The following is a 129067-nucleotide window of genomic DNA, read 5'->3' on the forward strand; positions in this document are numbered from 1 at the left end:
TTCAGTCACTTTCTAATTGTGGAGCTGCACAAAGTGTCATCGACTCATTTCCACAGAGCTGCTGGTCCCTTTGTCAGAGCTGGAGGACAGAAAACACAATAAGAAGAGACAAAGAGCTGCAGAGAGACAGAGAAAGACGAGGTCAGAGAAGATCTCCTCTTCATCTGACTGGTGGGTTTATCAGGAGATGAACTAAACGTTCCTCAGAGCTCTGAGTGATTCCAGATGATCAGCCTGAATGAATCATAAAGCATCAGATTATACCACCGGGAGCAGCTGCAGATTCAGAAGAGTTTTGAAAATAAATCAACTGTTGAACTACTGAGGAATAAACAGCTCAGCCTGGAAAATATGAACGTGTTTGTATTTTAAATGTTCAGACAATAACTAATAAAATCACAAATAAGTACTCATTTACATGTTGAGCATAAGTAAAATAAAAAATGCATTAAAACTGTAGTTAATGATTTACTGTAGTCCTGGAAGTTCAGTTAAAGTTTCACCACAGAAAGTTGACCAATGAGGATTCAGTTCAAGTGAGACAGAAAGATTAATGTGTTAGCCAGATGTGTTGGGCCAAGAGTCAGAGTTTTCACTGTCACCATGACAACCGATGCTGTGGACCTAGATCTCCATGGTAACTGATGCTGAGGAGCTACATCTCCGTGGTAACTGATGCTGAGGAGCTAGATCTCCATGGTAACTGATGCTGAGGAGCTAGATCTCCATGGTAACTGATGCTGAGGAGCTAGATCTCCATGGTAACTGATGCTGAGGAGCTAGATCTCCATGGTAACTGATGCTGAGGATGTTTTTCAGGAGTTCCATGCTTTCAGAATCAGACTCTTTCTGCTCCTCCTTTAATTTTAAACTAAATGTGCAGAACAGATGTCAAACTGCCATCAGACGATAGAAGGTTTTATGTTTTCCAGGATATCTTTAAGAGTTGAGCAGCTTCTTCATACACAACCGAACACATGATGAATCCATTCAGAGGTCCACTTTATTCTAGTTGTTGTTCTGCAGTTAACCTGTGAGCTGCTGTGTTCATTCTGCACCAGTTTAATTGAACTAGCAGCAGATCTCAGACCAGTCTGAGCTGCACAGCTTCAGTCCTGAAGGTGTTTTAGAGTCTGGATCACTCAGAAACCTGCAGGCGTCTTTATCTGCGCTTCTTATCGCAGTAACAGACGCTGAAGCTCCGGCTGAGCTCTGGAAGGTTTTGTCTGAAGCTTTTCTTCTGCCGCCTCCCACCTGCTCCTCCAGTCCTCTGGGCCAATCTGTGTCGGCAGGAGACCGGAGGAACGAGGCTCCTCACAGCGAGGAGATGATGAAGGAGAAGCTGGAGACAGAATGATTCACTAACTGCTGCTCAGAGCTTCACCCTCTAAACTGTTTTCTTCTGCTGCTGATCCCTGCAGCTCTGAGGTCACTTTGTCTTTTCACCTCAAACTTGTCTGGAAATTATTGTGAAGCTGTTTAGAGTCTCTGATCCTCAGACTTCTCTCATGTTCGTGATCAGGTTTGTGGGTAATTCATTAAAAGAAATATTTATTTATGTATTTTACAGGAGCTGGACGTGTTCAGGAGGAGATGAACACATTGAACAGATCAGCTGACTTTTAACCTTGGTGTCGCCCTGCGGGGCAAATTGACCTGTTTTAAAGTTTGAAAATGTGGGAAAAAATATATTTTCACAGTGAAACTTCTGACGTCCACATTTTAAACACTTTTGGGAAATTTTTGAACATTTTTTGGTGGAATAAAAGAAATGTTAAAAATGTTTCTTAAGCACATTCACATAAAAATCAACCAAAATCCAGCGAATTTCAATGGATTTTGGTTGGTTCTTAAAGAAAATATTCGAAGTTTTATTGATATATATGGAATCACTTCAGATATTTTTAGGATTTTTTGGAAGATATTTACTCATTTTTTGAAAATATTTACAAGAATTTTCCTGCCAAATTTGGGGGATTTTTTTAAAATTAAACTTTTAAGGGAATCTTTTAAGGAATTATTGGAATTTTCTTCCTGAAGGTTTTGCACATTTTCAGAAATTTGGGGAATTTCTTTGCTGAATTTTTGGATTTTTTTTCAGACAAGGAAACAATATTTTTTGGTGCCCGTAAATGAAGACAACAGGAGGGTTAATAAAGTTTCTCTCCTGGTTTATCATCATTCCATCCTTCAGACTCGTTTGTGTTCCTCAGATTCAGATGTTCAGATGTTTCCAGGGTGCAGATGAAACGTGTTTTATGAAATAGTTTCCAGGACAAACTGCTTTCTGTCTGCGGTTACAGTTCAGTTTGGTTCAAAGACAAAAAGCTGCTCTTCTATTCCAACCTGAGAGGAAACCACACTCGCTCTCAGCAGGTCGAGTCTCTGCTTGTTTTCAGCATCGATCGCTCACATCGACCTGCTGAGCTTCACAACATCCAGCCAGAAAGCAGCCTGCCGACCATCGACCCTCTGACTGGCTGATTAAAACTCTGCTTCCTGCCTGGTTATTAAGTGAGCCTCCTCCTCCTCCTCTGGTCGGGCGTTTGTGTGCCGATCGATGCCGGTTCCTCTAATGTTCTGTGATGCTGAGGCCCAGACGGCAGAGCGTCCTGAACGCAGCGGGCCGCGGGTTTGATCCCCGCCACCGGTCGACTCTCAGCAAAGAGCCGCCGAGTTAAAAGGCCTGGAGGTCGATATCTCGCTGTGTGGCTGCACTTCATCGACGGGCCGATAGCAGCAGCTGATTGGAGGAGAAATGTGTCCGTGATGACGACACAAAGCAGGAATGTGACAAACCGACAGCTGTTTGTCTAAACTCAGGCTTCACACCAGCTTTAAAACTCCTCAGTGTTCTTCTGGAAGACACTCGAGGCCTCGACGGCATCGGAAATTCACAGGTTTGGGACCAGAATCCAGGGACAAGGAACCAGGAGACACGAACCAAGAACCAGGGACCAGGGACCAGGGACCAGGATCCAGGAACCAGGAACCAGGAACCAAGAACCAGGAACCAGGAACCAGGGATCAGGAACCAGGATCCAGGGACCAGGAACCAAGAACCAGGAGCCAGGAACCAGGGATCAGGAACAAGGATCCAGGAACCAGGGACCAGGAACCAGGATCCAGGGACCAGGAAACAGGGACCAGGATCCAGGGACCAGGGGCCAGGAACCAGGAAACAGGGACCAGGAACCAGGAACCAGGGACCAGGGACCAGGATCCAGGGACCAGGGACCAGGAAACAGGGATCAGGAATCAGGATCCAGGAAACAGGAACCAGGACCAGGAACCAGGAAACAGGGACCAGGAACCAAGAACCAGGAACCAGAAAATGGAAACCAGGAGCATTCTAAGTGTGCCAGATACTAATGAACACACACATTTTATGTACAAAACCATGGTCAGACCAAACAAAATGCATCTGAAAATAAAAGAAAATCATTTTTACTGAGGTGCACCAGAATTTTGATGGTCGTCTGGTCATCAGAATGATGGGTGTGTTTTTATAAACCCGTCACTGAGACCTGGTGAAAGTGTGAAATGTTAGATTTTAGCTGCAGAGACAATGATCTGGTTTCACATCCACCACCAATCAGAAATCAATATGCAAGTCGTAGCGCCAGCACTCTGCTGGGCTCTAAAGGGTTAAAATGGCCCAAGGCCTCGACAGCGTCACAAATCCACATGTTTGTTTAGTGGAATCCTCCAGACTGGAACACGCCGGGTGTTTCTATGGACTCCTGATGATAAACTCTCCACCTGGTGGGAAGAAATGAGTGGGGAGTGCTGCTTCTTATTTATTCCTCTGTTTTTTTTATTAGAGCTGCATGTTTTCACACTTCGTGGTAATTTCTCCGGGCGGAAGTGGATTGTTTCCCACCTTTGCTCGCTCGTCCTCCTACTCGGAGCTCGTCTGCAGCTCAGCGCTGGCGTTCTTAAAGCTGTTTTCTTGTGGCTTTAGTTGGCGAGGGCGAATGCACAAAGACCCTGGAAAATCACATAAACCCCCTGTTTGAAATCCTTCAACCAGAGCAGCTTTTTAACACGGAGGAGTGATCAGGTCACCGTGTTTCATCTGTTATCAGAACCTGATGAATAAACTCACATCCAACCAGAGAGCTTTTAGCAGCTTCTACAAACCAGAACACATCCATCATTAAAAATGTTTTCTACATCTCATCTGTTCAAAATGGAATCCAAAGAAACGCGGTTCTGACTTCTGGTCACCAGGAAGCAGAAACTTCAGTTTTCTGAGCTGAGAGAGACATTCATGGTCCCAGAGGATCATTCATTTAAAGCTGGTTTGACCTAAAACAAGGTGAACATTTTTCACCGTGATGTTTGGAGAAGCTTGAAGGAATGGAAACGTTCAGAACCAGAACTTCTGCAGAGTAACAGAGAGTTATAGAATGTAGAGAAATTATTTAGACTGAACACACACTGAACAATTTATAGCATTAATTGTGTGTGTTGCTTCATTGTTAGCATTAATTCTGATATTCTGTCTGATATACACTATATTGCCAAAAGTATTCGCTCACCTGCCTTGACTCGCATATGAACATAAGTGACATCCCATTCCTAATCCTTAGGGTTCAATATGACGTGGGTCCACCCTTTGCAGCTAGAACAGCTTCAACTCTTCTGGGAAGGCTGTCCACAAGGTTTAGGAGTGTGTTTATGGGAATTTTTGACCATTCTTCCAGAAGCACATTTGTGAGGTCACACACTGATGTTGGACCAGAAGGTCTGGCTCTCAGTCTCTGCTCTAATTCATCCCAAAGGTGTTCTATGGGGTTGAGGTCAGGACTCTGTGCAGGCCAGTCAAGTTCATCCACACCAGACTCTGTCATCCATGTCTTTATGGACCTTGCTTTGTGCACTGGTGCACAGTCATGTTGGAAGAGGAAGGGACCAGCTCCAAACTGTTCCCACAAAGTTGGGAACATGGAATTGTCCAAAATGTCTTGGTATGCTTGAAGCATTCAGAGTTCCTTTCACTGGAACTAAGGGTCCAAGCCCAGCTCCTGAAAAACAAGCCCACACCATAATCCCCCCTCCACCAAACTTTACACTTGGCACAATGCAGTCCCACAAGTATGGTTCTCCTGACAACCACCAAACCCAGACTGGTCCATCAGATTGCCAGATGGAGAAGCGTGATTGGTCACTCCAGAGAAGGCGTCTCCACTGCTCTAGAGTCCAGTGGTGGCTGCTTTACACCACTGCATCCCACGTTTTGCATTGCACTTGGTGATGTATGGCTTGGATGCAGCTGCTGGGCCATGGAAACCCATTCCATGAAGCTCTCTGCTGAAGCACTGTTCTGGAGCTAATCTGAAGGCCACATGAAGTTTGAAGGTCTGTAGCGATTGACTCTGCAGAAAGTTGGCCACCTCTTGGCACTATGCTCCTCAGCATCCATCAGTTTACGTGTCCTACCACTTGGTGGCAGAGTTGCTGTCGTTCCTACACACTTCCACTTTCTTATAATACAGCTGACAGTTGACTGTGGAATATTTAGGAGCCAGGAAATGTCACGACTGGATTTGTTGCACAGGTGGCATCCTATCACAGTTCCACACTGGAATTCACTGAGCTCCTGAGAGCGACTCATTCTTTCACAAATGTTTGTAAAAGCAGTCTGCAGCCTAGGTGCTGGATTTTATACACCTGTGGACATGGAAGTGATTAGTATATATATATATATATATATATATATATGTGTGTGTGTGTGTGTGTGTGTGTGTGTGTGTGTGTGTGTGTGTGTGTGTGTGTGTGTGTGTGTGTGTGTGTGTGTATATAAGGGATGTCCAATAATATCGGCCCGATATTGACGTAAAAATGTAATATCAAAAAAGACAATATCACACATCCCTACTTTATCTCTTAGTGTGTGTTATGATATATATTTACAGATACATCTTAGTGTGTGTGTTGTGATTATTCTGGTCCGAGTTTGATGGAAACACCAGAACATGTGAAGAACATGAAAGTAAAGCTAAACATCCAGATTATCTTTAACAGTTTGTCCTGATGGAGGATCATGGGTCAGAAGATAAACCTGAAGGACAGACATTAAACATTATGAGGAGGTACTGAGACCTGCTGGACCTTAGAACCCATCAGGTGATCAGTGGACCAGAACCTCCAGGTGGACCTTAGAAGTCATCAGGTGATCAGTGGACCAGAACCTCCAGGTGGACCTTAGAACTCATCAGGTCATCATTGAACCAGAACCGCCAGGTGGAACTTAGAACTCATCAAGTGATCAGTGGACCAGAACATCCAGGTGGACCTTAAAACCCATCAGGTGATCATTGGACCAGAACCTCCAGGTGAACCTTAGAACCCATCAGGTGATCGTTGGACCAGAACCTCCAGGTGGAACTCATCAGTGGTTCGGAAACATTGATATTTTCTGATCAGGATCTTTTTAGTTTCTCACTGGACGAACAGCTGAACCTTGTGGGGTTAAACAGGTGTGGCTCCACCCACTGCCAGGTGAAGCAGGTCTGGGGTGGGGCCAACAGGGAGGGGCTAACAGGGAGGGGCTAACAGGCAGCTAACAGGAAGGGGCTAACAGGGCGGAGCTAACAGGCTGCTAACAGACCGGGGCTAACAGGCTGCTAACAGGGTGGAGCTAACAGAGCAGAGCTAACAGGCCGCTAACAGAACGGGGCTAACAGACTGCTAACAGGGTGGAGCTAACAGAGCAGAGCTAACAGGCCGCTAACAGAACGGGGCTAACAGGCAGCTAACAGAGAGGAGCTAACAGGCTGCTAACAGGCCGGGGCTAACAGGCTGCTAACAGGGTGGAGCTAACAGAGCAGAGCTAACAGGCCGCTAACAGAACGGGGCTAACAGACTGCTAACAGGGTGGAGCTAACAGAGCAGAGCTAACAGGCCGCTAACAGAACGGGGCTAACAGGCTGCTAACAGGCCGGGGCTAACAGGAAGGGGCTAACAGGCTGCTAACAGGGAGGAGCTAACAGGGCGGAGCTAACAGGCTGCTAACAGAATGGGCCTAACAGGCTGCTAACAGAACGGGGCTAACGGGCTGCTAACAGGGAGGAGCTAACAGGGCGGCTCTAACAGGCTGCTAACGGAACGGGGCTAACAGGCAGCTAACAGGGAGGAGCTAACAGGCTGCTAACAGGCCAGGGCTAACAGGAAGGGGCTAACAGGCTGCTAACAGGGAAGAGCTAACAGGCTGCTAACAGGCCGGGGCTAACAGGAAGGGGCTAACAGGAGGAGCTAACAGGCTGCTAACAGGAAGGGGCTAACAGGCCGGGGCTAACAGGCTGCTAACAGGGAGGAACTAACAGCAGCGCGTTCTACATCCTGTACTGTCCTGATGTGACTTTGATCAGCTGACTGGAGGAGCCTCTCTATTGGTCCTCTGGTTGCCATGGTAGCATCAGGAGGTCACAGTTTGGATTCTCCAGACAGAACCGAGTGTTTGACCCTCAACGGAATGTGAAGCTCAGAAACTCGTCTGATTTATTCTGGTCCAGCTGCAGCCGGTTCCTCCTCCAGAACCAGAGACGGTCTCAGCTGATCGGCCTCCAGCTGACCAATCAGATTCCTGCTTTTTTTCCCCTGCTGATTGAGCTGCTGAACGTGGAGAACCTGGTTCCACAAGGTTCTACTTTACTGAGGACCTGGAGCAGATTTCTGCAGAACCAGACCGATGATGTGGTGATGTGGACGGAGCCGTTAGCTCAGTGCTGCTCCTGAACATGTAGAGGGGCTGCTCTTCCTCCTCTTCCTCCTCGTTTTGTTTCCCTAAAAACTCCTCCACCAGCAGACATGTTTAATATTCCTTTCTGTACATCAGATATTTTCTTTTGCATGAAATCAGATATTTGCCCCGTTAATATTCTCCTACTTCCATTATGCACAAAAAAAGAACATTTTATACTTTGACCAAGAAAATGATGCCTGGGAGGCGTTTGAGTAGAAGAGCTGCAGAGAGACTGAGGAAGAGCCACAGTGCCCCCTTCAGGCCGGAGGAGGACCAGGAGGAGGAGGAGGTGAAGACAGTCAGAGATGAAACCGGAGTATATATTTATTAAAATCAGCTTTTATTTTAGTGCAGGAAATAAACCAACATCTCTGCTTCACCTGGAAGCTCATTTACTCCAGAAAAAAACTAAACCGAGTAGAGTGGATCGTTTCAAACAACAGACTTCATTCAGACATAGAAATGCAAAATGAACTTTCAGAGTGGAGTCGTGTTTCTAAGATCCAGTGTTTGAACCCACAGATTTTATGAACCTGGAGTTTAAATAGGAGGGAAAATCACACGTTCCATTAAACACATTAAACACATGCAGAATCAAATGTGTTTTATTAGATAATTAGTCCTTTCTTTTGTGAATTAATGATGTTTGTTCTGACAAACTGTCACACCTGAAGGTCTACAGTTAGAGAAATAATAAATTTATATCAAATTATATATAGAGGCCGGTATCTCACTTTGTCTAGTAGTAGTCTGCAGTAGTCTGTAGTAGTAGTGTAGTAATGCTTTAACAATAGTATTGCGGAGTTATTGTGTTGTTGATGTTGTTTTTGTTGCTGTTGAGTTGTTGCTGTGTTTATGTTTTTTGTTTTTGTTGTGTTGTTTGCATTGTTCAACCCCACCCACTCCCTCAATTGGTGGCCACGCCCACTCCCCTCACCTGTCCAGAGTTCCAGCATAGTTCAGTTCTTCTCTCTCTGCTCTTTCACTAGTTAACCCTCATCATATATAAGTTGTCATATTTTTTATTTATTAGTTGAATTTTTCAGTCCCTTTAGGTAGTCGTCTCCCACAGAGTTTCCATCACATAAACCAAAGCTGATCTGATTTCAACCAGGTTTATGGTGTTTATACAATAAAATCATTTGGGGCCCATGGGGCCCCCAGCAGGACTGTGCATCTTTTATTTATGTGTGTTTGTGTTGCTCTTGTGATCACTGCTGCAGTTGCGTTGTGTTTCATTCAGGAGTTCTTACACTAATATTGTCAGTAATAAATGTCAGTAATCATCAGTAGTAATTTCATTGTTTCTTTCATATTTGTATCTATAGACGACACACGTTTTAGGAAAATCTACACTGAGAGGATATGGACAGGTACAGAAATATGAAACAGATGAATTACTGCTGGAAGTGTACGGATTAATAGGTTTATCCACGTGTACTGATGAGGGTTAAAGTTAAACCATTGGACTCTCTGATCGCCATAAACCAATGATTAAAGGAAACTTTAATTCAATTCAATTTAATTTTATTTATATAGCGCCAATTACAGTCAAATTGTCTCGAGACGCTTTACAGAACCCATATGCCTGAACCCCAGAGCAGCCCTAAGGTGACAGTGGCAGGAAAACACCCTTTTAACAGGGAAAAAAACCTCGAGCAGAACCCGGCTCTTTATGTGGGGGGACCCATCTGCTGCTGGCTGGACGGGTTGAGAGGGACAGAAGAGGTAGAGAGGTAGAGATAGAGGGATGGAGATAGAGGGGTGGAGATAGAGGGATAGAGATAGAGATGGGGGGGGACACAAGGACCATAAAACACACAGTTTGACACATGCATGATAAGACAGATGATACATGCAAAGTACAACTAACATGGAAACTGATTATAGTTTACTGCTACGGTGTATGGCTCTGGCATTAAATATACTACATATATAGCTGGTGGTAAATTCAAAAATATGTAGACGAGCAAATCAAGTATAGTGAGGGTGATGCAGAGTAGATTGATGGAAATGGGCAGCTGGAAGCAGTGGGCTGGAGGAAGGTCAGCAGCAGCATCCCACAGATGGAGATTAGGCCAGTTGGTGGGAGAACCACCACAGATCTGAAGCATCCAGCTCTGGGATCAGGGACACTCGGAGAAAGGACACAGGGAGAAACAGAGTGAGTGTAATGCAATAATGGTATATATAGTAAATACATAGGTAGTTAACCTGTTAAGATGAAACTCTAAATTGTGAAACTAAATCACTGCTGAACTAAACGAGTGTTTAGTTTGTTTTCCAGTCGAGGTTTTCTGTCTGAGTTAGCATCTTTAGCATTCTGCTACAAACCCCTGTTCTTTTAAATGCTCAGCAGCAGAAGAACAGAGCCGATGTTGGAGCTGATTAGTCAGAGATGATGAAGGTCAGACGGTCTTCAGTTTATCCTCTGAGGATCAGGAACTTCATGACGCTGAGGCCTGAAATCATTGCGACATCTCTCCCCGGATCGTCGTTCCTGCAGGCGCCGTGAATAAACACAGAATCTAGATTTGAGGCTTTGGATCGTCACACATAAGAGGTATTTATTGATCTGTGGGCCGCTGCAGATCCAAATGGACCAGAAGAAAGGCCTGTTGTGTTTTTAATGAGTGACCAGCAGGGTGGGTTTGGGACTCGGAGCACGTCTGAGTGGAGAGTTGTGGTTGGAATGTGGAGGTTCAGTAATGAAGGAGGGATTCCTGCAGCCGACCATCATCAGGATTAGAAAACATCCAGCGGCAGTTTTAACGAGCAGATCCACCATCAGAGGAGCTCGGTGAAGCGTGAAAAGCGTGGAGTGGTTTGGAGAGCGTGACTAATGATGACGAGGTTGTCAGACTTTGTTGGATGTTTCGGTGGCAGACGGGACTCGTTCAGGTTCTAAAACACTATATTTGTGTGGAGGGTCCTTCGCTTTAGAAAATCTGTTATCAATAGACCACATCTGAGACAGAAAACGCTCGAGTGCTGCTCCGTCGGCTTTAAAAAAAATCAATGTCACCTCGCCACTCTGCATTGTAAATACTTCCTTTGACAAACCGCAGAACTCAGGAGGAACGTTGAGCTGCAGAGTCTGAATAGAGAGAAAGTCAACAGAAGACCGACAGCAGCAGTAATTACAGAAAAATCACTTTTATATCAACGTCTTTACAAGGATGCTTCACACATATCTGACTGCATCTCTTTCATTCTGATGTTTGTGTTTCAAATCAACAAAATAACTTTTATTGTGTTTGTTTTGTGTGTTTCACCTGGAAAATCAACACAACATCCTCACAACATTCAAATATTAAAAAGAACAGAAACTACAAAGAAACTTCTAAATGATGGATTTCAGTGAAGCGCTGCACAGTGGATCAGTGGTTTGTGCCATCGCCTCACAGCTAGAAGATCCCCGGTTCGTCTCCAGTCTTCCTGGGATCTTTCAGCATAGAGTTTGCAGGTTTTCTCCAGGTTCTCCAGCTTCCTCCTACAGTCCAAAACCTGTATAATTCTAAATAGTAAGTACGTGTAAATGTTTGTCTCTATGAGTAGCCCTGTGATGGCTGGATGGATGGCTGGATGGATGGCTGGATGGATGGCTGGATGGATGGATGGCTGGATGGATGGCTGGATGGATGGATGGATGGATGGATGGATGGATGGATGGATGGATGGATGGATGGATGGATGATGGTTTAAGTGATCAGAAGCTCAAATTGTGTTTTTCAGTTTCTGTTTTTAGTTTGGGTAAACATGACGTTGGCGTGTTTGATCCTCTGACCCTCTAGATTTCATCTTTCTATCGTCTACCGTCATGGAGGATCTTCTGGCTTCTCACACATTATATTATATTATGTTATGTTATATTAGATTAGATTAGATTAGATTAGATTAGATTAGATTAGATTAGATTAGATTAGATTAAAGTCCCAGATCATTGCATTATTTATTGCTGTAAACTTTAAACATTAAATGTGTTTTAAATGATCTGTTAAAGCAGCTTTTGTTTTAGGGTCCGCTCTGCTAACGGTTTAATTCCTGCTCGGTTCCTCCTGATGCTCTCTGAGCTCCTCGTCACGCCGTCTCCATCCGTGTGCTTCATCTTCACAGCTCCTCTTTTAATTGGCATCTGGCCTCAGACGAAGTGACGAAGCATCGGGTCCATGTCTGTTTACATCATTAAAGATAAAACGGAGTAAACAGAGCAGAGGCCAGAGATCAGTAATATCACTCCTCTTTCAAACATCTCATCTTCAAATCCTGGAACAAATACTGAGCTCAGAAAACACGCAGATACAAACAAACAAACAAACAAACAAACAAACAAACAAAAAGTCCCAAACAGCAAATAATGAGTCACAGCCAGAGCAGAAAGCATGAGCAGGAGTGAAGACATTTAAAGAACCTCCAAGATTTGACAAGATGGAGCCTCTTGTCTCCACAGCCGGTTCCAGGAGGTTCTAACTGTTCCACACTGGATCTGGAGAAGTTCTGGTCTAAATGTTGAGAGTCCTACGGAGGTGTTAGAACCTCCTAGGAAGGTTAGAAAAGGTGGTAGTTTATTTAAAGCTCTGGACCAGCTGTCAGTCTGGATGATACCAACCAGGTCTGGGTTCTGGTCTGGAACCGGCTGGACTTCTATAGACTGTTTCAGGGCAGCTGAACCTTCATGAACCTCTGAACCTCCTATAAATCCTCTTTCAGTTTTCATGGAAGAACAAAGAACCTGATCTGGAGCATCCATGAAACCTGTTGGAGGGTCTTCAGGCAGGTTGGTTGAACTCAGAAGACATTTTTCTGTCCTCCTACTGTCCTTGTAGCATCTTCTGTGCTCATAGAGCCGGAGTTACATCCAGGAAACACTGTTGGTTGTTTCAGTAGAAGCTGTTGGATCATACATGGAAACAGGACGACCTGTTGAAGCTGCCTGATTCTAGCAGAAACACTCATCGCCTGGAGAAGACCTGAAAGACCTGAAAGACCTCAAACACCTCAAAGACCTTAAAGACCTCAAACACTTTAAAGACCTTAAAAACCTTAAAGACGATTCCTAACCAGACTGTCCAATAGGATCGCAGCATGTCGTCATGTGACTGCAAACATTCCTCATGTAGAATGCATTTCATCAGAGAGAAAACTGTTTTGGATAGGCTGAAGGTTTTTCTGATCCTCACCTGCCTGAAACACCAGGGGTCCGTTTCACGAAGCAGGTTCAACAAACTCTGAGTTGATCTACTCTGAGATACGAAACTCTGAGTTTTCGGTTTCACAACGGCTGATTTGAGTTGGTTTAATCAACTCGGAGTACTTTCACCCGGAGTTAAGCGCGTGCACCACAACTCTGAAAAGCCAGTATCAATGGAGCGCCGATTCGACGAGTCACCATGGCAACGGGGAAGCGGAGGACTACACCGTTTGAATTGGAAATCTTAATGCGCTTATATAGCGAGTTTGAACATGTTTTAGAAAGAAGTGCAACACCTGTAGCTGCAAAAGAGAGGGAGACGGTGTGGGAGAACATTGTTGCCCGGGTCAATGCGTAAGTTTAAATCACAATAATATTACAGGAAAACTGTTTGAATAGTAGACTATTAAGTTATTTCATTTAGGTGCAATCCTGAAGGGGAGAAGCACATGTGGCAGCAGCTGAAGATGAAATATAAAAACATTTTTAAAACAGGTAAGAAGTCGGCATAATCTCATGGAGCTACCTCATTTTGATCATGTTTTACATTGTAAAGTAGCCTAAATATTAAGTGGCTGTTTGACTGTGCAGTGGTTTTATCCCACACAGAGCCTAAATGTCTGCATCCATATCATGTTCTGTTAAATAATTAAGCCTATTTAAACTGACAGACTTCTACTCAGCCAATATATATATATATATATATATATATATATATATATATATATATATATATATATATATATATATGTATATATATATATATATATATATATATATATATATATATATATATATATATAGACTTCGCCAAAACTCGCCAGCTGACTGAATGAATGAATGAGGAAATCTAATAGCGTGTGACTGAAAGAGGGCGGAGACAGAAACTCGAGGTTTACTGAGATAAACCTGGTCCTGACCAGGTTAGAGTCAGAGAGTCTGTTACTATGGTAACTGACCGAGAGTTTAAGTTACCTCTCTTTGTGAAACAGGCTAGAGTTACCCCTCTGTCTCGGGTTTGAGTTACCTCCCTTTGTGAAATGGAAAACTCTGAGTTTCCCTCATTTTAGGGTTAACAAACTCAGAGTTTTCACTAAACCTGCTTCGTGAAACGGGCCCCTGGAGTCTTTGATGACATCATCACAATAGCACTCACCCGTGGTGTGTCCAGCAGCTGGCTAATCAGAGCAGACTGTGTGTTTCAGGGGGCGGGGCCTGAAGGAGATGGACGGTTTGAGGAGATGATGTGAACATATTTCAGCAGACCTCTAAACCAGTGGTTCTCAAATTTTTTCTGTCGGGCCCCCCTTCGGAGGACAAAAAACTTTCGTGCCCCCCCAATAACTTTGTGCGTATATATATATATATATATATATATATATATATATATATATATATATATATATATATATATATATATATATATATATAGCCGCTGCTTTGCTTTCAGGGTTCAGCTGTTAGCAGACTGTTAGCCGCTGCTTTGCTTTCAGGGTAGAGCTGTTAACAGACTGTTAGCCGCTGCTTTGCTTTCAGGGTTCAGCTGTTAGCAGACTGTTAGCCACTGCTTTACTTTCAGGGTTTAGCTGTTAGCAGACTGTTAGCCGCTGCTTTGCTTTCAGGGTTCAGCTGTTAGCAGACTGTTAGCCACTGCTTTACTTTCAGGGTTTAGCTGTTAGCAGACTGTTAGCCGCTGCTTTGCTTTCAGGGTTTAGCTGTTAGCAGACTGTTAGCCACTGCTTTGCTTTCAGGGTTTAGCTGTTAGCAGACTGTTAGCCACTGCTTTACTTTCAGAGTTCAGCTGTTAGCAGACTGTTAGCCGCTGCTTTGCTTTCAGGGTAGAACTGTTAACAGACTGTTAGCCGCTGCTTTGCTTTCAAGGTTCAGCTGTTAGCAGACTGTTAGCCACTGCTTTACTTTCAGGGTTTAGCTGTTAGCAGACTGTTAGCCGCTGCTTTGCTTTCAGGGTTGAGCTGTTAGCACACTGTTAGCCGCTGCTTTGCTTTCAGGGTTGAGCTGTTAGCAGACTGTTAGCCGCTGCTTTACTTTCAGGGTTTAGCTGTTAGCAGACTGTTAGCCGCTGCTTTGCTTTCAGGGTTCAGCTGTTAGCAGACTGTTAGCCGCTGCTTTGCTTTCAGGGTTCAGCTGTTAGCAGACTGTTAGCCGCTGCTTTGCTTTCAGAGTTCAGCTGTTAGCAGACTGTTAGCCGCTGCTTTGCTTTCAGGGTAGAACTGTTAACAGACTGTTAGCCGCTGCTTTGCTTTCAGGGTTCAGCTGTTAGCAGACTGTTAGCCGCTGCTTTGCTTTCAGGGTAGAACTGTTAACAGACTGTTAGCCGCTGCTTTGCTTTCAGGGTTCAGCTGTTAGCAGACTGTTAGCCACTGCTTTACTTTCAGGGTTTAGCTGTTAGCAGACTGTTAGGTGCTGCTTTGCTTTCAGGGTTTAGCTGTTAGCAGACTGTTAGCCGCTGCTTTGCTTTCAGGGTTTAGCTGTTAGCAGACTGTTAGCCGCTGCTTTGCTTTCAGGGTTTAGCTGTTAGCAGACTGTTAGCCACTGCTTTACTTTCAGAGTTCAGCTGTTAGCAGACTGTTAGCCGCTGCTTTGCTTTCAGGGTTGAGCTGTTAGCAGACTGTTAGCAGCCGCTTCTTTACTTTCAGGGTTTAGCTGTTAGCAGACTGTTAGCTGCTGCTTTGCTTTCAGGGTTCAGCTGTTAGCACACTGTTAGCCGCTGCTTTGCTTTCAGGGTTCAGCTGTTAGCAGACTGTTAGCCGCTGCTTTGCTTTCAGGGTTCAGCTGTTAGCAGACTGTTAGCTGCTGCTTTGCTTTCAGGGTTCAGCTGTTAGCAGACTGTTAGCCGCTGCTTTGCTTTCAGGGTTCAGCTGTTAGCAGACTGTTAGCCGCTGCTTTGCTGTCAGGGTTCAGCTGTTAGCAGACTGTTAGCCGCTGCTTTGCTTTCAGGGTTTAGCTGTTAGCAGACTGTTAGCCGCTGCTTTACTTTCAGGGTTTAGCTGTTAGCAGACTGTTAGCAGCTGCTTTGCTTTCAGGGTTCAGCTGTTAGCAGACTGTTAGCTGCTGCTTTGCTTTCAGGGTTCAGCTGTTAGCAGACTGTTAGCCGCTGCTTTGCTTTCAGCGTTCAGCTGTTAGCAGACTGTTAGTCGCTGCTTTGCTTTCAGGGTTCAGCTGTTAGCAGACTGTTAGCCGCTGCTTTGCTTTCAGGGTTCAGCTGTTAGCAGACTGTTAGCCGCTGCTTTGCTTTCAGGGTTCAGCTGTTAGCAGACTGTTAGCCGCTGCTTTGCTGTCAGGGTTCAGCTGTTAGCAGACTGTAAGCCGTTACTTTATTTTAAGGGTTTAGCTGTTAGCAGACTGTTAGCCGCTGCTTTGCTTTCTGGGTAGAACTGTTAGCAGACTGTTAGCTGCTGCTTTGCTGTCAGGGTTCAGCTGTTAGCAGACTGTAAGCCGTTACTTTATTTTAAGGGTTTAGCTGTTAGCAGACTGTTAGCCGCTGCTTTGCTTTCAGGGTAGAACTGTTAGCAGACTGTTAGCCGCTGCTTTGCTTTCAGGGTAGAACTGTTAGCAGACTGTTAGCCGCTGCTTTGCTTTCATGCTATGATTCTCATGAAATAATCTGAACAAACCTGAACCTTCAGTCCTCCGTTGAACGCTTCACATGTTTCCATCATCTGAGATTCATCAGAGAAAATCAATCAGGTGAGAATCTGGCAGCGGTTTATTAGACCGCCAAGGAGTTCAGTAAAAACCTTTACAGGCTTCAGGTGAACGGTGTCTGAAACTTTTAAACGTGAGCAAGAATTAGAATAAAAGCAGGAACTTTTGTCTTTGTGCTTTTGTGCCATGTTTTTTAAAGGATAAATCCGGGATGCTGCTGTTTCTGTTTGGAACAAAGCAGCTGGAGACCAGTTTTTATCTCCTCACACAGTCGTGTTTCCTCCACCGCACACCAAAACTGCTTTTAACTTTCAGGAGTGAGTGGCGACGAGGGATGGCAGCTTTTAAATGCGAAGAAGAGCAGCGGAAAAGGAGAAATAGCAGCGTGGAGATGAGCGATAGAGCAGCTAATTGTGTCCTGGGAGATAAAGACGCCGGCGAAGGAGAAACTCTCTTCTGGTTATCAGCCTCCTTCTGAGACTCCGGCTGGTTTGGAGTTTCTTCTCGGAGAAAAAAAGGTTTGTTAAAAGGAAATAAAAAAAGGTGTGAGGAGGCACAAAGGACGCTTATCCAGCTTTCAGGGAGCCGACAAAAGGAGAAAATCTCAGCTCCGGCTAATTACAACCGAGGTGATGAAAGAGACGCAGCAGAAAGAAAACCAGCTGAGGAGGGATCGGAGGTCAACAGTCCTGCCGAGGCGGTCCCGGGGCTGATTTGATGGACGTGGAGGTGATTAGTGGAAACTCGTCTCACTGCCGCTGAATGAAAAACCAAAAGTGTCTCCAATCAAATGGAAGCAGAGCCCTCTGAGGAATCCCACCGTCGCTCGTTCAGCCTGCCGCTCAGAGATTTAACCTTGTGAGCGTTTTTTCCTCTCTGACTTTGAGATGCTGGAAACAAATAAATGCTGAGGAGACGACTAGAGCCGATCCAGGCAGGTTTTCTCTCCACATCGTGGGATTCGGTCCAACCATCTGATGTCTTTATGTCTCTGTGATTAATACGACTCGTGTTGCTGGACTTGTTTCTCTCAGGTTTATTTGTGTGTCTTCGGCCTTTTATGTTCGCTCTGATGCTCCTGAACCACAAAGTCACTTTTTAAAATGGGCTCTGAGCAGCTGCCAGGAAATGAAAACTACATTTTCATCCGACCAGTGGAGAGACGTGAGGAATCCTCCAGAGCCGGAAAATGATTCATTTCTTCATTAACTGATCGATCCCTGGGTGTGGCTGCTTTTATGTTAGAATCAATCAAATATCTTCAGAAATGTGAAGATAACAGCATTAAAATGAACAAACAGGAGTAGAATAATGACTCAGATGTAGCTTTAAATCCTAAAACAAGAAGAAAAATGACACCATCAGCTGACATTAAATCAATCTAAAGCAGAATTAAACTCACAGTTCCTCTAAAACACAATAATGCAATAATAACCTGGAGCTCCTCTTTTTATTGCTTCTGCTGACTTTATTTTTTAAATATCAATAAAACAGAATGAAACCCCTGAGAAAAATATGAAAACAGCCTGAAAAAAGCAGGTCCATGTGATGCAGTTTTAGTGCTGTTGGCGGCTTTCTAAAGCAAAGGTACAAAAAAAAATGATGTCAGATTAAACAAGTACTGAAAACAAATTCACATAAATCAATCAGAGCCCAGAGATGCTGTTTAAACTCAGTAAATAGTGGAGTTTCTGCTATTATAATGTAAAAGTTCTCAAAGACTACGGACTGATACACAGAGTTATTAATTATGGAGAATAATCCACTAATGTGGTCAGAAAACTAAAACTCTGCAGCATCAGAAGCTACAGAACTTTATAGTTTTATTTACTATGGACCTGATTAAAACTATAAAAATACCTTAATACTCTTCTGGAAAACCCAACAAAGATTCTCATTCTGTTCCTGGTTCTGGTCCTGGTCCTCGTTCTGGTTGTGGTCCCAGTCCTGGTCCTCATCCTGGTTCTGGTCCTGGTTCTGGTCCTGGTTCTTTGGATAAAAGCCTCTAAATGAAACCATAGAATCATATAAATTATCAAACTGCTTCCATTGATTAATTTATTGATCAACCTGAAGGATTAAAGTTTCATTCATTGGTTCTAGTTGTGGTTGTAGTTGTGGTTCTGGTTGTGGTTGTAGTTATGGTTCTGGTTCTAGTTGTGGTTGTAGTTGTGGTTCTGGTCCTGGTTGTGGTTGTAGTTATGGTTCTGGTTGTGGTTGTATTTGTTGTTCCGGTCCTGGTTCTGGTTGTGGTTGTAGTTGTGGTTCTGGTCCTGGTTCTGGTTGTGGTTGTAGTTGTGGTTCTGGTTGTGGTTGTATTTGTTGTTCCGGTCCTGGTTCTGGTTGTGGTTGTAGTTGTGGTTCTGGTTGTGGTTGTATTTGTTGTTCCGGTCCTGGTTCTGGTTGTGGTCCTGGTTTTCAGCTGGTTTTTCGTCTCCATGAGGTCCAGTTCAGTCGTAGTTTTCATGAAGTGAACGTTCAAACCTTCCTTTTCTTCAGTCCCAAGCTCTGACTGATTTAGACGCTTTTTTCTTAAAGCTCCAGTCATCAGAACAGTTTATTAGTGGGGTTTAAATAAATACCTTCATTATAATTTAGCTCCTATGATCGTCTGTTTCAGCACAAAGATTAAATAATTAAAATAAAGGCATAAATAAAACCTTTTTTAGACGAGGAACATCCTCCAGCAGACATCATCAGAGGGGAGGAGATTCAACGTTTATTTAATGGAACTTCTGAGAGACTTCAAGGCTTTAGTTGTGTCTTAAGCAGCTACAAAATATATTTAAAACTCTCCTGCTAACAGCTCAGCATTTTTCTGCTGCTGCATCTTCAGAAGATGTTTGTTTCCACGTGTTCCTTCTTTGTGTTGCTGTAGATTCCATCGCAAACAAAACAGACCTTCAGAGTTTTTAAAAACTTTTACTTTGGAACAAGTTCGACGCTGCTGCAGCCGACCAATCACAGGAGCCAAAACAGATGATGTCATGATGACACAACGAAGAAAACCATCAGCTGAGGAAACATCTGGATGAGAATGATCTTTAGTCCTTTCAGTCCAGAGTCTCTGAGAATCAAAGCTGCACTGAAGATGTTCTGGCAGCGTGTGGTGACTAAACACCTCATGATGTTTTATTTTAAGTTCTCGGGAGCCAGTTCTCCACCTGCTGCAGGTTCTGGTTCAGGCTGGTCCTCTAACTTACAGCAGATCTTCTCATCAGTGAACCAGACATGTTCAGGAACCACTGAACCAAACATCTGCTTGTTCCATCTCTTCAGCATGTTCTGCAAAGAATGTAGTTTTCTGAGCAGAACTTTCACCGTGAAGCTCATCAGATGTTCATCCTGACACTAAAAATGAAACACAGTTCTTCTTCTTCTTTGTGTTCAGGGTTTGATCTCGTCCACTGATGATCTTCAGAACCAACCAGCGTTTCGTTCTCACTCACAATCAACACTTTAGGTTCTAAACAAACTTTTAGTTGAAATACTCCTAACTTTGTTTAGCTGACCAGCTGATGAAGCTCCTTCTGAGATCAGAACATGGACCACCAGCAAATACCAAAGTAGAAGTTTATGTGATGGACAAGAGTCTGGAGATGCAGATGGATTCATGGAGAAGCACCAGATGAGTGAACTGGACGGTGTGACTGAACTTTAGGAAACAGAAATACTTCTATATATGTTTGGCTGCAGCTCGATGTGAGAACAGAAGGTCAGAACCAAATATCACCTGAACTTTGTTTTCTCTTCAGAATGAGTTCATCTCCCCTGTTTCTGTCCATCTGACCTGCTTTGATTTATTACCATGATGATGAATAACAGAACTGTCAGAAACCTCGATGACGTGAACGTACGGAATTTTATTTAACAAACCAGGAAAAGAGCTGCAGCTTCAGAGTTCTTTCTCCACGTTCTAACAGATGTCATAACACAGTTTTGGGAAAACGTTAGAAAGCTTCGACTTCGTTGAGCCTCCAAACGGTCTGAAAGCTGTCGATGAACCTTCAGCCGGTTCTTCTTCTGGACCAACACTCAGTATCAGCATGAAGTTAGCTGTGAACATGTTGACCATGTTTCTGCTCAGAGATCAGAGGTCTTCAAACTGCCTTTAACATGTTTCTACTCAGAGATCAGAAGTCTTCAAACCGCCTTTAACATGTTTCTACTAGGAGATCAGAGGTCTTCAAACCGCCTTCAACATGTTTCTACTCAGAGATCAGAGGTCTTCAAACTGCCTTCAACATGTTTCTACTCAGAGATCAGAGGTCTTCAAACCATCTTCAACATGTTTCTGTTCAGAGATCAGAGGTCTTCAAACCGCCTTCAACATGTTTCTACTCAGATCAGAGGTCTTTAAACCATCTGTTGGTCTCCTGTAGAGTTTCTGTTTTTCCTTTTTTTCCATTTAGAGACCAATATTCAGCAGATATTAATCAAACGTCCTCCATCAAACCAGGAAACGACCTCGATGTGCCTTTTGTTCATCATCACTGATGTTTTTGTTTGCGAGTCTCTAAATTAATTTCCTTTGCTGATATTTTGCCCTGAAGACAGAATTTAAAAGCTTTTTGTTTCCTGTTTATGCTGCTTGAATCTTTTTTGTAAATATGACGGTCAGAACTGCTCTTTTGAAACCAATGTGACCTTTTGGAATCTACACTTTTCAATACAGTAAATATTGAACAGTTTATCGTCAGAATGTAGTTGAGACGGTGATTAAATGCAGCCAGATGTCCTGAACTCAGTTTTTCTACTAAATCTATTCAACAGAAGAGACTAAATGAAAGTTTTCAAGACAGAACAATCCAATAACATTCTGCTCCTTGAAACCCGCTGCATGAATCTAATTGCATCTTAATGATAATCCTCAATAAATCTCCATGAAATCCTCGTTCTGCTGAAACCGCAGAATTTATTCCCCACAAGAAAAACAAACTATTTTTTAAAGTTGTAAATAAAGGTATTTAATCTGATTAACCACTGAAGTAACTTCCAGCAGAACCTTCCAACCTTTGACTAAAATACCATCAGGAGCTCTGTCCTGACAACGATGGCTTTTATATTTTAACTACATTTAATGAACAGTTTTAAAGAAGACAGTTTGATGGACAGAAAGAGAAACCACGGAACAATCAGGGCTGAGTTGTTGGAAAACACTGGATAAGTTAAAAACAATCATTTCTGTTGTGGGAAGTTCAGCTGAAACTCACATTTCCGTTCATCTTGTGCAGTTTGGTCGACAGTCATGACATTAAAAGTGTTTTTTTTTCTTTATTTGTTGAGATATCAGCTGTTTGAAGCTTGGTAATAAATATGAACGGATGTGTTCACTACAGGATACAGATGTTACACTGAAATATTTCAAGTTTTATTTCACTTCCTGCTGGGATCACCTTCATCCTGATGCTCTGTTTTTAAATCACAGGTTTCCAGTTAAATCCTATTATGATTTACTGAAAGTACTGAATATCCTGAAAGTTCGGTCCAGATCAGAATAAAAACTGGATCATGCGATCTAAAATCTGATCAAATCCAAACAAACAACAAAACATTTGGGCCCAGAGCATCAAACAATAAATATCTGAACTGATAGTTGATGACATGTTTGAATATAAACATGTATGGGGGTATATAAAGGTGTATAAACGTGTCTAAAAATGTTTTCTGCAGCCTCCATCTCCTCCTGCAGCCACATTTAATGGTCAAACCCAGAAACTGTTTTCCTTCACAGGAAGTAGAGGAAGTCACATGACTCAGCAACAGCAACTGAACTCCAAACTCCCAATTAAACATCACACAAACACACAATTACTGTGGAAGTTCCATTTTGTGGAGTTCATTGATGTGCCAGATGAAGTGTGACGTCCGCTGAGAGTTGAATCCTGCGACGGCCTATCAGCACGTCGGCTCCTAATTTAATTAATAAGTGCTGAGTCTAATTAGCAGACGGCGGCTGGGAGGAAACAGTTGCAGTCACCTGGGCCTCTCCACTCCATTACAGCCCCGAAAAGATGAAAACGACAAGATGAGTCTCTGGAGGGCGAAGAGGTGCTGATCAGCTGTGAATCCTCAGAGTGGAACGTGAGTTTGCTAACAGCAGGAATCCACCGTGTTTTCTGCTGCTGGGATTTATTGGCAAGTTGCAGCGGTGGCAACAGGCGTGTTGACGCTCGCCGTCTGCTGGAGGTGGTAATTAAAAGTGACGGAGTCGACCTCTCACATCCAGAGGCGATAATATCAGCGTTCCTGCAGCTGGATTCAGGGTCACATCTGAGGAGGTTCTGGACATGTTGAACATCTGCAGAAGGTGCAGATGTTCAGAATTCAAACTCTCCTCAACTTTCTGCTAGTTTCCATCCAGACTGTTGAGATCACACAGCTGGAAAACCAGAGCTGAAATTAGCTGAAATGTTGTTAGATCGGCTTTATCGTTAGATTTAGAAACAACCCTCTCAGCTGATGTAAGCTCCAAAAGATTAAAAAAAAATTTACGTTTCTTTGCTGATGATGGAAGAAAATTCATGTTAGTTTTTATTCCATTCATTGACAAAAGAAAAAAAACACTTTAATACGACACAAAAACAAAAGTTTCCAAACTTCTAAATGTAAGGAGCAGAAAGAAGAATAAACTGATTTAACCTGTTCTTTATAACAAACAATCAGTTTATTTTGAGCATTAAAACACACTACAGAGTGCCCAGGTAGACCACCTGGTTGAGTTGGCGACCCATGAACAGGAGCTATAATCCCTGATGCAGCGGACTGAGTTTGAGTCCAGTTTACTGATGTGTTGTTTGAACCAAAAATTGAATTCTGTTAAATATTTGGCTGACTTTTGATAATTTCATGTTTTCAGACCTGAAAATTAGAAGTATTTTTTCTTCAAATAAAACGTCTTCTGAGTGTTTGAGGTCTTTGAGGTCTTCAGGGTCTTTTAGGTCTTTAAGGTCTTTGAGGTCTTTAAGGTCTTTGAGGTCAGACAGCAGATCCAGTAGAGTCCAGTTAAAACATTCATTAGATCCAGTAGAGTCCAGTTAAAACATTGAGGAGATAGAGTAGAGTGCAGTTAGAGCTGCTGAGCATGAGGACTTCCTCTGCTGATGGAAACCTGTGGAGTCGAGGCCGAACATACAGATAAATCAGACTGAAGTGGCTCCACTCTCCTGCACGTCGTCGCCTGATGTCGCCTGAAGTGTAAAACAGACCCCAGTGACTCGCTGTTATGGAGATGGCAATGAAACCGGCGACGGCTCTCCTGACAAGCTCAGCTTCAAAAGAAATCTCTCCTCCGCCTTTGTCTGCCTCCACTTCCTCCATAGGAGCCGAGGCTGCAGGTGAAGAGGGAATCGTTTGAAAGGAAACCGAACTTTAACAGAGCAGCCTAGCAGAGGACGAATGTTCAGCATGAAGAGGCTGCTGGTGGAGATGATGATCATTACTGCTCCTCTGAAGGTAGCAGGAGGAATGCTAACAGGCTGATCTAAACACATCAGCAGCAGCTAGCAGGAGGAATGCTAACATACTGAGCTAAACACATCAGCAGCAGCTAGCAGGAGGAATGCTAACAGACTGAGCTGAACACATTAGCAGGAGGAATGCTAACGGACTGAGCTAAACACATTAGCAGGTAGCAAGAGGAATGCTAACGGACTGAACTGAACACATCAGCAGGTAGCAGGAGGAATGTTAACAGACTGAGCTGAAAACATTAGCAGGTAGCAAGAGGAATGCAAACGGACTGAGCTGAACACATCAGCAGGTAGCAGGAGGAATGCTAACAGACTGAGCTGAGCACTTCAGCAGGTAGCAGGAGGAATGCTAACTAACTGAACTGAACACATCAGCAGCAGCTAGCAGGAGGAATGCTAACAGACTGAACTAAACACATCAGCAGCAGCTAACAGGAGGAATGCTAATCTGTTATGCTGACACCACCATGCTTCACATCATGATGCTGCCACCACCATGCTTCACATAATGATGCTGCCACCACCGTGCTTCACATAATGATGCTGCCACCACCGTGCTTCACATCATGATGCTGCCACCACCGTGCTTCACATCATGATGCTGCCACCACCGTGCTTCACGTCATGATGCTGCCACCACCGTGCTTCACGTCATGACGCCTCCACCACCGTGCTTCACGTCATGACGCCTCCACCACCGTGCTTCACGTCATGACGCCGCCACCACCGTGCTTCACATAATGATGCTGCCACCACCGTGCTTCACATCATGATGCTGCCACCACCGTGCTTCACATCATGATGCTGCCACCACCGTTCTTCACGTCATGACGCCGCCACCACCGTGCTTCACATAATGATGCTGCCACCACCGTGCTTCACATCATGATGCTGCCACCACCGTGCTTCACATCATGATGCTGCCACCACCGTGCTTCACATCATGATGCTGCCACCACCGTTCTTCACGTCATGACGCCTCCACCACCGTGCTTCACGTCATGACACTTTCACCACCATGCTTCACATCATGATGCTGCCACCACCGTGCTTCACGTCATGACGCCTCCACCACCGTGCTTCACATCATGATGCTGCCACCACCATGCTTCACATCATGATGCTGCCACCACCGTGCTTCACGTCATGACGCCTCCACCACCGTGCTTCACATCATGATGCTGCCACCACCATGCTTCACATCATGATGCTGCCACCACCATGCTTCACATCATGATGCTGCCACCACCGTGCTTCACATCATGATGCTGCCACCACCGTGCTTCACGTCATGACGCTTCCACCACCGTGCTTCACATCATGACGCCGCCACCACCATACTTCACATCATGGAGTGGAGATGAACTTCGTAATGTTGTAGATGTGAACCAATTCCTCCACAGTGGTGTGGTCTCTTAAAGAGGCAGCAGCTTTCAACGTGTTTTTCTCACATTCAGAGTTCATTTCCTGAATGTTGTGAGCCTCTGCTGGAGGTTTGTGATCTCAGTGAAGGTCTGTCATATATTACTAATAAATAATTCAATTCAATTTTATTTAATTTATTAACAACATAATAATAACAACATAAACATCTCCTACTGAAAAATAAAAGGTCAGATCAAGTCCTGAGGTCACTTTCTTTACTCAGGTAGAAAAAATCTGATTGAAAATGTCAAACTGCTGTAAAACACTAGTGCTGATTTTAGATCACATCAGGTCTAATATGAGTTTCTATAACTAACTTTTCATAAAAATCTCATATTTCATAGATCAGATTTTGTATATTTTAGTAAATTTTTTGTTGATTTTTCAAGTATTTTAAAAATGTGGAAACAAGACATCTGTAAATCTGTAATATTTCTGTACTGACATCATTTTATTATTAATAGAACCTGAAAATAAGAGAATGAAGGTTTACAGCTTCATGTTTATCTGTGAATAAACTGATTGTTCCCTCTGATAGAGCAGATCTAACGTCTGTTTATGGAATCATCTCGACCATAGACAGCTCGGATCTACAGACTGACATCTGCGGTCCATCTGAGACCCTCATGAGGAGTCCTCCAGCCTGAAGATGAAGATGATGATGAAGATGAAGATGACCTCATCTCCTAAATGGGTCATTCCAGCGTTCCATTGGTTCCATGTTGTCCTGCTTCCCACAGGGAGGGAGATGTTTCCTCTGTGATCTGCTGCCTCCTGGAGCTGCTGCCGTCAATAACCTGAAAACAAATCGCCTCCCGGAGAGCCACGGATGTTCTTCTGCAGTCATCAGTTCTGCTCCGACAGCGACTGGAACCGAATAAAGAAAACATTTTGCGGTCGGCTGCGTCTCTTTCCGGCTGCCAGTCAGGAGGACGAGGTGGAAAATCTGCTGCCGGCCTCCCAACGTCCCGGAGCTTCATAGCGGCAGAGAGTTCCTCCAGACTGCTGAGGCGGCAGGAAAAAGGAGGCCAGGAACTGACACGATCCGCTGAGTGAGCACTCGTTGATAAAGTAGGCTGAGCTCCTCTCTGCTGCAGCGCTAAATCATTAGACTGAATGGGTGCAGCGGCCTACATGTTAAAAATACAGACAGAGGCAGCCCTGAAGCTCCTGAAACACCTGAAACACCTGCAGGCTGAGACCTCCATGTTAACAAACCCTCTGAGCTTTTACGTCTAGATCAGGAGAGTCAAACTCATTTTAGTTCAGGTGCCACATTCAACCAAATTTCATCTCAAGCGGACCGGACCAGTAAATTATCTTTTTCCTCTTTGTTTTAGTGCGAAAAAGTACATTCTGAAAATGTTCACATTTAAGGAATTATCTTTTCACTAAACATCATGAACAACCTAAAATTTATGAAGAAAAATAAATTCAGTTTCATCAATATTCAGCCTCAGTTTATCATTTCCACATTACAACTTCCAGATCACAGAGTGTCTACAAAGGAACACAACATTTAGTCATCTGGAACTGAACCAGAGAGGATTTACTGGAGGATCAAAACCACAAAAAAGGCAAAAAAGACAAAAAAACAACAAAAACAAAACAAAAAATGAGACAAATGACACAAAAAAATGACAAAAGCGACAAACAAAACAAGAAAGTAACACAAGCGAGACAAAAAAATGATACAAAAAACAATGAATAAAGCAAAACACAAAATGACAAGAATAAGACAAAAATCACAAGTGACACAAAAATAAGACAAACAACAAGACACAAAATGACAAAGCGAGACAATACGAAAAAACAAGAAACAAAACAGCAAAAATAGACAACACAAGTGAGACAAAAAGGAAATACAAAACAAGAAGAAACAAATGACAAAAAAGACAAAATATAAAAATGAGAAGCAAAGTGACAAAAAATTAGACAGATGACACGAAACAAAACAAAAAAGAGACAAAAAACTAGACAAAAAAACTTACAAAGCAACAAAAAAATGGACAAATGTAGCCCAGGCTATAATGAGGGATAGATGAATGGCTGGCTAGAGCTGTTGAACTGTATTAGAGGTGTTTTATACCAGTGTTATCACAACTTGACACAAGGGGGAGCTAGTTGGCTGGACGACACTAATCGGCCAGGAAATACCCTCAGCATTCCTTGGTTGTTGTGTCGTTCCAAGATCGTTGGCTGCTCATTGCTTCGGACATGTTCCTGCTGTGGCAAACTCGGTTCAGACTGAATGTTTAACAACAGTTGGCTTCGACCCTACTGTCCGGAACTGAGGGCACCGTCGTCAGATTCATTGGTGAGTGAGGGGAAAGTCCGCTAATTGTTGTTAGTATTAGGAATTTCCGAGTAAAAAAGATCGCTTCGCGCTAGCCGCGATGCTAACAGATGTAATGGGAAATCCCATAAACATATGCTAACAACATTAGCATTAAGGCCGCAGGAACGTGTGCTTAGCAACTCATGTATTTAGCACGTGGGAGTGTAAATATTGTGTCACAAAGAAAAAAAGAGTGGCTCTGTTACGGTTGTAATGTGTGCCTGAACTACTGTAGATAAGTTGGTGAATGTTAACTGTATTTAATCAGTTACACTGTTGACATGGAGTTTAGCTTTTTTGCACTGAGCTTCAACGGTTTTCAGTGTGATAGAATGTCATAATGTGCTTATATAAGGAAATGGTGAATTAATGAGGATTATCTGTAACCTTAAATCAGGGTAATCCATGTTGTGAACATTGTTGGAACTTGTGAATTCAGTCAGAGGTTACACCGATGCTTGGTGTTCTCACATGCCAGGTGCCAAAGTAAAGTGTAGCCTGGGTTGATGGCAATGTGTGGATAACATTTTGTATGGATCTATGACCTGCCTACAGGTCAGGTTTCTGGTAAGGAGTGGATTTTTTGGACAGTTCAGCATCCAGCAGAACACCCATCGGAGGATTCGTCCATCAGGAGACCAAGATTCCAGTTAACTGCATGGCGAGCCAACCCGTGGAAAGATTGAGAGACCAAGAGAAGGAGGATAGCTTCTGCAGAAGAATTACTGCGCTCATGGTGCGGTAGGACAGAAAAGACACACTCATACACTTGGACTGGGCCCCAGCGACCGATCCTCTGACTAACACCAAAAAGACTGGACTCAGACATTTCTATTTTTTTTGTCATTTGTGCGCACTTTATTATTTTTTATTGTATTGTAATGTTGTTGTTGTGCAGCTAATCTGCACTAATTATACTTATTACACATATTTTGGCAAATCCATTCTGTTTGTGTCTCCTTACTGACGCTCAGACCTCAGGCTCCAAGCGCCCTAGTCTCTGATGCTGGTCCAAATCTAATATATTTACGGTTTTGATGTAACAAAGTTGTCACACAAACAACAAAAACAAGACAAAATATTAGACAATTGACAAAAAATGACAAAAGTGAGAATCAAAACGACAAAGTAGACAACACAGGCGAAACAAAAACAATGATACACAAAACAACGAATAAAGCAAAACACAAAATGACAAAAATGAGACAAAAATCACAAGTGAGACAAAAATGAGACACAAAACGACAACAACGAGGCACAAAACAAAAACGAGACACGAAATGACAAAAAAATTTGACAAACGACACAAAACAAAACAAAAAAGGGACAAAGAACTAAACAAAAAAGCTACAGAGCAACAAAATAAATGGACAAACGACACAGAAAACACAACTGAGACAAAAGGGAAACACAAAACGCCAAAAAACGAGAAACAAAATGACAAAAACTTTAGGCAAATGATGAAAGTCAAACAAAAAAGACAAAAGACACCAAAAATGAGACCGCATGTTTGACACCCCTGGTCTAGCAGACACATTTAATCCTAAATTCAGTCTCAAAAAATTACACACAAAACAACGAATAAAGCAAAACACAAAATAATAAAAAACAAGTCAAGGAACACAGGCGAGACAAAAAGGAAACACAAAGTGACAAAAACGAGAAACAAAATGACAAAAGTCAGACAAAAAAGACAAAAAACAACAAAAATGAGGCAAAATATCACAAAAAAAGAAATACAAAATGACTAAAGAACAATGAACAATCTAGTATTTTACTTTATAGTCCAAACAACTTGTCATGGTCTAGAAATTATTTTAAGTTTATAGTTTTACTAATTTACAATCTGCAGTTAATGTCTTCTCTGGAATTTTTACACTTTGAGGACCGGATCGGACCCTCTGGGGGACCACTTTTGGCCCGCAGGTCATATGTTGGACACCCCTGTTGTAGCGTGTAGCATGATGCCGCTAGCTAACTGGTAGCTCAGCTTTAGTTACTTTAATAAACGTCCATCGTCTTCAGATTCAGAAGAAGATTCAGAAAGTGGATGTTCAGGAATCAAACAGTAAAAAACAGAACATTTGATCCATCAGGAGATTAAACCCTGTAAAACCTTGAAAACCTTTAAAACCCGTCAGTCTGCTGCTACAGGATCTTTATTTCCTCTGTTCGTTCAGTTTGTGGATTCATCTGACTGACAGATAATACATGACTCTAAATAATACTTCAGCTGTTATGCTGGGTTTGGACAAAACAATGCTGCTTCCTTCAACCAGTACAAGCTTTAAGGCTGCTGGATGTTTATCAGTTATTAGTTCATCTTCAGCCTTTTATATGAGCAAAAAATACCTGAATAAATGAAATGTTGTTTCTGTTGGTCTTTTTATTCCTTTATCTTCTTTTATAATATATTTGTCCCTTAAATGAAACTAAGCAGTATTTAAAGCTATTTATCAAACATGTTTTAACCAGGTTTCCTCCTATTTAACCCTGGTGTCGTCCTGCAGGTCAAATTGATCCGTTTTAAAGTTTGAAAATGTGGAAAAAAATATATTTTCACAGTGAAACTTCTGATGTCCACATTTTCAACATTTTTGGGGAATCTTTGAAAATTTTTTGGTGGAAAAAAAGAAATGTTAAAAATGTTTCTTAAGAACATTCACAAAAAAATCTACCAAGATCCAACGAATTTCGCTGGATTTTGTTTGATTTTTATGTGAATGTTCTTAAAGAAAATATTAGAAGTTTTACTGATAAATATGGAATCACTTTAGATATTTTTAGGATTTTTTGGCAGATTTTTATTCATTTTTTGAAAATACAAGAATTTTTTTGCTAAATTTTGGGGATTTTTTAAAACAAAACTTTTAATGGAAACTTTTAAGGAATTATTGGAATTTTCTTCCAGAAGGTTTTGCAAATTTTCAGAAATTTGGGGATTTTTTGGCTGAATTTTTGGATTTTTTTCAGATGAGGAAACAATATTTTTTGGTGCCTGTAAATGAGGACAACAGGAGGGTTAAACACCTTTTTGAACCTGCTGAGGTCTTCTATGACATCTGGTTGGACCTCAGGTCTGGATCTGACCTACTTCCAGTCACCTGATCCATCATTTCTGCTGAACATCCAGAACATGATGTAAGCAGCAGAAACAGCAGCCGACGTCACGCCTTCCTGGATTACCGTTTAGCTCTGCAACGATCGATCCCTGTGCTGGATGCTTGTTGTTCAGGTCAAATGCTGATCTCCAGACATGAGGAGCTGCATCCCCTGGGGGTTCTAATCAGGCTGACGGCAACATGCTTTCAGGTCCACGTCAGGAGACTCCGTGACCTTTCCAGCCTGTTGATGAATGTCACCAGCTGAGCGTTTGACCTTTTCCCACCTGTATCTGAAGCCTGCTGCTGGAAACAATCATTTCCTCAGCACTCGCTCAGCGTCGGCATCGACTGCAGCCAAGCCATTAGTGGAATGAAGGAGAGGAATCCAGGCGGTTCTGCTGACTGGACATTAGCAGACATTTACACCACATTCATCAACAATCTGCTACAAGTCATGTTCTGTCAGCAGCGACTCCCAGAGAACACCAGCTTCATCTGCAGGGAAAACTATAACAGCACTCAGAGAGCAGCACTCCTCCAAGGCTGCTCATTCCCCCATATAGTCAGAAATGTGGAGCTTCCTGTAGTGACCTGATCTTCTTCATTCTGCTGCTGTGTCATCAGAAGGTTTCCTGTCTGCATTAATGTTCTGTTTAACCCTCATGAGGCTGGAGGTGGAAGCAGGACTTCACTCTGGAGGTTTGGGTTTCTGTCACAACATTATCTTCAGTTTATTTTGGGACTTTAAGGTCCCACATGGTGGAAATCCAGTTTTATTGTGTTCTTTCTGATAAACTCAGAGGTTGAGAAGCTAAAGCTGCTAAAATATGAAGACATTATTTCTGCCTTTTCTCAACTAGAAAACTAGATTTGTTTTATTTTTAACTTATTCTTTATCCTTTATTATGGAGTACAGTGGAGAGAGAGACAGAAAATGCTCCATTACCTGACATCAATCCTATTATTTTTCCCATGATGCTCTCTGAGAGCAGCTAGATTGAGGTTTAAAGGTTTATTCAGACAACAGAGACTCAGAAGTTTGTTGATCAGTAAAACTAAAGGAAAAAGATTTAAACAGCCTTTGGTTCTTTGGCTTTTTTATTGCATAAACAGTTTAAAAGTTCTTATTAACATCTTGTTATTGTCATTAAGCATCTATTTCTTGTCATTTAGCATCTTTTATTGTCAGTTAGCATCTTCTTGTAGTCATTTAGCATCTTTTATTGTCATTTAGCATCTTTTATTGTCATTTGGCATCATTTTGTTGTCATTTAGCATCTTTTTGTTGTCATTTAGCATCTTATTGTAGTCATTTAGCATCTTTTTTCTTGTCATTTAGCATCTTTTTTCTTGTCATTTAGCATCTTTTGGTTGTCATTTAGCATCTTTTTGTTGTCATTTAGCATCTTTTTGTTGTCATTTAGCATCTTTTATTGTCATTTAGCATCTTTTATTGTCATTTAGCATCTTTTGGTTGTCATTTAGCATCTTTTTATTGTCATTTAGCATCTTTTTGTTGTCATTTAGCATCTTTTTGTTGTCATTTTACATCTTTTTGTTGTCATTTAGCATCTTTTTGTTGTCATTTAGCATCTTTTTTCTTGTCATTTAGCATCTTTTTTCTTGTCATTTAGCATCTTTTATTGTCAGTTAGCATCTTCTTGTAGTCATTTAGCATCTTTTATTGTCATTTAGCATCTTTTATTGTCATTTGGCATCATTTTGTTGTCATTTAGCATCTTTTTGTTGTCATTTAGCATCTTATTGTAGTCATTTAGCATCTTTTTTCTTGTCATTTAGCATCTTTTGGTTGTCATTTAGCATCTTTTTGTTATCATTTAGCATCTTTTTGTTGTCATTTAGCATCTTTTATTGTCATTTAGCATCTTTTATTGTCATTTAGCATCTTTTGGTTGTCATTTAGCATCTTTTTATTGTCATTTAGCATCTTTTTGTTGTCATTTAGCATCTTATTGTTGTCATTTTACATCTTTTTCTTGTCATTTAGCATCTTTTTGATGCCATTTTGTGGGTTTTTTTCTTGTCATATTGCATCTTTTTGTGCTCAGTTTGCATTTATTTGTTGTCATTTTTTCTTTAATAAAAAGTGTTTTAAACCGTTTCCTTCACTAAACTCAGGCCGTAGACAGTGAATGATTCTATAATGTTCTGCTTTCAGCACAAACACAACAAAACAGCAGATAAAGTGTTAAAATGAGAAACTGAAATGCTGCCAGCTAGAGAGGAAAACATTCAGGCTTTTGTTTCTATGGATAATTTCTGATGTTTTCCTGCATGTAATTCTCATCTGCAGAGAATGATCCATTATTACACAGAATAAAACCCAATAAACTGGAGATCTGCAGCGTTTGTGAAGATTGCACGGCTTTATGTAAAAATGGGGCCATTATCTCCACGACCTGCTTCAACAACAAAAGAATGAATGCGTCCTTTTCCCCAACTTCAGCCCATCTCGTGCAGCTGTTCTGCTTTTCATTTCACACTCTGCTTCAGCCTGTTTATAGAAGAGATGGAGGTTATTAAGGAGCGACCTGAGAGCTAAATATCACACCTGGACCTGAACACACAATGGGAGGAAACATGAAGAGATGAGAACATCCAGGAGAGGTCAGGTGATCTGTAAGTCTGAGATGGATCTTCATTTATAGACACCAGGTATAACACTGGATGGGTCTTTCTGTTCATGTACTATAAACTGTTACCAGTGTGAGTTAATAATCACCTCACGCTGTAAAAACTGCATTTAGGAATAATATTACACTAATAAATTAGCAAAAAAGTGAGTCCAGTGAAGCCGTTTTATTAGCAGCTAAAGCTAAATTTAACTAAAACAACCAGTTGATGATAAATTAGTTAAAAACTGTTTAAAACAACAAAGTTCTGGTTTGACTAAGTGTGATTCAAACTGTCAAGTCTGCCTTAAATCACATCCATGTACAAATAAACTGCATTTTTAAATGATGTTTTAAGTCAAACTGTACTTTTTATTGAGAGAAACATCAGTGATGTGGTCCAGAGGTCTGATGGACGGAGTTCTGGTTCTGGTTTTGGTTCTGGTTCTGGTTCTGGATGGACCCCAGACAAGAAGTTTCAGACTAAAGCTACAAGGTTTGGTTCAGATTCAGGTGAAAAGTATTGAACACGGTGAGGCTAACAGTTTCCCTTTGCTTCCAGTCTTTGTGCTAAGCTAGGCTAATGGCTATATTTCTCACAATAATGAACATTTTTGTCTTTAAAATGCATCTTATAATTCATAACATTCAGAAGTCGTGATACTTTGACGTGTGAAGTTTGAGTATGATGCCAGAATATAATCTACTTTTATGTATTTTGCAGACTTTAAACAGGTGGGACATGCTGTCAGTGTGTTGGAATGAACCGATATAAGACAAAGCAAAAACTCTTCAAATATTCTAACAGCAAATATTACTGGGCTTCACTGCTACGTCCCAGAATCTGCTGTTGTGTGAACTTGTAGGTGTTTTATTTTTAGACAGTCTGCATTTACAGCATAAACGTGCTGGATTCAACTCCACTGAAAACCTGTGGAATGCTGGATGAAGTTTGTGGTACATGTTTGTGATATGTTTTTAATTACTAGCAGTATTTCCTCAAGTATATTCTGTGAACTAGTCCTGCTGTGTTGTATTAATGCTACTTATAATTTGATTTGTGATATTTTTGATCCGTTAAAGCTGTTTTATCTGATTTGGAATTAAAAATGTGTATCTGGACAGGTGTGTATATATATATATATATATATATATTATATATAATATATATAATATTATATATATATATATATTTATATATATATTATATATATATTTCCTTTATAAGTTTATGATTAGGCTGCACCATGGCCTGGTGGTTAGCTCGGTCGCGTTGCAGCTAGAAGATCCCTGGTTTGTGTCCCAGCCTTCCTGGGATCTTCCTGCATGGAGTCTCCATGTTCTCCTGTACATGTGTGAGTTTCCTCCAGGTTCTCCAGCTTCCTCCCACAGTCCACAAACATGCTGAGGTTAATTGGTGATTCTAAATTGTCCGTAGGTGTGAATGTGAGTGTGATTGTTTGTCTCTATGTGTTGCCCTGTGATAGTCTGTTACCTGTCCTGGTGAACCTGTGATAGTCTGTTACCTGTCCAGGTGAACCTGTGATAGTCTGTTACCTGTCCAGGTGAACCTTCACCCTCAGTCAGCTGATAGACTCCAGCCCCCCCATGACCCTACAGAGGATTAAGGAGTGTATAGATGGATGGATGGATGGATGTTTGATGGATGATGGGTGGATGGATGATGGATGGCTGGATGATGGATGGATGGATGATGGATACATGATGGATGATTGATGGATGGATGGATGGATGGATAATGAATGGATGGATGGATGATGGGTGGATGGGTGATGGATGGATGGATGATGGATGAAGGACTATGGATGATGGATGGATGGATGGATGGATGATGGATGGTGGATGGATGATAGATGGATGGATGATGGATGGATGGATGGATGGATGGATGGATGGATGGATGGATGGATGATGGATAATGGATGGTGGATGACGGATGGATGATAGATGGATGGATGGTAGATGATGGATGGATAGATGATGGATGGATGGACGATGGATGGATGATGGACGATGGATGATGGATGAAGGACTATGGATGGATGGATGGATGGATGATGGATGGTGGATGGATGATAGATGGATGGATGATGGATGGTGGATGATGGATGGATGGATGGATGGATAATGGATGGTGGATGACGGATGGATGATAGATGGATGGATGGTAGATGATGGATGGATGATGGATGGACGATGGATGGATGATGGACGATGGATGGATGGATGATGGATGGATGGATGGTGGATGGATGATAGCTGGATGGATGATGGATGGTGGATGATGGCAGTTGATTTTAACATTTCTTTTATTTGAGCTCTTTCATTAGTAACTCTTTTTTGGATTTGATGGCTTGTGTGATTAATGGTAAAGACAGAGTCCAGAATCTTGGTGTGTTCTTTGATAAAACTCTTTTGTTATCGTTCCATATTAAAGAGGAACCAGAGTGGCCTTTTTTCACCTCGGAAACATCTCCAAGATCAGATTGATTCTGTCATTTCAGGATGCTGAGGTCCTAATTCGTGCTTTTGTTTCTTCACGTTTAGATTTCTGTAATGTTCTCATATCAGGTCTGTCAAAGAAGAGCCTTTGTGGTCTACAGATGGTCCAGAACCAGCAGCTCATGTTCTGACCAGAGCCAGTAGATATGAACATATCACTCCACTGGCTACCTGTTCATGTTACAGCAGACTTTAACTGTTAATGGAATTTCCCCGTTGTACCTGTCCAGCCTGGTGAACCCATGTGTTCCCACTCAGGTTCTTCATTCCCAGGGAACTGGACTTCTGAGTGTCCCAAAGGTCCGTAAAAAGACAGTTGGGGAACGGGCTTTATCATTCTGGGCACCAACATTATGGAACAGTCTAGCTGCTGAAATCAGGCAGGCATCTTCTGTTGATGGATTTAAAACTCCTGTTATATATGAGTCTTAAACTGTTTGTTTATCTTTTTTATTGTTTCGTGTTTATTGTTTGTATCTGTTTTTATCTGTTTTTACTGTTTTTATCTCTGTGTACAGCACTTTGACTGAAAGCGCTTTATATATAAATTTATTTTTATTATTATTATTATTATTATCATTCAGTTCTAGATCTGTGACTGTTTCACGACCCCACGAGACTAGCATTGTTTTTACACTACTGGATCATGGATTAGTAATAATAAAGCATGATAGTTTTTAAATAACAAATGATTTCTAACAGTTTAAGATATAGTGATGGCAGATTTTCCTTGAAGTTCTTAGTGTAAATTTGGCATTAAAATGGAAAACTGTGTTGAAAACTCTTAATTTAGCGAGTCTTTAAAATGTCTGAACTGTTTTCAGGATTTATTTGCTGCATTTAGTCAAATGAGCTGAATGAGCTGTTTGTAATGTTTCTGTATTATTAGTGAGGAAAATGTCGATTGCGGGATTGTTGTCGGGCAGGTTTATGCTGATTTCCAGTAGATATTGAGTGTGAGCTGATCAGAGCTGCTGTAAATATCATCATCATCTCAGATTTAAGCGGCTAATAGTGGTGGGTGGAGGTTTACAAAGCAGCACACTTACTTCCTATTACACTTACAAATATTGAGCTCATGCATAATTTAACCTCCCGCCCACATCCAAAATGCTGCAATCATTATTTATTTTGAGGCACTTCAATAATTTATGTGAGAGAGCCATCACAGCTGACTGCTGCTGCTTAATTAGCTGCCAGCTGCAGCTGCTAGCCGACTTCTAGCCTCAATGGGAGCGTTAGCTGCCTAGCATGCTGCCTCCCCGGTGATCAGATGATGCAGGGATGGGATTGGATGGGACGACACATGCTCAGATCGATACTGGATTAAGCTGTTCTGTCCATTTAGAGCCGAAATAATCGGAATAATGGATTCCAGCGACTCTGATTTGCTCCGATTCCGGGTTGATTTATGGCCGCCGCTACGCTAAACGAGCGGCTTAAAAAATGAGACTTTCCATAATAAATACTTTCCAGAGTGCCGCAGATCAATTGTGCCCAGAGAATGATGAAGACAGATGGTTGTTCTGTGTGCGGTCGACTCTTATGTACTTTAGCATCGCCGCTGCCTGGAAGAGAGGCTCAGGAAGATGGATTAAGTGGCTTTTTATTCTGAGCGTTACTTAGAGACCCAAAAGAAAGAGACAAAAAGAAAAAAAAGGCTCTGCAGAGGTTTGACTTTGCTGCTCTGACACAGAATCAGATTTATGGAACGTCAGAGGAAGATTAAATGGAACTTCTGTCCACTTCTTCCATTAGAATAAAAAGGTGCCTGAAGCAGCTTCAACAGGAATCAGCTGGAAACAGTGAGACCTGATTTAAAAAACTGGATTTAGACTGTTTATTATAGAGAAGATTAGTGTTTGTAACCAGGAAACAGTGAGACCTGGTTTAAAATAGCTTAAAAACACTTTATTATAGGGATTCTACAGCATTAAAACTGTTTATTTTAGTGGTTCTAAAGCATTAAAACAATTTCTTATAGAGATTCTGAGTGTTTCTAACTGAAACTAAACTCCTGGTTTATTGTCTTGAATAGATTCAGACTCAACAACATGAAAACAGTTTGAATCGTGTGTTTAATCTATAATCTGACAGAGAACCAACAGCTGATTGACTTGAATGTTATTTATTTACCATGAAATCTCTTTTTTCTGCCCTGTCTGGTTTCATTCCTCTTTTAGTGGTTTATAATAACATGGAGGCTGATTAACTAAAACTTTTAGGATTCTGTCCTGATCTTAACTCTGCAGAGTAAACAGACTAAATCATGAGACCTGAATCTTTATGTGTCATTTATCATCATTTATTTTCATTTATTTTTACAGCACATTTGTAAAGATGCTGTCACTGATTTTATTTTGATTATGTCTAAAGCCTGTCTGACCAAAAACCTAATTTAATGAGCAGATCGGTGATATTGGAGGTAGTGTAGTTCAGACTGTTGTGTTTGAGGAGAACTCTGATTAAAAGCTATTAGAAGGAAAAGTTCTTCTTCCTGCTGGACGTCTCTGAGCAGAAGCTGAACTAAAGGATGAATTAATAAAGTCGGTTTAGATCTAAACATGCAGATGATTGATAACGACTTCCAGGATTTATGTAAAAATCAGGTTTGTTGTAAAGCTGCAGGAAACTGGAGCTCTGATAATAAATCTCTACAACGGAGGAGACTGAAGAGTTAGTCCAGAACTGGAGGACATTTTACATCCCATAATCCACATATTAAACCCTACAACATGCAGTAGTGTGTAAATATTCTGGTCCTGAGACCAGATCTATAAAAACTAAGAGAAAAATTTTTTAAAATATTTTAAATACCAAATAAGTCTGGAGTTCCCCTAAAATACCATTTTTCTGTTGTCCCCTGATGACCAAATTGAATCTCTAATAAAACAGTTAGAATCTCATTTAAATCTGCTTTTTTTTTTTTGTTTTATTTTTTCATTCATGTCTCTGTAATTGTGGGAACATTTTTTAATCAACAGAATATTTTAAATAATAATTATTATTCATGGAACGTTTCCCACAACATGTTAGCAGAACCTGTTGATGATGTTTTTGTCATTTTGTGTCTTATTTTTGTCTCATTTCTGTCGTTTTGTGTCTTGTTTCTGTCGTTTTGTGTCTTGTTTCTGTCATTTTGTGTCTTATTTTTGTCTCATTTCTGTCTTTTTGTGTCTTGTTTTTGTCGTTTCCATCATCCAACAGTGTTCCTACAGAATGTGTAGAGCAAAGCTGTGTCCTCTCTTCTATTTTCCATCTTTCTTGACTGAACGTCTCCCTCCAGCTCATATTATCAGGATCAGACTAATTCTTTGGACTGTTTTCCATCAGTCAGTTTGTCCTCTTGGTCAGCAGTAACAGCAGCTAAATATCTAGCTTCTACTAGAAGCTGAGAAAAAGATCACATTAGCATGGATTAGAGTAGAGTTAGCAAACAGCACACAAAACATGGAAGAAAAATGAGCCAATCACTACCTATTATTGATCAATATGGAGCAGAAACCTGGAAAAGAGAAGGCTGATTTTAACTTTTTGAAGCCCAGATGTCCTCCAGTTCTGGAATGATCCTTAAAGGGTTGCTTCTACAGACACATGAATGAGAAACACTGAACTAGAACTCTATTATTTTACTTCTCCTCAGTGACAGGGACATCAGACTGACGTGTTTCATTGTTCAGCTGGTTTTAATGTTCTTTAGTTTTACTGCTGATGAACGAAGCAGCTTCTGACTGACTGATGGAACGTTTCTGGATAAACCGCAGCTCATACTGTGCCTCTGCTTCTTCTTTTTGCAGCTTGTCTGAGCAGCAAATTGATTCATTTTCCAACACTTCCAGTCTGAACTTCAGTCCTCCATGCAGGAGAAAGCAGCTCTGCTCTGAGGACTGAGTTAAGACGAACACGTGTTGAAGAAAAGCAGGACTTGCAGCTGTCAGGACGTGTTTTTACTGCAGCCTTCACACATAATTGATGCAACAACATGAAGCAGATCATTCTCCAGCTGCAGGACTTTACATCACATGTTTTATTCCTCACGCCGTCCTCATCGCCTCATGAATAATCCCATTAGATGAAGAAATGAAAGATTACTACAGCTCCATAATGGTTTTGCCAAAATCTTGTTTTGAGAGGAGCTCAGTATTTATCTGCTGTGAGCTCAGTGATGTGGCAGATTGGATTTATTAGACGTCATCAGGCTGCTGAAGGGGAATAACAGCTGTCCTTCCTGCAGACAGAACCACACCAGATCAGCTCTGACTTTATTTCTCTTAAGGACTTTGTGTTTTCCTAATTTCTCTCTCTGCGGCTGCTGGAGGAGACGTTCAGGTCTGCAGGAAGTTAGAATGTCGAGGCGTCTCATCATTTATCTCTGTGTTGAATGAACCTTCACAGGAGCAGCAGAAAATTTACGGTAACAAAAGATTTCTGCTGGCGAGCAGCAGAGACAGAATTATATTGATAACTGGGAGAATAAAGCAATTTCTTTTTTATCCTAGTTTCATATTGCAGCCGGTGCAATGGCCCGTGAGCTAAATTTACTCTGGAGCTCGTCTCTGCTCTCTAAAACCGGTCCTAATGTATCAATTGTTCTGATCTGGCTCTGCTCGACTGTGAACAAACAAATTGGATTGTGCCTCCGTCTCCCAAATAGCTTTCCCCTCGTCCCCCCCACCGCAGACGCCGTTCGACACATATTTCCATGGAACATCTCAATCCAGGCAATTTCTCGACACACACAGCAAGACCTTTAAAACCATTTCCCAAGGTCAGAACAGACGCTGTAGAGCCTATAATGATGAAAGCACTCAGAGCCGCTGCTGCTGCTAAAGTGCCTTTCCAGAAAGACAAAATGTCCTCTCCATCCCGCTGCCTATCCTGCTTTTATCAGCTCAGAGAACGTCCAGAACAGGAGCTGCTCAGGAGTCATGGATGGTCTGTGTATTTATCTGGCAGCTGGATTTTCCGTTCTGAAACGGGTATTGAAAAACAAAAAACGAGTGGTTATTTGGTTTTCGTTTTAAAATACAAAAATTAAAATTGAAATACAAGGCGTTTTTCCTTTTCATGATCAAAAAGGGATATACGAAATTTTAGAAATGCTTTGATTTTCATTTTATATTTAGAATAACAAGAAAATAAAATCAGTAAGAGACAGAAACGAAAAAAGGTCTGTTTTTTCATTTTCTGAGACCGGAAGTGGTCATCAGCAAGTGTGGAGCCAAACGACAACAAGATTCTCAGAGGGCGGAGCCAGAGAGCAGTGATTGGTCAGACTGACTGAGAGCCAGAGAGCAGTGATTGGTCAGACCATAGATGTATATAGAAGACAGTGTGCTAGCATATCTAGTCTTCTTTAATATACATCTATGGTCAGAACGTCTGCTAGCGTCTCTGGCTGCTGCTGATCTTGTTTTTGGAGTAAAACATGGTAAGAAGATAAATACTTCTAACCTGTAGCGTTGTTTTGTTGTACGTTAAGTCAGCGACTTGTGAAGAGTTGTGTTTTGTCGTGTTTGAGCAGTTGGTCCGGACGCGTTAGCTAGCTAAGCGGCTAAGTTAGCTAGCTAAGCGGCTAAGTTAGCTAGCTAAGCGGCTAAGTTAGCTAGCTAAGCGGCTAAGTTAGCTAGCGGGCTAATTAACACAGGTGGCTAACTTACCGCTGAACACCTGTGTTAGTTGCTGCCGCAGCTGTCCTCATTATTAGAAGGAACTTCTCAACCTGTATTTCTCTGCTGTGTATTTTAGCTTTTAAAAAAGTTATTTTACTTTAAGGTTAACTGAAACCCGTTCAGCTGCACTGAAGTTTAACATTCAGCTGCTTAGAATTAAACCACTTAACATTGTGCAACATTACCTCTGAATCTCCATAATTTCATTAAATTCCTTCTCTTCCACTGCTCAAGTTCAATCCAGTATATAAAGTGACATTAATAGTGAATAAACTAACAACCAGCCATTGTATTTATTTATTACTGCATGTATTTGTAGTAAAACATGAGTTGAAACATCCTACTTTTGGATCTAGAACTGCACAAGCCGTTCATTTTCAGTCACCTGATGAGTTAAACTCCCCTTTTTATGTGAGGTTGAAGCAGAAAGTCTGAGTTAACAAAGAAAGTTGTTTATAATTTGTGATACCTGTTATCTCTGACTGAGGCTTTAGTTTTTGTTGAGCTGATTTACACGTAGAAACTTTGTTCAGGAAGATTTCTCAGTAGCTCAGAGGACAGGCTGCTTTTTACACAACCTTGGAAGAGAATGTCTGTCAGTGCTTTCAGCAGAATTTAGAAACACAACACTTCCTAAACAGATATTTAGAGGCTGTGAGGTTGAACGTTTGAGAGTCTATCAGTGTGTTTGTTTGTGGTCTTTCTGTTTCTAGGTGGAAGCTGAATTAGTGAGGATGACTCCTGCTCCTGTCATCTCTAAGCTCCTCACACATCTTTACCTGCACATGAGGAAAATCACTCCTGTAGAATGCAGGTATGTTTGTCATTATTATAAAAAGATGTTGCCTGGTGACCTGTCAGAAACCCATTATACAGAGTCAGCCAAAATAATGTTTACACACATCAGGAAAAGGAAAACTAGCATAAATATTTCAATACCAAATTTATTCAGACATCACCAGATTAATAAAAGTTATCTTTGGCCTCTACAATTACAAGAGGTGCTCAAAGTGGAGGCCACTGGCTTCCAGACATTTCTGTTGTGTTGTAGACGTCACTTGTTGATGCTCCATTCATGAGGGTAGCGCCATCTGTTGGGAAAACATCGTACAACAGGACACAGAGTTATCGTGATTTGATCAAACTTAGAAAGAGGAATCTATATGTATAGAAGTACTGATACAAATGAAATATTTATTAAAGTTTTTCTTTTCCTGATGTGTGTCTACATCATTTTGGCAGATTCTGACTCTGTGAACTTAATGAGAACAAAACTGTCATTTAATTGTTGCTCTGAAAGCTTCTTTAGTGAAAACCGGCTGGTGTTGTGCTTGAAACAAACTGCTGTTGAGGTCTGCGTCAAAATTCTTGGGTTTTTTTTTTTTTTTTTTTTTTTTTAAAGAAAACCTTACCATAGTGGTTTTCACAGCCTACTTACATTATTTCATCATATGGCATGTTTTCACAACATGTTGACAAATCACATTTTTTTTCGACATAGTATACTAAGGCGTTTGGTTGCGCCAAAATTCATGATGATTTATTTTTCAAAGAAAACCTTTCTGGAGTGTTTTTCACAGCCTCCTATACATTATTTCATCATATGGCACATTTTTACAACATGCTGAAAAATTGCATTTTTTTTCGACATGGTATACTATGGTGTTTTTTGCGCCAAAATTCATGATGATTTTTTTTTTCAAAGAAAACCTTTCTGGAGTGTTTTTCACAGCCAGCTTTACATTATTTCATCATATGGCATGTTTTTACAACATGTTTGAAAAATTTCATTTTTCGACATAGTATACCATGGCGTTATTTTGCGCCAAAATTCCTGATTTTTTTTTCAAAGAAAACCTTACCATAGTGTTTTTGACAGCCTACTTTACATTATTTCATCATATGGCATGTTTTTACAACATGTTGAAAAACGAAATTTTTTTTCGACATAGTATACTATGCCGTTTTTTTGCGCCAAAATTCATGATAATTTTTTTTTTTTTCAAAGAAAACCTTTCTGGAGTGTTTTTCACAGCCTGCTTTACATTATTTCATCATATGGCATGTTTTCACAACATTTTGAAAAATGACATTTTTCGACATAGTATATACTATGGCGTTATTTTGCGCCAAAATTCATGATTTTTTTTTTTCAAAGAAAACCTTTCTGGACTGTTTTTCACAGCCTCCTTTACATTATTTCATCATATGACATGTTTTTACAACATGTTGAAAAATGGCTTTTTTTTTTGACAGTATACTATGGCGCTTTTTTGCGCCAAAATTCATGATGATTTTTTTTTCACAGAAAACCTTACCATAGTGGTTTTCACAGCCTACTTTACATTATTTCATGATATGGCATGTTTTCACAACATGTTGAAAAATGACATTTTTCAACATAGTATGCTAAGCGTTTTTTTGCGTCAAAATTCTTGGGGTTTTATTTTTATTCATTTTTTTTTTTTAAAGAAAACCTTACCATAGTGGTTTTCACAGCCTACTTACATTATTTCATCATATGGCATGTTTTCACAACATGTTGACAAATCACATTTTTTTTCGACATAGTATAGTAAGGCGTTTGGTTGCGCCAAAATTCATGATGATTTATTTTTCAAAGAAAACCTTTCTGGAGTGTTTTTCACAGCCTCCTATACATTATTTCATCATATGGCACGTTTTTACAACATGTTGAAAAATGGCTTTTTTTTTTTTGACATAGTATACTATGGTGCTTTTTTGCGCCAAAATTCATGATGATTTTTTTTTTCACAGAAAACCTTACCATAGTGGTTTTCACAGCCTACTTTACATTATTTCATGATATGGCATGTTTTCACAACTTGTTGAAAAATGACATTTTTCAACATAGTATGCTAAGTGTTTTTTTGCGCCAAAATTCTTGTTTTTTTTTTTTTTTTTTAAAGAAAACCTTACCATAGTGGTTTTCACAGCCTACTTTACATTATTTCATCATATGGCATGTTTTCACGTTGACAAATCGCATTTATTTTTCAACATAGTATGCTAAGCATTTTTTTGCACCAAAATTCTTTTTTTTTTTTTTTTTTAAAGAAAACCTTACCATAGTGGTTTTCACAGCCTACTTTACATTATTTCATCATATGGCATGTTTTCACAACATGTTGAAAATTGGCTTTTTTTTTTCGACATAGTATACTAAGGCGTTTTTTTGCGCCAAAATTCATGATTTTTTTTTTTTTCAATGAAAACCTTTCTGGAATGTTTTCCACAGCCTGCTTGACATTATTTCATCATATGGCATTTTGGATGACATACAAAACTATTACATTTTTTCCACATTTTCGCCAACATACTAAACTATGACGTTTTTATCACATTTTGGACGAAATGCTATACTTTGACGTTTTTTGGACGACATGCTATATTATGATGTTTTTAGAGCAACATACTATACTATGACATATTTTGAGCGACATGCTATACTATGACGTTTTTTGGACGACATGCTATGCTATGATGTTTTTAGAGCGACATGCTATACGACGATATTTTTGGGATGACATGCTATACTATGACGTTTTTAAAGCGACATGCTATACGATGATATTTTTTGGATGACATGCTATACTATGACGTTTTTAGAGCGACATGCTATACGATGATATTTTTTGGATGACATGCTATACTATGACGTTTTTAAAGCGACATGCTATACGATGATATTTTTTGGATGACATGCTATACTATGACATTTTTAGAGCGACATGCTATTCTATAGTTTTTTGACGACATGCTAAACTATGACATTTTTTGGACGACATATTGTCCCTGTTAAAAGAGTGTTTTCCTTTCCACTGTCTCCTTAGGGCTGCTCTGGGGTTCAGGCATGTGGGTTCTGTAAAGCGTCTCGAGACAATTTCACTGTAATTGACTCTATATAAATAAAATTAAATTGAAAAATTGAATTGAAGACCTCGAATGTGATTGGACGACCTCCGATTCATCCACGTGTGAACAAATGTCTCTCAGTTCATTTGTTTTCTAAAATAAATCTAGTTTGAGTCCTAATCTATGCCTGTGTGTTTGCTTCTTGACACTGCTGTTAACAGTTTAGGCTGTTAGATTGTTCCAGATAAGCTACTGAATGATCCTGTGGTTCCCTCAAGGCTACAGGAGGAGTCCTACGAGGACGAGCCGGTCCACCTGATGGTGGCCAGTCGCTGCGGTTCAAAGCCAACACCGACTACATGGACTTCTACTGGACCACATGGAGGCCTTCAAACCGGACCAACAAGTTCAGCGACTCCCCGACTCGTGGGTCTGAGGACGCCGCCGAGCCTCGGTCCAGCCGGCCTCCTGTCTGTGGGTGTTTGAGTGCTGAGAGGTTTGTGGATGCATGTGAACGTTCTGTGTTGAAACAGCAGCTTTGCACTCAGTAACGCCCGGAAAAACCAAGAGCTCCTTTATTTGTGACTTCCACTAAAACAACTGATGAAAATAAGTTTGCCAGGGTTCTGACTGATAACAGATTATTAAATAATGAAAATAATCCTTTAAATATTCCTTTAAACAATCCTTTTAGGTCTACATTTCCTTTACACTGACTTCTTGGTAAATGTACAAGTATTTTGGGTGGAATATACCATTAAGCCCAATGTTCAAGGGTTTTTCTGGGAATATACCATTAAACCAACCTTTTAGGTAAATGTTCCAGGATGTTGGGTAGAATATACCATCAGATCAACCTTTTAGGTCTACATTGGAAGATTTTAGAGTAGAATATTACTCCAAACCATCCTTTAGGTCTACATTTAAGGTGGAATACTCCTTTACACCAAGATTTTTTTGGTCTGCATTGAAGGATTTTAGGTGGAATATTCCTTTGATTGAACTTTTTAAGTTTATGTTCAAGGATGTTGGGTGGAATATACCATCAGACCAACCTCCAAGGTCTACAGTAGTGAATTTTAGGTGGAATATACCATTAAACTCACCTTTTAGGTCTACATTGGAGGATTTTAGGTGGAATTTTCTTCCAAACCGTCTTTTAGTCTACATTTAAGGCTGTTTAGGATGGTATATTCTTTCAAACCAACTTCTCAGGTCTACATTTCAGGTGGAATATTCCTCCATACTAACTTTTTTGGTCTACATTGAAGGATTTTTTCTAAACCACCCTTTGGGGTCTATATTTGAGGTTTTAGGTGGAATATTCCTTTTAACCAGCCCCTCAGGTCTCTCTGAGGATTTTAGATGGAATACTCGGTTAAAGCAACATTTTAGGTGCATGTCCAAGGATTTTTGGTGGAATGTTCCTTTAAGGTGGATGTGTGAGGACCTTGTAGGTGGAATACTTCCTGAAACCAACCTTTTAGGTCAACATTCAAAGATTTAAGGTGGAATATTCCTTTAAATCAACCTAAATTTCATGTTTTGATCATTATCAAGTGAGAAACCTCAATCCAGACTCCTCATAATGACGTTTGACATTTATGCTGCTGTTATTTGTTTAGTCCAGACTAAATGACAGAAATCCACAACTGTAATTTTATTTCAGGACTCGGTTATTAAATGTCAGAACAATCCATGTGACTCTAAAAACTCAACAGCTTTACAAACTCTAAGATTAAACTCTCCACAAGGATCCAAAATAAGTTGGACTTCTACATGAGAGCTTTAATTATTCTTCATCTACTTCCTGAAAAGTTTGGTCAATAAAAAAGACAAAAACTAATATTTTCAGCTGAACTAAAGACAGACTTTGTGATTTTTCTGCTCACATGTTGTGTTGTTGTAAACTTCCTCTTTCAAATAAATAGCAGCCTAACCTCCTGGAAACCAGTGTTTGTCCTGTTTTTGTGTTGCTCATCAGCGACCCTAGACAGCCGGGTCCTAATGTTTTTAGAGCAACACACCATACTATGATGTTTTTACAATGATGGTTCTACTATGGAACCAGTTTGACATGTTCAGGTGTTCTTTGTGTAAAAACTCAGAGATTTCAGGGATCAGAAGGTGGTTGTTAACTTTCTGCTTCAACTCTAAACTAAATTTCCTTCACTAAGCCAGCCCTCTGGACTTCCAGGAAGCTGTGTTCCTATTGGCTGTCCAGGTGGCTGTGTTCCTATTGGCTGTCCAGGTGGCTGTGTTCCTATTGGCTGTCCATGTGGCTGCTTGGTGTTATCAGGAACACCTGAGCAGCTTGGTGTTATCAGGAACACCTGAGCAGCTCAGTGTCTTCCTGCTTTGTTTAACTGCAGACAAACATTTCCTCTGTTTCTCTTCACCAGTGAACCGGGTTTGGTTCCATTGCTTTAGTTTGTTCTTTAGGTGTTTGCTTGCAGCTTCCAGCAGTAAAATCGTCTTTAATGTGTTTCTTGGTGTGTTTTAGGTCTTTGTACTGGATAGTTGTCTTGGTAAAGGTGGTTCTTTAGCCACAGTTAGCACATTGTGCTAATGTGTGCAGTGATTAGTGGATTTGATGCAGCTGAGTTGTGTCTTTATCTTGGCTGTAGTGAGTCTTTAGAGATTTTTGGTCAGACACATTCTGTATTCTTGTTTGTGAACCAGCGTTGGTTGTCCAGAAGGTAAGAGTTCCTGTCCTGATTCTCTGTTCTCAGAGGTTCTCTGGTAGGCTGCAGGAGACTTTAGTGTTTGGGTTGTACTAGTTTGGTTTTGTATGGATTCATTTGGACGACTATCTTGAGGCTCCTCCATGTGGTTTAGTGAGGTTTTCTGGAACAGTTCTACAAAGCAACCTGCAGCAGAAGAGACTTTGAGAGTTTTTAGGAAGTTCTGGAGACCAGACTTTAGAGCAGCAGAAACATTTGTCAGCAGTTTGAGCAGGAGAAGGTGAGCTTCAGAGTAGAAATGAGATGGAAACCTTCTTGACCCGTGTGGTGAGGTCCTGTACCAAGAGTTTGAGCAGGTTGTGAAGAGTCTGTAGTTCTTTGGTCTGAAAGCACAAGAAGAGTCGACTCATTAAAGGAGAAAACAGGAGATATTGTTGCTTCTTCTGTCACTCTGCAGTTTCCAGTTTCCTTAGACTGAATATCAAGTTTCTATGTTAAATGATTTCCCATGTGAGCCCAAGAAGACTTCAATAAACTCCCTCCATCCCCTGGACACAACAGCTTTTATTATGATGTTAAAAAGTTTTCATCATAGTTTTAGTAGTTTTTTCTCTTTGCTTGTTTAGTTTTGTCATCTGTGTAAAAGGTGCTAAACAAATAAAGTTGAATTGATCAAGTGAATAATTGACTAACTCATGATTGTGACAACAGAAGTATTTTTATTGTGGTTTAAGGGTTTGTTTCATTTTTAAGGTTGGGGTTAAAATCTTGACAAAAAAAGATTAAAGAAATAAACGACGTTTAGAAAAAGCAATTAAATCAAAAAAACATTTAATACAATAAAACCTTTAAAAAGAAAATTAAACATTAAATAAATTAAATTATATTAAACACAAAATATTTAATTAGATAATTAAACAGATGATAGAAAACATGTAATTATGAAATTAACCAAATTTTTTAAACAAAAATATTAAATATTAAAGATTAAATATTTTAGATAATTAAACATTTGAAAGTACAATAAACAAGAATATTAAACATTTTTAAAAAATACAAAACATTTAATTAGATTATTAAACCTTTAAAAAGAGAAAACAGTTAATTAAAAAATTAAATATTTAATTAGAAAATTAAATCTTAAAGATAATAAAACTTTAAATAGGAATTAAACAGAAAAAACAATGAAGCATTTAAAAAGAAAATTAAACATTAAAAGGTGGTAAAACATTTAAAAAGAAAAACTTTAAAGATTTAATTGAAAAAGTAAACATTGGGAAAGAAAAGGAAATTTTTCAAACAAGCCGATAAAACATTTGAAAAAAACAACAATCATTAAAAAGACAAAGCATTTCAAAATCAAATCAGACATTAGAAAAGAATAAAAGGTGAGAAAAGAACAAAACTAAACATTTAAGAAGAATCAAACTAAAGACAAAACATTTGAAAAGACACCAGTTAAACTTTACAAGATCAAATTAAACAGAAGAGACAATAAAACGATGAAAAAGAGCAAAAACAGATAAAGGTATTAAAGCGTTTTCTAGTCTGAAATGAAAATATCAAGTTGTTTCTTCAAACATTTCCTCTTTCTATGTTCTTGGTTTGATTGTGGACAGATTTACTTAGAACTCGTTTCAGAAAACTGCTTTCCAGATAAAGTCTACTCGTAGTTGAAGGCATTGATCAAACTAATGTTACCTTCTGATCTCCACAAACTTTACTGTTCAGTGACGAGAATCAAAGTTTGTGGAGGATTTCTAAAAAACCCACAGGTGAAGGTCTGAGAAGAACTCAGATGGATGATCTAAATGTGAAATCAAGACTCATGGTCACAAGTTTTAAGGCTTCTGTTAACCAGAAAGTTGAAACTAACAGAGAAGTACTGAGAAACTTTTAAAATTTCAGTCCTCAGACTGTCTAAAGGTTCAAACTAACAGAGAAGTACTGAGAAACTTTTAAAACTTCAGTCCTCAGACTGTCTGAAGGTTCAAACTAACAGAGAACTACTCAAGAACTTTTAGAATTTCAGTCCTCAGACTGTCTGAAGGTTCAAACTAACAGAGAACTACTGTGGGACTTAGAAAATTTCAGCCCTCAGACTGTGTGAAAGCTCAGGTCCTGAGGACTTGGGAGGTGTGGAGACTTTGGAAAGTCTTGGAACTGAGGGTTCCACCCTCCAGAACAAAGGCTGAAGCCCAACCTCCTGAGAAAAACGGTCGAGTCGAGACTCGAGTTAAAAAAAAAACCCGAAAACGACAAAAAATAGATGATAAATGCGCAAAAAAAAGAAGAATTAGTATCTGAGCGAATAGCTCAGGGGGATAAGAAGATGGACTACCAAGTGGAAGGTCGCAGGTTCAAGACCCGCCACTGGCAGTTTTCTTTCTTTGTCTTTGTCAGGATATTGAGAAAATTTAAGAAGTGTCTGGTCTTGAACCAGCGACCTGCAGCTCCATAGGCAAATCCTTAACTCACTGAGCTACAGATCAGATACAAAGAAATAAATTCGTCGTCCCTTTGACATCGTAGTTGCTGAAGTGACCACATGGGTGGAGCCAAGGCGGAGTCTGGGTGGAGTCAGGGCGGAGAGTAGGCGGGGAGGTGGGTGGCGGCCTCCCCCCTCTACTCCCCCACCTCTCCCCACCACCCACCACACCTTCCCCCGCCCGATGAGTTCTTCGAGTCTCCACAAGTTCTTCCAGTCTCCACGAGTTCATCGAGTCTCCACAGGTCTTCCCCAGTTTCTGGAGTTTCCAGGTCGGAAGCAGAACAAGTTGTCATGAAGAGGTGTTGAAGTCGGCCAGGATGGACTGACTTTTTACAGCGACTAGAAGGAAGACCACTAGAAGAGCAGGTCTTTAACCACCATCCATAAAATCCATGGAGTCGCTCCAGAGAAATGAAGGGAGGTCAACTTTTATCAACCTCCATCCAGATCTTCAACTTGATATCTTTATTTGGACATTTTTAGCACCACAAAGCTTTAGTATCACACTTTATGATAATTTATTAGGACTTTCATGGAATTCACCTGCAGATTTACTTTTTGTTGACAAACTTTATTCTTGTCATCGTGGGACTGCAGTATTTAAAACTCTTCATTCTATTTGACCTCATGTTTATTAGTTTTAGTGGAGAAAGTTCTTTTAATTGTCCATTAGTCTCTTAAAAACCAAATAATAAATTGGATTAGTCAAGAGCTTTAAATTTCTTACTTTGTCATATTTTAAATATGACAAAAAAAATAAAAATAAAGTGTCTTGAGACAATTTGACCTGTAATTGTCTTTATATAAATAAAATAGAATTAAAATTGTATGTATCCTGTAATGTTGGAGTAATTCAGCCATATATGTTGGAAAACACATTTTCTTTGTCCATTAATTTGTTGATTGTTTTCTCCACTAATTCATTTCTTGTTTTGGTTTATAAAATGTCAAACCCAAATATATTCAGTTTACTGTCATAAAAACCAAAAAGATTTACATTCATGATGCAGGAATCAGACAGTTTTTCACTTTTTATCTTAGTTTAGTCAGAAAGATAGTTGATAATTTGTGAATTGTTGCAGCTTGTGAGCCGTAAAAGGTTTTAATCTTTGGGGCCGAGTGTCAGAAAACATTTAGAAACCAACATCAACAAAACACTCAACAAAGATTTGAACATCATTAAAGGGAAATCCAACTTTTGCATGACAATGTCTAATTAAAGGACATCTATTTCCAACATAAATGTGTGATATTCATCCTCTGGAGCTTTCTCTTCACATCGTCTTCCACCTGGACTGGTTTGGTCGGGAGCATGTGCAACAAACATTTGAAAAACTGCACTTTAACATCAATGAATGACACTGAAGTTTAATCTACACATAAATGAGACTGAGTCTGGATGTGCTGCTCTGTCATTAACTCCTAAGTTTAGGGAAAGTTCAAACAAAAGAGGACAGTTCAGATCAGACTTGAGAATGAGCTGATTTTGAACAAACATCTCAGACTTTCTGAGCTTCAGCACCTCTAGCAAGATATTTTAACAACAAGCAACTCAAGAGATCCAGAAGTTGCAGAGCGTTAGCTTTAGCTGAGCCAAAGAACATGTGGGACGCTAACCTAGCAAACATTTCAGACTTTTCTCTGTGAATTCTGAGAAATAATTTCCTATTTAATGACAGAGCTACACATCTTAACTCAGTCTCATTAAAACAGACTCTAATTCAGTGTCATCCATCCATATTAAAGTGCAGTTACCCAAAATGTTTGTTGCATGAGCTCCAACAAAACCTGTCCAGGTAGAAGGCCACTTTGACAAACAGGAAGTGGAAGATTCCAAGCAGATTTATAGAAGGGGGAACCGGACTGTACTAAGTGTGGTGCAGTATAGAGGGGTGTTTTGTGGGTTTTTAAGGCTGGTAATGATTATTAGTGAGACATTTGGAGTAGATATTCATTTGCAGAAAATGAAAGTATTTAAAATCTTGGAGTTAAACTTAGAAGAACACAAACTCTAACAGAAAACTTTGTTGATACGTTTTTGTTTTGTTTACAGATGTTAAGTTAAAGGAGTTTTATTCATGACGTATAACCAATCAAATCACTCCAGAAGACAGAGCGACCACAGGTAGATAAAGGTTCAGAGCCAAAGTAGTGCCATTTTTAAATGTATTTATTACCGTAAATCAGTAAAAAATAAAATACTGCTAATCAGTAAATCAGTCAGCCCACAATTACTACAATTCTACAGTGGATGTGTCTTTTCTACAGTATATGATGTATACACTATGTTTGTTTCTTCCTCTGTTGTTTTCTGGATTGTACTCAGCTGCATGCCTTCCTCCACCAGGCCTCCGTTGACTCGTCCCGCCTGCCGTCTCTGGAGCTGAAGCTGGATTGGAACAGACCAAAGTACAGTCCAATCACGATGCCAGCTGCCTCTCAAAAGGCTCCTTCATCTGGCAGGTGGCAGCACTTCTTCTGAGGGGAAGCTGAGCTGGTCCAGCAGAACTTTGGAGATGTGTTCCAGTGGTTGGTGGATGTGTGGGGAGATAGAGAGGGACCTTTGAATTGTTCACAAAGGAAAACAGGGAACCCATTGGTAGTTTTAGTTTAGGATGCTACTGCGGTGTGTTTTTGGGTTTTAAGAGGTGAACAGGAAGAGTTTTTTTATGTATTGATGATCTTTTACTTTGTTCCTGGTTGGAATGCCCATCAATGTCAACATGAAGTTCACTTTTAGTTCTGTTGATTTATTTTTATTTTACTAACACCCATTTGCTTTTAACCCCCTCACATGTTGTGTTGTTGTAAACTTACTCTTTCAAATAAATACTTGTCTAACCCTCTGGAAACCAGCGTTTGGACTGTTTTTGTGTTGCTCCTCACCTACTTCAGACAGCCGGGACATAACGTTTTGTGGACTAAAGGCTAAACTATGACGTTTTTAAAGCGACGTGCTAAACTATAGGCTTTTTAATTGACATATTACTATAACTTTTTTGTTTTAGTTTGTTTTTTAGCAACATATCAGAATTTGAACAGTTTTAAAAATTACTATACTTTAACTTGTGCAATGAAATATTATTCTATGGCATTTTTAGATGACATATTATACTCTGATGTTTTCTTGAATAACATTATTTTGACAATATGCTGCACTATGACATTTTTTGAACCACATATCATACATGATAATTTTAGGCAACATCCCATCATTTTGCGCTTTTTGAACCACATAATCTATGGATTTATCTGCTGACATGCTGTACTATGAATTACAGGCCATACTATGTTATTCTTGAAAAGTATACTATACGTTGACATTTTCTGAACTACATCCTATACTATGACGTTATACACAGAGCGCTTTGGTTACATGTTGATTTATAATCTAGATTTTTTCCTGTATTGTTTTTTGATGGGATTATCACAGACCTGACTGTGAACACTGTTGACACCCACCTGAGGGAGAAGCTGTCTAAGATCTCAAGGCTGCTTGGTCGTGGTCTTTCTGGTCCTGCTCCAGAACGCCTTCATCAACTACGTCTTCTTTTGAAGAGGCCCTCAGATGCTGCAATCTCTGACCTTCAGGAGGAACTGCTACTTTCACTCTGTAACGAGACGGTGGTTATTTTAAAGACTCAGCTCCTGGAGGCTTTGAGTGAAAGTTTAACATCCATCAAAACAGAACTACAGACAGTTAAATCTGAGCTGTGGGTCAGTATTTCAAACATCAAGTCCAACCCGGCTGCCCTAAAGCACGCTGTGGGTGAAACGGAAACTTCACTCTCCACATCACCGACGACATCGTCACACTCCAAAGCAGAGCATCTGTCTGCTGAACTTTTAAAAGTGGACTATAAATGTGAAGAATGTGAGCAGCAGCAGCCTGTGAGCAGCGGAACAGATGTGATCAGAAAGAAGTCATTTTCTTTTTTCTTTTCTTTCTGGTTGACTTGATGCTGTCAGATGCAGATGTTGGAGCTGATTCTGATCTTTCAGGATAAAAAGCTGCTTTTCCTTCACAGACTTTTCAGGAAATTATTCTCTCAGGTTTTCTCTGCTATTTATATTTTTATTATCTGTGATTACTTCATTATTTCATTATTGTAAAATAAAGTTTGAGGCATAAAGACTCATTTAGTTATTTTATTCCTGAAATCTTTGACGTAGCAGAACTAAACTTCCATTTTCCTTCTTGTACTTCTGATACTAGAACTAAACGTATCTTCAACACGGATCATCTGGTTTTAATGAATCAGCAGCAACATCACAACAACAAATGAGACAATTTTCAACAAATTCATGAAACTGATGTCATTTAAAACTATCAGTCTGTTTTAGTGTCAGATTAAAGCTGATTACTGACAACTAGAACATTAACGTTACTGTTTTAATCACATTTAAGTTTCCTGAACGTTACATTAACGTCAACCAGCCACAGTTTTATGAACTTAATGAACCACATTACAGGAACACAACACACTTCAGCCGCTGACAGGAAACAACACAAACATCGTTAGCTTGATGCTACATTTAGCTGCTAATCAGGACTGCTCAGCTAGCTCGGTTAGCATCGCTAACATTAAAGCTAATATTTACTGGATGCTAACTCTCTTCTCTGGTCAACACAGACAGAAATAAACTCCACCAACATCTGGACTGCATGGCACACATTATATCTGACACTAAAGCTGCATATAAAGTGCAGTAAAAGCGGCACCGATACGAAAATAAACATTAACTTACCGAACTATCAGAGTCCTTTCAGTGTCTGCTGGTAGAATCAGCTGAAGGTAGAAAACTGGTTAAAACAAGCCAACGGGCAGGAAAACTGTCTGTAGAGAAGGTTCTGCTGCTCCATCGATAAATAAACCAACAGTTATTATATCAGAATTAATCCAAACGAGGAGAGCAGAGTCTCTGCTGCCTCCTCCATAGGACCTGTCAATCATTCCAGACCGGACTCTCAGTCAAGTAGCCCCGCCCCCTGGCTTCGTAAAACTTTAACGCTCTATAAAATAATCAATATTGATTTATTTTAAGATTGGCCACCTGATCTCTCATTCTGACCATGAAAACCAACGAAAAAAATCATATCCAGTCTATGTACCGTACTCTGTTTGGCTCCACCCTTGCTGATGACCACTTCCGGTCTCACAAAATGAAAAAACGGATCTTTTTTCGTTTCTCTCTCTTACTGATTTTACTTTTTGTTATTCTAAATATAAAATGAAAATCAAAGCATTTTTAAAATATCGTATCTCCCTTTTTGATCATGAAAAGAAAAAAGGCCTTGTATTTCAATTTTAATTTTTGTATTTTAAAACGAAAATCAAATAACCACTTGTTTTTTGCTTTTCAATACCCGTTTCAGAACGGAAAATCCAACTGCCAAAATATACACGGACCATGTATGAAGATCATCCTTCTGAACTACAGCTGCTCTTCTTCTACTCCACAGATATTGGAGCTGGACTTTATCTTTACCTTTCATTTGCCTGACTTCGTCCACTTATGATTTAGATAATTATAAGTGATGTGATCAGACTTTAAAATGGAGTAAAATCTGATTGTTCTTTTTCATAAAAGAGAAATTCCTTCATTTTGCTTGTGAGCAGTGCTGATAATCATAAAAGAGGATTTTATACCATTTAAAGGTTTGGGTTTTTGGGGTTTTTTTGCCTGTAAACAGTAAATATCTTCACATCAGGAGGCTTCAGTGTTAAAGAACCACGTTATCAATGTTAAAATAAAACAGAAAAACTAAAGCTAATGTTCTGTGACTCCAGTTTGACAGAAATCAGACCAGCAGACTCACTGAGCTCAGAGATTCATTCACTGGAGAAATAATTCAGACCTTGTTAGAGAACCACATCGGGAATGATACCAGCAGATATCTGTAAAATAATATCTGTAAAATAATTCCATTACAGCTGATTAAATGCAGTAAAACTGTGACTTTACAGACAGAATAAGTGACTGTAGTTTTACAGGTTTGGTCACGTTTTACAGTCGACACACTTTGTTTAAATCAAAGATAATATCTAGAAATACAGAAGTTTGACTGAAACAAAATCAGTTTGGAGCAGCAGATTTATCAGTTTAGAAGTTTAACATAAACAACAACAGGAAGGATGTTATCACAACTTTAATATTTCATTAATCAGACAGAGTTAAATACAGATTTAAACGAAGATTTAAATACAGATTTGCTGCTTTCTGATTCTCCTCCGATCTACAGAGTTCTACATTAAGGTTCTGTCTGTAAATGAGATGATTTTATTTCTGGCCTTCAGATGGATATCTGGGCTGGAAGTTCACATCAAGATCAGCAGCTTCTGGACGTTTCATCAGAATTCTCCTCAGACACTGTTTATTGGGACAGAGACGTTGAAGAGGAGGCCGATCCTGGAAGTTTCTCCGAGTTAAACCCTTCTGGACTTTCTGCTCCCAGAACAGAACCTCTTTGTGTGACCGAAGGTTTCGCTTGTTGACGGATCAGAATTGGGTTTCTCCTCTGAAGGTTTCATCAGATCGCTGCTGCAGCTTGTTTACTGAGTCCATCAAAATATTTTTATATAAATTGACAGATTAATTTGAGAGAACAGCTCCAATGTGCCAGAAGAGGCAGCGAGTGCCGATTTCACTCTGCTCCAAATCAGCGCACACATCTTACATCAGCGTTGCGTTTATTCCAAAGCAAAACGCTCGATTTCATCTTCGCCGCACATCGCAACAAATAAGAGCAATTACTGGAAAGCAGGACCGCCGAGGAGCCCAGTGAGGAGGAGCCGAGGAGCCCAGTGAGGAGCCCAGTGAGGAGCCCAGTGAGGAGCCCAGTGAGGAGCCCAGTGAGGAGCCCAGTGAGGAGCCGAGGAGCCCAGTGAGGAGCCGAGGAGCCCAGTGAGGAGCCCAGTGAGGAGCCGAGGAGCCCAGTGAGGAGCCCAGTGAGGAGACGAGGAGCCGAGGAGCCCAGTGAGGAGCCGAGGAGCCCAGTGAGGAGCCGAGGAGCCCAGTGAGGAGCCGAGGAGCCTAGGAGCCCAGTGAGGAGCCCAGTGAGGAGACGAGGAGCCTAGGAGCCCAGTGAGGAGCTCAGTGAGGAGCCGAGGAGCCCAGTGAGGAGCCCAGTGAGGAACCCAGTGAGGAGCTAAGGAGCCCAGTGTCGCCTCGTCCAGTCCAGTCTTGGCAGGTCCTCGTCCGCCAAGCGACCGGCTGCAGCTCCGAGTCGGAGATTCGAGCAGAAATGAAGAGCCGTTTGCCAGCCTACAGACAGACGGACACAGTTGGGATCTGGACGAACTGTCAAGTCGCTGGTGCTTCTTCATAGACGAGAAGCTTAATTTGACCCAGGAGAGACGAGGAATTGATTTTAACTCAGCTAAATGAAGTCTACTGAGGGACTCGGGGCTCCGGTCTCCTGGGTTCATTTCAGTTCGATGTGGAGATGATGAGGAGCTCCATGCCGACGGCGGCTCTCACACACTTTACTTTCACTCTTTAATGGCACAAAACCTCCAGAAGTGGAACCATCATCCAACAGTTTACCTCTGGAAAGTCCACAAACATCAGCCAGAGCAGAAGAAGTGGAACAAAAGCACTCTTAGATCTTTCATGGATCAGAGCAGAAGGAAAAGGAAGGAGAGGAGCAGCGGGAGTGAAAGTAAAGGATACTGATAAAAGAAGAACATGGGCAGAAACTAGAGATGGAAAAGAAAGAAGCTTAATTTGAAGGACGAAGAGGAAGGAGATTTCAGATCAGGTGCAGGAAGAGACATGAAGGAACGATGGAAAATAGGATGGAAGGACGACGAGAGAATAAATAAATTGAAAGAGACAAAACAAAGAATCACACGAAGAACAAATTAAAACAGTCACTGATCTTTATTCATATTTAAATGATAAATTTTAAGACTTTTAAGTTGGCGGAGTCACACAGGAAGAGCTCAATAATATTTATGTTTTTACGGCTGAGATAAACGATAGTTTAGTTTCAGCTGATTATAATAACGCAAAGAACAAACCTGGATTGAAGTGATTTAAACATGCTGAGTTCTGCAGACAGCTGGGTCAGAACTCTTTAAACAAGTTCTAATGTGTTGATGGTTCTGACCTGTTATTATTATCATTATTTTATTATCCCTTGTTAGGGGAAATTCTGATTTTCGCATAGGGTCAACCATGGGACAGCACCCCTGGAGGAGGAAGGGTTAAGACCCAACAGTAGCTACATCGGCGTTTGAACCTCTGACCTTCGGATCATTAGTCCAGAGGCTTAACTGTTGCGCCACCACTGCCCCTACCTGCAATCCTACTGTGAGGAGAAGAGTTAGGATTAGATCAGCTTCCACTTTTTCCCACTCCTTTTTGACCAGCTTCTTCATTGTTTTTTGCTGATATATGTTTTTTTATTTCTATGTCAAAATATTCAAATATACTTTCAAAAATCAGAATCAAATGCTTCCTAAACTTCCATCAGTTGTGATTTATGAGGTTTTTTGTTCTTATTTAAATGATTATTAACCTTAAACAGTAAAAATCAGAGCAGAACGAGTTCATCAGAAGAAAACTTCTCCAGAGTTCTGCAGCTTCATCCTCGTTTCTACGGCAACGGATTTGTCCTCACATCAGTTCACCTGCTGCTCTGTGGAAACGCTCCGACCATCACAACTGGTGTCCATGACGACCGAGGCTCACCTGTGGCTGACTTCCTGTGAGGCTGAACCTCCACCCTGCTGTGGAATGTCTGGTCGAGCAGAACGAGGCTTTCCGTTGTTCTGGATGGATGGAGAGGAACGACCAGAAGCACCTGAAGCGCCGACGTGAACTCACATCTACAGGGTTCAGCTCAGAGTCTGAAGGTTCTCCTGCTTTACAGAAGAACCTCTGATATTCCTCTAAATGTTCCTCCGGGTTCTCATCCTGTCTTTACGTTATTCTGACTGAAGATTAAGGTTTGTTAAAAAACAGCAAATTCATTTTATACTTTTGGAAACGTTGAATCTTCTTTGGGTTTTTATTTTAATTTAAATTAAAATCCATTTAATTTGAAGACCTTTAAATTATTGTAGGTTCCATTGTAAAGAACAAATTAGAATTAGTTGAAATGATTAACTTTTATTTTATATTTTCAGTTAATCTAAATTCAATAATTTCATGAGATTTCATTCAATTCTATCTAAACTTTAAAAGAAAAGAAAATCTGTAAAAACTAAACAATAATAAAAAAAAGTTTTTAAAAGAAATACTTTCATTTTTAATGAACTCCTCAACTGAAACCTGAAAGGAGGGAGGAGGAACCCAGATCACATCTACCCCTGGTTCCTCTGAAGAACCTGTGATGTTTAGACCTTCACACACACACACACACACACACACACGCACACACATATATAAGTATATATATATATATATATATATATATAATATATATATATATATATATATATATATATATATGTATATATATATATGTACACACGTATATACGTGCATATATGTATATATACACATGTATATATGTACATATATATACATATATATGTACATATTAGAGAAGCATAAAGAAGCAGCTCTAAAAACATGAAAAACATGATTGATTATTGATCAGTTATCACTAAAGTTGTTCTTTGTGAGGATCCAATTCTTCATCTCTGGATTTGAAGCTGCAGCTTTTTATCTGCAGGCTGCTGCTGCCCCCCAGTGGTTCAGGAATGGAACTACACAAGTACTGCAACAACACAAAGTACTGCATCACTAAATACTTCTAGAACATGAAGTACTGTATCTCTCCACTCACTAAACCAGTTTAAACGTGATGCTCAGTTTAAAAAGATACATTTCATTCAGAAAACTGCTAAAAGTTCTATAAAACCTAGAAGTCCTGTTCCTACAAATAAAACAGGTTCAGCAGTTTCAGGTTTTTCTGTCTCCAGCTGGTTGTTTCAGGTTTTACTTAAAATAAAAAACGAGGCTTAAAAATCCTGGTTATTAGGTGGAGATCATCTGTTTAGAAACTGAGGTTTGATCTGGGAGACAACTGAAGTCTTTTTGTTTGAAATATTCCGTCTAAATCCACATCCAGGGGTGGGATGTTTTACTGTCGGTCATAAAGAACGAGTTTTCAGCTCCTCTCGAAGATTTTTATTCACATTTAAACAAGTTGGAACCACAACAGGAAGCAGCAGGAGAACATTCAGACACAGAGAAACAGAAATATTACAGAATAAAAATTTTTAAAGAGTTCACGAGTTACAGCTTCAATACATGGGATACACAGGTACTGCAGTACTACTGGACTAGTACACAGTAGTAGTATTATAGTATTTGTACATACATGTCTTATAGTATCAGTACATACTAGTACTGCAGTAGTTCTACTGCTGGGTACACTGGTTCTCCATGCTGCTGCTGGAACCAACGTGGATCACCTCCACTGTTCTCTGTTTCTTTCTTGGTTCTGTTTTCTTCTGCTGGTTCTCCTCCATGTTCTTCTCTTTCTTCTGCTGGTTCTCCTCCATGTTCTGCTGGTTCTCCTCCATGTTCTTCTCTTTGCAGTCAGTGGGAGAACTGAAAAACCAAAAGCAAACAGATCTAACTTTACGTCTCATCGTGTTGAGATTAGTTCCTGAAAAATACTGAAAACCACAAAAACTATGAAGAAACTTTGAAACTGGAGCAGCTTTAATTAAAACTAATAATTACTGATAAATCAGATGTGTGGTAGAACATCTAGAAACAGCTTAACTAATTCAATTCAATTTAATTCAATTCAATTTTATTTATATAGCACCAATTACAGTCAAATTGTCTCGAGACGCTTTACAGAACCCATATGCCTGAACCCCAGAGCAAGCCAAAAGGAGACAGTGGCAGGAAAACACCCTTTTAACAGGGAAAAAACCTGGAGCAGAACCAGGCTCTAATGTGGGGGGACCCATCTGCTGCTGTTGAGAGGGACAGAAGAGGTAGAGAGGTAGAGATAGAGGTAGAGAGGTAGAGATAGAGGTAGAGAGGTAGAGATAGAGGTAGAGAGGTAGAGATAGAGGTAGAGAGGTAGAGATAGAGGGATGGAGGTAGAGATAGAGGGATAGAGATAGAGGTGGGGGGGACACAAGGACCATAAAACACACAGTTTGACACATGCATGATAAGACAGATGATACATGCAAAGTACAACTAACATGGAAACTACTTATAGTTTACTGCTATGGTGTACAGCTCTGGCATTAAATCCAGCTGCATGTTTAGTTCATATTTGTATGAAACATGTCAGAGAATAAATAACAGAAGCAGATCTAACCTTCCAGCTGTGAGGCCACAGTACTAACCGCTGAACCACCGTACCACCACAGGTTTAACTTCCTACAGACTAGTAGAACTTCTGCTGGTTCCATGAAAGCCTCTCTGACCTTCTGAGGCTCTGTGATAAATTAGCTGAAGGAACCACTGATCTGGATCTAATCTTACTGAAGATCATGAAACCTGCAGAGGATCAGACGAGGAAACCAAATGGAACCCGTCTGGACCGGAACCCGTCTGGACCAGAACAGACGGAAGACAAACTGACCTGAGCTCTGGAATCACCATCGGCTCCTCCTCACTGATCTTCACACACTTAGCAGGTCGAGGTTCAGCCTCTGGAACAACAAACACATGAAGAATGACTCATCAGCAGCTTCTAGCTCAGGTTCTGGTCCTGACCCAGTCACAGACTTCCACAACACCTGGTGGGGAGCTCACAGTCTCACCTGGAGGACAGGTGTGGGTCTCAGCATTTGTCACCTCTGTCGTCGTATCAATGCCCTGATTGTCCTTCTGTGCAGTTTCCTCAGAGGAAGTGATGTCAACAGGAAGTTTCTCTTTCTTCCTCTTCTGGATGAGATTCTTTCTTACGTCTACGATGGAAAACATGAAGAAACACAAATGATTAGTCTGGATTAGTCTAGCCTGGTTTAATCTAGTCTGGATTAGTTTAGTCTGGATTAGTTTAGTCTGGTTTAGTCTGGTTACCTTTGGGTTCGTATTTGTGCTGCAGTTCTTCTACTCTCAGCTGCAGTTTGATTTTATCACTCTGAGCCTGCAGCAGGAAGCAGATATTAACATTAATAAAACAGTAAAACCAAAGCTGTGGTTTTTACGTCTTTAATGCTGTAGAAACTGACTGGAGATCAGAGTTCCTGAAGCTACTGATAAACCTGATGTGTGGACCTCCAGGTGAGGTTCACCTGTTTGAGCAGACGTTCAGACGTGAACAGTTTCCTCTCCAGCTCCAGAGCTCTCTGACTCTCTGACAGAGCCTTCATCCTCTGCAGGGAAAGTTCATCTCCTAAACGCTCCACTTCCTTCCTGAGGACAAACACAAAGAGTTTACATTCATTCACCCTGACACTAGTCTAAACCTGAACCCGAACCCTGGTCTGGACTCTAACTGTGAGGACTTCCATGCCGGGTTTCTGTCCTCAGTGGGTAACAGAAGTACGTCTATATAAACAGAGACACATTAACTGAAGGTGATTAAAGCCTTCAGGTTTTTGATCACTAACTGACCTGATGAACTAATGAGCTGTTCTTCAACTACAAGAGAACTCCATCACTTCATCTGACTGATGGACCATGGGACTGAACTGATCAATAGATCTGGTAAAAATCAATAATGCTTGGCTTGTCTTCTGTGATTTAAATGTGATTTGTTCCACAGTAGCATCAGATGAATCAACACTCGTCCATCTGGACTCACACAGAGTTGTTGAGCTTCATCTTCAGCAGGTCGGTGTAGTAGGTTTCATCCTGAACATCTCCACCTTCAGCTGGAGGAAGTGGCTGGGACTTCAACAGCATCTACAGCAAGAATCATCTCAGTTATGGGACTTATAAGCCCATTATTACCCATTACTTATCAATTTGATTGTATCGCTGCACAGAATGATCAATTATCAGACCTGAGAATTCATTGATTAAAATCAGTTCATTTAAAACGTCTCTCCTCTGTCCTTATTAACACCACAGCTGCTACTAATCAATAATCTCACTGTGGACTGATCAGCTGGTGATGTTCTCAGGCAATCAATCAGCTGTTTGATCAATAAAACGGTAAAAATGTGGATCCTCAGAAAGATCTTCAGTTCAATGTCAGAGGAAAGAAACCAGAAAATACTGGAGAACTTTAATTATTCTAAAGATAAAGACATTTCTAAATAGTTTATTACTAGGTGGTTGGTTGACTGATTGATTGACTGATTAATTGATTGACTGATTGATCAGGCTGATTGATTGACTGACTGATTGACTGACTGGCTGAATGATTGACTGGCTGATTGATTGACTGATTGACTAATCGATCAGACTGATTGATTGACTGATTGATCAATCGATCAGACTGACTGACTGATCGAGAAGACTGACTGATTGATTGACTGATTGATCGAGCAGACTGACTGACTGGCTGATTGATTGACTGCTTGACTGACTGATCGATCAGACTGATTGATTGATTGACTGATCGATCAGACTGATTGACTGACTGATCGATCAGACTGATTGATTGACTGATCGATCAGACTGATTGATTGACTGACTGATTGATCAATTGATCAGACTGACTGATTGATTGACTGATTGATCGATCAGACTGACTGATTGACTGACTGATCGATCAGACTGATTGATTGACTGGCTGACTGATTGACTGGCTGATCGATCAGACTGATTGATTGACTGATCGATCAGACTGATTGACTTATAGATCAGAATGATTGACTGATCGATCAGACTGATTGATTGACTGATCGATCAGACTGATTGATTGATTGACTGACCGATCAGACTGATTGATTGACTGGATGATTGACTGATCGATTGACTGATTGATTGACTGATCGATCAGACTGATTGACTGGCTGATTGATCGATCAGACTGATTGATTGACTGATCGATCAGACTGATTGATTGATTGACTGATCGATCAGACTGATTGATTGACTGACTGATTGATCGATCGAGCAGACTGACTGATTGATCGATCAGACTGATTGATTGACTGATCGATCAGACTGATTGACTGACTGATTGATCGATCGAGCAGACTGACTGATTGATTGATCAGACTGATTGATTGATTGACTGATCGATCGGACTGACTGATTGATTGACTGGCTGATTGACTGATCGATTGACTGATTGATTGATTGACTGATTGACTGATTGATCAGACTAACAGATCTCCATGATTTCGGTAGTTCTGTCAGTAAAATGTATCTCCATGTTGATGTTCTTTGGTTCTCACCTCCACCTTCTCCAGCCTCTGCAGTTTGCTCATCAGACTCTGGATCTCGCCGTTCTTCTCCGCCAGCATGGCCTGCAGCCTCTCCAGTTGGGCCGGGTCGGCCCGGGAGCCCTGCAGCTGTATCAGGGTGGCGATCTGGACCTGAACACGGAACACGGTCACGGACCAGCTGGAAACAGAACATGTTCTAACCAGAACCCATCTGGTACCTTCATACGTTGCATCTGCTGTTTGCTGAAGCCGTGGATCTTCTGCAGCGACTGGTACTGGACTTTCATGCTGATCAGCTTTCGCTCCATCTCTGCCCGCTTGTCCTCCAACTGAAACAAAGTTCATAGATGAAGTTCCCTATCGCAGAACCTTCAGATCCTGGATTAAACTATCAGCTCTAAGAGCAGAGCTTCCTGCTGGTTCTGACCTCAGCGAACAGAGAGTTCCCTCTGCTGTCTGGATCCTGAGCCTGCTGAAGAACCTGGTCCAGCTGGACCTGCAGGTCTCGGTTCGCCTCACGAGATTTCTGACATCATGAGACACAAAGAGAAGCTTCATGAACATGTTGGTTTGAGATTCAGACATTTGGTTCATTTAAACTCAAACTGATAGAATAGAATAGAATAGAATAGAATAGAATAGAATAGAATAGAATAGAATAGAATAGAAATAGAATAGAATAGAATAGAATTTATTGCCATTTGCACAGGTATGTCACAGTACAGGTACATTGGAATTCTTGCACGTGACTCTGAGTCAAATTTTTATTTTTTAGCAATGATTAAAAAGAAACAAGAACCCTGAACTAAATCACACTAAAGCACATTATCAGTGCAAATATCAGCATAAATAGATTTTAAAAAACACCACAATCAATAAAATACTGGTTTGCAAAGGTACTTATTGCACATTAGTCCAAGATGGAACAATCATTAATATTATTAATTAATGTGATTGGCTGTTTGGACAAACAAATGTTTATTATTATTAATAATAATAATAATAATAATAATAATAATATAGTTAATGAGCAGCACAAATAAACCAGATATGATCCAACATCTCTACAGTTTTGTGGTTTTAAAGGGCAGCTGATTCAGCGCTTCCTCAGAACAAGTGATAAAAACTGACCTGAGATCAGATAAATATAAAGTTTAAAACTGACCTGAGATCAGATAAAGTTTAAACTGACCTGAGATCAAATAAAGTTTTTGACTCCATAATTAACGGTTTTATTCCAGATAATAAGTCAGTCTGACCTCCAGAGCGTTGAAGCAGGACACAGCTTCTCTCTCCCTGTCCTCCTTCTCCTCAGTGACCCTCTGGAGGTGACGCTGGAGGCTGCTGGAGGCCACTTCCAGCTGCTGCTCTCTGAACTGAGACTCCTGAAGGTTCTGCTCCAGCTGCTCCTGCAACAAGCATCCCATAATACAACCAGTCAGGGAACATCCAGACTGACTCAGACGTACCAGTGTCTGCTCACCTTGATGTTCTCCAGCTCCATGACCTTCATCTGGACCTCCATCATCTCAGACGTCAGAGAACTTTGGGTTTGTTCGTTCAGACCTTGCAGCTCCTCCATCTTCTGTTTCAGCATCTCCCTCTGGACCTTCAGTTTGTGTTTCAGCTGCTTCTCATTCAGCTGAGATTCATCCAGAGCCGCCTGCAGCCTCAACATCTGGCACCAGAAGGAGCATTTTATTAGGAACAGTTGGTGATAATAAAGTGGAGTCAGTGAAGCTTCAGAAGAGCAGAATTTATGGTTCTGTTGGATCCATCCAGTTTCACAGGAGAACTACAAAAATGGCCACTGAGTGAGTTCTAAGCTGTTAACTTCCTGTTGGTCCCAGCAGGTAATAAACCAGGTGTCTACCTTGTTCTGCAGCTCATTCAGCGCCACACTGTGGTTCCTCTCCAGATGTTCCTGCTGTTCTTGAAGCTGCTGCTCCTGCTGCTTCTTCACACAGTCGTAATCTGACTGCAGAGACACCAACAGCCGAGTCTTCAGCTCCACCTCCTTCTGCAGAGAGTATTTGTCCTGTTCCAGGGCCTGAAAACACAGCAGGGGTCCACTTAGTCTGATCATCAGCAGAAGTTAAACAGTTAAACACTGTTTTACATTCAGGAGAGAACATCTGGCATCCTGTAAACATCACAAGTGTTCTACTGATGGATCATCTGGCATCCTGTAAACATCACAAATGAAGCTGTGTTTCTGCTGATGGATCATCTTGGTACCTCCTGAGCGTTGGTCATCTCCACCCTCTGGTTGTCCAGCTGGTTCTGCAGCTCCACCTGCTGGTTCAGGAGGTCCAGTCCAGCCTGAGCAGCCTGGTGGACCTGGTCCTCCTTCTCCCTCAGCTGCCTCCTCAGCAGCTCCACCTCCTCTGCTGACATCTGAACACAGATGTGGACAGATGTCTAAACTCTGCTTTATGCTGTAGAAACCAGCAGTTTCTTCCTAAACTTAAACACCTGCTGCTCTTTGGAAGGATTCAGTGTCACGATGGACAACAGTTTGACAAAGCAACACTACAAATCCTATAAAAGGGCAGCCCATGTCAGCAGACTTACATTCTCTTAATATCTTTTCAAAATATGTGTATTATTATTTTTAATTAATTTTAAATGTTTAATTCTGTAAAATGCAAAATACAACAGTTATTAAAAAATAAAATCAGTTTTTCAATACTATGAGGAACTGAATAACTATGTGATCTGGTAAAAATAAATAAATAACCAACGATTCACATATGGAAAATTTTTGTTTGTTTTTAAAAAAAAAAAAAATGGATGTAATACTTGAGGATAAATGAACCAGACTTTCTATCAGGAAACACCTGAGAGAATAATTCCTTTGGTGCAGTTTGAGACGTTCACAGTCATATTTCTACTATAATGTCTCTGTTTCAGTAATAAATTATGTTTTATATTATAAAAACATTCTGAAGGTGAACAATCAGATCACAAACTAAAGCTTCTGATCAATCTACTGGTTTTAGGAGTGATTTAAAGATCTTTCTGATGACTTTAATGCTCTCTCCTGGTTGGATTTCTGATCTTTTAGTTTGTTTTTTGTTTCTTTTTTTCATTCTTTATTGTACCAGGTAATATTAGTGGAGAACAATTTCTCATTTCAAACGATGACCTGGCAAGAGGCTCAGGCAGGAAGAAAGAAATCAAATAAACAACACATTTATTTAAAAAAATTACACACAAGTCTTTAAACAGAGATTAAAACACCCTAAATTAATGCTAGAAATTCAGTGAAAACATTTTCTGTCTTTTCCAGTGGCTCAGCTGTAAACTAAAGGAAACTGTTGGGTAAACAGACTTTAATCAGAGAGAATTCATGACTTCACTTTATTTTAATTTCCCTTGAACTGTCTTTTATTTCTCCCAGTGTTATTTTTACTTTTAACATCGCTGTTTCAGATAGTTCTGCCTCTTAAATGCTGATGATTTTATGCCTTTATGTCCTATTCTGCTGCTTCAGGAAACACTTTGGAACACTGTCTCTAAATAAAGATTAGTTTAATTTTATTTCTGGCTCCATTTCCACAGATTTTAGGAAAAACTTCGGACTGTTGACGTTTAACAGAACGTGGGCTAACGTGCTAAAGCTAACTACTAACTAACCACAGATAACTGGTCTCGGTCTACCAGAACTAACACTAGAACCAACGCCGTTAAGCGGAGAGGTTTCCTCCAGCAGAGCCGCTACGGGACAGACTAACTGTGGAAGTGAATTAAAACAGGAGAACTAATAAATCGTTTATTTACCTTCAGTCAAAGATCCGACAAACCGCCACAGTTTGAATCCGCAACACAACTATCGCGAGATCTGCTTCTTCTTCTGGGTTTGGTGGCGGGAGATGGACCAGACGGAAGTGACGTTTACCGCCACCTACTGGGCGGATGGAGACCAGCGCAGAAGGATGACAAATAAAGAGACAAATGAATAAATAGATCTAATTATTGACCCCGTATGTTTATAAAAGTCATGTTTATTCACTCTAATGTGATTCTGATAAGATGGTGATAGATAGATAGATAGATAGATAGATAGATAGATAGATAGATAGATAGATAGATAGATAGATAGATAGATAGATAGATAGATAGATAGATAGATAGATAGATAGATAGATAGATAGATATAGATAGATAGATAGATAGATATAGATAGACAGATAGAGATAGACAGACAGACAGACAGACAGATAGACAGACAGATAGATAGATAGATAGATTCCACTGATAATGTGGTGAATGTGAGCTGATGCAGTTCAGCATCAGCTCACATTTAAGTGATTAATTTTAACTTTTATACTATACTACTTATACTATAATTGTCATGTTTTTAGTTTCATTCTGTAAAATGCAGTATTTTGCTAATAGCACCATAAAAACAGGAAAATCTTCTAATTAGTTGTGAAAACATTACAGAAATAGAACAAAACTAACTTTTTAAAAGCTGCTTCCTCAGCATAGTGTTGGCAGAGAAAACAGACGATCCACAGCGCTGAATAAAGTCCTGTTAAATCTGAATAGACCTGATAAACAGCTTTAACCTGAATAAAGACCTGATAAACAGCTTTAACCTGAATAAAGACCTGATAAACAGCTTTAACCTGTTCGTCTCACAGTTAAAGTCCAGAGTCAAACCTAAACTGTTTTCTACCAACAGATCATTAGATATTATATCTTTCCATCTCACATTTCCATTAAAGAATCCATAGAAACATTCAGACACGAGTTTGCATCACTTCAGTTTAATCAAACCTCCGTCATGTTTCGATCGGATTCATTCATGGTTTCACTGTTAGATCAACATCAGTTCATCACATTCACTTTGCACACAAACAGACATTTTCCTGAACAACCACAAACTAATAGTGTTCATAATATTTCTGTGGAAACATTTGTTCTCGTATTTACAGTAAAGATGGGTCTGATTTTAGGGCCACTACTGATCAATGCTAATAAAGGAGGCCGAGGACAGATAAACATGACTTAAAAATGAAAATCTTTGTGTGAAAGTTTAGAAGAACAAACTGCAGCACAGACGTTTGCTAATATTTTACATGAAAAGAACTTTTCTCCACATTGGTCCAGTGGGGATGTTAAAGTGTGGGCAGGACGTCGCTCAGATCACAGTGGAGAATTCAGATACAAACAGCTGCTTCAGCCATGTTTAGATCATTTTATTGGGAACTGGTTAAAAAATGACGATACAAACAACGAGAAGATGTGGATCTAAACGGCTTATTCTGTGATCAGGCTGCAGCGATGGAGGCATCGTCCAGCTCTCGACCCTGAGGCTGCAGAGGAGAAGGAGTTTAAAACAGCAGCGAGTTTCTGTACGCTCAGTCAAGATGAGATAATCCTCTACTGATATCAGCGTTTGTGTTTGGTTACCTTGACGAAGATGCGCTGCGGCAGGAAGCGTCTCAGAGCGTTGGTGTTGGAGGTGGAGCAGCGCGGCAGGCTGATGTTCAGCTGGGGCAGCGTCTGGTAACCGGCCATCAGAGGGTAGTAATTATACAGCATCTGCTGCTCTGAGCCAGGAAGGATACGGAGACGAACCTAAACACAGGAAACACTGGGTCTGTTTGGAGCTTCAGAGATGGAAACGGGACATTTCAGCTTCAAATCTCCTTAACGGATCAACACACTTCAGCAGCAGAACTCCTTTAGACATATTTCATCAGTGGTGCTACAGAAATGAACTGAATTTAACTGAATTTCTAAAACAGCCTTTAACCCTCATCAGTACACGTGGATAAACCTATTAATCCGTACACTTCCAGCAGTAATTCATCTGTTTCATATTTCTGTACCTGTCCATATCCTCTCAGTGTAGATTTTCCTAAAACGTGTGTCGTTTATAGATACAAATATGAAAGAAACAATGAAATTACTACTGATGATTACTGACATTACTGACAATATTAGTGTAAGAACACTGAATGAAACACAACGCAACTGCAGCAGTGATCACAAGAGCAACACAAACACACATAAATAAAAGATGCACAGTCCTGCTGGGGGCCCCATGGGCCCCAAATGATTTTATTGTATAAACACCATAAACCTGGTTGAAATCAGATCAGCTTTGGTTTATGTGATGGAAACTCTGTGGGAGACGACTACCTAAAGGGACTGAAAAATCCAACTAATAAATAAAAAATATGACAACTTATATACCTGCATGTTCCCCAGGTGTACTGATGAGGGTTAAACAGACAAATGTTTGGACACTGTTCTCTTCATCAGGACTCTAAAGAACTTTGATGCTTCCATGAACAGCTCATTAGAGAAACACTAAACTGTGTTTTGTGAAGGGAAAAAAAACTGTTTCTCAGGCCTAAAGTAATTCAGCCCAAATTATCCTACAGTTTGTCATCCTTGCCGCCTGTTCCTCCTGCTGCTCCCAAACTGAGGCTGTAAACATGTTTATGAACTCTGTGCTCCTAATACGGCCCTGAGACAGACAGATACCTGCCAATGAAAACATACGAGTGAGAGACAACCGTGGTAAAGAAAACATGATTAAATTATTGTCCAGGTGGCGCTCCTGAACAGACAAAGATGTCACCATATTTGGATTGTAACCTAAATATGGCCTTCCTGTCTACTGCATATATACCTGAGGATAGAGACACTCCTCAGAAGTGATGCTGACAATCCTTGCATGAATGCTGCTTTGTTGTATCACTTCTCCTGATTCTTCTCCAACATGTTTTAAAGCAGCTGACAGAAACGCCGCTTTCAGATCTCTGAACCAAGCTGTACCTGCTTTAGTCCGGAGAACATGAAGGCATCAGACGGCTCCACAGCCATCTCCACCTCCTGGACCAGACCGGTTCTGTTCTCTATGTGGTAACGAACCGGAAGAGACTCTCTGACTCGCCCAAAGGAAGGTAAATCTGCATCACAAAAACACAACTGAACTCAGAAACATTTACTGAGAGGAAAATGTTCAACAACCAGCAGCTGGAAGGACAACAGAAGGTGTGTTCACTGACCAGCGTGGATGTAAAGGGGGACGGACTCCAGGATGACGTGAGGTAGAGTCACCGTGGTCTGGACCAGAGGACCGTCAGCACCGGACGACTTTCTGTCAGACACAAGAGGATGTTCAGACGAATGTTTAAGACTGATCAGCCGATTATACACACAGTAGATAGAGTAGATAGAGTACATGCAGGACTGACCTCCTCCAGGATATCAGGTACTGTCCTGTAGCTACAGTGCTGCTGTTGCTGGTCTGAACTGGACATCGCAGACAGAAACACTCGCTGGCACATTCACTGGTCTGAAGAACCACTGAACCACAAACACACAGCGTGGTACAGTCAGTAAAACACAGTGTGGTACAGTCAGTAAAACACACAGTGTGGTACAGTCAGTAAAACACAGTGTGGTACAGTCAGTAAAACACACAGTGTGGTACAGTCAGTAAAACACAGTGTGGTACAGTCAGTAAAACACAGTGTGGTACAGTCAGTAAAACACACAGCGTGGTACAGTCAGTAAAACACACAGCGTGGTACAGTCAGTAAAACACACCGTGTGGTACAGTCAGTAAAACACAGTGTGGTACAGTCAGTAAAACACACAGTGTGGTACAGTCAGTAAAACACAGTGTGGTACAGTCAGTAAAACACAGTGTGGTACAGTCAGTAAAACACAGTGTGGTACAGTCAGTAAAACACACAGCGTGGTACAGTCAGTAAAACACACAGCGTGGTACAGTCAGTAAAACACACCGTATGGTACAGTCAGTAAAACACAGTGTGGTACAGTCAGTAAAACACACAGCGTGGTACAGTCAGTAAAACACAGTGTGGTACAGTCAGTAAAACACACAGCGTGGTACAGTCAGTAAAACACAGTGTGGTACAGTCAGTAAAACACACAGTGTGGTACAGTCAGTAAAAAACACCGTGTGGTACAGTCAGTAAAAGACACAGCATGGTACAGTCAGTAAAACACAGTGTGGTACAGTCAGTAAAACACACAGCGTGGTACAGTCAGTAAAAAACACAGTGTGGTATAGTCAGTAAAAAACACCGTGTGGTACAGTCAGTAAAACACAGTGTAGTACAGTCAGTAAAACACAGTGTGGTACAGTCAGTAAAACACACCGTGTGGTACAGTCAGTAAAACACAGTGTGGTACAGTCAGTAAAACACACAGCGTGGTACAGTCAGTAAAACACACCATGTGGTACAGTCAGTAAAACACAGCGTGGTACAGTCAGTAAAACACACAGCGTGGTACAGTCAGTAAAACACACAGCGTGGTACAGTCAGTAAAACACACCGTGTGATACAGTCAGTAAAACACACAGCGTGGTACAGTCAGTAAAACACACCATGTGGTACAGTCAGTAAAACACAGCGTGGTACAGTCAGTAAAACACACAGTGTGGTACAGTCAGTAAAACACACCATGTGGTACAGTCAGTAAAACACAGCGTGGTACAGTCAGTAAAACACAGTGTGGTACAGTCAGTAAAACACACAGCGTGGTACAGTCAGTAAAACACAGTGTGGTACAGTCAGTAAAACACACAGTGTGATACAGTCAGTAAAACACACCGTGTGATACAGTCAGTAAAACACACTGCGTGGTACAGTCAGTTAAACACACCGTGTGATACAGTCAGTAAAACACACAGCGTGGTACAGTCAGTAAAACACACCATGTGGTACAGTCAGTAAAACACAGTGTGGTACAGTCAGTTAAACACACCACATGGTACAGTCAGTAAAAAACACACCGTGTGGTACAGTCAGTAAAACACACAGCGTGGTACAGTCAGTAAAACACACCGTGTGGTACAGTCAGTAAAACACAGTGTGGTACAGTCAGTAAAAGACACAGCGTGGTACAGTCAGTAAAAAACACACCGTGTGGTACAGTCAGTAAAACACACAGCGTGGTACAGTCAGTAAAACACACCGTGTGGTACAGTCAGTAAAACACAGTGTGGTACAGTCAGTAAAACACACCGTGTGTTACAGTCAGTAAAAAACACACCGTGTGGTACAGTCAGTAAAACACACACCGTGTGGTACAGTCAGTAAAACACACAGCGTGGTACAGTCAGTAAAACACACAGCGTGGTACAGTCAGTAAAACACACCGTGTGTTACAGTCAGTAAAAAACACACCGTGTGGTACAGTCAGTAAAACACACAGCGTGTGGTACAGTCAGTAAAACACACAGCGTGGTACAGTCAGTAAAAAACACACCGTGTGGTACAGTCAGTAAAACACACAGCGTGGTACAGTCAGTAAAACACACAGCGTGGTACAGTCAGTAAAACACACAGCGTAGTACAGTCAGTAAAACACACAGCGTGGTACAGTCAGTAAAACACACCGTGTGGTACAGTCAGTAAAAAACACAGTGTGGTACAGTCAGTAAAACACACAGCGTGGTACAGTCAGTAAAACACACCGTGTGGTACAGTCAGTAAAACACACAGCGTGGTACAGTCAGTAAAACACACCATGTGGTACAGTCAGTAAAACACACAGCGTGGTACAGTCAGTAAAACACACAGTGTGGTACAGTCAGTAAAAAACACCGTGTGGTACAGTCAGTAAAAGACACAGCGTGGTACAGTCAGTAAAACACACAGCGTGGTACAGTCAGTAAAAAACACCGTGTGGTACAGTCAGTAAAACACACCGTGTGATACAGTCAGTAAAACACACAGCGTGGTACAGTCAGTAAAACACACCATGTGGTACAGTCAGTAAAACACAGTGTGGTACAGTCAGTAAAACACACCATGTGGTACAGTCAGTAAAACACAGTGTGGTACAGTCAGTAAAACACACCACATGGTACAGTCAGTAAAAAACACCCCGTGTGGTACAGTCAGTAAAACACAGTGTGGTACAGTCAGTAAAACACAGTGTGGTACAGTCAGTTAAACACACCACATGGTACAGTCAGTAAAAAACACACCGTGTGGTACAGTCAGTAAAACACACAGCGTGGTACAGTCAGTAAAAAACAGTGTGTGGTACAGTCAGTAAAACACAGTGTGGTACAGTCAGTAAAAAACACACCGTGTGGTACAGTCAGTAAAACACGCAGCATGGTACAGTCAGTAAAACACAGTGTGTGGTACAGTCAGTAAAACACAGTGTGGTACAGTCAGTAAAAAACACACCGTGTGGTACAGTCAGTAAAACACGCAGCATGGTACAGTCAGTAAAACACACCGTGTGATACAGTCGCTTTATAAACACAGTAATAGTAATAGTAATAGTGGGTTTTATTAGCAAGACTCTGAGTTAGGGTTAGTAGGGTTAGTAAGGTTAAGGTTAGGGTTAAGGTTGGGTAGGAGTCTTTCCTACCTTCATGCAGCTGGGACTGTCGCTGTGCCGTGTTGGGTTATGGTTATAGCTAGGGTAGGGTAAGGGTTGGGGTAAGTAGGAGTCTTTGCTACCTTCATGCAGCTGGGACTGCAGCTGTGCCGTGTTGCTGGTCATAGTCTGCAGCTGCAGAGAGGAGGAGCTGAGCATCAGAGGCCATGGAGACAACGACAGGACGTCTGTCATCAGCAGGAAGGGAATCTCCATGGCGACGCGGTCCAGCGGCTCAAACTGAAAACACAGAGGAACAGATAAAACCACGGTTCTGAACACACTGATGAACCGATGAACACAGTAGTCATGAAGAACTAACCTTTGTGGAGACAAACTTCACCGACACCTCGAACGGGACCACGGTTTCTATGGTTACTGTCTCATCCTGGAGAGTAAACAGATGATCAGTTAAACTCAAACCAGCTGTTCTACCTGGGTTCAACCTGTGATCCTTCCAGCTTCTCACCTTGTGACATTTACAGACGATGCCGCGTCCCTCCACCATGGTGGAGATGCTGTAGGCCACATGGAACAGGAAGACCCTCGGTCCGGTGGACACACAGCGGACATAAACACTTCTCTCCAGCTACAACAACACAATCAGTCAGTCTGTGTGGAGCTGCAGGTGAGGGGTAGACATCAGACATCTCTGTACCTTCTCTCCTGGTTTCAGATCTCCCAGAGGAACATCAGGCAGCAGAGCAGGAGAACCTTCATCACAAACCTTCGACCCATCCAGGGTCACGTGGGTCGACTGACTGAGGTTAGCGTCCTGCCCTGAACACAACCAGACACTTTTCTCATTATTGGTATTAATACTTTTATTGACAACAAATCAGATGTCCTCTTTTATCTCCGAAGCAGCCTCCTCTCTGTCAATCATCACCTCAGCCCCGCCCACAGCTCTCTCTGATTGGACACACGTCGTGATGAACAGTCAATCACTGAAGGCTGTTGATGAGCTCATTAGCAGACGGTAGCAGCTAACAGCTAGCAGCTAAGCTAGAGTCTGGAAAACAACAACTAGTGAAGCTCCAACATCTGCACCTTAGTGGAAAATTAAAGAGACGGGACAGACAACTAAAAGACAGTCTGCTATTGATCTAAATCAGGGGTGTCCAACTCATCTTAGTCCAGTCTGATCTCCAGTGGACCGGACCAATAAAACCACAGCAGAATAACCTAGAAATAACCACAACTCCTAATTTTAATCACAGTTACATGGAACTGAACAATCTAGTATTTCACTTTATGATCAAAACGACAGACAAAAAAGGACAAAAAAACCCACCAAAAACAAGACAAAATATTACATTAAGATAAAAACAAGGGGAAAAAATGACAAAAATTTAGACAAACAACACGAAACAAAGCAAAAAAGAGACAAAAAATACGACAAAAAATTTAAAGCGACAAAAAAATGGACAAATGACATAAGCAAGACAAAAAAAACCGAAAAAAGACAAAAATTAATGCACAAAACAATGAATAAAGCAAAACACAAAATGACAAAACTGAGAAAAATGAAAAAAATGAGACAAACAACACGAAACTAAACAAGAGACAAAAAAAATGACAAAAAAGTTACACAGCGACAAAAAAATGAATTGACGACAATAATGAGACAAAAAAATTCTACAAATTACACAAATAAGACAAAAAAGTAGAGAAACACAAGTGAGACAAAAAAACACAAAACGACAAATAAAGCAAAACATAAAATGACACAAACAAGACAAATAAACCAAGTGAACAAAAAGGAAACACAAAACAACAAAAACATGAAACAAACAACAAAGATCAGACAAAAACAACAAAAACAAGACAAAATATTAGAAAAATGAAACACACAACGACAAAAGAACAATGAACAATCTAGTATTTTACTTTATGATCCAAACAACTTGTCATGGTCTAGAAATGATTTTAAATGTATAGTTTTGCTAATTTACAATCTGCAGTTAATGTCTTCTCTGGAATTTTTACACTTTGAGGACCTGATCGGACCCTCTGGAGGACCGGTTTTGGTCCGCTGGCCGCATGTTGGACACCCCTGATCTAAACCAATCGATTGATCAGTAAATAGTCCTGATGTCATGTGACTCTGATGTCATCTCTACATGTTCATTCATAGTATTCCTTTTTAATGAACTACGGTAATCTGGTTCTGAATGTCGGGTTCCTGCTGTTAATGTAGAACATTTCATCTTTATCAGTTACCTGTCATTTTTAATCACCAACAATCAATACTGATCCAGATAAAACCTTTATAGATCCCGGTAAAAACACAGAGTTTAATCTGGAAATGAAACCCTGAGGGATCAGGAGGAGCTCCGTCTGCTACCTGGTTTGAGGCCGGCGGTCAGTTTGACGTCCTTCGCCACGGTCCCCTCCTGTGATTGGACTGTGAGGCTGATGCAGAACATCTCATTAGTCAGAGCCGGAGGCTGGTGGCTCAGCTGGACAGAGATCTTCGGGACTCTGGAGATGATCCTGAACATGAAGACAACCGTCAGACGTACTGGTTTTACCTCAGAGGATCCTGCAGACGGATGTTCTTACATGGTGCTGGGCTGCAGGTTCAGGCTGTCCCAGTCCACGTCCTGACGACTCTCCAAGCCCCGCCCCCATCGCCGTGATGACCTGCTGGCCTGCAAAGCCTCATGGGTAGAAGCAGCATCTCCTCCAGCTCCCCTCCAGCTCAGAAACACACAGCGGCCGGAGTCGCTGCCCAGCATCACCTCCACACCCGTCATCTAAAGATTAAACATTAGTTCATATCTGTTCTATTAACCCTCCTGTTGTCTTCATTTATGGGCACCAAAAAATATTGTTTCCTTGTCTGAAAAGAATCCAAAAATTCAGCAAAAAAATTCTTCAAATTTCTGACAATTTGCAAAACCTTCAGGAAGAAAATTCCAATGATTCCTTAAAAGTTTCCCTTAAAAGTTTTAAAATCCCCCAAATTTGGCAAGAAAATTCTTGTAAATATTTTCAAAAACTGAATAAAAGTCTTCCAAAAAAATCCTAAAAATATCTGCAGGGATTCCAGATATATCAGTAAAACTTCCAAGATTTTTTGTGAATGTTCTTCAGAAACATTTTGAACATTTCTTTTTCCCACCAAAAAATGTTCAAAGATTTCCCAAAAATGTTGAAAATGTGGACATCAGAAGTTTCACTGTGAAAATATATTTTTTTCCACATTTTCAAACTTTAAAACAGGTTAATTTGACCTGCAGGACGACACGAGGGTTAAACATCTACCAAAACATCGCCTCACCTCGATCTTCTTGCCGACGTCTTCGGTTTTTGCCACGAAGCTGAAGTTGTAGCATTTGGTTTTTCCAGGAAAGAGAGTCATGTTCTCCTGACCCGCCTCCACCACACACCACTGGTTATACTCCTGAACACACACACACACAGTTAGTTTAATCAGCTGGTTACCTGGTTAGTTTAATCAGTGGAGGTTACCTGGTTACTGAGGCTGACAGCCAGCTTGTGGAAGTTAACAGGATGAGGACAGTCGACTCGGAGGAAAACCTGCAGCTGGATGGGCTGGTCCACATGGAAACTGGGAGACTGGAACCTGGATTTACACTGGACTGGACCACAGATAGAAAACATTAGAATGGGTATTAACATGAACACCAACAGGACTAACTGGTTTATCAGGTTATAAACATCATAACTACAGGACTAACTGGTTTATCAGTGGTTATAAACATCATAACTACAGGACTAACTGGTTTGTCAGTGGTTATAAACATCATAACTACAGGACTAACTGGTTTATCAGGTTATAAACATCATAACTACAGGACTAACTGGTTTATCAGTGGTTATAGACATCATAACTATAGGACTAACTGGTTTATCAGGTTATAGACATCATAACTACAGGACTAACTGGTTTATCGGGTTATAGACATCATAACTACAGGACTAACTGGTTTATCAGTGGTTATAGACATCATAACTATAGGACTAACTGGTTTATCAGGTTATAGACATCATAACTACAGGACTAACTGGTTTGTCAGGTTATAAACATCATAACTACAGGACTAACTGGTTTGTCAGGTTATAAACATCATAACTACAGGACTAACTGGTTTATCAGTGGTTATAATCATCATAACTACAGGCCTAACTGGTTTATCAGTGGTTATAAACATCATAACTACAGGACTAACTGGTTTGTCAGGTTATAAACATCATAACTACAGGACTAACTGGTTTATCAGTGGTTATAAACATCATAACTACAGGACTAACTGGTTTATCAGTGGTTATAGACATCATAACTACAGGACTAACTGATTTATCAGTGGTTATAAACATCATAACTACAGGACTAACTGGTTTATCAGTGGTTATAGACATCATAACTACAGGACTAACTGGTTTATCAGGTTATAAACATCATAACTACAGGACTAACTGGTTTATCAGGTTATAGACATCATAACTACAGGACTAACTGGTTTATCAGGTTATAAACATCATAACTACAGGACTAACTGGTTTATCAGTGGTTATAGACATCATAACTACAGGACTAACTGGTTTATCAGTGGTTATAGACATCATAACTACAGGACTAACTGGTTTATCAGTGGTTATAGACATCATAACTACAGGACTAACTGGTTTATCAGTGGTTATAGACATCATAACTACAGGACTAACTGGTTTATCAGGTTATAAACATCATAACTACAGGACTAACTGGTTTATCAGGTTATAGACATCATAACTACAGGACTAACTGGTTTATCAGGTTATAAACATCATAACTACAGGACTAACTGGTTTATCAGTGGTTATAGACATCATAACTACAGGACTAACTGGTTTATCAGTGGTTATAGACATCATAACTACAGGACTAACTGGTTTATCAGGTTATAAACATCATAACTACAGGACTAACTGGTTTATCAGGTTATAAACATCATTCAACACTGAACCACTGAACACTACAAACTGGTCTCAGGTTTTCATTCCAGTTAACAAACAGCAGTAAAGTAATAAACCAGTCTTATATTGCTGTTCCAGTGATTGTTTACTCACTGAATGGGATGTAGTCTTGAACCTCTACAGTCAGCTCATTGGACCCGGCCAGAGCCATGCGGTCGGTCCACAGGGACCGGGCAGCGCTGACAGAGGACGGATCAGAGTCCGGCTCTGCATCAGGAACCTCATTCTGAAAATAATTCCATGAACAACTTTAACAGATTTTCCTGGTGAGTGACCTGGCAGACCGCTGGATAGCGGATCATTACTGATCAATGTGTGGGAGGCTAACGATGACCTAATGGACCGAAACCTACAGGACCAACATGGTTCTGAAGGTTCTTCTACTGTAACAGCTTCATTCAGTGGTTTTGGTAACATACAGATCAGCTGATTTACAGATAAAAATTCTTCCCTTAGAGATTTACCGTGGAGATCTAACTCCTCAGCATCAGTTACCATGGAGATCCAGCTCCTCAGCATCAGTTACCATGGAGATCTAACTCCTCAGCATCAGTTACCATGGAGATCCAGCTCCACAGCATCAGTTACCATGGAGATCTAACTCCTCAGCATCAGTTACCATGGAGATCCAGCTCCTCAGCATCAGTTACCATGGAGATCCAGCTCCTCAGCATCAGTTCCCATGGAGATCTAGCTCCACAGCATCAGTTACCATGGAGATCCAGCTCCTCAGCATCAGTTACCATGGAGATCCAGCTCCACAGCATCAGTTACCATGGAGATCTAACGCCTCAGCATCAGTTACCATGGAGATCCAGCTCCACAGCATCAGTTACCATGGAGATCCAGCTCCACAGCATCAGTTACCATGGAGATGGAGCAGGTTAAACCTGAACAACCTTTGTGACAGTGAAAACTCTGACTTTAAGCTCAACATACCTGCTGACTCACGAATCTCCATCTCTCTGGAGAACTCTGACTCACCATCAGGACTTTGATGAGATTCTTCTCAATCTTGGACTTCTGCTCCTCCTTCAAGGTTGAAGCTATAAGACAAGAGATACTTCTAAGTTTTATACTAAAATGTCATGCATTTTTTTTTTCTGTCACTAATGGGTTGTGGACAGTCTGCTGAACCTCAGAGTGTTTAATCTGAAGGCCTGGATGGACCAGCAGCTTCTACACAGTAGGATTCCTCATTAAGCATTTACTGACCAGTTCTACAGGAATTTTACTTCTTTCCTGGACAGAACCGACCTACGAATGTTCTCAGGGAACCTGGTTTAGAACATTTGAGACGATTGTCTCAAAGGTCAGCTCACCTCTGCCCAGCAGCTCCATGCAGTAGATGATGTAGTCCTTCACACTGGCCATCAGGTAAGCACAACGCAGAGCCGTGGTCAGGATGGAGGTCAGCAGAGCCCACCACCGCTCTGTCCGATAGTCACACATCACGTAGTCCAGCAGCCTGGAAACAGGTTCAGATCTTTATTCCTGCTTCTGTAGAACAGAGTTCAGGGTTTGACATGAGAGGAATCATCTTCATTAGAGCAGTGGCTGACTTACTTCAGAGCCTTGGTGTAGTCTTTAGCGTGATAATATTCTTCTCCCATCTGCACCACTGAGGAGACACAATCAGACAAACACTAAGACGACTGTGTTGGGATTCAACTATGAAAGAAACTTCTGTGGACGGCTAAAAAACATTTCATTTTCTTTACATGAGCTTCAATCTGCTTCCAGCATCACTGTAGACATGTTCCATTTCCTAACAGCTCAGAAACGTTCATCGTGTCTTCTTGTTAATACAGTAGTTCTGAGTTCTTTTGTTCAGACATAGAATGAATCGACAGATCTTGATTACCTTCTGGACAGTTTCAACAAAAACTTTCGCCTTCTTCAGAAGTGTCTCACTGACAGTCTGACTGTCAACCGGCAGATTTTTCAGACGACAACACGACTCACAAGATCTCAGAAAGAAAAAGCACTACAGGAAAATCTCAAATCTACAACATCAGACCACTGCAAAAGGAACTAGAAAAGCACTCAGAGAGCGCAGTACTCCTCCAAGGCTGCTCAGTTGACGTAACATTTTTGACGGATGAAATCTGACTATAAGCCGCATCACTGCCAAAATCTAATCACTTGGTCATTGTGTCATTTCTGACCTTCTCTGAAAATTTCATCCAAATCTGTTGCTCCGTGCTTCAGTAATGTTTCACACAGACAGACAGACAAACGTACGCCGATCGTCACAGAACTCTGCCGTTCGTTGGGCGGAGGAACAATCATATCATGGACTGGGACGGGGCAAGAATCATCGGAACTGAAGGCAACAAACTAAAACTCTGGATGAAGGAGTCTATGGAGATCAGGAGGTCATGAACAGGGACGAGGGTGGCTTCATGCTGTCCCACACCTGGGATACTCAAGTCCAGAAGAAATAGGACGGTGGGGTTGCGGTGTGCCTGGTGGGGTGGTCGGGTCCATTGGGCTCACCAGGGCATGCCATTACGGCGTGGTTGGCCTGGCGAAAGTTTTCACCAAAACTGTCAAGGTAATCAAGATCTGTAATGTTCCATCTCCTCCAGGGACCAGATGTCTCCTACAGCAGTGAGAACATGAAATCTAAACCACTGATACGTACTGAGGTGACTCTTCATCCGAGGACATTTGTACTTCTTGAACTGGGCGACGGCGTTACTGAGCAGGGCGATGATCAGCTCCTGCAGAAACAGAAGGAAACAGCAGAATAAAACAGCAGCTTCAGAGAATAAAACACAGAGATGGATCTGTGAAGGAGGTTTGGAATCAGAAGATCCATATTTAGCTGGAGCTCAGTAGAAACACTGCAGCTCTAAATAACGTGATGAACAGACAGAAACATGAGGCCATTCTATTCACAGCTGGTTTTAACTCCGGCTTTAAGCAGATGACTGAACTCCAGGACTTCTCACAGCGTTCAGAGTTTGTTCTTACAGAATGAGGAACATCTCGCTCTTTAATCTGCAGAGCTAGAATCCCCGTCTTCTCCTTCTCTGCATCTGGAGGATCGATACCTGCAAATACAACCATAAACAAGTCCTGTTTTACTGCTACAGTTCATTTACATTCAAACACAGCTCCAGTGTTACCCAGTCTAGAGAAATGAGTAAAAGAAGGCTGATATTATCTACCACCACATGATTATTAGGAGCTGATTGGTGAAATATGAGCCCCAGGTGGCACTAATTCTTCAGTAACAGGTTAGACCTACTCTGGTGTCCTTGTCTCCAGGGTCTCTGTCCATAGAAGTCCAGTCCTGCAGTCTGGGTGTCCAGCGGGTCAGGAGACGGGTAACCGAGTCCACCCTAACAGGAAAATAAAAATAAACTGTTAACTGACTCCACCCTAACAGGAAAATTAATTTAACCCTCCTGTTGTCCTCATTTACAGGCACCAAAAAATATTGTTTCCATGTCAGGAAAAAATCCAAAAATTCAGCAAAAAAATTCCCCAAATTTCTGAAAATTTGCAAAACCTTAAGGAAGAAAATTCCAATAATTCCTTAAAAGTTTCTCTTAAAAGTTTTATTTTCAAAAAATCCTCCACATTTGGCAAGAAAATTCTTGTAAATATTTTCAAAAAACGAGTAAAAATCTTCCAAAAAATCCTAAAAATATCTAAAGTGATTCTATATATATCAGTGAAACTTCTTATATTTTCTTTAAGAACATTCACATAAAAATCTACCAAAATCCAGCGAAATTTGCTGGATTTTGGTAGATTTTGTTTGTGAATGTTCTTAAGAAACATTTTTAACATTTCGTTTTTTCCACCAAAAAATGTTCAAAGATTTCCCAAAAATGTTGAAAATGTGGACATCAAAAGTTTCACTTTTAAAATATTATTTTTTTCCCCCACATTTTCAAACTTTAAAACGGGTCAATTTGACCCACAGGACGAAACGAGGGTTAACAGGTGTTAATTTCAATTATTGGGAGGTGATTTGTTACCTGACAGAGCTGCTGGGCCTGGTGTTTCCTGTCCTGGCTGTAGCATGCAGCCTGCTGGTAGTAGAATCCAGGGTTCTGGGTCTGGATGGCCGTCAGACCCAACTTTATGGCTTCATCAAAGAGCTCCCCGAAGGACTGGAACCTGTCAGCAGCACAGAGACACTCAGGATCTGGGTGTACTTTTACTACTGTACACAGCACTAGTCCAGAATCAGGTATAAAGACTGATCCTGATGAAGGTTTTAACACTTCTGTTTGTGAGTAAATCCTGAAATAAACTGTTTTATTTCCACATTTAACACGACTGTCCTGTTTTAAGTTTTCTCATCTAATTAGTATACAGAGTAAAAACTCTCTAACGGGCTCACAGACAGCATCCTGGAGCTGCTTTTATTGTTCTAGTTTCCTGTTGTACCATTTCCTATGAATTATACGTCTTAATCAGGTTGATGTGACGGCTGTTTACTGCATCACGTACAGTCACGGCACCCCTGGAGTTTTTCCACAAAATTCACCATTCCTCTCAGAAACTGTTGCAGTTCCAAATGTTGTTGGTATACATGTGTTTATTTCCTTGACATGGAAAAACACAAAAAAAGCAGAAGAAAAAAAGACAAAACTGACATAATTTTACACAAAACTCAAAAAATGGGCCGGTCAAAATTATTGGCATCCTTTTAAAGCTGTGGTTAAATCATTATATTTCAAGCATGTGATGCTCGTTTAAACTCACCTGTGGCAGTAAGAGGTGCTGCTAACATAGAATTCACACCTGAATCAGTTAGAATGTCTAAAAGTTGACTCAATGTGTGTCACACCAAGCATGGAGAAGAGGAAGAAGAGCCCAGAAGTGTCTGAGGACGTAAGAAGTTGTGTAAAAATATGAACAATCTCTAGGTTACCAGACCATCTCCAGAGATCTGGAAGTTCCTTTGTCCACTGTGTGTAAAATAATGCAGAAGATTATAACCCATGGAACTGTGGCTAATCTCCCTGGATGGGGACGGAAGAGAAAAACTGATGAAAGAATGAAACCCAGGATAGTCTGAATGGTGGCTAAACATCCTTAGTCAACTTCCACACAGATCCAGGCAGATCCTGCAGACTCAGGGTGCAAAAGTGTCAGCTCGGTCCATACGTTGTCATCTGAATGAGAAGAAGATCTATGGCAGGAGACCGAGGAGAACCCCACTGCTGACAAAGAGACATAAAAAGACACACTGGAGTTTGTAAAAATGTACCTGAGTAAGCCTCAGTCCTTCTGGGAGAATGTTTAGTGGACAGATGAGACTAAGGTGGAGCTTTCTGGAAAAGCACGTCATTCTACTGTTTACAGAAAACGGAATGAGGCCTACAAAGAAAAGAACACAGTACCTACAGTCAGACATGGTGGAGGTTCAAAGATGTTCTGGGGTTGTTCTGCTGACGGTGTGAGGAATCATGAAATCTGGAGACTATCAAAATATTTTGGACCCCAATATAGGGCCTAGTGTCAGAAAGCTGGGTCTGAATCAGAGGTCATGTGTGTTCCAGCAGAACAATGACCCCAAACATACCTCAGATAGCACCAAGAAATGGTTGGAGACAAAGTTCTGGAGAGTTCTGAAGTGGCAGCAGTGAGTCCAGATCTAAATCCCATTGAACACCTCTGGAGAGATCTGAAAACTGCTGTTTCTAGAAAGAACCCTTCAAATCTGAGAGACCTGGAGCAGTCTGTAAAAGAAGAGTGGTCCAAAACTCCATCTGAGAGGAGTAAGAAGCTCGTTGATGGTTACAGGAAGACACTGGTTTCAGTTATTTCTACCAAAGGGTGTGCAACCAAATACTGAGCTGAGGTTTGCCAACAATGATGTCCGGACCGATTTTTGAGTTTTCTGTAAAATTCTGTCAGTTTTGTCTTTTTTCTTCTGCTTTTTTGTGTTTTTTCATGTCAAGGAAATAAACACATGTATACCAACAACATTTGGAACTGCAACAGTTTCTGGGAGAAATGGTGAATTTTGTGGAAAATCTCCAGGGGTTCCAATGCTTTGGTCCATGACTGTAGATGGTTGTTCACTCACTGCTTGGACATCCAGGCGGCGTGTTCGAAGGCCAGCTCAGCGCTGCCGATCTTCTTCTTACACAGGTCGATGTGTTTCCTGAACTGAGCGATAGCATCTAAAGGAGTGTTGTGCTGAAAACACAGACGGCAGATCTACAGAAGAAAGAGACACACTGGGTAAACTGGTGGAAACTGGTTTATTCTGAACAGTGAAGCTCAATAACAGAATCATCAGGTGAGAATCAGCTGCTGACGGTCTAATTATCATCATCATCACCACCACCACCACCATCATCATCATCATCACCACCATCATCATCACCACCATCATCACATCACCACCACCACCATCATCACCACCATCATCATCATCACCACCACCACCACCATCATCATCATCATCACCATCACCACCACCACCATCATCACCATCATCATCATCACCACCACCACCACCATCATCACCACCACCATCATTACCACCATCATCATCATCACCACCACTATCATCATCACCACCACTATCATCATCACCATCATCATCACCACTATCATCATCATCACCACCACCATCACCACCACCATCATCACCACCACCATCATCATCATCACCATCATCGCCACCATCATCATCATCACCACCACCATCACCACCACCATCATCATCACCATCACCACCACCATCATCATCATTACCACCATCATCATCATCACCACCACCATCATCACCATCACCACCATCATCACCATCACCACCATCATCATCACCACCACCATCATCATCATCACCACCACCATCATCACCATTACCATCATCATCATCACCATCATCATCATCATCACCACCACCACCACCGCCATCGCTTTGTGATTTTTGTCTAATTTTTTGTCTCTTTTTTGCTTTGTTTTGTGTCGTTAGTCTCATTTTTGTAATATTTTGTCTTGTTTTTTGTCTGACTTTTGTCTTTCCTCATGTTTTTATCGTTTTCTGATTTTTGTTGTTTGTCGTTCCCTTTTTGTCTCGCTTGTGTTTTTTGTCTTATTTTGTCATTTTGTGTTTTGCTTTTTTCGTTGTTTTGTGTGCCATTCTTGTCATTTTGTGTTCTTTTTGTCTCACTTGTGTAATTTCTTCTGTAATTTTTTGGGGTCTTTTGTGTTTTGTTTCGTGTTGTCTCATTTGTCATTTTGTTTCTCGCTCTTGTAAAATTTTGTCTTTTGTGTTTGTTTTTTGTCTGACTTTTGTTGTTGTGATCATAAAGTAAAATACTATACCATTCAGTTCCAGATGACTAAATGTTGTGTTCCTTTGTCGACACCCTGTGATGTGGAAGTTGTAATGTGGAAATGATAAACTGAGGCTGAATGTTGCTGAAACTGAATTTATTTTTCTTCATAAATTTCATGACGTTTTGAAAAAAGATAATTCTTTAAATGATTTTCAGAATGTACTTTTTGGCACTTAACGGAAAAAAATGGAGTTGTGGTTATTTCTAGGTTATTCTGCTGTGGTTTTACTGGTCTGGTCCACTGGAGATCAGACTGGACTGGATGTGGAACCTGGACTATGAGGAGTTGGACTCTCCTGCTGTAAACTCTGATCTGAGTTCAGACGGACTTTAACTTCCTGTTCCTGTAATCATTTAACATAAACTGACCAACATTCATTAAATGTACCTTATAGTTGATGAATCCAGCCATGGTTTTAATCTCCAATATGTTGGTCTCGTGCGCTCTGAGCTCGTGCACGAGGCTGTATGCGGTTCTGTAGTACCTGAAGCCACAAACACACACAGTGTTCAGGACAAACTGCAGGTTTTTCTGCTTCATCGCTCTCAGTGCTTCACTGAACACATCTAGTCCCAATGGAAAACTAAAACACTTAAAGGCTGCAGAAGATTTGATTTAAATAATAAAGTTAATAAGAGACTAAAGTGAAACACTGCCTATCTGCTGGAGTTATCTTGAAGTGTTTTCTACCACAGCTTCATATTCAGCCTCCACTGTGAAGCTCAGACTTACTTCAGAGCGTTCTGAGTGTCCTGCTTCAGCTCACTGAAGAAAGCAATTTTAAACTGGTGTCGGACAAACAGCAGCTGGAACATCAGGAGATAAAAACAGCGATTAATCAGCTTTACTGTCACTTCTTCAACATGTTCCTGACACACCAAGGATTAAATGACCCGACTGTCTCTTCATGCAACAGGAGACGTTAAATGAACACTTAGAAGGTTCTGAGATACAAACTATAATATAATTTAGAAACACAATATAAAACAAGAAAAGCACTCAGAGAGCAGTCCTCCTCCAAGGCTGCCCAGTCTTTGTATCAGTTCAGACGGATAAAATCTTCAATACATAAATGACCTTGCTCTGAGCACAGGTGTGTGTCATGTATGTGTACGTTATGTACAGATCACGTGACCTAAATATGTAGCGGGCGGCAGGAATTGATGGGACTCAGAAACACCCCCACAATTTAATCAGTTGTTCCTTGTATCATTTATGACAGATATGTCCTGATCAGTCCTCAGTGGTGGATTTGTAGTAGGATCACAATCATGTGATCATGTAGTGTTCACTTGTTGTCATGGTTACAGTGACGCCGTGTCGCTATCTGGCAATGATACAGAAATCTTTAACAAATCCGTGGATCCAGACTACAACACAAAACAACCAAAACAACAAAAAACAATAAAAACAAGACACAAAACAACAAAAACAAAAACAAGACATAAAAAGACAACAAGACACAAGATGACTAAAATGAGACGCAAAATGGTAAAAACAAGACACAAAAACGACAAAAATGAGACATAAAATGACAAAAATGAGACAAGATGACAAAAACGAGACAATACGACAAAAATGAGACGCAAGATGACAAAAACAAGATGGAAATCTTTAACAAATCCGTGGATCCAGACTATAAGCTGCATCACTGCCAAAATCTAATCTCTTGGTCCTTGAGTCATTTCTGATCTTCCCTGAAAATTTCATCCAAATCCGTTAGTCTGTTTTAGAGGAATGTTGCTGATGGACAGATAGACGGATTAATGTACGCCGATCGTCACATAACTCCACCACATTCCTTGGCGCAGTGGAAAAAAAAAAAAGATTTAAAGAGTAAACTGAGTGAATTAAGAACTAGAAAGAGAAAAATCAGGTAAACTGAGAACAAAGGAAGTAAAACTAGAACTAAAACTTTGGTAATCTGGCGTTAAACTCTTTCCAGAAACATCCACGGCGTTTCTACCTGATGAGTTGTCTTGTTCAGGAACTCCTTGTGTGATTTGACTCGACGGATCTCCGTGTAATAGTACGTCTGAGCGTGTTCGTAGAAGGCGTTCTCCAACCTTCAGAAACACACCAATAAGAAGTTCAGGCCACAGGTGAACATTCAGACCAAACCAGCTGGTTCAGGGGATTATCTACCTGATGATGTAGCCCACCAGGTGGTCGGTGTGTGGCAGAACAAAGAGGCTTTTTCCAGACAGATCGCAGGCGTTACAAAGAGCTGAAGCTCTCTCAGATGCTACCAGGTCTTCTCCTGTGCAGATAAAACAGACGGTTAAAGTGTTTCTGATCATCCTGTGGATTCCATCAGGTCCATATTCAGAACATCCCACTGAGGAAGATCTGCAATGATCTGGTACAGCTTCCTCAATCACAGAAAATAATGTGTTCAGGTGGATGTTTTCACTTCTGAGTCAGATAACAAACCTGAGATGTCCCAGGGTTAGTCTAGTTTACCTGGAGGTAGAGGAGTTTTCTTCTGGATTAGAACCACGGCCACTTTGGTGTTCCTGCCCTGAAGACTGGTCCTACAGATGAACAGAAACACGAGATCTGCTGTTTTCGAACTGAGGATGAGTTAAACAGCAGCTTCAGTCAGAGATAAAGTTAATTACACACAATTTAACTTCACCAACCTGACTATCTCTACTTTAGTGGCACATTCAGACTGTTTCTCCTTCCACTGAGGGTCGTCCCAGTCCAGCTCGTAGAACAGAACCACCAGAGCCGGTACCAGGTTCAGGTGTTTGTTCATCCAGCCCGTCTTCAGGATGCCTTTGGGGATGTACCACTCATAGGACGTACGCTAGACAAACACAGGAGGAGACAAACCTGTTCAGAAGCAGAAAGTCTGCACACATTTTTTACACTGATGCAGGAGAATCTAAACCATCATTTAAATTCTGAGCTCAGACAAACATTACTGAGTTCCTGTTTGAAATCATGGGTTGTGTTTAACCCTTGTGTCGCCCTGCGGGTCAGATTTACCCGTTTTAAAGTTAGAAATTGTGGAAAAAAAATATATTTTCACAGTGAAACTTCTGATGTCCACATTTTCAACATTTTTGGGAAATTTTGGAACATTTTTTGGTGGAAAAAAAGAAATGTTAAAAATGTTTTTTTAAGAACATTCACATAAAAATCTACCAAAATCCAGCGAATTTCACTGGATTTTGGTAGATTTTTTGTGAATGTTCTTAAGAGAATATTAGAAGTTTTACTGATATATATGGAATCACTTTAGATATTTTAGAATTTTTTTGGGAAGATTTTTAATCATTTTTTGAAAATATTTATAAGTATTTTCTTGCCAAATTTGGGGGATTTTTTTAAAAAATAAAACTTTTAAGAGAAACTTTTAAGGAATTATCTTCCTGAAGGTTTTGCAAATTTTCAAAAATTTGAAGAATTTTTTTGCTGAATTTTAGGATTTTTTTCAGACAAGGAAACAACATTTATTGGTGCCCGTAAATGAGGACAACAGGAGGGGTAAAGGGACGTTGTAGTGTTTTAATGATAAATTTGTCACCTTAGTGCGACATTTGGGGTATTCATGGTCTCCTGGCAGCACTTTGAAAGAGATGGGGACTCTGTCGGCTCGACGGTTGGCACAGAAGGCGTCCCAAATGGCCCGATGCACAGCGTTGTAGACCACATCCAGACCCGTTAGAGCCACGAAGGCCATGGGCCGACAGCATAGCTCTGGAGGAAGCTCCCACTGGGAACCTGCCATCACCATGGTTTAACAGCAGAGGAACCTGCAGACAGAAACACACCTTTAGAACAGTCTAGCAGAATGTCTGTCTGTGGAAAAACACCCAGATACATTATGCTAATGTAGTTCATTTAAATGATCAGTAATGCCTAATAATTATCTGTTAATATTCAGTTTTATTTCCAGAGTTTGAGGCTGAAACTGAAACAGGATTTTCCAAAACAGGTTGAAGTAAAACACATTTCTGACAGAAAGAATGTTGATTTTATGCAAGAAATCTGCTGGTTTCACTAGAAAATTAACAGCTAAATGAAGTCAAACCAGGGCCCAGTGACACAGAGACTTTATGAATTAACAGGTCACAAAACTGGAAGGTTAGCATTAGCTTAGCAGAGCTAGGCTGCTGTTTACATGGTTCAGACAGCAGCTAGACCGTTTCACAGCGCTGTGCTTGAACATAGTTCTACACACAGAGAAGGTCGTTAGTCATATAAAAGTCTATTAGGGATGTAAAAGTTGCCTGGCATTAGTTTCTGATGGTCAGATTAATTAGCATCGCTAAGACGGAAGCGGAACTGAGCTAGCTTAAGTCGGCTAACACTAGCAGCTGTTAGCATCCCTAATAAACCCACATTAAAGAGCTTTTTTAAACGTGTCAACCGGTGCATGTTCAATCCACAGCTTACCTTAGTTGCATCCCTCCAGGTGAGCCGCTACAGGTGCTCAGCTCCAGGTAAGCCTGGCTGGATTAGCTATTAGCTAGCTGTTAGAACGTCAGTGGGTTTCTAATGGGGTAGCAGCTAGCTAGCCGGTGGGCGAGGCTGCTAATTAACAAGTACACGTCAGTGCACGTTTGGTTTTATCTGTCTGAGCTGGTTTTAGCTGAATCCCTCCTCTGGTCACCTTTAGACAGCTGGTTCCCGGTGAGTTAAGCTCAAAGAGCCAGAAGATAATGTTAGTTTAGCGGCTGAAGCAACAACAACTCCGGCTAGCTGCTTCTTCTTCTGGGGTCCTTATCAGCAGAGTGTCGCATTAGCGCCTCCAGCAGGTCGGACTGAGGCTACACACATATAAAATACAACTTTTCTACAGTTCTACAGTTTCATTTAGCGGCTTTTATCCAAACTACAGCTGAGAGGAGATAGAACAGAAAGGTTCTAGTGAGGAGGAAACAACCTGCATAAGATAAAACATCTTCCTGAGGGTTTGAACCACTTATCCTCTCTGCATCATATTTCTGACAGCAAACAACAAATCCTGCTGTCCGCTGTGTTCTAGTATGTTCTATTATGTTCTGTTCTTTTATGTTCTCTTATGTTCTACTGTGAATAGTGTTGACTCTTAGAAGAAGAAGAGCTTCGAGGAACTTTCTTCACTACTAACACTGTGGAGGAAATCCTCAGAAATCTTCTTCAAAGAACAATATTTCAAGGTTCAGGGTTCCATTTTGAGCTCACCGTTATTATTATTATTATTATTATTATTATTATTATTATTATTATTATTATTATTATTATTATTATTATTGTGGGATGTTTTTCATCCCAAATGTAATTTGAAAAAAAACATGGAACCATGTTCTAGAAGATTAAAGTTTAGTTTAGATCCCAGAAGTCAAATATCCAGAACGGTTCTGTAAAAACTGCATTTAGACGGAAAAACATCCAGAATAATCTTTAAAAATGGATCAAACTGAAATCCGAAATAATTCCTCAACTGTAGGTCCCATTGAGATCTGGTTCTGTTTAGAGCCTGTGGTTCTGCTTCTGTATTTTGACTGTGTGGTTGTCAGACTGTCCGGACACTCAGAGGTTAAGCTGCAGCAGAAGGTTCGGTTCGTGGAGCCCATCCTCCATCCTCCGTCCTCCAGCTTCCTGCCTCCTCAGCAGCTTCCTCCTGCAGGATCCGGACGGCGGCCGCATCATGGAGCAGCATCCCGGCAGCAGCACCGCAGGACCGGCTGTGTCCCGCCCGGATCTACGGTGAGTCTCTCTGGTTCTGTGCGGTTCTGTGTGGTTCTGTTCTGCCGTGCATCGGACCGTCGCTGTGACCGTCCAGCCCGGTGAGAGTTTAACCTTCAGGCGGCGGTCAGAGCTGCCTCCTGCGGGCCGGTGGAGCTGAAGGTGTGGTCGGAGGTTGCGATCCGGATGCTGCAGTGAATCAGCAGCTGATGGGAGAAAACAGGAACGCTGCGTTAAAGCGACCCGCCGGACTTGGGTCATAATGTTCGCACTTTAGAGTTTTCTGTGTTTCCGGGAGAGACACGTCCGGAAAGAAACTCAGCCAAGGTCGTTCCAGGAATGGACCGAGTCAGATGGAAAATTCGGCTTCAGTTTTCATCACCTCAGTGTCAAATCTGCTTCAGAAACATGTTGGACATGTAGAAGGCAGGATGACTGGTTCAGATCCAAGTGAACTCTGGAGCAGAACAGTCAGAACATAGAGAATAGAGATGAAGAGTCTGGAGATTAGAGATGAACAGTCGGATCAAGGGGAGTAAAGATGTTTGTAGAAGAACCGTGAAGCTGCCAGTGGGGAAAGATCAGAAGTTTTCATGTTTGTGAGATGAGATGGAAGAAGTTCCAGGTTCTTGCCAGTCAGCAGCAGATTTGGGGTCTGTGAAGCTGGTTTAGCTGGTTTTAATGGGAAATAATGCACAGTTAGGAAGCTAATTACCAGCATAGTCATGAACGGTTACTTTAATGAGTTCTGGATCAGATGTGGACCCTCTCTGGTCTGGAATGTGGCGGAGAGTCTGCTGGGAGTTCCCACAGGAAGTCCTCAGATATTTATGGAATTATGGGATGGAACAGCTGAGGCAGTTCAGAAGAACTCTAGTTTCAACAGAATCAGTTCCTGACGAGTTTTTATTATTGACAAAAGTGTGACCAGCAGCATGTCATAAGACACGATAAGACAAGACAAGATAAAAACAAGATGAGAACATGGAATACTAAATTAGCAGCTGTAGCAGACATCCATCCATCCGTCCGTCTGTCTGATGACTCTGACATGTTAGTGTAAAGACTACGCCTTTCATTTGTGATTCAGAAACTTTCTTAGTTTTGCTTTTGTTCCTTTCTGCTGCTGTAACTCCACTAGAGCCTCCACGTTATTAACGTTGGTGTGGTGGATGTGAGAATAGTGTAGGAGCCATATTTCATTTTGTTTTTGTAATTTCTCACCCAAGACCCCAGGGGGCTGTATTTCTTTACCTGAGGCTGACGGCCTGGGGTCAATGTAGGTATTTAAGTGATTGTATGATTTGGTTCAGGTGTTGTTGGACAGAAACACAGAGGTACACAGTTTTCGATTGTGCTCGACTTGTTGCGTTTTATTATTTTGTTTATGAACAAGTTTTAGTTCCGGGTAAAGAGCGATAATAAATGATTGGGATTATTTCTACTCTTAAGAATCCGTTTATTTAAGGTTGAGTACACGTCAAAACTCTGGAACAGCTATCCACAACCATGTAGGGATAAGTAGAGGACATAGCTGCTACAATTTAGGTCGAAAACTGTCTCGTTTTGGATCGAGAGGAATCGGACTTGTTGCCCTGGGACTAGGACTGGAGCTAGCAGTCGGAGATAGCCGTCGGAGCTAGCAGTCGGAGCTATCCGCCGGAGCTAGCAGTCGGAGCTAGCAGTCGGAGCTAGCCGCCGGAGCTAGCAGTCGGAGCTAGCCGCCGGAGCTAGCAGTCGGAGCTAGCCGCCGGAGCTAGCAGTCGGAGCTAGCCGCCTGAGCCATCGGAACACCAGTGGATGTTCTCAGTCATCCAGGTCATGATAAGTCTCAAGCAAGCATAAGTTATGGCAACTGGACTAACCTCGTGTGAGTCGAAAACGTTTCACCTCTCATCCAAGAGGCTTCTTCAGTTCTGAAAGCCTGGTGGGGAGTACCAGATATTTATCCACCAGGAGGGTGGTGGCAAAAACAAGTGGACAAAGACCCGAAACCAACAGACTCGTTAGGTGTTAATGTGAGTCGTTAGCCTTTGATGGGCGGTCGTTACCCCTCCCAGCCCTCTAGGAGGGTGGTTGGGGGTCACCTGACTGCAAGTGGGACAGATGGCTGCACCTCCTTGGGAGGGCTCTAAGAACGGCGTTGTAAGTGGGAGACAAGTGGTGTCTGAGGCCCCCTCCTCTGTTCAAAGATGGCCGTTCTAGTTTGACATGAATGGCTTCTTTTACCCCTCTCTCAAACCATCTGTCCTCTCTGGCTAGAATGCGCACCTTGTGGTCATCAAAGGAGTGCCCCTTCTCCTTGAGGTGAACTGCTGAGTCCTGGCCTGTGGTCGTGGCCCTCCTGTGTTGTGCCATGCGCTTGTGTAATGGCTGCTTAGTCTCTCCAATGTACAGGTCAGAGCATTCCTCATTGCACTGCACTGCGTACACCACATTGCTCTGTTTCTCCCTTGGAATTTTGTCCTTGGGATGGACCAGCTTTTGCCTCAGAGTGTTGCTGGGCTTGAAGTGTACTGGGATCTGGTGGGTGTGTAGTATCTGATCTGATATGAGTTCTGATAGTTGTTGACCATAGAGTGAACTTTTAACTAACAGGTGGTAGTAAGTACTGAGGAATGTGTTTTCGGCTCCAGAAATCCTATGCTGTGTTGACATTGGGGTCCACTGTTAACCTATAGCTGACCTGTGACCCTTAGGAATGTCCAGAGTAGGGGGTTTTTGTCTGAGGAGTTATCACTCTTTAGTAGGGGTTTAAACCAGATGTTGTAATTCTATCCTTTACCAGAGGGTATAAAAGCAACCTGACTTCTTTGTTCAATAGACATTACAGGATGTCAACTCGTCAACGCCGGCCAACGCACGATTGGGGTAGGAGGTTCAGCTCTGATGTTTATGAATGGCCATTGTAAATACTGTGTGCACACATAATGGTACGGTGAGCGTAAACCCAATGCATTGGTAGCAAACTCCTAACTGTTTTAAATGAACTTCGAGTCCAGGTGTGCTTTGGCACTGATATTACGTGACAACATTGCGGGTTTCTAAAATAACCATTACATTTTGGCCAAATGGCAGAAGAGGACAAAACGGAGAGACATTTTGAGACTGTTATAGGTGTGGAGACCAAAATGCAAACTGAGAAAAAACGTCAGGTGAAGCCAACAGAAAAGGCTTTACTGGAAAAAAAAAAAAAAAGTAGCTTGGAAAGACAAAGAAAGGTTAAATTTAATAATTTGTCCAAGCTTAAAGAATCTATTCTTCTGTTATTGAAAAATAAAGCGGTTGTAAATGAGGTTAAAAATGAATTTAACAAGTTTATGGGTTTGTCTGATGAAACATACTGGGGACATAAGGTTTTGCTGGGTCTATTTCCTAAGTATGAGGCAGTAAAACATGACATATGGTATCAAGCTAAAATGCTGAATGTCTCTGAGTTTATTGCTGTTGTAAATAAGTGCTTGTCTGATGTTCAAAGTTGCCCAGCTGCTGTGCTTGGTCCTGCTGGACTAAATGATGAAAATCTTACTGTTGACAATACTGGAGAGGAAAGTGAACCACCTGCTGTTGGCAGTGAGGAAAAGGAAGTTGATGCTGCAGTCTATGATCAAAAGGATGAAAACAAAATCAAAGAGGAGACTCAAAACAAAGCTGCTGATGATGAAGAGGAGATCCAGTTTGAACCTCCGGACAGCATTTCAAGTGTTGCGTCAGGAACTTCTAAAAGGCTGTCACATCATTCCTCAACAACCAGTTTCTCCAGCCAGTCGTCCACAGCTGCTGAGCACATCAGAGCAGAGGTGGAAAAGGCTGCACTCTCGGCTTGTGCTGCTGCTTTAAAGAATAAGCACGCTCTGGAGGAACAGGAATATCTCTTAAGGAAAAAGAGGGAACAGCTCGAGTTGGAAACAGAGATAGCTGTCACTAATGCTAAGCTAGCTGTGCTAAAGGCCAGTGGCAGCAATAAAAGCAGCAATGCATCCAGGCTCTCTGATGGGATGGAATCTTATTACAAAGAGGGGGCTAAGCCTAAGTCCAAGTCTCCATCTCTCAATCCACAGGTTACACAATTTGTGCCTTCAGCCTTACAGCAGCATGTCTCTTCATGCACCACAAGGCTATGTTGCACCAGTGACAGAAAGTGAAGTCGCACCTTACAATAACCAGCAGTTAAATCCTACAACTTGTACAGTGAACACCAATTCTAAGCCACATGTGTCAAAACGGGACCCAGCCATTGCTCAAAACACTCCACCAAGCCAAAATCAACCATCAGTAGATATCTACAGTGTCCTACAACAACAAAATGATATAACAGCTCTTCCTTCGTGTAAAGCCTATTACAGCCTCCTGTAGCCTCCTGCCATCTCCTGCCGCCTCCTACAGCCTATTACAGCCTCCTGCAGCCTATTACAACCTATTACAGCCTCCTGCAGCCTCCTGCCATCTCCTGCCATCTCCTGCCGCCTCCTACAGCCTATTACAACCTCCTGCAGCCTATTACAGCCTCCTGCAGCCTATTACAGCCTCCTGCAGTCTATTGCAGCCTATTACAGCCTCCTGCAGCCTATTACAGCCTCCTGCAGTCTATTACAGCCTCCTGCTGCCTCCTGCAGCCTCCTACAGCCTATTATAGCCACCTGCAGCCTATTACAGCCTCCTGCAGCCTATTACAGCCTCCTGCAGTCTATTACAGCCTCCTGCAGCCTATTACAACCTATTACAGCCTCCTGCAGCCTCCTGCCATCTCCTGCCGCCTCCTACAGCCTATTACAGCCTCCTGCAGTCTATTACAGTCTCCTGCAGCCTCCTGCAGCCTATTACAGCCTATTATAGCCACCTGCAGCCTATTACAGCCTCCTGCAGCCTCCTGCAGCCTATTACAGCCTCCTGCAGCCTATTACAGCCACCTGCAGCCTATTACAGCCACCTGCAGCCTATTACAGCCACCTGCAGCCTATTACAGCCACCTGTAGCCTCCTGCAGCGTCCTGCAGCCTATTACAGCCACCTGCAGCCACCTGCAGCCTATTACAGCCACCTGCAGCCTATTACAGCCACCTGCAGCCTATTACAGCCACCTGCAGCCACCTGCAGCCTATTACAGCCACCTGCAGCCTATTACAGCCACCTGTAGCCTCCTGCAGCGTCCTGCAGCCTATTACAGCCACCTGCAGCCACCTGCAGCCTATTGCAGCCACCTGCAGCCTATTACAGCCACCTGCAGCCTATTACAGCCACCTGCAGCCACCTGCAGCCTATTACAGCCACCTGCAGCCTATTACAGACTCCTGCAGCCTATTACAGCCTCCTGCAGCCTATTACAGCCACCTGCAGCCTATTACAGCCTCCTGCAGCCTATTACAGCCACCTGCAGCCTCCTGCAGCCTATTACAGCCTATTACAGCCTCCTGCACCCTCCTGCAGCCTATTACAGCCTCCTGCAGCCTGCTGCAGCGTCCTGCAGCCTATTACAGCCTCCTGCAGCCTCCTACAGCCTATTACAGCCTATTACAGCCTCCTGCAGCCTGCTGCAGCCTCCTACAGCCTATTGCAGCCACCTGCAGCCTATTACAGCCTCCTGCAGCCTATTACAGCCACCTGCAGCCTCCTGCAGCCTATTACAGCCTATTACAGCCTCCTGCACCCTCCTGCAGCCTATTACAGCCTCCTGCAGCCTGCTGCAGCGTCCTGCAGCCTATTACAGCCTCCTGCAGCCTCCTACAGCCTATTACAGCCTATTACAGCCTCCTGCAGCCTGCTGCAGCCTCCTACAGCCTATTGCAGCCACCTGCAGCCTATTACAGCCACCTGCAGCCTATTACAGCCTCCTGCAGCCACCTGCAGCCTATTACAGCCTCCTGCAGCCTATTACAGCCTCCTCCAGCCTCCTGCAGCCTATTACAGCCTCCTGCAGCCTATTACAGCCTCCTCCAGCCTCCTGCAGCCTATTACAGCCTCCTGCAGCCTCCTACAGCCTATTACAGCCTCCTACAGCCTATTACAGCCTCCTGCAGCCTATTACAGCCTATTACAGCCTCCTGCAGCCTATTACAGCCTATTACAGCCTCCTGCACCCTCCTGCAGCCTATTACAGCCTATTACAGCCTCCTGCAGCCTGCTGCAGCGTCCTGCAGCCTATTACAGCCTCCTGCAGCCTCCTACAGCCTATTACAGCCTCCTGCAGCCTCCTACAGCCTATTACAGCCTCCTACAGCCTATTACAGCCTCCTGCAGTCTGTTACAGCCTCTTGCAGCCTCCTGCAGCCTATTACAACCTCCTGCAGCCTATTGCAGCCACCTGCAGCCTATTACAGCCACCTGCAGCCTATTACAGCCTCCTGCAGCCTCCTGCAGCCTATTACAGCCTCCTGCAGCCTATTACAGCCACCTGCAGCCACCTGCAGCCTATTACAGCCACCTGCAGCCTATTACAGCCACCTGCAGCCTATTACAGCCACCTGCAGCCTATTACAGCCACCTGCAGCCTATTACAGCCGCCTGCAGCCTATTACAGCCTCCTGCAGCCTATTACAGCCACCTGCAGCCACCTGCAGCCACCTGCAGCCTATTACAACCACCTGCAGCCTCCTGCAGCCACCTGCAGCCTATTACAGCCTCCTCCAGCCTCCTGCAGCCTATTACAGCCTCCTGCAGCCTCCTACAGCCTATTACAACCTCCTACAGCCTCCTGCAGCCTATTACAGCCTCCTACAGCCTCCTGCAGCCTATTACAGCCTCCTGCAGCCTCCTACAGCCTATTACAGCATCCTACAGCCTATTACAGCCTCCTGCAGCCTCCTACAGCCTATTACAGCCTAGTACAGCCTCCTGCCATCTCCTGCCATCTCCTGCCGCCTCCTGCAGCCTATTACAGCCTCCTGCAGTCTAGTTAATAGTAGAAGCTGCTGCTGACTGAAGCTTTTACTCTCTATCTTTAACAGTAAATAACATAATGGAACACACAGGAAGTAGAGATCAGCTGACAGGAAGCTGTTCAGTCAGTTTATTATTATTCTGTGACTGAACTTTTACTGTGGAGGAAACAGGAAATAGTTCCTTAAAGCATCACAAACCAAATACTCCTCTGAGATGAAATGATTTATTTCACATGAACAGTTTAAAGTCAGTTTTTCAGCCCAAAGTCACGATTTTCCTCCAGCTGTTGAAGTGAATCCCGAGTCTCCAGTTAAAGCAGCGGCTGGAAATAAACGTTTGAGAGGTTAGAACCAGTTCAGAGCAGCTGAAGGTCCAGAAAATACGTTTCCACCCTGAACTTTTCCTCTGCAATAACTCAGAGTCCTGTAGACTCCCCCGCTGCTGGAATGGTACGGTCCAACCACAGAAAGAGGGTTAAACATAAATTAGTAGAAATATAAACAATAAATTACTGAGTAAATATGCAGAAAATATTTATTTTCAAAAATGACTAATAATTCAGACACGGACAAAAACTGACAGGCAGGTCAGATTTTCAGAACAAAAATTAAAAAACATCTTTAGAGACTGAAACAAACTTGTTGACAAGTTGGAAAAAAATGCAATCCAGTAAAAAAATCGCAATCCAGTAGAGCAGGGGTATTCAGCTAAATTCAAAGAGGTCCAGTCAGAGAAAATGTATTAAAGCAAAGGTCCAGAAAACGTTAATGTCTAACTTGAATAAGTGTGATATATGTTGATGTAACCTGGTAGTTTTATTAGTGTCTGCATGTAATCAATAACTGACCGTCAAATCAAATATATTCAGTACGGTTCAGAAACATTTTGACAACATTTATTAATAAGTAACTTTTAATATAACTGTACATCTGAAAATAAAGTGAAAAATAATGACTGAACAACCTGAACCAACTTGGACATCTTTAACAATACCGAAATCTCCAAAAATTTAAACAGTTGAACACACTTTTACATTTTTTCCTGTCTTCTATCACTCCCCTTATACCCCTGCTGCTTACAGTTTTTTTCAATTGCTAACATGCATTGGTTGAAACTGAAATCACATGTTCAAAACTCTTAACACAGCCTGCATTTCCATCATGCATCTCAGCTAAACAGTTTATCTCGTCCCCAAAACTGTTTCTCACCAACAAAAAACTTCATACATGTCTCAAAATAAGCCCATTCAACCACAACACTAGCAAATAGTCTCACTTTGGAAACGAACCCTGTCACTCTCAGCACACTGAACCACAAAATAACAACAACAGAGCATTACATGAAATAAATTTTCACCTTTCAAGTTAGAATGATTTATTTTTAGATAAATCAGTATTTTATTATAAAATGAGATCTTTGCACTTTGAGTGATCTAAATTATTGTAATATATTGCAACAAGAATGAATCAGGAATGCAGGAATTTACTTCAAGAACATTCACGTATTCTCTCTGTGCCTTACAAAAAATGCTGAACCGGTGCTCTTTCATTCACATTTCCAAAGGAAAAACAATCAGAAGCCACTCCTTTCATATGGTTTCTGGTGAGGCCAAACACAGATCACCTGAATCGGTTTTCAGCTGACAACTACACTCAGCTGTGTTTGGAATTACATAATCTTTTTATTTATTTTTATTGCCAATATTTTTGATATGATTTTCAATAGATTTCAATGTGGCTGCAGCAGAAATTCCCCACGTTTTCCCACCTATCATTCTGGTTTGATTGTGTTTTTAACTGTTTTGAACAAAGTGTGTTAGCATTTGAAAAATGTGCTGTAACAGTGTAGTGTTTTGCAGGTGGTGAATTAGTAACTGAGACAAGAGTTGATGAATTTTGGTGACTGTGGTCACTGAATGCATTTTGTGTGAAAGCAATGGAAGGTGATTCACAGTTTGGTCCACATGGACTTCTGTTTTGCAGACTGTGTTAAGAGTTTTGAACATGTGACTTCAGTTTTGACCAATGCATGTTAGCAATCGAAAAAAAACTGTAATGGGAGTACTGGGCTGCCAGTATTCTGAATCATGGTCTGAATGGTGTCAGGGTCGTTCTCAAGGAGAAGCTGGCTTGCAGCTGGATGTTGAGCCAAACATGGTCAACATGTGCAGGGCGACTTTCCTCTCGGTGTCGCTTTATTTGTCTTTCTAATTTGTCCGTCCTCCTCTCGTCTGTCCCTCACTTGTTTTCTGAATGCAGAGCTGCGATGTTTAGTGGCTGGAATGCAGAGCCTTCATTGGCTGAGTAGCGTCACATGGGATGGCTGAACTCGTACCTAACTGGTCTGTGTTTCCTGAGCTGAGTGTCTCTGAATGTCCTCCTCAGCGTCCCAGAACTCCCTAAAAGACACAAACAGGTTTATAGTTTATTAAAACGTGTTTATTTCAACCCACACAGATGTTAGGAGCCGCTGAAGGTGTTTAGAGTCGATACGAGTTTATCAGAGAAGCAGACAGCTGGTGTGTGTGTGTGTGTGTGTGCGTGCGTGCGTGCGTGCGTGCGTGCGTGTGTGTGTGTTCCTGATAAGGCAGCTGGAGGTCGGCTCTGATCAACTGTTAAAGTGAACCTAGAAACTTTTTCCACGTTTATTTTTCCATTAAGTGACATAAATATGTAATAATAATACGTGTGTGTGAGGTCATGTGTTCCAGAGCAGCGTCTAAATATTGCAGTATTTATATTTCCTGTCTAGCTGTTCTCGCTGAGCCTCCGTGTTTGTCTGGAGATGATATAGAAGGTGTGGCCGAGACATTCTCACTCTTTATCCTCCATCTCAACAGTTTTTCTGTTTGCTTCCAGGCTGCAGAGATCATGCCAACATTCAGCCGCTGACAGGCAGGAAACGGGTAAGAAAACCCATTTATTTGTTGGCAAACAGGCCAAAAACTGTTTTTGAATGTTATGTTGTGAAGCACATCTGTAGGTAGAAGTATTACTCCATAAAATACTGCAGGAGTCTGGAGGAAGTGAAGGACTAAATGAGTTTTACAGGAATATGAACAGTCAGGAAGTTAATTAATACAGAAAAACTCAAATTCAACATTCTGTTTGTCTTCTGCTCTCACTGGGGGGCAAATAAATAAAACTCAGTCTACAGTAATATGAAGTCATAAACGTGTCTTTGGAGCTTCAGAAATCGTATTTTATTTAAGGATCATTCCAGAACTGGAGGACATCTGTGCTTCAAAACGACAAAAACGAGACAGAAAAACAAAAACAAGACGTAAAGCAACAAAAACAAGACACTAAACGAGAAAAACAAAACGGAAAATGACAAAAACAAGAGACGAGACAAGAAAAACGAGACCGATAATGAAAAAAACAAAACAGAAAATGACAAAAACGAGGCAAAAAAAAGCCACACAAACAAGACAGAAAAGAGGACATCTGGGCTTCTAAATGCTTGAAAAATCAGCCTTCTCTTTTCCAGGTTTCTGCTCCATATTGATCAATAATAGGTAGTGATTGGCTCATTTTTCTTCCATGTTTTGTGTGCTGTTTGCTAACTCTACTCTAATCCATGCTAATGTGATCTTTTTCTCAGCTTCTAGTAGAAGCTAGATATTTAGCTGCTGTTACTGCTGACCAAGAGGACAAACTGACTGATGGAAAACAGTCCAAAGAATTAGTCTGATCCTGATAATATGAGCTGGAGGGAGACGTTCAGTCAAGAAAGATGGAAAATAGAAGAGAGGACACAGCTTTGCTCTACACATTCTGTAGGAACACTGTTGGATGATGGAAACGACAAAAACGAGACACAAAAAGACAAAAACAAGACACAAAATGACAAACACGAGACACAAAACAAAAACGAGACAGAAAATGACAAAAACTGACAAAAAAGAAACATAAAACGACAGAAACAAGACGGAAAACGACAATAACAAAACACGAAACGACGAAAACGAGACACAAAACAACAAAAACGAGACATTAAAGACAAAAGCAAGACATAAAACAACAAAAGTGACAGAAAAAGACAAAAACAAGACATAAAACAACAAAAGTGACAGAAAAAGACAAAAACAAGTCAGAAAAAGACAAAACTGTAGAGAAATTGACAAAAATGAGACACAAAAAGACAAAAATGAGACAGAAAGTGACAAAACAAGATATAAAAGACAAAAACATCATCAACAGGTTCTGCTAACATGTTGTGGGAAATGTTCCATGAATAATAATTATTATTTAAAATATTATGTTGCTTTAAAAAAATGTTCCCACAATTACAGAGACATGAATGAAAAAATAAAACCACAAAAGGACATTTAAATGAGATTCTAACTGTTTTATTAGAGATTCAGTTTGGTCATCAGGGGGGAGGACAAGAGAAAAATGGTATTTTAGGGGAACTCCAGACTTATTTGGGATTTAAAATATAAAAAACATTTTTTTCTCTTAGTTTTTATAGATCTGGTCTCAGGACAAGAACATTTACACACTACTGCATGTTTTAGGGTTTAATACGTGGATTATGGGATGTAAAATGTCCTCCAGTTCTTCATACATGCAGAGAAACGGCTCCAAACACAGAGAAGATGTGAAGGATCCATTCTTCTTCCCGTTTCTGTGTTTTCCAGACGTTTGAAGAGGATTTGAATCGAGGCCGGTATGTTGTTTTACCCTCTAAACTACGTCTCCATTTATTTAAACAGGACTTTAGTTGTTCTTCTAAAACGTTCTTACGTCTGAAACAGATCAGCACCAGAAACATGATGTCAGATATGAATGTTTGTGTTTCAGCAGCAGACATTAAATACTTCTGTTGTTCTGATGATATGCTGTGAAGGAAACTCAGGTGTGTCGGACTGCAGGTTGAACCATGACTGAGCCGGAGGCTTCAGCTTCAGGGGAACATCCTCCACCCTACATGATCTTCCTGGTGGTCTTCCTCTTCTTCCTCACCGGACTGCTGGGCTTCCTGATCTGCCACCTGCTGAAGAAGAAGGGATACCGCTGCCGGACCGGAGACATGGACGAAGACGAGGAGGAGGAGAAGAAGCTGGGAGGAGACGCAGACGGTGAGCGATCGAATCATCGACAGTTTAGATCACAGCAGAGTCTTACAGGAGTTTAATAATGACAAAATGACAAAAAGACAGACACAAAATAGCAAAAACGAGACACAAAACGACAAAAACGAGACACAGAATGACAAAAACAAGACACAAAATGACAAAAATGAGACACAAAACGAAGACAACGTGACACAAAACGACAACAACGGGACACAAAACAACAAAAACAGGACACAAAACGACAAAAACGGGACACAAAACGACAAAAACGAGACACAAAAAATCCGTCCAACTAATTTAATATAAATTAATCCAACATATACTGATTTAACTTAAACTAATTTAAAATAATCTGACATAAACTAATTTAATATGAACTAATTTAATATAAGCTAATCCAACATTCTCATAAATGTACCTTCAGAACTGAACTCAGTAGAATCTCTGTAAATAATAGCAACTTTTAGAAAATCTTTCATCAAACTCTGATGTCCTTCAACAGTTATTTCTTCTTCTACACTTTATTTCTGAAAAGAGACATTTATTCTTTATCGGAAACCGTAAAATGCTGTGAGAACCACTAATAATATCAAATCTTTGGTTCTTTAGTTGAGGCTAAACTGGAGTTAAAGTTCTGGTTTTCCTGGTTGTTTGTTTCAGATGAAGATGAGGAGAACCAGGACACCGTGGAGCAGATCCTCAAATGCATCATTGAAAATGAAGGTGACTGATTAATTCATCGTTAATGTTTTGGTGGTTTCATTTAATCCGTTTATCCAGACCAGCTTTGTGTTTTACTGGTTTGTCTTCATGGTTGAGCTTTTCTGACTGAAACTTCTTCATTTAACATTTTGACCGTTTTGAAGTCCGTCTGTGATTCCAGCTGTAGACGGATTAAACAGAGCGCCAAAACAGTCTTATTTCATCTAATATGGGATGTTTCTGTCACCTCCAGCCAACATGGAAGCCTTCAATGAGCTGCTGGGAAACAACAAAGTGTGCATTCGTCACGACCCCCGGTGAGCCGATCAATAATAATATTAATCATCTCATAGCAGTCTGGTCCTCCTGGACGACTAATCCGTCTTCAGTTACACTCATGTCAGCGTTTGTTCTCCATCGTTCTGCTGTTTCAGTCGACAAAACGTTACTAGATCAGACAGAACCCTGAAAATAAAGAAGCTTCTAACATCTGACCTCTTTTAGTCTCAAACCGACCAAACACCAAGTAAAAACCAGAAATACTGAAAATGAAACCTGAGCAGATCATCTCACACCAAATGGTTTCAGTTCAATCAGGGAGTCTTTGTGACTGGAAGCCTTTCCTGAAACTCAACAGATAGAATATGTTTCAGTATGAAACCAGAACCAGGAACCAGCTCAGCTGCTGAGGAGGGACTTTTGTGGAGGTTTGTGAGGTTCTGGAATAAACAGTAATAGAATAGTTATAATAAAATATAGGTCTGGACTCCTGTATTATAAAGTTGATTATTTTACCCGCAGAATACAGGAATCCAGACCTGAGTGTTCAGATCAAACAGGTGTGTTTGAGTGTTTGAGAACCTTTTAGAACTAATCTAATCCAAAGCCGCCTATAGAACTTAAATGATCTCAGAGTCTATTTTTACCAGTTTTATTGAATTTATGTGAAAGGTTCATAGTTTGTGACTCATTTAAAAACCTGCTGTTGATGTCCAGGTTGCGTAAGGAGTCCATCGGTGGCGTTCCTCCCCATCACCACACCGTCCACTCCGGCACCGACCACAACTCCTGCCACCTCTGTGCTCAGGTTCGATCCAAAAAGGGCCGCAGGCAGAGCAGAACCGCTCGGTCCAAACAGCGACCCGGAGAGCAGACCGTCTTCTCTGTTGGAAGGTAACAGAAGCACCGAACCGTCGGTGAACAGGGACCAGTCTGAGTCGATGTCTAACCAAGGTGTCGGTTTCCCTCAGGTTCCGGGTGACCCACACCGATAAGAAGCCCTACGGAGGCATCAACCCGTTGGCCATCTCAGGAGACCAGCTGGACCAATCACAGGACAGTGACGAGAGGAGGGAGGGCGGATACAACCTGAGGAGCATGTTTAAAGAAGTCCGGCCACCTCCAGAAGGAGCCAATGGGGTCGCTGCAAACGCAGGGAAACGAAGGAAGAGCGTGACCATATTTGGGCTGAGGCGGGGCAGCGACCCGGTAGCCGTCAGAGGAGGGGAGGGGCCCAGTAAGGAGGCCCCAGGAGTTAGATTTGCTCTTCAGCAGCAGCCGGTGGTGCTGGAAGAACCGGTGCAGGTGGAGAACCTTAAAACGAATCAGGAGCCAAACACAAAACCTGCTTCTGAAGGTGAACTGAAAGCTTCTGTGAATTCTCCCTCATCTAGAAGTCAGAACCTCTCCCAGAACCCTGGTCCTGAGAAGGCTGCTAAAGTGGGTTCCAGTCCTGAAGCTCCAGCAGCTTCTGCTCCCGGTTCTCTTCCTATAGCATCTGTGAAAAGATCTGAGGATGATCCTGGACCCCTGCAGACCTCCACACCCATCACCCCCATGCCTGGATCAGCTCCAGGCTTCATCCCTGTGGTACCCACCAACCAGCCTGAACCCAGTTCTCCTGCAGGGTTCTCAGTCACCCAAACTCCTCCTGACCCGAGCTCCAGTCCAGATCTACAGAAGGGGCTTGGTGCTTCCTTAGCATTAATAAGCTTAGGTTCATCCCCTCCATCTTCCTTTCCAATCCAGACCCCATCTTTAGCCTCTCTGTTGAGAACTCCTACCTCACCGCTTCCAGTGACTCCAAGTCCAACCCTGAGTCTGAGGAATAAACCATCAGAACCTGCAGAAACTGTCTCCTCTCCAGCACTTACACCAAGTCCAAAGCTCCTGATCAGCAGATCGCCTCCTTCATCATCATCCTTTGGACAAAGTTCTAGTCCTCTGCAGGCCAGTTCTCCAACACTGGCTCTGACTGACCCCAGACCAGTGTCAGTACTAACCTCTCCTTCTACTCCAGCTGACCAGAACTTCCCAAATTTACCTCGACTCACTGGGAAGTCGGAAAGTGTGACCTCTGTAACGTCTGTGACCAAAGGGGACGTGGTTTCAGGTTCATCAAAGGATCTAGACTTTGAAGGAACCAAAATCACAAAGACCGAAGAAAAGATGGAAATGAAACGAGCTGGAATTCTCAAAACATCTAAGCTTTCACCAGCTGCATCAGAAGAATCTAAAGGTTCCTCATCTGATCAGCTTTTTAAAGACAGAGTTGACAGTTTGCCTTTGTCCCCCTCCTCACCACAAGGGGGCAGAATGAGTAGTGTGACCATAGTTAAAGCCAGCCCTGACAGCAGGAGAGAGTTCTCTGTGGTCCCCACCGTGGAGGAAGAAGAACCCTCAGTGAAAGAACAGACAGGACTAACTTCTGAACAGAGAGGAGAAGTTTCTGGACAACCAGAAAGCAGAGAACGTTCTGGAGCAGAAGTTAAAGCAGCGCTGGGTCAAGAGAAGGACGACATGATGGAGATGGAAGACATTAGAGACTGCAAGGTGATGCAGGTGGAAGAAGATGTGGAGAAGATGGAGCTGCAACAGGACTGAACATTGAAATATTCTGATTCAAGATGAGATGATCCAAAGAAAGAAGAGCGACGCCTCAGAGGAGGATAAAAACAGCACTAGCAAAATAAAACAACACGACCAGGCCTTTAATCATCGATGGACCGACTGATTTATAGCCTCTGGGATATTTTAAACATCACAGATCAGCGTTTAGTTTTTGGATTTTCAGCCCTGCAGCGTCGGTCGGTCCATGTTGGTGCAGACAAACATCAGCTCATGGTTCTTAAAGATGAACCCTTCAGACCATGAGGTCATTACCTGTTTTAACTTTTAGGGGACTCACATCCATGAATCCAGGTAATATCTGGTGATATTTCCTTTCCCACCACCTGGTACAGCTGCTCACTGATCCAACCAGATATCTGCTAACATCTGAAGGAATTCTGGTAACTTTGGTGAACTGTTGCAGCTCCGTAGCGAGTCGTTCTTTTCACTGATACCTTGAAATGTCTCTGCTGGATGGATGGTACAGAGTCCACACTGACATGTTCTCCAGATGATGAACCATAGTGATGTTTCCATCAGAGCCCCCATCAGCATCCTGTTTGATAATGGCTTGTTGTGTAATTACTGGTTCATTTTATGATAACAAAGCTATTGAATTAATGAGCTGCGAACATGATCCAACCATCCCATAGTGTAGAAGTTCCAGCCAAACCCACGCGGAACATCATCTGGGAACCATGATTCCTTCTTTGACCCTGTGTGGACCAAAGTGTTGATGACTGATAAACCAACAGCTGTGGAGAAAAGTGAAATATTAAGTAGTTTTAAATGAAACATTAATATCTGAGGATATTTTTCATACCACACAGAAACTAATAGAAACCAGTGGCTGATCCATTTAAAGATGGTCTTCATGATTTGTAGGTTAGAACCTAGTAGTGGCTCCAGGACTAATTGATCAGTTTGGTTAACAACCAACACACAGATGATCAGTAGAAGCTTCTTTCTTCCCATTTAAGGTGAAGGAACATTAAAAAATATCTGCAGCTGAAGGGTTAAAGGAATATTAAGAGTATTAGATCCAGTTATGGATGGGGGTTGGTAGGGTTAGCTTTGGGGTTAGTGTTAAGGTTTGTAGGGTTAGTAGGGTTAGGGTTGGCGTTGGGGACACAGACGGGATCAGAACTTAGTCCAGAGGTCCCACTTATTTCCTGATCTTTCTGGGAAACCAACCAGGACGTCTGCAGCCTTCGTCTTCCATTTTCTGGTCACGTATGACATCTGCTGTCTGAACATCATCCAACTCCACGTCTCTTCATTTTTGTGACTTTTAAACCCTTACTGACCCTATAAATGAAAGTCTGAATGAATGAATGAATGAATGAACGAACACGTTCGCCTCCACATATTTATTCTTTTCATGTTAACCTGCTGATAAGTTCAACATAGTAATCTTGTAAATGACACTGATAAAAAGAAGCTCTTGGTCATTTTTTTTCACCATTAATGTGTTTTATGAGTAATTTTAGAACCACAACTATATAATTAAATATAAATACATTATTCAACACAGATCTATATGAAGCTCTGAGTCTTTAACTGCTGTTTGAAGTTAAAAGCACGTTTCTGTCGAGGTTTTATCTCCAAATGTTCTAACAGCTCAGGTCTGTTCTGTGAAGATAAAGGAGCACATTAAGTAGTGAGGCTGTAAATCTAAAAGACAAAGAAACTTTAGAAGCATTTCTGCCTCAGAATTCTAAAAATCGTAGAGTCGGAATGCAGAAGAAAATGTTTGACACAAGCAAACTTACATTGGAAAAAAATATCTGTTATTTTTTACAGAAAAGCAAAACCTTCTTAAATACGAATAACATATTAAATACAAATGCTGTTAGTGAGATTCAAGAGCTTCTTCTGGCAAAGGTTCAGACAGTAAATACAGAAAATATAGCCATAATTAATGAGTGGAGAGATTGTGAAGTGAAGTTTTATCAGAAAACAACAGAAATTTAAAAGTCGCTGTAGCAAGAACTAAGAATACAATCATCAGCTGAACTCTGAAGGCTTTTTTACACCATAAATGAAGCTCTTGTATTATAACATTTATTAAATGAACCAGTTTAATTTCAGGTCAGATGAACTCAATGTGACCAACCCCGGAGTTCATCTTCTTTTATTTGATCAGCAGATGATCTTCTGTCTGGTCAGATGTTTCATACCATCATCTTCTGTTTTGTGTTTCTTGTCAAGAAAAAAGCTTCACAGAAAATATTGATTTAAAAAAATATAATTAAAGGTCTTATCAGGCAAGAATTTTAGCTAAACTCAGAGCTTGTTGCCTTGAAATGTCTGGTTTGTGTCGGTGTGCAGCAGCATGTGGTCATCATTCACCAAGAGTTTAAAGGATGAATTCATTCATTCTTCTGTTGAATCTTCATAAAAACGGACTCTGGGTGTCTGTGAGCCTCGATAAAAAACATGTTGGTTAGTTTTCTGTTAGTTCATCAAACTGCTGCAGTAAATAAAGAGAAGTCTGACTTTAAATCAGCTGCTAATAATCAGCGCTAATCGTCTGATTGGTTGAAACCTGCAGGTCGCTGAGGCTGGAACATCTGTACAGATGATGTAAATATGCAAATGTACCATAAACCTGTTCTTATCAAATAAAAACATTTAGTTTGCTTCACGCCTGTATGAGTTTGTTTGGTTCAGATGAGTTTTGACATGAATAGATAATGGATCAGAACCAGAACCATTCCTTTAACTACAGTTCTAATGATCAATAATGGTTCAGAGCCAGAACCACTCCTTTAGTTTCAGCCAGTGGCGGATCTTCCGTGGGGGCACAGGGGTGCAGTGCCCCCCCAGTGATCTGATTGGCGACCCCCAAAACTTTCGTTGGAAATTTACATTACTGAAACTCCGATTTCCGACGCTCCTGAACGCAACTTGGTTGTCCGACTGCAACTGAATGCACCAATGACGTCAGTTTAATCTTTTGATTGTATTTCGTTTGGACTTGAAGAAGCTTTGAAGACGTTTCCTGATGCAGGAGGAGAAGACGAGCAGCTTTGTACCTTTGCGGTAAGAAGACTATGGCCGTTTCTCAGTACGTAACTGTCCGGACTTACGTTCTGACATACTCGTGAAACGTCATCATGGAGACTGCATCGGACCAGACTAGTGGCATAGATATGAATGAATAGATAGGACACGTCCATAGATATGAATGAGTAGATAGGACACGTCTATAGATATGAATGAGTAGATAGAACACGTCTATAGATATGAATGAGTAGATAGGACACGCCCCTTTGAGCTGCGTGCTACAGCGAGGCTAAGCTAGTGGGGGAAAAGTTTCAGTGCATTCCGTTGATGTAGACGGCGTGAAAACGGAAACAACAAGTATGCCGGCTCACTGTGCTGCATACAATTACACACTACGTCGTACGATTGAGACAAGGAAACTTGGAATGACTTTTCATAGGTAAGAATAGTTTTTGGCTCTTTTTTCATTATTAAATCTTGTTGAGAGCTTCCAGTCTATGAGAGCTAACTAGTTAGCCACTAGCAAAACACTAAGGCGAGCTAGCAGCTTGACAACCAAATAGCAGACGATTAATAGTAGCTGTAGTATAGTTGTACAAGCAGTAGTAGTAATACTAAAAGTACAAGCAGCAGTAGTAGTAATACTAAAAGTACAAGCAGCAGTAGTAGTAATACTAAAAGTACAAGCAGCGTATATCGTATATCGTCGTAATAATACTAAAAGTACAAGCAGCAGTAGTAGTATAAAGAGCTGTTAGAGTCGTAGAAGTAGTATCAGCATTTGCTCTAAAAACGTCATACTATAGCATGTCGCTCTAAAAATGTCATAGTATAACATGTTGTCCAAAAAACGTCATAGAATAGCATGTCCCTCTAAAAACGTCATAGTGTAGCATGTCGCTCTAAAAATGTCATAGTATAACATGTTGTCCAAAAAACGTCATAGAATAGCATGTCCCTCTAAAAACGTCATAGTGTAGCATGTCGCTCTAAAAATGTCATAGTATAGCAAATCACTCTAAAAACGTCATAGTATAGCATGTCGCTCTAAAAATGTCATAGTATAACATGTTGTCCAAAAAACGTCATAGAATAGCATGTCCCTCTAAAAACGTCATAGTGTAGCATGTCGCTCTAAAAATGTCATAGTATAACATGTTGTCCAAAAAACGTCATAGAATAGCATGTCCCTCTAAAAACGTCATAGTGTAGCATGTCGCTCTAAAAATGTCATAGTATAGCAAATCACTCTAAAAACGTCATAGTATAGCATGTCACTCTAGAAACGTCATAGTATAGCATGTCCAAAAAACGTCATAGTATAGCATGTCGCTCTAAAAACATCATACTATCGCATGTCGCTCTAAAAACGTCATAGTATAGCATGTCGCTCTAAATGCGTCATACTATCGCATGTCGCTCTAAAAACGTCATAGTATAACATGTCCAAAAACGTCATACTATAGCATGTTGTCCAAAAAACGTCATACTATAGCATGTTGCTCTATAAACGTCATACTATAGCATGTCGCTCTATAAACGTTATAGTATAACATGTCGCTCTAAAAATGTCATAGTATAGCATGTCGCTCTAAAGACGTCATAGTATAACATGTTGTCCAAAAAACGTCATAGAATAGCATGTCCCTCTAAAAACGTCATAGTATAGCATGTCGCTCTTAAAACGTCATAGTTTAGCATGTCGCTCTAAAAATGTCATAGTATAGCATGTTGTCCAAAAATACATCATAGTATAGCATGTTGTCCAAAATACGTCATAGTATAGCATGTCGCTCTTAAAACGTCATAGTATAGCATGTGGCTTTCAATCTTCCACTTCTTTATTCTGTTACATTTAAATCATTCATTGTTATTAAGTTGAAGACCTTTAGATCAACATTTTGGAGATACCTGTACGTAATATTTAAACAAGTACATAATGTTCTTTTCAAAGTACTCAGAATATTAATCAGTGATTTTAATGCAACAAAATCCAGCAAAAAGTTCCCGTCTGGCCTCTTCAGAATCACCTGATTCTTTTTCTACAGTAACTAGAGTAGATTTAAAATGATGTGTATAATAACAACACAAACTTTTACCTTCATACTATGAATATTTTCAGTTACAGACCCTTGAAGTACATAGAGGACCCAAATATATCAACAATTCAGGTTTTATTTACTCATTTACAGTAAATGATAATAATCTTTAATTATAGACTACTTCCAAAGGTAAATTTAAACACAATGTGGTGTGTTTAAAAAAAATATGCAATGTTGGAAAAGTAAATTCAGACAAACAGAAACAGGTTTGTAGATGCTGATTGAGATTTTACTAATCTTTGGAGCTAAGCTAAGCTAGGCTAACTGTTCTTGTTACAGTAGACTTGCAAATACGGTAAACAACTGAATTTCAACTGCTTTTTGTTGTTTCTGCAAGTTTTACTTTCATACTTGGAATAAATTCAGGTTTTATTTGCAGTTAATGATCAAAGTGCTTCACAAATGCAGATTAAAACACAATTTGCTGCACTTAAAAAAATAGCGTTGGGAAAAAGTAAATTCAAACAGATTTGTAGATTGAGATTTGAGCAACTATTTGGAGCTTTGAAGCTAAGCTAAGCTAATCTAAGCTAGGCTAACTGTTATTGTGATGGTAGACCTGGAAATAAGGCAAACAGTGTATGACCCAAAATGTTGAATTGCTCCATTTAATCCAGTAAATCTACAAGTTTCTGGTTTATTTATCCTTGATTAGTTGACTTGTTGACCTCTAGATCTTCCTCCGTCAGTATTTCAGCGGCTCTTTTGTGTTTCTGCAGGTTGTTTAAGCCGTGAGTATCGTCTCTGCTGTTTGTGTTAATGTGTGTGAAATCTCACTGCAGGGATTTACATAGAAGTAATCTCATGTCGTGACGATGTTTATTGGCTGTTACTGGCCAGATGTTATCACTACAGCAACACCCACATCCATGGAAACACTGATAACACACACACAACCTGCATGAACACACTTTTAATCTGCTCAAACACACTAACATCAAGCAAACTCCAGCTGATTAGAGCCAGGCCTGGTGGTCCGTCGGTGCCCAGGAGGAAGCACCCTGCTGGGGCTGGTCTGGTCTGACGGGCCCCTAAACCTTCTGGACATCCACAGTTCTCCAGCGTTCTGCAACCAAACACAAAAACACACACACTGAGACTCATGTGACAGTGAGGGCACGAGTTTTCAAGTCTTTTTCTTCTCCAATAGGCGACTGTAGCAGAGATGTGTGTTTTACTGAGCATGCTGGTACAGTTGTGTGTTTTTTTTCCTGAATGCATTCGATGAATTACTAAGAGCAGAACAGTTAACTGCATTCTGTGTTTTTAATCAGTAGTAGGTCACTGGACATCTTTCAGGTTCTTGAAGATGTTTCGTCTTCACTAACTGACTGGAGGTCCAGGGGTTTATTCATAATCTCCAGGTCTGAATGTTGGTTAAAGAGCCTGAGGAGGGACTTCAGGACTTATAGGGGTTGTTGTAGACCCTCTACCCTGTTTAGAGACGGTCCAAAGCAGCGTCCTCATTCCTTCAGGTGGAGGCTGAGTGTTGTTCTTGTGTAGCTCTAGTTTAGTCTCTTCTGTCTGCAGATCAACACTGTTCAGATGTTTTATCTCAGAGTGTTGATGGATCTGAAGGTCCAGTTGGGACCATCAAAGGCTTAAAGGGTTTTCTCACTGTCGATGTTGTTGCGAGATCAGAAAATGACAGATAATTAAATGTTCTGTGGGTCAGTTCCTCACTTATCATCATTCTCTACCAGTGTCATGTTCCCATGGGCTAACCATTACTTTCACTGCTGTATCCTAATGACTTACACAGTAAACTCCCTATATTATAATATATTGTTTGCTCAGGAACATCTGATGTGCAGTTAGTTGCAGTTTCTAAGGAAAGTTAATTATTGTGAAGTTCTTAGACAAAGTAGTCACAATTACTTGGTTGAAACGGTGAAAGTTTTCTGTATTTACTTAATTACTACCAGCAATTATAACCCAACCTGAGATCAGAATGTTACTACAGAATCCTTTATCTTCTTACCCAACATGGCAACCCTTGTCACTATACAACCTGCAAACACTTGAATGGACGAGATCTGGCAACCTAAAGTCCTCGGTCCAACACCTGAGGTGTAACGTTGTCCGAGCATTTTCTACTCATTCTGTATAAATAACTGTGTCTTAAAGAGGGAATAACGCTCCAACCTGGCAACCGCTATGACCTGTACAGCCTTCAGTTTGCCTGGTTGATGAGACAGTATAGAAACCATTTTACTAGCACTGAGCACACATCCTGTCTTCCATTAGCTGAAGCACAACACTTAATTACTTTCACACTAGATTATTCTTTCTTTGTATGAAAAGTGCTCTATACATAAAGTTTGATTGATTGATTTCACTAACAGAGTTTTTCGGTTGCTTTTTCAGCTTGGGTGCAATAACAGATTCGTGTTTGTTAGTTAGTGCTGGCGCTTTGTAAAGGGATTCAGACCTACGCTGAGTCTGAAGGGGAATTTAAGATGTTTGTATTGAGTTTTTTTAATCCATCCTTCGCTGGATTTCATTTGTTAGAAAGGGATCAGGGCCGTCATTGTTGAAAGTGCCTTTGCTGTATTTGTTGCTTTTCCTCCCAAAAAAGCAGCGACACTGTGGAGACTCTGGACATAGTTTAGTCAAAGTCACTTCATATATGACAGAGATTATTTTTTTAACAGCTCTGTTACTTTTTGGGTCATTCTTTAACTTTTGTGTATTTAATAAAACGTTCTACCTTCAAACTAAGAACAAGACGAGGACATACTTTGCCACAGAACTGACCGTGTTAAGAAGACGATCTTGTTATCAAATGTAGTTTTAAATTCTTACAAGCACTAAGTTTTACAATTCAAGTACTACTCAGTTGTAGTAAAACGTTGTCGAGTCCGGAGTTCTCAAACTGCACTTCCTGTCGCTGCTTTTTGTTTCATTTTTTGTAAAGCAGATGTTGAGACAGAAGCACTGTTGTATTAAACCACTAATAAGTAAAACAAAATCATGATTAATATGGAATAGATGGAAAACTGCTGAAAGTATTTCCTCATGTCTTTTCTTTTGAGTTAAATAATTCTTTCAGAACTCAAACTGTGATGAACTCAGCAGACAACAGCGTTGGTGAAGGTCCTCTCCATGATTCAACCCAATCTACGGTAGGAGTTTCTGGACGACATACTAACCTATGACGTTTTTGGTGAAATTTTGGACGACATACTAACCTATGACGTTTTTGGTGACATTTTGGACGACATACTAACCTATGATGTTTTAGAGAAATTTTTGTCACGTTTTGGACGACATACTAACCTATGACGTTTTTGGTGAAATTTTTGTCACGTTTTGGACGACATACTAACCTATGACGTTTTTGGTGAAATTTTGGACGACATACTAACCAATGACGTTTTTGGTGACATTTTGGACGACATACTAGCCTATGACGTTTTAGAGACATTTTGGACGACATACTAACCTATGATGTTTTAGAGAAATTTTTGTCACGTTTTGGACGACATACTAACCTATGACGTTTTTGGTGAAATTTTGGACGACATACTAACCTATGACGTTTTAGTCACATTTTGGATGACATACGAAACTATGATGTTTTAGAGACATTTTTGTCACGTTTTGGACGACGTTTTGGACGACGTTTTTTTGCGCCAAAATTCATGATGATTTAAAAAAAAAAAAAAAAAACCTTACCATAGTGTTTTTCACAGCCTGCTTTACATTATTTCACCATCTGGCATGTTTTCACAACATGCTGAAAAATGACATTTTTCGACATAGTATACTATGGCTTTTTTTTGCGCCAAAATTCATGATGATTTTTTTCTTCAAAAAAGCCTTTCTGGAGTGTTTTTCACAGCCTGATTTACATTATTTCATCATATGGCTTGTTTTCACAACATGCTGAAAAATGACAGTTTTTGACATAGTATACTATGGCTTTTTTTTTGCACCAAAATTCATGATGATTTTTTTTTCAAAGAGAACCTTACCGTAGTGTTTTTCACAGCCTCCTTTACATTATTTCATCATCTGGCACGTTTTTACAACATGTTGAAAAATGACATTTTTCGACATAGTACACTATGGCGTTTTTTTTGCGCCAAAAATCAGGATTTTTTTTTTCAAAGAAAACTTTTCTGGAGTGTTTTTCACAGCTTCCTTTACATTATTTCATCATATGGCATGTTTTCACAACATGCTGAAAAATGACATTTTTCGACATACTATACTATGGTGTTTTTTTGTGCCAAAATTCATGATGTTTTTTTTTTTTCAAAGAAAACCATTCTGGAGTGTTATTCATGGCCTCCTTTACATTATTTCATCACATGGCACATTTTTACAACATGTTGGAAAATCGCATTTTTTTTTTGACATAGTATACTATAGCATTTTTTTTGTGCCAAAATTCATGATGATTTTTTTTTTTCAAAGAAAATCTTTCTGGAGTGTTTTTCACAGCCTCCTTTACATTATTTCGTAATATAGCACGTTTTTACAACATGTTGAAAAATGACATTTTTCGACATAGTATACTATGGCATTTTTTTGTGCCAAAATTCATGATGTTTTTTTTGAAAGAAAACCTTTCTGCAGTGTTATTCACGGCCTCCTTTACATTATTTCATCATATGGCACATTTTTACAACATGTTGAAAAATCGCTTTTTTTTTCGACATAGTATACTATTGCGTTGTTTTTGTGCCAAAATTCATGATGATTTTTTTTTCAAAGAAAACCATTCTGGAGTGTTTTTCATGGCCTCCTTTACATTATTTCATAATCTGGCACGTTTTTACAACATGTTGAAAAATGACATTTTTCGACATGGTATGCTATGGCGTTTTTTTTGTGCCAAAATTCATGATTTTTTTTTCAAAGAAAACCATTCTGGAGTGTTTTTCACGGCCTCCTTTACATTATTTCATCATATGGCACGTTTTTACAACATGTTGAAAAATCCCATTTTTTTTCAACATAGTACACTATGGCGTTTTTTTGCGCCAAAATTCATGATGGTTTTTTTTTCAAAGAAAACCGTTCTGGAGTGTTCTTCACAGCCTCCTTTACATTATTTCATCATATGGCATGTTTTCACAACATGCTGAAAAATGACATTTTTCGACATAGTATATTATGGCTTTTTTTTTATGCCAAAATTCATGATTTAAAAAAAAATAAAAAAAAACTTTCTGGAGTGTTATTCACGGCCTCCTTTACATTATTTCATCATATGGCACGTTTTTACAACATGTTGAAAAATCACTTTTTTTTTCGACATAGTGTAGTAAGGCGTTTTTTTGTGCCAAAATTCATGATGATTTTTTTTTCAAAGAGAACCTTACCATAGTGTTTTTCACAGCCTCCTTTACATTATTTCATCATCTGGCACGTTTTTACAACATGTTGAAAAATGACATTTTTCGACATAGTACACTATGGCGTTTTTTTTGCGCCAAAAATCATGATATTTTTTTTTCAAAGAAAACTTTTCTGGAGTGTTTTTCACAGCTTGCTTTACATTATTTCATCATATGGCATGTTTTCACAACATGCTGAAAAATGACATTTTTCGACATAGTATACTATGGTGTTTTTTTGTGCCAAAATACATGATGTTTTTTTTTTTCAAAGAAAACCATTCTGGAGTGTTCTTCACGGCCTCCTTTACATTATTTCATCATATGGCACGTTTTTACAACATGTTGAAAAATCACTTTTTTTTTCGACATAGTGTAGTAAGGCGTTTTTTTGTGCCAAAATTCATGATGATTTTTTTTTCAAAGAGAACCTTACCATAGTGTTTTTCACAGCCTCCTTTACATTATTTCATCATCTGGCACGTTTTTACAACATGTTGAAAAATGACATTTTTCGACATAGTACACTATGGCGTTTTTTTTGCGCCAAAAATCATGATATTTTTTTTTCAAAGAAAACTTTTCTGGAGTGTTTTTCACAGCTTGCTTTACATTATTTCATCATATGGCATGTTTTCACAACATGCTGAAAAATGACATTTTTCGACATAGTATACTATGGTGTTTTTTTGTGCCAAAATTCATGATGTTTTTTTTTTTCAAAGAAAACCATTCTGGAGTGTTCTTCACGGCCTCCTTTACATTATTTCATCACATGGCACATTTTTACAACATGTTGGAAAATCGCATTTTTTTTTGACATAGTATACTATAGCGTTTTTTTGTGCCAAAATTCATGATGATTTTTTTTTTTCAAAGAAAATCTTTCTGGAGTGTTTTTCACAGCCTCCTTTACATTATTTCGTAATATGGCACGTTTTTACAACATGTTGAAAAATGACATTTTTCGACATAGTATACCATGGCGTTTTTTTTGCGCCAAGCTTCATTTTTTTTTCCAAAGAAAACCTTTCTGGAGTGTTTTTCACAGCCTGCTTTACATTATTTCATCATATGGCATGTTTTCACAACATGCTGAAAAATGACATTTTTCGACATAGTATACTATGGCATTTTTTTGCGCCAAAATTCATGATGATTTTTTTTGAAAGAAAACCTTTCTGCAGTGTTATTCACGGCCTCCTTTACATTATTTCATCATATGGCACATTTTTACAACATGTTGAAAAATCGCATTTTTTTTCGACAGTATACTATGGCGTTTTTTTTGTGCCAAAATTCATGATGATTTTTTTTTTCAAAGAAAACCATTCTGGAGTGTTTTTCATGGCCTCCTTTACATTATTTCATAATATGGCACGTTTTTACAACATGTTGAAAAATGACATTTTTCGACATAGTATGCTATGGTGTTTTTTTTGTGCCAAAATTCATGATTTTTTTTTCAAAGAAAACCTTTCTGGAGTGTTTTTCACAGCCTCCTTTACATTATTTCAATTCAATTCAATTCAATTTTATTTATATAGCGCCAATTACAGTCAAATTGTCTCGAGACGCTTTACAGAACCCATATGCCTGACCCCCAGAGCAAGCCAAAAGGCGACAGTGGCAAGGAAAACACCCTTTTAACAGGGAAAAAAACCTCGAGCAGAACCCGGCTCTAATGTGGGGGGACCCATCTGCCTGCTGGCCGGGCGGGTTGAGAGGGACAGAAGAGGTAGAAAGGTAGAGATAGAGGGATGGGGGTAGAGATAGAGGGATAGAGGTAGAGATAGAGGGATACAGATAGAGGGGTAGAGATAGAGAGGTGGGGGGTGGGACACAAGGACCATAAAACACAGCCACACATCTGAAGCATCCAGCATCCAGCTCTGGGACCAGGGACACTCGGAGAAAGGACACAGAAAGAAACAGAGTGAATGTAATGCAATAATGGTATATATAGTAAATACATAGGTAGTTAGAGAAGGGCTCAGTGCATCAAGAGAGGTTCCCCAGCAGCCTAGGCCTATAGCAGCATAACTAGGGGCAAACTAAAGGGACGTCAAGAGGGGAAGTCAGTTGTGCAAATGAAAACACCAGCTCACCCCGTCAGGGTCCCCAGTCAGCCCTAACTATAAGCTTTGTCGAAAAGGAAGGTTTTAAGCCTGGTCTTAAAAATAGAGAGGGTGTCCGCCTCCCGAACCCAAACTGGGAGCTGGTTCCACAGGAGAGGTGCCTGATAACTGAAGGCTCTGCCTCCCATTCTACTTTTAGAGATTCTAGGAACAACAAGTAAGCCTGCAGTCTGAGAGCGAAGAGTTCTGCTAGGTAATATGGTACTATCAGGTCTTTAAGATATGATGGAGATTGGTTGTTAAGAGCTTTATATGTCAGAAGAAGGATTTTGAATTCTATTCTAGATTTAACAGGAGCCAATGAAGAGAAACCAATATAGGAGAAATATGATCTCTCTTGCTAACTCCCGTCAGTACTCTGGCTGCAGCGTTTTGGATCAGCTGTAGATGTTTCAGAGAGCTATTGGGACAACCTGATAATAAGGAATTACAGTAGTCAAGCCTAGAAGTAACAAATGCATGGACTAGTTTTTCTGCATCACTCTGAGACAGGATGTTCCTGATTTTCACAATATTTCTCAGGTGGAAAAAGGAAGTCCTACAGATTTGTTTTATGTGCGAGTTAAAGGACATGTCCTGGTCAAAGATAACACCGAGGTTCCTCACAGTAGTACTGGAGGCCAATGTAATGCCATCCAGAGTAACTATATGCTTTGAAAGCAATTCTCTAAGATGTTTGGGGCCAAATACAATGACTTCAGTCTTGTCTGAATTTAGTAGTAAGAAATTATAGGTCATCCAGGTCTTTATGTCCTTAAGACAATCTTGCAGTCTAGCTAGCTGATTAGTTTCATTTGGCTTCATAGATAAATACAATTGAGTGTCGTCAGCATAACAATGGAAATTAATACAGTGCTTCCTAATAATGTTGCCTAAGGGAAGCATGTATAATGTGAACAGTATTGGTCCTAAGACAGAACCCTGAGGAACTCCATGATTAACCCTAGTATGCTCAGAAGAGTCATTGTTGACATGCACAAACTGGAACCTGTCTGATAAGTAGGATTTAAACCAGTCCAGTGCTGTCCCTTTAATGCCAATAGAATGTTCTAGTCGCTGTAATAAAAGTTTGTGGTCGATTGTATCGAATGCTGCACTAAGGTCCAATAAAATAAGTATAGAGACCAGTCCATTATCTGACGCTATGAGAAGGTCATTAGTAACTTTCACCAGAGCTGTTTCTGTGCTATGATGCACTCTGAAGACTGACTGAAACTCTTCAAACAGCTTATTCCTTTGTAAATGTTCATATAATTGATTTGCAACTGTTCTTTCCAGAATTTTAGAGAGAAATGGGAGGTTGGAAATTGGTCTATAGTTGGCTAAAACATCTGGATCTAGAGTGGGCTTTTTAAGTAAAGGTTTGATTACAGCAACCTTAAAAGCCTGTGGTACATAACCTGTTACTAGAGAGAGATTAATCAGATCTAACATTGAGGAATTAATTAAAGGTAAAGCCTCCTTGAACAGTCTAGTTGGGATAGGATCTAAAAGACATGTTGATGGTTTGGATGTAGAAACTATTGAAATGAGTTCAGAGAGATGTATGGGGGTGAAAAATTCTAAATATCCATCTGGTCTTACAGCCAATTCTAAAGTATCTGTACTCGATGATACATCTGTGACATTTGCAGGAAGGGCCAGATTAATTTTTTCTCTAATCGTAATAATTTTATTTGTAAAGAAGCTCATGAAGTTGTTACTGCTCAAAGCTAAAGGAATACAAGGTTCAACAGAGCTCTGACTCTTTGTCAGCCTGGCTACAGTGCTGAAGAGAAACCTGGGGTTGTTCTTGTTTTCCTCTATTAAAGATGAATAATATGTTGTCCTGGCATTACGAAGAGCTTTTTTATAAATTACTAGACTTTTTTTCCAAGCTACATAAACTTCCTCTAAATTAGTGGAGTACCACTTCCTTTCCAGCTTTCGGGACGCCTGCTTTAAAGTCCGCAGCTGGGAATTATACCAAGGAGCAGGTCCTCTCTGAGACAGAACTTTCTTTTTTACAGGTGCAACACTATCAAGTGTTGTACGCAGTGAGGCTGCAGCATTATTAACAATATAATCCACTTCTTTCATCATATGGCACGTTTTTACATGTTGAAAAATGACATTTTTTGACATCTATGGCGTTTTTTTTTGTGCCAAAATTCATGATTTTTTTTTCAAAGAAAACCATTCTGGAGTGTTTTTCATGGCCTCCTTTACATTATTTCATCATATGGCACGTTTTTAGAACATGTTGAAAAATCCCATTTTTTTTCAACATAGTATACTGTGGTGTTTTTTTGCGCCAAAATTCATGATGATTTTTTTTTCAACGAAAACCTTTCTGGAGTATTTCTCACGGCCTCCTTTACATTATTTAATCATATGGCACGTTTTTACAACCTGTTGAAAAATCGAATTTTTTTTCGACATAGTACACTATGGCGTTTTTTTGCGCCAAAATTCATGATGATTTTTTTTTCAAAGAAAACCGTTCTGGAGTGTTTTTCACGGCCTCCTTTACATTATTTCATCATACAGCACGTTTTCACAACATGCTGAAAAATCACTTTTTTTTTCGACATAGTATAGTAAGGCGTTATTTTGTGCCAAAATTCATGATGATTTTTTTTTTCAAAGAAAACCTTACCGTAGTGTTTTTCACGGCCTCCTTTACATTATTTCATAATATGGCACGTTTTTACAACATGTTGAAAAGTGACATTTTTCGACATCTGTGGCGTTTTTTTTGTGCCAAAATTCATGATGATTTTTTTTTTTTCAAAGAAAACTATTCTGAGTGTTTTTCACAGCCTCCTTTACATTATTTCATCATATAGCACGTTTTCACAACATGCTGAAAAATGACATTTTTCGACATAGTATACTATGGTGTTTTTTTGCGCCAAAATTCATGATGATTTTTTTTTCAAAGGGAACCTTACCGTAGTGTTTTTCATGGCCTCCTTTACATTATTTCATCATATGGCACGTTTTTACAACATGTTGAAAAATCGCATTTTTTTTGACATAGTATACTATGGTGTTTTTTGCGCCAAAATTCATGATGATTTTTTTTTCAACGAAAACCTTTCTGGAGTGTTTTTCACGGCCTCCTTTACATTATTTCATCATATGGCACGTTTTTACAACCTGTTGAAAAATCGCATTTTTTTTTGGACATAGTACATTATGGCGTTTTTTTGCGCCAAAATTCATGATGATTTTTTTTTCAAAGAAAACCGTTCTGGAGTGTTTTTCACGCCCTCCTTTACATTATTTCATTGTATGGCACGTTTTTACAACATGTTGAAAAATGCATTTTTTTTCGACATAGTATAGTAAGGCGTTTTTTTTGCGCCAAAATTCATGATGATTTTTTTTTCAAAGAAAACCTTTCTGGAGTGTTTTTCACGGCCTCCTTTACATTATTTCATCATATGGCACGTTTTTACAACATGTTGAAAAATCGCATTTTTTTTCGACATAGTATAGTAAGGCGTTTTTTTTTGCGCCAAAATTCATGATGATTTTTTTTTCAAAGAAAACCTTTCTGGAGTGTTTTTCACGGCCTCCTTTACATTATTTCATCATATGGCACGTTTTTACAACATGTTTGAAAAATCGCATTTTTTTTCGACATAGTATAGTAAGGCGTTTTTTTTGCGCCAAAATTCATGATGATTTTTTTTTTCAAAGAAAACCTTTCTGGAGTGTTTTTCACGGCCTCCTTTACATTATTTCATCATATGGCACGTTTTTACAACATGTTGAAAAATGCATTTTTTTTCGACATAGTATAGTAAGGCGTTTTTTTTGCGCCAAAATTCATGATGATTTTTTTTTCAAAGGAAACCTTTCTGGAGTGTTTTTCATGGCCTCCTTTACATTATTTCATCATATGGCACGTTTTTACAACATGTTTGAAAAATCGCATTTTTTTTCGACATAGTATAGTAAGGCGTTTTTTTTGCGCCAAAATTCATGATGATTTTTTTTTCAAAGAAAACCTTTCTGGAGTGTTTTTCACGGCCTCCTTTACATTATTTCATCATATGGCACGTTTTTACAACATGTTTGAAAAATCGCATTTTTTTTTCGACATAGTATAGTAAGGCGTTTTTTTTGCGCCAAAATTCATGATGATTTTTTTTTCAAAGAAAACCTTTCTGGAGTGTTTTTCACGCCCTCCTTTACATTATTTCATCATATGGCACGTTTTTACAACATGTTTGAAAAATGACATTTTTTTCGACATAGTATAGTAAGGCGTTTTTTTTGCGCCAAAATTCATGATGATTTTTTTTTCAAAGAAAACCTTTCTGGAGTGTTTTTCACGGCCTCCTTTACATTATTTCATCATATGGCATGTTTTTACAACATGTTGAAAAATCGCATTTTTTTTTCGACATAGTATAGTAAGGCGTTTTTTTTGCGCCAAAATTCATGATGATTTTTTTTTCAAAGAAAACCTTTCTGGAGTGTTTTTCACGGCCTCCTTTACATTATTTCATCATATGGCACGTTTTTACAACATGTTGAAAAATCGCTATTTTTTTTCGACATAGTATAGTAAGGCGTTTTTTTTGCACCAAAATTCATGATGTTTTTTTTTTCAAAGAAAACCTTTCTGGAGTGTTTTTCACGGCCTCCTTTACATTATTTCATCATATGGCACGTTTTTACAACATGTTTGAAAAATCACTTTTTTTTTCGACATAGTATAGTAAGGCGTTTTTTTGCGCCAAAATTCATGATGATTTTTTTTTTCAAAGAAAACCTTTCTGGAGTGTTTTTCACGGCCTGCTTTACATTATTTCATCATATAGCACGTTTTCACAACATGCTGAAAAATGACATTTTTCGACATAGTATACTATGGTGTTTTTTTGCGCCAAAATTCATGATGATTTTTTTTTCAAAGGGAACCTTACCGTAGTGTTTTTCATGGCCTCCTTTACATTATTTCATCATATGGCACGCTTTTAGAACATGTTGAAAAATCGCATTTTTTTTTGACGTAGTATACTATGGTGTTTTTTTGCGCCAAAATTCATGATGATTTTTTTTTTCAACGAAAACCTTTCTGGAGTGTTTTTCACGGCCTCCTTTACATTATTTCATCATATGGCACGTTTTTACAACCTGTTGAAAAATCGCATTTTTTTTTGGACATAGTACATTATGGCGTTTTTTTGCGCCAAAATTCATGATGATTTTTTTTTCAAAGAAAACCGTTCTGGAGTGTTTTTCACGCCCTCCTTTACATTATTTCATTGTATGGCATCTTTTCACAACATGCTGAAAAATGACATTTTTCGACCTAGTATACTATGGCGTTTTTTTTGCGCCAAAATTCATCATGTTTTTTTTTCAAAGAAAACCGTTCTGGAGTGTTTTTCACGGCCTCCTTTACATTATTACATCATATGGCATGTTTTTACAACATGTTGAAAAATCCCATTATTTTTTCAACATAGTATACTATGGCGTTTTTTTTGTGCCACAATTCATGATGATTTTTTTTTTCAAAGAAAACCATTCTGGAGTGTTTTTCATGGCCTCCTTTACATTATTTCATCACATGGCACGTTTTTAGAACATGTTGAAACATCCTATTTTTTTTCAACATAGTATACTGTGGTGTTTTTTTGCACCAAAATTCATGATTTTTTTTTTTCAAAGAAAACCTTTCTGGAGTGTTTTTCACGGCCACCTTTACATTATTTCATCATATGGCATGTATTCACAACATGCTAAAAAATGACATTTTTCGACATAGTATACTATGGCTTTTTTTAATGCCAAAATTCATGATTTTAAAAAAAAAAAAAACCTTTCTGGAGTGTTATTCATGGCCTCCTTTACATTATTTCATCATATGGCACGTTTTTACAACATGTTGAAAATCGCATTTTTTTTCGACATAGTATACTATGGCATTTTTTTGCGCCAAAATTCATGATGTTTTTTTTTCAAAGAAAACCGTTCTGGAGTGTTTTTCACAGCCCTTTTTACATTATTTCATCATATGGCATGTTTTCAGAATATGTTGAAAAATGACATTTTTCGACAGTATACTATGGCGTTTTTTTGCGCCACATTCATGATTTTTTTTTTCAAAGAAAACCTTTCTGGAGTGTTTTTCACGGCCTCCTTTACATTATTTCATCATATGGCACGTTTTTACAACATGTTGAAAAATCCCATTTTTTTTCAACATAGTATACTATGGCGTGTTTTTTTGCGCCAAAATTCATGATGATTTTTTTTCCAAAGAAAACCTTTTTAGAGTGTTTTTCGCAGCCTGCTTTACATTATTTCATCATATGGCATGTTTTCACGACATGTTGAAAAATTACAATTTTCGACATAGTATAGCATGTGGCTCTAATAACGTCATAGTATAGCATGTCGCTGTAAAAACGTCATAGTATAGCCTGTCGCTCTAAAAACGTCATAGTATAGCATGTCGCTCTAAAAACGTCATAGTATAACATGTCGCTGTAAAAACGTCATAGTATAGCATGTCGCTCTAAAAACGTCATAGAAAAGCCTTTAGTCCACAAAACGTTATGTCCCGGCTGTCTGAAGTAAGTGAAGAGCAACACAAAAACAGTCCAAATGCTGGTTTCCAGAGGGTTAGACGAGTATTTATTTGAAAGAGTAAGTTTACAACAACACAACATGTGAGGGGGTTAAAAGCAAATGGGTGTTAGTAAAATAAAAATAAATCAACAGAACTAAAAGTGAACTTCACGTTGACATTGATGGGCATTCCAACCAGGAACAAAGTAAAAGATCATCAATACATAAAAAACCTCTTCCTGTTCACCTCTTAAAACCCAAAAACACACCACAGTAGCACCCTAAACTAAAACTACCAATGGGTTCCCTGTTTTCCTTTGTGAACAATTCAAAGGTCCCTCTCTATCTCCCCACACATCCACCAACCACTGGAACACATCTCCAAAGTTCTGCCTGACCAGCTCAGCTTCCCCTCAGAAGAAGTGCTGCCACCTGCCAGATGAAGGAGCCTTTTGAGAGGCAGCTGGCATCGTGATTGGACTGTACTTTGGTCTGTTCCAATCCAGCTTCAGCTCCAGAGACGGCAGGCGGGACGAGTCAACGGAGGCCTGGTGGACGAAGGCATGCAGCTGAGTACAATCCAGAAAACAACAGAGGAAGAAACAAACATAGTGTATACATCATATACTGTAGAAAAGACACATCCACTATAGAATTGTAGTAATTGTGGGCTGACTGATTTACTGATTAGCAGTATTTTATTTTTTACTGATTTACGGTAATAAATACATTTAAAAATGGCGCTACTTTGGCTCTGAACCTTTATCTACCTGTGGTCGCTCTGTCTTCTGGAGTGATTTGATTGGTTATACGTCACGAATAAAACTCCTTTAACTTAACATCTGTAAACAAAAC

At 40.6% G+C, this 129067-nt stretch overlaps 3 protein-coding genes and 2 long non-coding RNA genes across 11 annotated transcripts; 2 read left to right on the plus strand and 3 right to left on the minus strand.

The window, feature by feature from the left end:
• The first annotated feature begins 27647 nt into the window (after window positions 1–27647).
• Window positions 27648–30217, plus strand: LOC111563099 (uncharacterized). Its single transcript, XR_002745662.3, has 2 exons — window positions 27648–27821; window positions 28398–30217. It is a non-coding gene; the product is annotated as an uncharacterized LOC111563099 (long non-coding RNA).
• A 22760-nt stretch (window positions 30218–52977) lies between these two features.
• LOC129350294 (uncharacterized) lies at window positions 52978–55901 on the minus strand. The gene is made up of 3 exons (XR_008603642.1): window positions 55575–55901; window positions 54288–54436; window positions 52978–53386 (listed from the first exon to the last, which is right to left on the minus strand). It is a non-coding gene; the product is annotated as an uncharacterized LOC129350294 (long non-coding RNA).
• Window positions 55902–60953: 5052 nt separating this feature from the next.
• Window positions 60954–69037, minus strand: spdl1 (spindle apparatus coiled-coil protein 1). Its single transcript, XM_023262006.3, has 14 exons — window positions 68885–69037; window positions 67340–67498; window positions 66975–67151; window positions 66585–66779; window positions 66361–66510; window positions 65529–65627; window positions 65320–65430; window positions 65111–65251; window positions 63565–63665; window positions 63053–63173; window positions 62838–62904; window positions 62576–62722; window positions 62395–62464; window positions 60954–61394 (listed from the first exon to the last, which is right to left on the minus strand). The coding sequence occupies exons 2-14, from the start codon at window positions 67496–67498 to the stop codon at window positions 61202–61204; spliced, it is 1731 nt and encodes a 576-aa protein (XP_023117774.1). The 5' UTR covers window positions 68885–69037; the 3' UTR covers window positions 60954–61201.
• An 823-nt stretch (window positions 69038–69860) lies between these two features.
• Window positions 69861–92533, minus strand: trappc11 (trafficking protein particle complex subunit 11). Of its 2 annotated transcripts, XM_023262005.3 has the most exons (30): window positions 92216–92532; window positions 91344–91572; window positions 90451–90620; window positions 90272–90342; window positions 89954–90068; window positions 89775–89874; window positions 88541–88614; window positions 88196–88292; window positions 86541–86674; window positions 84478–84619; window positions 83739–83832; window positions 83462–83541; window positions 83130–83208; window positions 82049–82103; window positions 81805–81950; window positions 81467–81528; window positions 80576–80708; window positions 78974–79104; window positions 78783–78905; window positions 78062–78255; window positions 77844–77992; window positions 76155–76276; window positions 75966–76085; window positions 75819–75884; window positions 75580–75736; window positions 72322–72433; window positions 72133–72224; window positions 71900–72033; window positions 70523–70690; window positions 69861–70425 (listed from the first exon to the last, which is right to left on the minus strand). In XM_023262005.3, exons 2-30 carry the CDS (start codon window positions 91551–91553, stop codon window positions 70381–70383), a joined length of 3375 nt encoding a protein of 1124 aa, XP_023117773.1. In that variant the 5' UTR covers window positions 91554–91572; window positions 92216–92532; the 3' UTR covers window positions 69861–70380. The 2 variants fall into 2 exon arrangements, 1 of the variants encoding a protein (XP_023117773.1); XR_008603710.1 differs by lacking the exons at window positions 69861–70425; window positions 70523–70690 and having other exon boundaries at window positions 71987–72033; window positions 75488–75736; window positions 92216–92533.
• An 845-nt stretch (window positions 92534–93378) lies between these two features.
• rell2 (RELT like 2) lies at window positions 93379–111686 on the plus strand. 6 transcript variants are annotated; one of them, XM_055016551.1, is made up of 8 exons: window positions 93379–93511; window positions 103227–103273; window positions 104888–105039; window positions 105220–105451; window positions 106109–106171; window positions 106404–106467; window positions 107147–107323; window positions 107401–111686. In XM_055016551.1, exons 4-8 carry the CDS (start codon window positions 105253–105255, stop codon window positions 109031–109033), a joined length of 2136 nt encoding a protein of 711 aa, XP_054872526.1. In that variant the 5' UTR covers window positions 93379–93511; window positions 103227–103273; window positions 104888–105039; window positions 105220–105252; the 3' UTR covers window positions 109034–111686. The 6 variants fall into 6 exon arrangements, with proteins under 6 accessions (XP_054872526.1, XP_023117778.1, XP_023117779.1 ...); XM_023262010.3 differs by having other exon boundaries at window positions 105245–105451; XM_023262011.3 differs by having other exon boundaries at window positions 104928–105039.
• The last annotated feature ends 17381 nt before the right edge of the window (window positions 111687–129067 follow it).

The sequence above is a fragment of the Amphiprion ocellaris genome, chromosome 13, assembly GCF_022539595.1.
Source record: "Amphiprion ocellaris isolate individual 3 ecotype Okinawa chromosome 13, ASM2253959v1, whole genome shotgun sequence".
NCBI lineage: Eukaryota > Metazoa > Chordata > Actinopteri > Pomacentridae > Amphiprion > Amphiprion ocellaris.

What these genes read in the sequence shown, in the direction of transcription:
- spdl1 (XM_023262006.3), bottom strand. Translation starts at nt 67,498, where the DNA reads ATGTCAGCAGAGGAGGTGGAGCTGCTGAGGAGGCAGCTGAGGGAGAAG. An exon ending in CCTGCTTCAACGCTCTGGAG is followed by an intron (nt 65,628 to 66,360) that starts GTCAGACTGACT and finishes TCATGATGTCAG; the next exon opens with AAATCTCGTGAGGCGAACCG. An exon ending in GACCCACACCTGTCCTCCAG is followed by an intron (nt 62,465 to 62,575) that starts GTGAGACTGTGA and finishes TTGTTGTTCCAG; the next exon opens with AGGCTGAACCTCGACCTGCT.
- trappc11 (XM_023262005.3), bottom strand. Translation starts at nt 91,553, where the DNA reads ATGGTGATGGCAGGTTCCCAGTGGGAGCTTCCTCCAGAGCTATGCTGT. An exon ending in TGAACAAGACAACTCATCAG is followed by an intron (nt 88,615 to 89,774) that starts GTAGAAACGCCG and finishes CTGATGTTCCAG; the next exon opens with CTGCTGTTTGTCCGACACCA. An exon ending in AGGCCCAGCAGCTCTGTCAG is followed by an intron (nt 83,833 to 84,477) that starts GTAACAAATCAC and finishes TTTTCCTGTTAG; the next exon opens with GGTGGACTCGGTTACCCGTC.
- rell2 (XM_055016551.1), top strand. Translation starts at nt 105,253, where the DNA reads ATGACTGAGCCGGAGGCTTCAGCTTCAGGGGAACATCCTCCACCCTAC. An exon ending in ATGCATCATTGAAAATGAAG is followed by an intron (nt 106,172 to 106,403) that starts GTGACTGATTAA and finishes TGTCACCTCCAG; the next exon opens with CCAACATGGAAGCCTTCAAT. An exon ending in ACCGTCTTCTCTGTTGGAAG is followed by an intron (nt 107,324 to 107,400) that starts GTAACAGAAGCA and finishes GGTTTCCCTCAG; the next exon opens with GTTCCGGGTGACCCACACCG.